This window comes from Ranitomeya imitator, chromosome 1 (assembly GCF_032444005.1).
Source record: "Ranitomeya imitator isolate aRanImi1 chromosome 1, aRanImi1.pri, whole genome shotgun sequence".
NCBI classification, from domain to species: Eukaryota; Metazoa; Chordata; class Amphibia; order Anura; family Dendrobatidae; genus Ranitomeya; species Ranitomeya imitator.
This window is the reverse complement of record NC_091282.1, coordinates 446054176-446198354: the sequence shown is the minus strand read 5'-3', so window position 1 is coordinate 446198354 and position 144179 is coordinate 446054176. Positions and strand designations below refer to the sequence as shown.

The 144179-nt window shown below is 43.2% G+C and overlaps 1 protein-coding gene across 1 annotated transcript; it reads right to left on the bottom strand.

The window, feature by feature from the left end:
* Positions 1-34388: 34388 nt before the first annotated feature.
* On the bottom strand, positions 34389-138976 carry SLC1A1 (solute carrier family 1 member 1). Its single transcript, XM_069764185.1, has 12 exons — positions 138596-138976; positions 83596-83736; positions 75747-75839; positions 74508-74622; positions 62728-62770; positions 60107-60211; positions 59058-59242; positions 56410-56517; positions 56040-56162; positions 54639-54833; positions 54130-54264; positions 34389-39898 (listed from the first exon to the last, which is right to left on the bottom strand). Exons 1-12 carry the CDS (start codon positions 138684-138686, stop codon positions 39649-39651), a joined length of 1584 nt encoding a protein of 527 aa, XP_069620286.1. The 5' UTR covers positions 138687-138976; the 3' UTR covers positions 34389-39648.
* Between the last annotated feature and the right edge of the window lie 5203 nt (positions 138977-144179).

Genomic DNA, 144179 nt, shown 5'->3' with positions numbered 1-144179 from the left:
ACAGTCTTTGCTGCAGTTGCGTTTCACTCTGGTGAACTCACCAACAGGAATGGCCTGAATGGTATGTTTCGGATGACCACTATTAGCATGCAACACAGTGTTGCCGCTGAGTGATTTATGGTGAGTTTTGGTCTCAATTAGTTGGTCAGCAATACCACTCAAATTCAAATCTAAAAAATTAATTTGGTTTTTATCATGTCTGCACGTAAACTGAATATTATATCCATTGGAATTCAAATACTCAACAAAGGATGGTATGGCAGACACATCAGCGGCCCAAATAATCAATAGGTCATCGATGTATCTACCATACCACCCGATGCAAGACAAAAAGGGATTGGTGACAGAAAAAACAAAATTATATTCCCAAAATGCCATGACCAGGTTTGCCAATGAAGGTGAAAATTTGGCACCCATGGCCACGCCAGATGTCTGTAAATAATAAAGGTGATTAAACATAAAAAAATTATGTGTCATGAGAAAAAAAGTGACCTGTAAAATATAATGCTTCAAATCAACAGAATAATCACTGAAAGTATCTAAATGAAATTGAAGAGCCTGCATCGCCACACTATGAGGTATACATGTGTATAACGAAACAACGTCACAGCAGAGCCAAGTATATTCGGCTGACCACTTTTTGGTTGAAAAAATTTCCAATACTTCCTTTGAATCCTTGATGTACCCCAGAATTCTACCCACTAGGGGTTGAAGCAGAGAGTCAATCCATTTGCACAAATGTTCATTCGCTGAGCCTATTCCAGAGACAATAGGTCTCATTGAAGGAATGGCTTCTTTTTTGTGCACTTTTGGTAGTCCATGTAAGATCGGACAAACAGGGTCCTGTACAGTCAAATACTCAGATTGTTTCTTAGTTAGGACTCCCAATTTGTAACCTTCTTCAATGATGGAATCAGATTTCTTCTTAAAGTCCCACATTGGATTCTTATGAAGTTCGATGTAAGTGAGTGGATCAGACAATAATTCCATGATTTTCATGTCATAATCCACAGCATTTAACACAACCACAATTCCACCCTTATCAGACATTTTAATTATAATATCATTCATGTTCTGAAGTTGCTGCAATGCTTTCCACTGTTTTTTCAAAAAATTGTTATTAAATCTAGCTTTATTGGACCCAACATCATTGTTTAAAATTTTCAACTCGCATTCTAAAACTTCTTGGAAACGGTCCATGCAGTCTGACCTCGTTTGAATAGGGTAAAAATAAGGATTTCTAGTTGTGAGTTTATGGGATTGATCAATACCAATACGATTGGACATATCTTCTTCACTCAAAGATTGCAAAGCAACTAGTGACACTTGTTCTGCAAAATCCATGCCTCGATATTCATTAATACGTCTGATATTAATATTATCCGACTCACAATTCTCATCCATTGCCTCATGTCTCAAAAAATGTTTTTTAATAGTGAGATTGCGGATAAATTTATTGATATCAAGCAAAGTGGTAAATAAATCAAATGATTGTTTTGGGACAAAATTCAGACCCAATGACAAAACCGAAAGTTGATCATCCGTCAAAGATCTTGAAGACAGATTTAAAACATTATCATTGTTGTTTACTTGAAAAGACGCTTCCTGTGGCGTGTGGTGATTCCTTGGAATTCTGCGGTGTTTCCTACCACCGCGCCTTTGGCGTTTTTTGAATGCCGAAAAAACTTTTTTCTTCCATTATTAGTCACATCATTCGAAGATATATCTGACATGCTGTGATTATTATCAGATGATTCAGGGTCAGAGGATGTAAAGTTCACATGCGATTTAACTGCTGCCTGTTTACGGTGAGACTGGCTGCGTTTTAAAATCGATTTAGGAGTCCTATTGGCATTTTCCCATTGCCCCCATTCAAATACCTTGTTGGTAGCGTAATCATTCAAGTCTCTAGCAAATTTTCTCTTTTTTCTTTCCATAATATCCTCCTCCAATTCAGAAATATTATCATGCATATTCTTAATAAGAGAGTCAAATTGTGCCAAAGTTTTGAATTGCATCAAGGAGTAGTTTACTTCATCCATTTCTTTTTGGATTTCACTGAGACGTATGTCTTCATATTTGACAATTAGCTTCATGTTTGTCCGATCTTACATGGACTACCAAAAGTGCACAAAAAAGAAGCCATTCCTTCAATGAGACCTATTGTCTCTGGAATAGGCTCAGCGAATGAACATTTGTGCAAATGGATTGACTCTCTGCTTCAACCCCTAGTGGGTAGAATTCTGGGGTACATCAAGGATTCAAAGGAAGTATTGGAAATTTTTTCAACCAAAAAGTGGTCAGCCGAATATACTTGGCTCTGCTGTGACGTTGTTTCGTTATACACATGTATACCTCATAGTGTGGCGATGCAGGCTCTTCAATTTCATTTAGATACTTTCAGTGATTATTCTGTTGATTTGAAGCATTATATTTTACAGGTCACTTTTTTTCTCATGACACATAATTTTTTTATGTTTAATCACCTTTATTATTTACAGACATCTGGCGTGGCCATGGGTGCCAAATTTTCACCTTCATTGGCAAACCTGGTCATGGCATTTTGGGAATATAATTTTGTTTTTTCTGTCACCAATCCCTTTTTGTCTTGCATCGGGTGGTATGGTAGATACATCGATGACCTATTGATTATTTGGGCCGCTGATGTGTCTGCCATACCATCCTTTGTTGAGTATTTGAATTCCAATGGATATAATATTCAGTTTACGTGCAGACATGATAAAAACCAAATTAATTTTTTAGATTTGAATTTGAGTGGTATTGCTGACCAACTAATTGAGACCAAAACTCACCATAAATCACTCAGCGGCAACACTGTGTTGCATGCTAATAGTGGTCATCCGAAACATACCATTCAGGCCATTCCTGTTGGTGAGTTCACCAGAGTGAAACGCAACTGCAGCAAAGACTGTGCTTTAAAAGACGAAATTGATATGGTATCAGCTAAATTAAAACGTAGGAATTATCCTCAGTGGACATTAAATAGAGCACGTAGGATTGTTGATCACAAGGAACGAGAAAATCTAATTACATCGGATTCAGTGTCACCACCTTTGGCGACATCGGTGGATGCTTATAAGAAACCTTTTTTATGCTTGCAATTCAGTCCACAATTCAATTCAATTAAGGGTATTGTGAATAAATTTTTGCCTATTCTATATGAAGATGACAGTTTAGCTGAGATTTTGAGAGCCGGCATTAATGTGATACCCAGGAGAGCCGTAACTATTGGCAATAGAATTTCGCCAAGTCTTTTTTGTACAGATAAAAATAGACATAAAACATGGCTTGATGTTACAGGCTTTTACAAATGTGGTAGCAATAGATGTAGTACTTGTGTTCATGCATATGTCACTAAAATCTTTAGCGATTCTGCAGATTGTAGAAGTTTTAATATCAAACAATATATTAATTGTAATACTACGTCTGTAGTTTATAAAATTGATTGCACTTCATGTCGACTATCTTACATTGGGTGCACTTCTCGCAAATTGAAGACAAGAATATATGAACATTTGCATGACATAAATTACACGGGAGTTTCAAACCGCACAATGTCTGCGGCTTCCAAACATTTTGCGACCCAGCATGCTGGTAGTACTACATGTTTCCGTGCCTATGGCATAGAACGAGTTAACAAATCTCCACGGGGCGGGAACATTAAGAGATCCCTTTTCAAGCGTGAAGCCTTCTGGATTTACCATTTGAATACGCAGTTTCCAGCCGGTTTAAACAGGCGTAATGAATTGATGTATCATTATTAATATCAGATTAATTTAGAGTTGTATTATTTATGTTTTATCTGTCTTTTTTTGATTTTAATTGCATATTCTGTGTATGTTTAATTGTTTGGTTTAGAGTTTTTTATTCATAGAATTTGCATATATCACATGATTTGATTGTGCCCGTTCATTGGTCGGTGGTGGCTATTTAATGTGATCTTACTCACGTACATGTAGCTCTGATAAAGATCTGTATAGATCGAAACGCGTTTCTCGTTTCTTGTTGTGCTCTGGAGAGCTCTACAGCCTGCGCTTTTTTATTTATGGAATAATAAAGTACCACTTTTATTCAAGCATCTCTGGAGCTGGAACCAATTTCTTTTTTTTCCTCTTACATACAGTAAACCATGTCATATCACCTTTTTTTTGCATATTCCACACTACTAATGTTAGTAGTGTGTATATGCAAAATTTGGCCTTTCTAGCTATTAAATTAAAGGGTTAAATGGCAGAAAAAATTGGCGTGGGCTCCCACGCAATTTTCTCTGCCAGAGTAGTAAAGCCAGTGACTGAGGGCAGATATTAATAGCCTGGAGAGGGTCCATGGTTATTGGCCCCCCCCTGGCTAAAAACATCTGCCCCCAGCCACCCCAGAAAAGGCACATCTGGAAGATGCGCCTATTCTGGCACTTGGCCACTCTCTTCCCATTCCCGTGTAGCGGTGGGATATGGGGTAATGAAGGGTTAATGTCACCTTGCTATTGTAAGGTGACATTAAGCCAAATTAATAATGGAGAGGCGTCAATTATGACACCTATCCATTATTAATCCAATACTAGTAAAGGGTTAAAAAAAAACACAAACACTTTATTAAAAATTATTTTAATGAAATAAAAACAAAGGTTGTTGTAATATTTTATTCTACGCTCAATCCACTCACTGAAGACCCTCGCTCTGTAATAAAAAAAAAATAATAAACCAACAATATCCATACCTTCCAAAGATATATATATATTTTTTTTATCAATTAGTGTTTATTGAAGATTTCCAAAACAACACAGTGCAGTCAAACAGTAATAACAGTAACAGAGGTCAACTAAAAATGACCAGAAATAAGTAAGGAGAAAAACCAAACCAATCAGAAAGGAAAAAGTAGGGGAGAGAGGCGGGGGGAGGGATAGGTACAGTAGGGGGAACAAGGGGGGGGGGAGGAAAGGAGTATAGGCATTCACAAGACATTATCTAGCAATTCAGTTATAGACAAGGGGTCCTGGCAAATTATGGCAGAATATGAATATTACAAACACAAAAACAGACATGTCAATTATGCTTACTTATTCCCACTCAAGTAAACGATCAAACAAGGTGGTGCGGGTCAATAGAGGAATAACCACTATGTAACCAAGGGTGCCAAATATTTTGTCTTTTGGTTTTGGCAGTCATGGAGTGAGCCAAAGCGAGTTCATATTGGCAGTGGACATTAAGTTTATTAATTAATTCACTAATATTGGGAGGATTAGTGTCTTTCCATCTTGAGGCGACTAATTACCTGGCAGCTATTAGAATATGTGATAGTGTACCTCGAAGTATGTGTGGAATGTCCTCCAGGCCGATGTGAAGAATGGCCTGCCTAGGTGACAGAGTCAGCTGGATCCCCAAGACCTGTGCAATTAAAAGGTCCATATCTCTCCACCAGGGCTGAAGAATTGGTCACGACCACCAGGTGTGTTCCAGAGTTCCCCTGTGACCGCACCCCCTCCAGCATTTGTCCGACCCGGCAGGGTCATAGTGAGCCACCTGAACCGGATATTGATACCATCTAAGGTGTACTTTTTTCAATTGTTCGAGATGATTGACGCAGGCAGATACCCGTAATACTTCACCCAGTCCCTCCTCCCAATCTATCGGGTCCGATAGGAAGTCCAGATCCTGTTCCCACTTGATCATATATGGCAGTTTAACATCTTCTGCTGGGTCGTTTAAGGCTTTATATAATATTGAAATTCCCTTCGGGCCAGAGACAGGCAACAAGAAATAACCATTAACCCTGTTATTTAAATGGGAGTTGAAGAAAGGCGAGTTTGGGGAATTATGAAGTAGATGACATATCTGCAAATATTGATAGAAATATCTCCGGACATTCGGGAAGCTGGAGGCCAAGCGGTCAAAGGGGACAAGGCCAGCGGCACCCAATATCTGCCGTAATGTTATGATTCCAGCATCAACCCAAGGCTGGAGATTAATAAATGGGATGTGTGTCTCAAGGGCTTTTAAGGATAGGGAGTCATGACATAATTTAATCAAGGAAGAGACCAGTGTCCTCCAATAGTGGAGCGCGATTTTCATGGTTGGTAAGGGAGGGGAATAATCAGTGATTGCAATAGATTCAGCCTCAAGAATTGTGCGGGTAGATCTAGTTTTGGCATAATAGTTTTCTATTTGGAGCCATCTATGGTCTTTGTCCGCCTGCCACCAGTCTCTAAGTCCAGTTAGTATGGCCGCTCTATGGTACAGCATGAGGTTCGGTATTCCCAGCCCTCCCCGTTTGTACGGATAGTACATCAAGGTCCTAGAGATTCTAGATTTTTTGTGTGACCAAATATAATCGTATGTCATAGTTTGTAATTTCAATATCAAACGTTTGGGGATTTTTAATGGGATACACCTAAGGAGATACAGTATTTTAGGCAGGATCATCATTTTGAAAACATTAATCCTGGCAATCCAGGATGTCATAACTTTGTGAAAATGGTCAAGTTGTGCCCTAACCTGTGTGATCAATTTAGAGAAATTCTTCTCGACAGTCTGTTCAGAGCCCGTCAATATAACTCCCAAGTACGGGATACCCTCTGTCATCCATTTAAATGGAAACTCAGCCTCCATTTTCGACTTGGCCGCGCACGGAACTGCCACCGGAAACAACAAGGACTTCGTGGGATTCAACCTGTAGTATGACACATTACTGAATTCCCTGAGTTCCAAGGTAATAGCTGTCAAGGATGTCTCCAAGTTGACACAGGATAGAATAACATCATCAGCATACAAGCCACTTCTGTGCTCTATCTGTCCAACCCTGATGCCGGTGATATTAATGGAGGTTCTTATGCATTCAGCGAGCGGCTCCATGCACAGTGTGAAAATAATAGGAGAGAGTGGGCAACCTTGACGAGTGCCATTCGTGATCTGAAACGGACCAGATAAAAAACCGGACGTCAAGACCCTGGCACAAGGAGTCGAGTACATAGCACAGATTGCTGAGAATATTGGGCCCGACAGTCAAAACCTTTCCAATACTGCCCGAAGATACCCCCAGTGCACCCTGTCAAAAGCCTTCTCAGCATCAAGCGATAGGAATGCACTGGGTAGGCCAGACAGCTCGGCTATTTTAATCAGATCCAGCATGCGCCGCACCCCATCTTTCGTCTCACGTCCGGCCACAAAACCCACTTGGTCCGGTGAAATTATAGTTGGGATAATAAGCTTTAGTTTGGATGCTATAATTTTAGTGAATATTTTGACATCCGAATTGAGCAGAGCAATGGGTCTAAAGTCACCAGGGTATTAGGGGTTTCCCAGGCTTGGGTATGGTAGATATGGTAGCTTCCAAACCAGGAGCCGTCACAGTACCCGAGTCTCTCCACATCGAGAATAATCTCTGCAAATATGGAGTCAGCAACAGATAAAAGGATTTATAATAGTCATTCGTCAACCCGTCTGGGCCTGGGGCCTTATGAGATTTAGTTTGATTAATTGTCGAGTTAATTTCTACATCTGTGAAGGGAGAATTAAGGTAGTTTAGCTGCTCAGATGTAATACGGGGTAATTTTATAGAGTCTAGATATTTATAAATATATTGGTGATCCGGCTGGGAGTAGAAGGGTCATCTTTTAAATTATACAAGCCGGTATAATATTCTGCAAAAGCTTGGACTATGTCCTGAGGGTTCCTGAGGACCTTCCCATTTTTATCTAAGATATGGTCCACTCTTGATTTAGCTTCCCTCTTACGTACTCTGTGCGCCAGGAGTGCACCTGCCCTATCACCTGCGGCATATAGATTAGTCTTGAATTTCTTCATGTTACGTGCATATATGGCCAAGAGATTTTCTCTCAATTTAAACCTAATCTGATAGATCTCCTCAGAGATAGAAGGCGTGGGAGCAGACTTGTTGATATTGTCTAAATATTGCAGGTGGGAAAGTAAAGCCTCTCTGCCACTCTCCCTCTTCCTTTTCAGGTAGGAAGCTTGTTGGAGAAGCACACCTCTAATCACTACTTTATGCGCCAACCATAAGGACTCATCAGAAACCTCTCCATTATCATTTATCTGAAAGTAGTGTTCCAACTCCGAACAGATTCTATCTACCACCTCCCCATTCAACAGCAATGCGTCGTTTAATCACCACCTAAAGGCTGGGTTAGCTTGGTGTGCTAAAGTAAGAGTTAGAGTGATGGGAGCGTGATCAGACCACGTTATTAAGCCTATAGTTGCGGATCTACATCTGGACAAGGTTGCACTATCTGTTAGAAAATAATCAATACGGGAGTATGTGGAATGCCTGGAAGAGTAAAAGGTATAATCCCTCTCAGATGCATGCGAATATCTCCAATAATCATGCAGGTGAAATTCGCCTGTGAGGAGAGTCAAGTCCCCTCTAGGTCATCTGCTACCAGAAGAGCAATCAAGGTCCACATGCATGGGGAGATTAAAGTCACCACATATTATATTGCTGCCCTTCACATGACCTCACAAAACCCATTCATACAAAGAAAACACAAACACTAAAGATTTTGGATAAAAATGGCCGTGTAGTTTATTCAGGGTTACATAAGTTAAATAAATAAATACCAATAAATAAATACTTCAATTAAAACTCAATTTCCATATTACTCCAATAAACCAATCCACCCATACATGGGTGATTTTCCCACCAGGCCAAGGCTCAGCGAGCCAAGGCCCCCCCAAAACCACACAGCCATTTTTCAATTATTGACTGTAAGTCAAGGTTAAAAATATCCAACCCAATATCCGATAAATGAACCAAATCAGACCTATAGAGGCCTGGTAAAAAACCTTCCAATTCCCTATGCCTAAAAGAGAAACCTGAAATTAAAGGAAAGAATTTCTCCATAGATTTGTTGACTCTTCTCCGAATTTTATCAAGAAAAGAAAGATGATTGTTATGCCATAATAATCTGGGATGATCTCGGAAAAAACAAAAGAACAAAGGGGCAAAATTTGCCTAATACTAATAAAATCCGATCTCATGGATGCTAACAAGTCAAGAGTCCTGATTTTACCGAGATCATTCCCAGACACATGAAAAATGATCAAATCAGGAGAAGGATACTTAATCAACCATTTTTTAACTTGCTCCACCACCGAAAACCATTTTAAACCTCGAACTCCAAACCACCAAACCTGAATATTGGAAGGATTAAAAGATAAGTTCTCTGTGTAAACTCGCTGACTAGCCCTCTTCTGGGCCCAGAAGACAAAAGAATGTCCCACTATCCAGATTACTAACGGACCTAAAAGAAAACCAAAATTAATAATCATAGAGATCATGTCTAATATACAGTTTGAACCTCTTGGAATTCCATCTACCCATCTCCTTTATTCCAGACTCAGAAATTCCGGCCCTAGCGGCCTCAGTGGCCGCTCCAATTCTAAAAGAATGGGAAGTAATTTTAAGATGCTTCAGATTCAAAAAATTCAGACATTTTTTTAAAACAGAATTAAATTGAAATACTGTGACCGGTGATAGATCCCTATGAATAAATAATGGGCCCTCAATTAAAGGTCTAGTTTTAATCCAATTAGACATCAAATTCACAGGGCAAATGGACGGATCAGAGGCAGAGTGAATTTTCAACCTAGCACCTCTACCTAACTGATCCGTCTTAGATTTTCTAATAAAAAGAGTTAAAAAGGCTTCGTGAATCTGAACATCTAATAAGATGAGCCCTGAGGGTTCAGTTTTTTTGGCAGAAACTACCTCGCCAACGCGAAGCGCACCAAAAAAGGACAGCGAAAAAATCGCACTGAATAAAAGGGACTCATTAGAATTTACACAAATGTAAGTGAGGCTAGAGCATAAATCCTTAAGTAGAGCTAAAGATATAGGCCTTCTAGCATCAGGTATAAAATTGGACTTTTTGAGGCCCTTCAAAAACTGTTTGACTGCAAAGAAACTTGTTAATGGAATGTTGCCAGAAAGTTTGAGGAAAAAAGAAACCCCAGCAAGGCATTTAGCTATAGCTGAATATGACAGACCCATTTGAGCCATGTCAGCAGCAAATTTCAATGCTGCTGTTGAGTTAGGAACCAATGGGTCATAACAATTCGAATCGCAAAAATTAATCCATTTACGCCATGTGGCTGAATAGTCAGCCCATGATCTCACAGATAACGAATTTTTAATAAAATGTGGTATTAAATTGTAATCACGTCCCATATTGCAGGGGATAAGAAGGTTGCTTCTGGGTCCGCCCTGGGAACCTGTAGAACAAAATGTGACCACTGACGATTAAGCAAAGAGTCCGTCAAGCCTAAAAATTTACTCTGACCTAGATTAGCCTTCAGCCATATATTACATTTTAGACATACGAACACCAATTGTCTCAAGATCTTAGCTACAACAGTATTTTTTGAAGACAACGTATTAATGGCAAAAACTACCACCTGGTTAGAGGAAAAAAATAAAATTCTGGAGTTCTGCATTAGCGACCCCCAAATGTAAATTCCAGCAAAAATAGAAAAAATCTCAAGGAGAGCTGAATTGCAAACCAAACGCTCAGATACCCAGCATGAAGGCCATTGGAAAGAGGTCCAATGAGAAATACAAAAAATGCTACCGCCGAGCCGCTTGTCAAAAGAAAAAACCAACGGAAAAGAATCAGCTGCTACAAAGGATGACTGCCACAAGGATCTGCCATTATATTCCGATAGAAAGGTGAGCCATAATCTAGCATCCTCTTTGAGATCAGAACGAATCCTGATATGACAATGAGGTGAAGATACGCCTTTGGTGGCATCATATAAACTTCTGCAAAAAACCCGACTAATGGGAATAACTCGAACTGCAAAATTCAATAATCCAAGCAATGACTGAAGCTCTTTAAGCGTCACCTTCTCTTTTGACAAAAATTTAGACAAAGCAACGCGAAGTTTCAAAACTTTTTCCATAGGAAGACGAGACTCCATTTTTTGGGAATCCAAAGTGATTCCCAAAAATTCAATTGTTCTGGAAGGACCTACTGTCTTTTCGTGAGCAATAGGAACCCCAAAAAAATCGCACATTTGAATAAATTTGTTAAGGGCATTCTCACATGCGGGGGAGCCGAAAGGACCAATAAACAAAAAATCGTCTAAATAATGGAGAATACACGCATCCTTGCAATTAATTTCTAGAACCCAATGAAGAAAAGAGGAAAAACTTTCAAAATAAAAACAAGACAAAGAAAAACCCATGGGTAGGCACTTATCGAAAAAGAAACAGTCATCAAAATAAAAACCTAAAGAGATAAAACCGGACGGGTGGACGGGGAGGAGTCTAAATGCAGACTTAATGTCCGATTTGGACATCAAAGCATTGCAGCCGAATTTTTTAAGGATCTCTAATGCAGAATCAAAAGAAGAGTAAGCTACTGAAACTAAGGACTTATCCACCTCATCATTCAAAGAGGAACCTGCTGGATGGGATAAGTGATGAATCAAACGAAAAGAGCCCCCATCTTTTTTAGGTACTAAGCCCAAAGGAGATATACAAAAATTAACAAAAGGAGGTGTTTCAAAAGGCCCAGAAACTCTGCCAAGTTGAATTTCACTGATAATTTTATCCCTAGCAACATCTTGATTGGCCTTTAAGGACGGTAAATTAGGAACGACTAAACAACCCTCCCCTTTAAATTGAGGTACGAAAAACCCTTCTAAAAAACCAGAAAACAACAATTCACTGATCACCCGATCTGGAAATTTGCTTAGCCATGGGGACATGTTTGCCAGGCTCACTGGAGTCTGCGCTTTTAGTAATGTGCTCTTTAACGGAGGACTGCTGAGCAGCTTGCTTCTTGAAGCATTTAACCATTGGGTGCGAGTTTCCACAGAAAGAGCATTCGTGACGGAATCTACAATTATTGTTCCATTTGCAAAAGGAATCATTATAAGCAAAACAAACGCCCCGCTTCAAAGTGCCAGCGGGGGTCTGTTTCACATTGCTATTTCTCTGTGGAAGCATAAGGTTAATCCACAAACCGATATCCTTCACTCCCCAATGTAGCTTGGGGTGAACCGACAATTTGTGCCTGAAAGCTTCATCATAGTTCAGCCAAGTGAACCCGCCGAAATTCCGATAAGCTTCCAGTATTATATCTAAGTGTTGGAATAATTTGCTACAGAGATGGGGAGATTTTTCACCCAACACTGCGGCAAAAATGGTAAAAGCCTGAACCCAATTGTTAAAAGATTTATAGCTAGTGCGTTTAAATTCATCAGAATCAGCTTTATCCTCCTTTTTATCAGGTTTAAAAGGCTGATCCTTCTTGGGTAATAAAGAAAAAATATCTACATATTGATTATTCCAAATAAGCTCTTTAACAGAAGAGCTCAAGTGGAATCCCAAAGGAGATAATTCACAGGTCAATGCTTCCTTAAAAGTATTAACAGGAATAATGTTGGCGGGCAACGTGTCAGAGACTGCAGCACTATATGTACCTGATGTGCGTGCAGTAGAAGGAATAACTTCCCTCAATGTATCCGCCAACACTTTCCTAATGATATTTGTGAGCTGTGAGTGAGGGACAGACATAGGCAAAATAACAGTCTCACCCCTCGATGAATGTTGTCCAGTCTTGGGATCTCTGCAGGAGCTGGAGCTCAAGCCCTCCATGTTGGGCGAGCCCATGCGATCAGCTGCTGCAGACGGCGACTCCTCTTCATCCTCCTCTGACTGCGATGCTGGAGCGTCCCGGATAGCGTCGCGGATCAACGACATAGATGCTGACGCTGCTGCGGGAGCCGCTGACACCGCAGCGCTTTTACGGCCGCGGTGAGGTGCAGGCCTCCCGTCTGGAACAGCTGATGAAGATGGGGCCCCGTTCCGGTGCTGGCTGCGGAGGTCTCGCGCAGGGCTGCGAGACTTCTGTGACAGGCGGCGTCGCGACTTCCCCCTCACTTCCTGTCTTGACCGGCCGGAAGCAGGAGGCGACGCCGACGTAGAATAGGGAATCCTCTGTCTTCTGAGGCGCACAGAAGCTGGAGATGCCGGCGGGGCTGGAGAGGCTTGACACGCCGGCTGGAAGGAAACTTCTGGAGGGGGAGGGAACGCCTCAGCTGCCGCGGAGGAAGGTTCTATAGCCAAGCAGCGCTGAAGCCATTCCACTCCACCCTCATTGCCGGCTCTGGTCAGGAGTTGCTGCAGGAGATTCTCCATCCTCAGGTGCCTCTTCTTCTTTTCATCTTCACCGGCAGAATGACTAAAATCCCCTGAAACCAGGGTTTATATACACAAATAATTGGGCGCCCAGCACTTCAATAACCAATCAAAACAGTTAAAATTGGGCGCCAGGCAGACCAGAAGAAACTGGATAAAACCAGTTTCACCTCACCTCATCTGACTGACCTGACCTCTAAATGACCCATAGAAAAATTGCCATATTAAAACCTATAGGGTCTATGAGGCCATGAGACCCCCGCTGTATTTCTTCTGGGTTCACGCGGGGGGGCTAACATTCTCAGAGACCTCATGAAAGGTTGTTCTCAGGAATTTATGTTGTCCCTCATTGGGAGCATAAAGATTTGTCAACGTGTATAACTCACCATTCAATAAGCACGTGATAGTTAAGCACCTACCCGTGGGGTTATTATTTTGCGCTATCAATTTAAAAGCGATTGTATTTTTCACCATGATGCACACACCAGCCTTTTTGGTTGGGCCATTAGCAAATAGAATGTGTGGGAAGAGGGGATGACGAAGCCTAAAATTATCCTCGACCAACAAATGGGTCTCCTGCAAGCAGATAATATCTGCCCTTGACCGCTTCACCTCCCTCCACATCATAGATCTCTTCTCAGGGGAGTTTAAACCCCTGACATTCAAAGAAAGAATTTGTAAAGTCTTGGTACCATTATACTAAAGTCTATACTGCTGGTATTACCCAGTGACCCTACTGGCGGTGTACCAAAGCTTATATACAAATAACTGCCAGTTCCATAATAACAATCAAAAATCAATATAGACAGAGATTGCCCGGGGATTTGGAGAGAAAACACCTGGAGGGAAGAAAGGGGAAGGGCAAGTATGTAGTAAAAAGAACCAGAAAATAAAAAGAAGTTAAAAAAAGGCAAAAAAACCCCAAACAAAACATAGGTCAATATACGAGGAATCCTCGTAGGAACGTCTGGAACAGTCCAGACAGTCTGCAGAACAGAATCTGCATGGAGGGGTGGAAGTGAGAGGTTCACAATCCAAAGGCCCACTGAGGGGTGCAGTAGGAGAGCTCAGCAATTCAGACACCGTCCGTGTGGCACTGTCAAACCGTAGACCAGTCTGAGGCTATTTTCTTTCCTGTATCCGCAGGTCTGGGAGCAAAGGGTATTTTCCAGGCCGTAAGCCTCTCCTCTGCCTGTTTAGGAGAGGGGCAGGCGACCGTGCGTCCTTCATAAGTGATAATCAAATGCACAGGATTAAACCCCCATCGGTAACGTATGTTGATGTCCCTCAATGCTTTACAGACATGGGTGTATTCTCTCCTTTTGGCCAGGGTAGCAGCTGACAAATCCGGGAAGACCTGGAGATCCCAGAATTCAGGGGGAAGGTCAGGGGGGCTCCTTATCTGCTGCAGGAATGTCTCTTTAGTAGTGTACAAATGAATCCGTGCAAGGATGTCTCTAGGAAGAGATGGGTCTAGATGCTTGGGCTTGGGTGTTCGATGTACCCTGTCCGCCAGTAGATCTCTCGAGGAAAGTGAGGGCAGGACAGCCTGCATAAAATTCTGGAGGAAAGCAGCTAAATCTTTGTCTGCAACATTCTCAGGGATTCCTCTCACACGAATATTGTTCCTCCTGGATCTGTCCTCTAAGTCAGAGGTCCCCAACCTTTTTTGCACCAGGGACCGGCTTTAAGCAAGACCAGTTTTCCATGGCTCGGTGGGGTGGGGGTGGGGCAGGGGTGGGGCTTTGGTCATATGGGGGTGGGGTTATGGAGGGGTGGAGCTTAGTGCATACTTATCATGTAATTATGACATTTATAATGAGAATGCGATTCACACATTCTCACACACACATTCACACACACACATTCTCACACACACATTCACACACACACATTCTCACACACACATTCACACACAAACATTCTCACACACACATTCTCACACACACATTCACACACACACACATTCACACACCCCTCTCACCTCTCCTCGCACTCTACCACAGCATCTCATTGCCTTCCTCTGACACAGCCGGCCGCTGAATGATGACGTCATCCAGCGGCGCGTCTGTGTGAGAGGAAGCAGGAAGACAGATCGCTGGGCAGCGGAGCTGCGGGGATTTCTCCCTGCCCGTCGCAGCCACCCTGCAGGGGCTCCCCTCCACCTCTGCACACGTTGGGAGCCGGCGCTCTGCAGCTTCTCTGTGCCGGCTGTCAGCTTGACAGTCGGCACAGAGAACAGCTGACTCCCTGACCGGGGGCGGCAGAATGCAGCCGCCGGGGGAGACACTGCGGACCGCCGAATGAGGCGGCCCGACTGCCCCCCCCCCTAGATACGCCACTGGGCGTGTCAGTGAGGAGAGCCTGCCGCCCCACCTCATCAGGAACACACCATGCTGCGCAGGAGGGCTGCGTCACTAAGACCCGCCTGACGCCCCGTCCTGCATAATGTTCTTCCGGGAGCTGCGAGCTGTCACAGAGCGTGCTCTGACCAGGCGCAGGGCCGCGAAGCTAGCTGTCAGCGGCGCCGCGGACCGGCTGAAAAACCTCAACGGCCCGGTCCTGGTCCGCGGACCGGCGGTTGGGGACCTCTGCTCTAAGTCGTGCAATTTATTAAATGCCCCTGCTAACTTGCCTTTTATAACTTGGTTTTCATCCACCAGAGCGTTAATTACAGAGACATATTCGGACATTTTGTTTTCCAAATGATCCGTGCGGGCCCCTAAGGAGTTAATGTCTCCTCTTATCTCCTTCAACATGTCCTGCATATCCTCTTTTAATGAGGCGCGCCCCCCTGGTCATAGGTTCAGAGCTGCTATATTGTGCTCCCGCTGAGGTCTCACCTATTTCTGAATCCTGGGAGCCACGGGAGGAGTGTGATGATCTGGAGGGAGAAGCCTGCGCCATTTTCCCTGCGGTATGTGCGGTTTGAGACCGCGGAAAGAAGTCTGGCAGGCGAGGAGGAGAGGCCTTCTTATTAGATCTGCCTCGGGTCATCATGTGCCCAGTCGTGCTGCGGTTCTAGCGGTAAGCGCCTCAGCGGTCAGGAGAGTCAGTGAAAGCCGGTATGAGCCGCGTTATGTCTGGTGATGCCAAAGCTCATCACCTCATTTTAGGTCCAGCATGACAAGGTTAGGTGTGGGACAAGCCCAGGACAGTGTACTTGAGGGTACAACTCAGTGATGATGTTGTAGAAGCAGAGAAAACACATACAGGAAGCACACTGTCTCTGATATATGTCAAATTTTTCTCCTGGGTGCTGCTGCAGGAAAAGGGATGGGATTCCAAAGAAATAGTTTATCTTCTCTTATGGAGGAGAGTGACAGTGGTAGACGATCAGCTTCTGTTGACTAGAAGGGATATTGTCAGCCTCCCTTATCTCTCACACTGGAGTCGTGTTTGCTCAGCAGAGGAGGATCTGTCCTGGCCCCCCCACTATGAGAACAGGGCTATTGCAAGCTTGTGCAGGCTGTAATCACCTCTCTGCTCAGGGGGAATCTCCTAATTGATCTGACTGTGGGCAGAGAAGGATTAAGGAAACCTCTGGAAGATGATAAAAGTGCTGGTGTTTCTGCTGTTAGATGTTTGGGAAGCAAGAGGTGCAGAGAGCAAATCACAGGCCCTCCCCCACAGGAGAAACACTGGCCTGTTACACTCACCAGGCCTCGAGGCTCAGGCTCCAGAGATCCCTTCACACTCTGCAAAAGCTATTTTCTTGTGGTCAACCAGATGCAGCACACTCTCATGGAGGCTTAGATGGTAAGACAAGATGATTTACAGCAGCAATGTGGCCGATGGATGTTGATTTCCAGGCTGAAGATCAGGAGCTCCTGGAAGAAGCTTCCTCTCTTGATGGTGCCTAAGCCACACCACACCTTCCGAAGATCTGTAACGTCCAACGATGTAAATCCATCTGAAGGGGTTAAAATATTTTGCTGCCACAAACTCTGCTAATGCAGCGTTGTTCCTGGCTGCAAAACCCCGGGGAATGAAGGTAAAGTACAGTAGGTCAATGACCTATATTTACCTTCATTTGCGGTGAGGCGCCCTCTGCTGGTTGTTCCTGGAGCGTGGGAACTTTCCTAGAAAGCTCCCAGGCTCGAGTTCATAAAAGGCGCCCTCTGCTGGTTGTCCTCATATGAACTCGAGCCTGGGAGCTTTCTAGGAAAGTTCCCACGATCTAGGAACAACCAGCAGAGAGCGCCTCACCGCAAATGAAGGTAAATATAGGTCATTGACCTACTTTACCTTCATTCCCTGGGGTTTTGCAGCCACGAACAACGTTGCATTAGCAGAGCTCGTGGCTGCAAAATATTTTAACCCCTTCAGATGGATTTACATCGTGGGACTTTACAGATCTTCGGAAGGTAAGGATATTGTTGGTTTATTTTTTTGTTTATTACAGATCGAGGGTCTTCAGTGAGTGGATTGAGCATAGAATAAAATATTACAACAACCTTTGTGATTTTTTCATTAAAATACTTTTTAATAATGTGTTTGTGTATTTTTTAACCCTTTACTACTATTGGATTAATAATGGATAGGTGTCATAATTGACGCCTCTCCATTATTAATTTGGCTTAATGTCACCTTACAATAGCAAGGTGGCATTAACCCTTCATTACCCCATATCCCACCGCTACACGGGAATGGGAAGAGAGTGGCCAAGTGCCAGAATAGGCGCATCTTCCAGATGTGCCTTTTCTGGGGTGGCTGGGGGCAGGTGTTTTTAGCCAGAGGGGGCCAATAACCATGGACCCTCTCCAGGCTATTAATATCTGCCCTCAGTCACTGGCTTTACTACTCTGGCGGAGAAAATTGCGCAGGAGCCCATGCTAATTTTTTCCGCCATTTAACCCTTTAATTTAGTAGATAGAACGGCCAAATTTTGCATATACACACTACTAACATTAGTAGTGTGGAATATGCAAAAAAAATGGGGATATGACATGGTTTACTGTATGTAAACCATGTCTCAAATCATGTCGGGTTTAGGAAGGAGATAGCAAAAGCCGGTAATTGAATTACCGGCTTTAAAGCTATCTAGCGCTGGAATAAATAAATATCAATATATATACATATATGTGTCTACTGACATATATATATATATGTATATAGACAGTATATATATATATATTTTTTTTGACACATGGATCCCTTGTATAGCCGTATGTTGGTTTTGCAAGCCTGCGAGAAAAACACGCAGTACGGATTACATACGGAGGATGCCATGCGCAAAAAACTCTGACACACCCTGCCTACGGAGGAGCTACGGACCACTTTTTTGGGGACTTTTCAGCGCATTACGGCCGTAATATACGGACCGTATTGTCTTACGCTGAGTGTGACTCCAGCCTATAGAAGGGGTCTTTGCACAGCACATCAAGCACTTTATATAAAAAGTGGCTATAGTTCATGAGTTGCACAGCACACCAAGCACTTTTTATTCAGGAGGGCGCTACATGGTACAATTTTTGCATATGCATAGATCTGCTGTGTCAGGCTAGATATTTTTTATTTATTTTTTTTGTACATTTATGACCCTCAGTAACTCCTGGAGAAATTCATTGTGTTTTTCACTCATTTGGAGCACTTTATTTGTACATACATGTATCTCTCTGCTTGCACCTTGCACTAGGCACTTTTTGTTAGCATTTGCTAGCTATTGCCATTTGTAGCATTTTTTTGCACAGAGGTTATATTATTATATCATTATCATCTGACATTAGTATTTATTCATGGATTTTTCTGTCTACATCTTGCACTAGGCATTTTTTGTTAGTAGTTTTTACTATTGTTATTTGTTATTTTTTGCATAGAGGTTATTTTTGTTATTATTATTATTATCAAATATTTATATATTTTTTGATGTGTTTCTATGGATTTTGGACAAAACTTTTAGTCATCATTGTGACATTTATATATGTTGGGCACTGTCCATAGGTTTCCTCTCAAGTGTGTCCTTCTTTTTGTGTGGCTCTAGTAGCTTGCTTTGGTATTTTATCATTCTTTTTTAATAACATATCTAATAAAATTCATTATATTTTTTTTTCGCTTTTTTTTTTCGTTTTTTCTACCCTCCATTGTAGTGGTAGTGTGTATTTCATCTTGTACTTTGACGATTTTGCCAGTTATTTTTCGAAGACTGTGTCTAATTATTTTATTATTTAATGTTTGTCAATTTTTTAAACATTTTTTATATTATATATACATATACAAAGAGTCCCTCCATGCATGTGTTGTGAGTGTCACACAGCCGCGACACATGCAGCTGCGGCGCCAAACAGCTGATTATCGGGAGCGCTCCAGGTATCCGGGTTCCCGATGCAGCTATTCGGTAAGTGCTATAACTATTCAGATAAGGAATTATCTGATGCCATTCGCTCATCCCTAGTGATCTCCTGTTGACATATTCCTTTTAACACATATTAAAACTCAATAGTGTGCACCATGTTTCGTCTTCAGGAATTAATCTGGTAGAAATCTAGTTACTTATAAATATTCTTGTTAAAGGAGACCACTTCATGGCCCAGTCATCACATTTATTTTCCTTAGGAAGAGTAAGAACTTTGGTAAAGGTGACAGGAGTTTCTGATTCATGACAGGGTGTTCTATACTGTTCTTGTTCGTTTTTTTTCAACCTCCAATTCTCTTGAGGCCGGTTTCACACATCAGTGGCTCCGGTACGTGAGGTGAAAGTTTCCTCATGTACCGGAGACACGGACACACGTAGACACATAAAAATCAATGCATCTGTTCAGATGTCATTGATTTTTTGCGGACCGTGTCTCCGTGTGCCAAACATGGAGACATGTCAGTGTTCGTGGGAGCGCACGTATTACACGGACCCATTAAAGTCAATGGCTCCGTGTAAAACACGTACCGCACACGGACGTTGTCCGTGTGCAGTCCGTGTGCCGTGCAGGAGACAGCACTACATTAAGCGCTGTTCCCCCCCCACTGGTGCTGAAGCCGCGATTCATATCTTCCCTGCAGCAGCGTTTGCTGTAGAGAAGATATGAATAAGTGTGTTTAAAACAAAGATCTATGTGCCCCCTGCCCTCCCACCCCCTGTGCGCCCCCCCACCCCCCGCTGTTCTGAAAATACTCACCCGGCTCACTCCCTCGCCTGGCCGCATCTTCTCCTGTATGCGGTCACGTGGGGCCGCCGATTACAGTCATGAATATGCAGCTCCACCTCCCAAAGGGGTGGAGCCGCATATTCATTACTGTAAATGAGCGGCCCCATGTGACCGATGCGGCCAGGACAGGGCGCTGCGAGGGATCCGGAAGCTAGGTGAGTATTTTAATCACAGCGGTGGGGGCGCACAGGGGGTGGGAGGGGGATTGGGGACCTGGATATTGTTTTTACACACTAATATTCATATCTTCTCTCCAGCAAATGCTGCTGCAGGGAAGATATGAATGGGGCTTCAGCACGATACCGGGGACAGCGCTAAACTTTAGCGCTGTCTCCGGCACGGTGCGTGTGGCACCCAGTGGGCACACGGGCGGCACACGTGTGCCACACTGATGTGCCACAGAAACGCACCGGCACACGGACACGGATAATTCCGGTACCGATTTTTCCGGTACCGGAAATATCTGGACGTGTGAGACTGCCCTGACATACAGTATGAAGATAACTGATGATTTTCAGGCAGTATCTCTCACTTGCCTTTCTCAACATGCAAACTCAATATATACTAAAGGTGCTTTTAGATTATGCAATCTGCGGCGTTACATGACCGCTAATGGGTACATATTTGCTGTTCTGTGGTAATTGAATAATCTGTTTAGACCAAATTTAATATTTGCACAGAATGATCTTAGAAATACAAGTCATGTTTATACAGTCATGTCTATAAGAGTTGGCTCTCTTGACACTGTTCCAGAAAATTAAGTATATCTCCCAGAAAATTGTGCATTAGAACACAAAAAAAGAAAAAAACTGAAAAAAAGGCAAATTGGACATAATTTCACACACAACGCCAAAAATGGGTGTAAGACTCATGTCGGTGTGGTAGTTGGGGGCAGGTATATCTCGCCCAGGTATTTGTCCTATGTGAATTAGGCCACTCAGTATCTTCAGGATGCTAATGGGTTAACAAGTGCAGGAATAAAGGATGACCAGCTGGGGGTTTCCAGCGTCAGCCTGGGGCACACAGATTGCCTGTCTGTGTGAGACAAACGTGAGTGAGAGCTGTGCTCAAGAATTGTGTGTTGTTAGCTGGGTGGGAGAAGCCCCCCCAGTTGTTGAGATAGCAACGTGTTGGTTTAGTTAGCGCCGGACAGGCTAGGATTTATTTTTATGTTTTGTTTTATCTATGTTGCTTTCACATTAATAAATCTGACCTGAGGTCAGCCTGCTCAGAAAACCTGCTGTACGCCTCAGATTCAATGCACAAACCACGTGACCTTTGACCCCAGCAAAGGCGATCCCGGAGTGTTGTGTCACATTGTGGTGGAGAATGCGGGCTGTTGTGAATTCTGTTTTCGGGCTCCCTCGTGTGGTCATGAATGGTACTTCGGCTGGTTCTGTCCATGGACTTTCTCTGATGCCTGTGGGTGTTTCTGAGTTTCCTTCCACAGGTGACGAGGCTAATTCGTTAGTGGGCTGCTCTATTTAACTCCACTTAGATCTTTGCCCCATGCCAGCTGTCAATGTTGTAGCATTGGTCTAGTTCGCTCCTGGATCTTCCTGGTTACCTGTTTCCTCCAGCAGAAGCTAAGTTTCGCTTTGCTTTTTTCTTGTTTGCTATTTTTTCTGTCCAGCATGCTTATGTGAATTTTGCCTTGCTTGCTGGAAGCTTTGGGACGCAGAGGGGCGCCTCCGCTCCGTTAGTCGGTGCGGAAGGTATTTTTCCCTGCACTCTCTGTGTGGCTTTTGTAGGGTTTTTTGCTGACTGCAAAATGACCTTTCCTATCTTCTGTCTGTTTAGTAAGTCGGGCCTCTCTTTGCTAAATCTATTTCATCTCTGTGTTTGTGATTTCATCTTACTCACAGTCAGTATATATGGGGGGCTGCCTTTTCCTTTGGGGAATTTTCTCTGAAGCAAGATAGGCTTATTTTTCCTATCTCTAGGGCTAGCTAGTTCTGAGGCTGTGACGAGGCGCCTAGGTCATGATAGGAGCGCTCCACGGCTATTTCTAGTGTGCGTGATAGGATTAGGGATTGCGGTCAGCAGAGGTTCCACTTCCCAGAGCTTGTCCTGTATTAATGTGCTATCAGGTCTTTTCTGGTGCTCTAACTACCAGTTCCACTATTTGTCCTAACCACCAGATCATAACAGCGGACATACCGTGGCACAGGCGACAGCATGGAAGACGTGGTGAAAGCCCTAGTACAGTCCACTGCCGTACAGCAGCAGGCCACTGCCGCACAGCACGAAGCTAATCGCTTGATGGCCGCACAGCTGAAGGAGTTAGTGGACATGACGGTTGCAGACCGCCAACTTCTCCAACAGGTGGCGCAGCGCCTGGTGAGCATGCCTGACGCTGACCCGGAAGCAGAGTCCAGAAGGATCCATGTGAGTCGATACTGGCAAAAGCTGACTGCAGAAGATGACGTCGAGGCATACCTGACAACGTTTGAGCGGACGGCATTGAGAGAAATGGCCAAAGGCACGATGGGCCGATTTGATTGCCCCGTTTCTCTCCGGCGAGGCCCAAAAAGCTTACCATGATTTGGACCCGGAGGTCGCCCAGGACTTTGAGAAGCTGAAAGCTGAGATCCTGGCCCGGCTGGGTGTGACGACGGCTGTCCGGGCACAGAGGGTACATCAGTGGACATACCAGCAAGATAAACCGGCGCGGTCTCAGATGTTCGACCTGATCTACTTGACAAAGAAATGGCTGCAACCCGAGGTACTGACAATACCCGAAATAATCCAGTGGGTTGTCCTGGACAAGTACCTTAGAGTACTACCACCAGCGCTGAAAAGGTGGGTAAGCCAAGGAAATCCCACGACAGCGGATCAACTTGTGGAGTTGGTCGAGCGTTATTCCGTGGCAGAAGGACTTCCCGACAACACCGCCAGCCCCCGGTCTGTGCCTCCTCCTCGTGGAACCGGTAAGACTATTCCAGGGACCACGGGTGAAGGAAAATCGCTTAACACTGTGGGGGAGGAACCCGGGACTGCTCGCACCCCGAGACCGAGAGTATTGGACGGTGGTCTCAGTAGGGGACCTGTTAGGTGTTTCCGCTGCCATGAGAAGGGCCATGTTTCTGCGAACTGTCCTGTTACCGCTGAACCCATGCAGTGCGACGTTATAGACTCTAAAAAACGCATGTCTTTAGTTACACGGCTAGTGAGTGTGAATGCGGGTCAAAATGATACAGCGAAACACCTGTGTGAATTATCTGTTGATGGGAAAAATGTTGTGGCATTACTAGACTCTGGAAGTGTGGTGACTCTGGTGAAAGCTAGTCTGGTGGCACTTCCATCTGGTCCGTCTGACAAGTTTTCTGTAACGTGTGTGCATGGTGACACTTGCTCGTACTTAACAGCGGTCATTTGAATTTCCACTCCCTATGGGTCAGTGCAGCACAAAGTGGGACTCGTTCCCGCATTGTTACAGGATGTAATCCTGGGCAGGGATTTTCCCTATTTCTGGCAGTTGTGGGAGAATCAGTTGCTCCTTCACGGTAGCTGTACCCGTGAATCTTCTCCCATGCCATCTGGAGGTCCCGAGTCCCTAGAGGAGACCCCACAGGAAGATGTTGCTGGGGAGGTTAGTGAATCTAACCTTCAGTACCCCTTCTCCGTCATGGCGGGGGAGACGGAGGAAACTGAGGAACCTCAGCGAGAGGCGGAGGCAGACAGCCATCCGGCACCCTGCCTGCCAGATTTGGGAGTCCAGTTGGATGACTTCCACAGCGAGCAAATGAAAGATCCTACCCTGACTCCAGCTAGGAAAAATGTAAAAATGATAGATGGGGTACCCGTAGAACCTGACACTAAGCTAGCGTACCCATATATGGTTCTTGAAAATGATTTGCTCTACCAGGTAGAAAAAAAAGGGGAAGACACAGTGCAACGGTTAGTGGTACCCAAACCTTATCGGCGGAAGGTACTGGACTTGGCCCACGGACATATAATGGGGGGACATCTGGGGGTACAGAAAACCACAGAAAGGATATCGCATTGTTTTGTGTGGCCTGGAATACATAATGATGTGCGTAACTATTGTGAGTCCTGTCCAGAGTGCCAAATCTCGGCACCAAAACCTCGGTTCCGTAGCCCTCTGGTACCCCTTCCTATCATTGGAGTCCCTTTTGAGAGAATTGGAATGGATTTGGTTGGGCCCCTTCCCCGATCCGCACGTGGGCACCAACATATCCTCGTCATCGTGGACTATGCCACTCGTTACCCGGAAGCCATCCCTTTGCGTAACACAGCTACCAAGACGATCGCCAAGGAATTGGTACAAGTGTTTATTCGGGTGGGAATTCCAAAACAGATACTCACCGACCAGGGGACTCCCTTTATGTCGAGGGTAATGAAGGAGCTCTGCAGACTCTTACAAATAGACCCGTTGCGTACGTCTGTCTATCACCCTCAAACAGATGGCCTGGTTGAGCGGTTCAACAAAACCTTAAAACAGATGCTCCGGAAGGCGATAGACAAAGATGGGAAGAACTGGGATTACTTGTTACCCTATTTGCTGTTTGCCATTAGGGAAATTCCCCAGTCTTCCACAGGGTTTTCGCCGCCTTTCGAACTGTTGTGCGCCCGTCGTCCCCGGGGACTGTTGGACGTAGCAAAAGAAACCTGGGAAGGTCAAGTCACTCCCTTTAAAATGGTAATCGACCATGTAACACAAATGCAGGACCGTATTGCCGCTGTCATGCCCATTGTTAGGGACCATATGTTACAGGCCCAGGGAGCCCAGAGGCAAAGTTATGATAGAGGCGCTAAGGTCCGTACATTTGCATCCGGGGATAGGGTGTTGGTCCTAATCCCTACGGTGGATAGTAAATTTCTGGCGAAATGGCAGGGCCCATTTGAGGTCCTGGAAAGAGTTGGTGAAGTGAACTATAAAGTATACCAGCCTGGTAAGAGAAAACCAGAACAGATTTATCATGTGAATCTGATAAAACCCTGGAAAGACCGCTCTGCCCTAACGGCGGATCTGCCCCGTCCGGTTTGTTCACCTACCGTACCGGAGGTGCAGGTTGCCGAGACTCTCTTGGAACAAAAATCTGAGGTTAAGCAGTTTTTGTTACAGAACCGACAGTTTTTCTCGGAAAAACCTGGCCGGACTAAGCTAGTGAAACATGAGATTGTCACAGAGCCTGGCGTCACAGTTCATGTGAAGCCCTACCAGATTCCGGAAGCACGCCGTCAAGCCGTCTCCCGGGAAGTGATGGCAATGTTGGACTTAGGAGTCATTGAGGAGTCGCACAGCGCCTGGTCCAGTCCAATCGTGTTGATACCTAACCCGGATGGCTCCATATGGTTTTGTAATGACTTTAGGAAACTGAATGCGGTTTCTAAATTTGATGCGTACTCTATGCCCCGGGTCGATGAGTTGATCGACCGGCTTGGTAAAGCCTGATACATTACGACCCTGGATTTAACAAAGGGGTACTGGCAGATCTCTCTGGCCGAGGCGGCCATAGAGAAGACGGCATTTGCTACACCGGAAGGTCTGTTCCAGTATGTCTACATGCCGTTTGGACTTCACGGAGCTCCCGCAACGTTCCAGAGATTGATGGATCGAGTCTTGAGGCCCCACAGACAGTACGCTTCTGTCTACCTGGATGACATCGTAATTTACAGCATGGACTGGGAAACTCACCTCCGGAAGGTACAAGCGGTGATTGGTGACCTGCGAGATGCAGGCTTAACGGCAAACCCCAAGAAATGTCACATTGGGCTTGAAGAAGCCCGATACTTGGGCTACGTGATTGGCAGAGGAGTGGTTAAACCCCAGATCGACAAAATACAGGCAATCCAGGGCTAGCCACAACCAGTGAACAAAAAACAAGTACAAGCTTTCCTGGGGATTGCCGGCTATTATCGCCGGTTCATACCCAATTTTGCAGCCATGGCTACCCCCTTGACGGATCTTACCAAAGGGAGGGATTCCGTCATGGTAAAATGGACCTCAGCTGCTGAAGAGGCCTTCCACAGCCTGAAACGGGCTTTGTGCTCTCAGCCCGTACTAGTGACTCCTGATTTCAGCAGCGAGTTTGTGGTACAAACTGATGCCTCTGATACTGGTGTCGGAGCTGTACTTTCCCAGGTGAGGGACGGAGTCGAACACCTGGTCCTCTACCTGAGCCGGAAACTGAATGTACATGAGCAGAGGTATGCAGTGGTTGAAAAAGAGTGCCTAGCCATTAAATGGGCTCTCGACTCCCTCAAGTATTACCTGGCCGGTAGGAAGTTTAGGCTGGTCACGGACCATGCCCCTCTCAAGTGGATGCACATCCACAAGGACCGTAATAGTCGGGTAACCCGGTGGTTCCTTGCCCTGCAGGCTTACTCTTTTACGGTGGAGCACCGACCTGGGGTGCAGATGGGGAATGCCGATGCCCTGTCCCGAGTGCACTGTTTCAAGAGTGTTCTTGCTCGACCGGAGTGGTCTGAGCAAGGGGGGGGGGATATGTAAGACTCATGTCGGTGTGGTAGTTGGGGGCAGGTATATCTCACCCAGGTATTTGTCCTATGTGAATTAGGCCACTCAGTATCTTCAGGATGCTAATGGGTTAACAAGTGCAGGAATAAAGGATGACCAGCCCCCAGCCCCCAGTTTCCAGCATCAGCCTGGGGCACACAGATTGCCTGTCTGTGTGAGACAAACGTGAGTGAGAGCTGTGCTCAAGAATTGTGTGTTGTTAGCTGGGTGGGAGAAGCCCCCCCAGTTGTTGAGATAGCAACGTGTTGGTTTAGTTAGCGCTGGACAGGCTAGGATTTATTTTTATGTTTTGTTTTATCTATGTTGCTTTCACGTTAATAAATCTGACCTGAGGTCAGCCTGCTCAGAAAACCTGCTGTACGCCTCAGATTCAATGCACAAACCACGTGACCCTTGACCCCAGCAAAGGTGATCCCGGAGTGTTGTGTCACATGGGACAAACAAAATTGTTCGCACCTTTCCAAAACTGTTAGTAAACAACTTTTCTTTTTTTCAAGCAAGTAATGCTTGTTCAAACTCTCCTGTTGCAATAAACAGGTAAGGGCAATATGAAAACCACACCTCAAACCAGATAAAAAGGGAAGAAGTTGACCCAATCTTTGATTGTGTGCCTGTGTGTGCCACACTAAGCATGGAAAACAGAAAGAGAAGAAAACTGTCTGACGACTTGAGAACCAAAATTGTTGAAAAATATCAACAATCTCAAGTTTACAAGTTCATCTCAGAGATCTTGATGTTCCTTTGTCCACGGTGTGCAACATAATCATGAAGTTTACCCTTGGCATTGTAGCTAATCTCCATGGATGTGGAATGCAGAGAAAAATTTATGAAAGGTTGTAGCGCAGGATAGTCCAGATGGTGGAATAGCAGCCCCAATCAAGTTCCAAAGAAATTCAAGCTGTCCTTTAGGCTCAGGGTGCATCAGTGTCAGAGCGAACTATACGTCGACCTTTCAATGACATGAAATGCTATGGCAGGAGACTCAGGAGGATCCCATTGCTAACACAGAAAAAAGCTAGACTGCAGTATGACAAAATGCATGTGAATAAGCCACAATCCTTCTACGAAAGCATCTTGTGGACAGATGAGACCAAGATAGAGCTTTTTGGTGAAGCACATCATTCTAATGTATACTGAACACAGAATGAGTCCTACAAAGAAAAGAACACAGTACCAACAGTTAAATATGGTGGAGGTTCAAAGATGTTTGGGGTTTGCTTTGCTGCCTCTAGCACTGGGTGCCTTGACAATGTGCAAGGCATCATAAAATTTGAAGATTAGCAAAGGATTTGGGGTCAAATTGTAGTGCTCAGTGTCAGAAAGCTGGGTTTGTGTCCTAGGTCATGGGTCTTCCAGTAGGACAATGACCCCAAATATACTTCAAGAAACCCCCAGAAATGGATGGAAACAAAGCACTGGAGAGTTCTGAAGTGGCCAGCAATGAGTCCAGATCTAAATCCCATTGAACACCTGTGGAGAGATCTTACAATTTCTGTTGGGAAAAGGCACCCTTCAAATAAGAGAGACTTGGATAAGTTTGAAAAAGAAGAGTCCTTTGGAAGTGCTTTGAGCTGTTGGTTGGGTTAGTGCTGAAGGGAAAAAAAAAGAGAAAAAAATCTCTTTAAATGTTCTTCCTTAGCGAGTGTGAATGAGCTGAGTGTGACCGTAGCGTATGTGCAAACGGAAGTAAGTGTGTGACTTGTGATTCGGTGACTTTGGATTCAGGGAGTTTACAAGGGATGAATTCCCGAATTGCTGTTTGCATTTTATTAATACTCTACATTTCTTTTTACTTAACTTTTCTTTCTGGTGCAATCCCCATTAGGAAATGAGATTCATAATTGACAAAGCCATCCAGTGTACATCTTGCCACATGCATGCAATCCTTGAGCAGCTGGTCGAGGGTGCATACTGCTGTGCGAGATGTGAGCACGTTGTGCATTTGGAGGCCCAGGTTCTGGATCTAAATGTGCAACTGGCAAAACTGAGATCAATAGCCAATATGGAAAGGAGTCTGCTGCTCACTGAGAAGACGCTCAATGGGATAGATGAGGGGGGGATGGTAGGATGGAGCTGCAGGAAAGTGAGGCAGCTAGCTGGGTGACAGTTAGAAGCCGGGATAGAGGGAAGAGTTCCTGGGAAACTTGTCCTGATCTGGCACATCCCAATAAGTTTGCTAAGTTGGCAGATGAGGGGGGTGTCAGTGCAGGGGTAGCACTGCTGCAGGAAGGCATGTCCTCTGAAAGCCGGAGTGTCTGCTCCAGTAAGGGGTAAATAGGCGAGCAGGGCAGGCTAGACAGGTGCTGGTAGTGGGAGATTCAATTATTAGGGGAACAGATATGGTAATCTGTCACAAAGACAGGGATCGTCGAACGGGGGGCTGCCTACCTGGCTCTCGAGTCCGACACATCGCTGATCAGGTTGACAGATTATTTTGAGAGGCTGGTGAGGATCCAGCTGTCATGGTGCACATTGACACAAATAACAAAGTTAGAGGTAGGTGGAAGGTCCTTAAAGGCAATTTCAGGGAATTAGGCTGCAAGCTTAAAGCAAGGACCTCCAAGGTGGTATTCTCTGTAATACTGCCTGTACTAAGTGCCAGAGAAGCAACGGAAGATTAAGGAGATAAATAAGTGGCTCAGAAATTGGTGTGGGAAAGAAGGGTTTGGGTTCCTGGAGAACTGGGCCGGCTTCTCAGTTGGCTACAGGTTCTACGCTAGGGACGGGCTGCACCTCAGTGGGGAGGGTTCAGCTGTGTTGGGGGAGAAAATGGCTAGAAGATTGGAGGAGTGTTTAAACTAGGGATTAGGGGAGGGTATTCATTTTATAGGAGGGGAAGATAGTGCAGATAGTGATCTCGGCACAAATATAGAAATTGGGTGGTGGCAAGAGGTAGTGATGAGGCATTAAATAAATACAGAAAATTAAATAAATTCTGTAAAAAGCAAATCAAGGCAACAAGAATTGAGGCAGAGAGACTCATTGCCAGAGAGAATAAAAATAATCCCAAAATATTCTTTAACTACATAAATAGTAAGAAGCTAAAAAATGATAGTGTTTGCCCCCTTAAAAATAGTCTGGGTGAAATGGTGGATGAGGAAAAAGCCAATATGCTAAATGACATTTTTTCAACAGTATTTACACAAGAAAATCCCATGACGGACAACATGATCAGTGATAACAAAAATTCCCCGTTAAATTTCAGGAAGTAGAAAATTAAAAATCACGAAAATTGACAAATCTCCGGGCCCAGATGTGATACACCCCCAAGTACTACAGGAATTAAGTACTGTCATAGCTAGACCATTATTTTTAATCTTTAAAGAGTCCATAATAACAGGGTCTGTACCACAGGACTGGCGTATAGCAAATGTGATGCCAATATTCAAACAGGGGGCAAAAACTGAACTCGGTAATTATAAGCCAGTAAGCTTAACCTCTACTGTGGGTAAAATCCTGGAGGGCATTCTAAGGGATGCTATACTGGAGTATCTGAAGAGGAATAACCTCATGACCTAGTATCAGCACGGGTTTACTAGGAACCGTTCATGTCAGACTAATCTGATCAATTTCTATGAAGAGGTGAGTTCCAGACTGGACCAAGGGAACCCAGTGGACGTAGTGTATATGGACTTTTCAAAAGCTTTTGATACGGTGCCACACAAAAGGTTGATACATAAAATGAGAATAATGGGGATAGGGGAAAATGTGTGTAAGTGGGTTAAGAACTGGCTCGGGGATAGCAAAATAAGGGTAGTTATTAGTAATGAGCGAGTGTACTCATTGCTCGGGTTTTCCCAAGCAAGCTCGGGTGGTCTCCGAGTATTTATTACTGCTCGGAGATTAAGTTTTCATCGCCTCAGCAGCATGATTTACAGCTATTAGCCAGCTTGATTACATGTGGGAATTCCCTAGCAACCAGGCAACCCCCACATGTACTCAGCCTGGCTACTAGCTGTAAATCATTCAGCTGCCGTGATGAAAACCTTAATCTCCGTACACTAACAAATACTCGGAAGTCACCCGAGCGTGCTCGAGGAAACCCGAGCAACAAGTACACTCGCTCATCACTAGTGGTTATTAATGTAGCACACTCGGACTGTGTCGCGGTTAGCAGTGGGGTACCACAGGGGTTGGTGTTTGGCCAGCTTCTTTTTAACATATTTATTAATGACCTTGTAGGGGGCATACAGAGCAGAATTTCAATATTTGCAGATGCTAAACTATGCAGGGTAATCAATACAGAGGAGGACAATTTTATATTATAGGATGATTTATGTAAACTAGAAGCTTGGGCTGATAAATGGCTTTAATGGGGATAAATGTAAGGTCATGCACTTGGGCAGAAAAATAAGATGTAGAATTATGTGCTTAATTGTAAAACACTGGAAAAAACTGTCACTGAAAAAGACCTGAGCGTATGGGTGGATGACAAACTCATATTTAGTGGTCAGTGTCAGGCAGCTGCTGCAAAGGCAAATAAAATAATGAGATGCATTAAAAGAGGCATAGATGCTCATGAAGAGAACATACCTCTATACAAGTATAAGTATGTATAAGAAAGACTAGAGCGGGTGTAGAGAAGAGCGACCAAGGTTATTAGAGGACTGGGGGGTCTGCAATACCAAGACAGATTATTACACTTGGGGTTATTTAATTTGGAAAAACAAAGGCTAAGGGGTAATCTTATTACAATGTACAAATATATGAGGGGATACTACAAGGACCTTTCTATTGATCTTTTTACTCATAGACCTGAGACGGGGACAAGGGGCATCCTCCACGTCTGGAAGAAAGGTTTAATTATAATAATAGATGCAGATTCTTTACTGTAAGAGCAGTGAGACTATGGAACTCACTGCCATATGATGTTGCAATGAGTAATTCATTACTAAAATTTAAGAAGGGACTGGATGCCTTTCTTGAAAGTGTAATGTAATGGGCCATATACACTAGATTCCTTGAGAGGGCATTGATCTAGGGAGCTAGTCTGATTGCCGTTTGTGGAGTCGGGAAGGAATTTTTTTTCCTCCAATTTGTGTGCCACGTTTTTTTTGCCTTCCTCTGAATCAACATGTTAGGGCATGTTAGGTTAGGCTATGGGTTGAACTAGATGACTTACAGTCTTCCTTGAAGCTTAAAAACTTTGTTACTATGTAAGAGTGGTCCTAAATTCCAGCTGAGAGTTATAAGAGGCTAGTTTATAGGAAGTGATTTATTCCAAAGGGTGTGCAACCAAATATTAAGTTTTGTCTGGCCCATTTGGGGGTTTTGTGTGAAATAATGTCAAGTTTGCCTTTTTTCCAGTTTTTGGGGTTGTTTCAATCAGTGGCGGATTATAGTGAGGTCAATTTGGGCGGTAGCCCAGGGCCCAGTGGTGTGGTGTGGGGGGGGCCTGGGCAACCGCTCAGATTGACCTCGGTCGCCATCAGGGAATTACTGCCCTGACTTGCGCATGGACCCGGTGGGCAGAGGGGGCCCACATCGGGCCCCATCTCATCTGCTCACTGGACCCCCCTACAGACGCTGCGGCAGTAAGGCTATTGACATGATGTGTGCCACAGAGCGCATGTCGCCGGCATCTGATGTCATTGTCAGCTGCCGGCGAGTGCACGCTTCACCTGAGTGGAGGGAGGAAGCTTCACCCGCCGGCCACCACAGGAGCACGGCTAGGTAAGTAAGAACTCGTGTTTTTTTTTTTTGAGAGCGGCGATCCCGGGGCAGAATGCTGGGGGCAGAAATGCTGGACAAGCTGGGGGCAATTTGCTGGAGACACTGGGGGCAATATGCTGGAGACTCTGGGGGCAATATGCTGGAGACACTGGGGGCAATTTGTTGGAGACACTGGGAGCAATATGCTGGAGCCACTGGGGGCAGGATGCTGGACACACTGGGGCAATATGCTGGAGACACTGGGGGCAATATGCTGGAGACACTGGGGGCAATATGCTGGAGACAATGGGGCAGAATGCTGGAGACACTGGGGCAATATGCTGGACACACTGGGGGCAATATGCTGGAGACACTGGGGGCAGGATGATGGACACACTGGGGGCAGGATGCTGGACACACTGGGGCAGATTGCTGGACACACTGGGAGCAATATGCTGGACACACTGGGGGCAGGATGCTGGACACACTGGGGCAGATTGCTGGACACACTTGGGGCAATATGCTGGACACCCTGGGGGCAATATGCTGGAGACACTAGGGCAGATTGCTGGACACACTGGGGGCAATATGCTGGAGACACTGGGGCAGATTGCTGGACACACTGGGGCAATATGCTGGACACACTGGGGGCAATATGCTGGACACACTGGGGGCAGGATGCTGGACACACTGGGGCAGAGATGCTGGACACTGGGGGCAGAGATGCTGGACACTGGGGGCAGAGATGCTGGACATTAGGGGCAGAGATGCTGGACACTGGGGTAGAGATGCTGGAGACATGGGCAGAATGTAGATATGGGGCATGATTGGAGGCACGGGGCAGAATGAAAGACATGGGGCAGGATTGGAGACAGATCGTACAGGATCATGAAGCAGGATGGATATGATGGAGACTGACGGGGCAGGATGGGGAGATCATATGGGGCAGGATGGATACTCATGAGGGCAGGATGGGAGAACATATGGCTGCAGCCAGGAATGAGATACACGGGACCAGGATGAGGGATATTATTATTACCATAGGGGCTAATTAAGGGATATTATTACTGCAGTGATGTATTTTTTTTTTTTTTTAGGACACTGTTTTAAATGGGGGGGGGGGGGTGGTCCTGTTACTGTGTAGAGTGACACTATGTTGCCTCTTTTTCTTCATGTGGTGTAATGTAGAAGTTGGGAAAAATTAAGTAATGTGTTCTGCAAGCGGAGCTCGAGATAACTGTGTTATTTTCTGCAGAGATGAGTCCTGACTGGATGAAGTGATGGCGGTCTGTGCTGGATGAAAGATGAAGGACTTCACCTAGAGACGTCACTGGTGAGTCAGTGTTACCTATACACTGTATACTATATACTGAACTGAAGGGTAAATTGACTAGAACAATGGATGTTTGACAGGTTATAGTTTCACACAGCAACTTTTTTCTGGAATAATCTGGTTCAGGTATATGATGACCCCATCACATGACCCCGTCACATGACCGGGGGGCCCAGTGTCTGAACAGCCCGGGGCCCTGGCTACCCTTAATCCACCCCTGGTTTCAATACATAGAAAAATGATATAAACATGTGTATAAAAAGATGTGTAATTGCAATAATTTTGTGGGAGAAATACTTCATTTTCTGGAACAATTTTAAGGGTTCCAACACTTTCGGCCATGACTGTACAGAATGATATGATGCTCAGAAAAAATGATCTTTTAAGTCAGTCAAAAGATTATTTCACCCAACAGATGAGCATTTAGCTCGTTCATAGGGTGATCGTCAACACTGCAAGATAATTAGAGAAAGAGAGTTCCTAAGAAAACTTGTACATGATAATCGTGTAGTGTAAATGCACCTCGACACACACTACCATCTTCATACCGCCAGAAACCAATCATAATATCAGGCAATAGTAAATTATTAAGTTATGCAACTGCACACATTTTATTATCTTCAGAATGATATATTGGTACTCAAAAGCTTGCAGATTTACAAAGCTTTTTATATTACACATATACAGTTCAAAGATCAGTTTGCCACATTTATTGAATGTATATTTCATATACTCAGATAAGTAAATTTACATATTTTTGGCACATGACTTAAAGGTTTGAGACCAAACTAAACTAACGTCTTCTATACTTCAGCTTCGAGTCATCCAGGTTGAGTGTAAAAGTTAATTTAGAATTTTGACATATTGAACTGCTTGCATATGTATATAGTAATAAGGAAATCTACTGTAACGTTCTAATAAAAGTTACTGAATAAAAGCACCTGAAAAAGGGACTATGGCTGAAGTATATAGGCACACTATTGTACTCTAGAATAAAATGATTCATCGTAATATAACAGTTATGATACAGATAATAGTGTTACCTCAGTTTGGTCATTGGTGAGTCACAACACTGAAAAGATTTAACATACAGGAGATTCATGTTCATTTATAATTTTTGTGGTGGCTGAAAATGTTTCTGGCCTTAAGATTCCACTAGGATTACATTTTATTGCATTAATTTAATACAATATGGTATTCTCTATTCTGTTTCTTAATAACATACACTTTTGAAGTAGAAGGCTGGATACATTCAAACCATGTCTATAAAGCTCTGTTCACACTAGAGTCATAGCTGTGGAAGTCATGGTGCTGTAATAGATCAATGATTCAACTATTTCAAATAGTCACCAAAGGACACCATTTACTTTTCTACTATTTTATTCTCCATTAGCTTTTTTACCTTCCCATCAATGGAGCTATTTGAGGACTTGTTTTTTTGCGTGATGTTTCTATTAATCTCATTTTGGGGTACATATTAGTTTTAATGGCTTTTTATGGCTTTTTTTTAGGGATGTGCAATGACTAAAAAACAGCAATTCTGGAATTTAGTTTTTTTCTTCTCCTTACAGTGTTTACCATATCGGTTAATTGGTTTTATATTTTGATAAATCGAACTTTTAAGGATGTAATACCAAATATTTAATTTTTCTTTCATCATTTCATTATTTTGAAACTAAGAAAATTGTTGAGACTCACACTTGTGCTTTTTTTATTCCTACTTTTAAGTCCCCTTGTGGGACTTGACCTTGCTTTAACGAGTGAATGATTGTCCTATATACTGCAGTATTGCAGAAATATTGTGAAAATTAAGTTATCCTGTGAAGCCCATGAAACCAACTTAGTAGCAAAACAGCAACAAACGGAGCTAGCTAAGGTTGCTGCTGTTGCAAGCAGGTTCTAGCTGCATAACAGGGGTGGAATCTGTCAGGTATGGAAGAAGCTCAGTTCTTCAGCTGACTCTATACACCTGAACCAGGCATAGGACATACTTTTATGCACTATGGGAAGGTGGCAAAAGCCACTTGAGAACCGCTAATACAATTTATACAAAATTTCATTCACTACATTAAAGCGAACATCCACCCTGGAACTAAAAAGTCATGTAAAGTCACCCTCCGTGGCCTCCATTTGACACCCGCTGCCTCCTCCGATGTCCCAGTACTCCTGCATCTAACATGGTCACTAAAGTGATAAGTCTAAACTATGCCTACACATTACAGTAAAGTCAATGGATCAGACGGCTGTGTGGGAGCAATGGTAAATCTGAAGGTTTGGAAGAGCAGTCTCAGCAAAGAGGCAGTAGAAGGTAAATAACTAAGAGGACTATATATTGCAAATGTATAATCACCTTTTTTGTGCCAGGGTGGAGGCTAAGCCTTCTTAAAGATGCCCCAATACTTAGCAATTTTTTATTAATTTATATGGCAGGAACATATTGCACAGTGCTGTACAGAGATTAACACTCACATCAGTCCCTGTTCCCAATAAGGCTCATAATCTAAGTTCAAATGAACTTAAAACATAAAAAACATCGTGTTGCTTTTGTCCATCACTCACATCAGCTCTCAGCTGTTCAGTGTTAATTCTAAGAGTAGTAGAATATACGGTCATGAAAAAGTCGTTCATCTTCACCCCAGGAATGTGATTCCGGGGCTCCCTACAGCTAATAGTAAGCAGCTCCCACTGCTAGCACAGACACAGCACTCAGCCACAGATCAAAGCCTGTACCAGAGAAAGGTGTATTAGGTGGCCTGTCTGTGTAACACTGATAGGCTTGATAATGTACAGTATTTGTTAGTCTGACAAGGAGGCTTGAACGTGCAATCCCTCGATCACATAGATAATAAATACACTGTACTACTTGTGTAGTGCAATGTATTATCTAAGTGATCGAGGGATTGCATGTTCAAGCCTCCTTGTCGGACTACTGTAAAAAAAAAATCTGCTTAAAGTGTTAAAAGTGTACCAAACAAACAAAAAATCCATATTTTTCAAAATAAAAACTAATTTAACCTAACGAAAACACCCCCTTCAAAAAAGTCTAATTTAGCTGTAGCCATATAATAGTACAATAAGTATCATTATTTATCCCACATAATAAACATCACAAAGAATATGTAAAACTACGACTAAAGTAAAATAATGATCATAAAACAATATTTTTAAAAAATCTACAACATATTCTTCAAAAACAGGTCCTTACATAGATCTTTAAAAAAAAATTAAAAAGTTAAAATATTCAATTTTTTAAAATGCGATTTTAAAAGTAGGAAAACATGAAAAGTTCTAAACTGGGTTTTCACTGCAATTACATTGATGAACATTGCAAGACTATATCATTATTTACCCTACATTCTGAGCGCAATACCGGATGAAAAAAAACAGGACACTAAGCCAGAATTGCTGTTTTTTGTTCAGCTAACAGAAAAAAATTTAACTTATTGCTCTCATCATATGGCAACAAAATAATGGCTTGTTTCAAACAATATTTTTTGTGAAAAGGAATAAAATATAGATAAAACTAAATCAATTATCCCCATAATCGTGCTGAACTGCAGAATTTTAAATGTCAAATAACACAATTGCTTTTTTTTTTCTATTTTTTCCCATGAAGTGCTAATAAAAGTTAGATATTACGGTAAGTACTCCAAAATGCTACCATTGACATCCGTCACTCATCCTGCAAAGAACAAGCTTTCATAAATCTACAGTGATGAAAAAATATTACAATTATGGCTGCGGGAACACAACAATGAGAAAACAAACAAGATGTGTAGACATAAGGCCAAACTAACCTTAACCGGATAAAGAAAAATAATGCACGGCAAAATGTTTTGATAATGAGAAAATTCCTACATTTTTGTAGGCACTATGAAAAAAGGCAATTTTTATGATACAGAGGAAAAGAAAATGGATTATGCTAAATTAAATAAAATAAATCTACTGATTTCCATCACGTCAGCTACGTTTAATTATAAATAGTTATCTTACAGAAAATATTAAAGCACATATTCTAATTTTAATTGATTCACACATTTTGCTGACTAACATGAGTAAAAGAATGAGCATTTGCCATCTCTGTTGTTACTTCGTCTTTTCAGTGTTGGACATTAAGTGCTAAGTTTTCTTTCCTGACACATTTATCTTCACAGTGATGAAACTCAACAAAACTGAGTCGTTATGAACACTTTTTAAAGGTGTAAAATCTTTTGTCACCAGTTAGAAACCTAAAGCATAATCTCAATCCTGTGACAACAAGAATGGAAATGAAGGAGGCTTCGAGAATCGTGTCCTACGGTTGTAGACATTGGTGGTCACATAAGATCAGCATAGAAAGAGCTCTTTTCATAGGTGCTTTATTATAAACGATTCAGGTTTATTTGGCAATAGTTTTCATTGGCATGTCTACCATGCTAAGGCAAAGTAGTATACGACCCACTAATACTGAATTATTCAAGCCCCTCTAAAAAACGGCCACAACTTCTCAGATCTGTCGTCAAAAAAAAAATTTCCTATTAAAAACTCAAAGAAAGAAGTATAGACCAGCTATGAAATTACAGTCATTTCAAATTATCTATAGAATTCATCATCATCATCATCCATACAAATCAATCCAAGACCAGAAGAACAATCCTAACTACATCTGGTCTTGATCATCTTAACTCTTAAAGTGCACACATACAGATTAATATGTTTCTCAATGGTTATATACTGTTTAAATAGCTCTTTTAATAGTTTTTACATGCGTGTTTTATTGTGTGTTTACTGGCTATAATCGGGAAACAGGAGATGGGTCATTTCTTCCACCCACCTCATGTCTTATCGACTTGTAGAATAGATATCAGGGCTGATGGCTTTCTGTGTAGACATTTATATGGCACATTTAACTATAATGAGCATCATTAACAGTATGAGTAGAGCACATCTCCAGTCCCCTTGGTTACTAATGTGGCACGCTGTACACTGGGTTACTTCAACACGCACATGCTTCCCAAAGACGTATGTATGATCATTTTCGTTGTATTGCATCCCTGCACCTAGACAAGCAAGCAAATATCCCTTCTTTCTCCATAAAAATCAGTTGGAAGACAGCATAAAAGTGAATCTTTCTTCTTTTTGGACCAAAAAATAAATTATGACCACAATATACAGTGTGTGACATTTTTTCAAGGCATTTTTGTTTAAAGGTCCACAAGGTACAAAAGATAAGACCTGGTATGGAAAGTTATAATGTAAACATCTGATAATCCCATGATGGTGTTTTTTTGACACTGGTCCTTTAAGAGCCAATATTCAAAAAGTGTCAAAAAGCTAAGAAAAATGTTAAAGATTAAGAACGTGGGGTAAATAATGCAAATAGGTAGCAATATGCTTAACGATTAACCATCATGAGAAACCACAGTTAGGTACAAACACACATTCTCATTCCTCAATGGCCTCTGGATCCTTTTCCACATGAAAGTTTACAGGATAGGTTATACCTAAGGCGTCTCCCATTTTACCTTGGTGACTAGTTATTCCAAATGTAGAGGACACGAGACATAAAAAGGACATGAGACTGTGCTTCAAAAGAGCTAATGCAAAAGATTCACATTACTGACCTAGATGCCATAATCCAGGTAAAGAACATGCTAACTTGTAATACATTCCAAAATATTGGGCACTTCATGTCCCCATGTAAAAGAAAAAGTTAAGTATTTTACAGCTCTCCTTTTCATTTCTCCTGCTGGCAAGAGGCAATCTAGTCCAAATATTGAAGATGAAAATCTCAATCAGTTTTCACTTTATTACACTTAATGTTCCATAAAGTCTACGTGCTCTCCGCTCCCTTCGCTCATTCAGAATTGTGATGTCTGAGTAAAAGAAATATTATCCGACTTGTCCACAGCAAATCCTCCATTCACATAAGACTTTTTCACCTCGCTGTCCTCCTCGTTTTTCAGTATACTTGGCTCAATGGCAAAGGGGTTGGCAATGTTAACTTCTGAGGTGATATCCATTTGCTCCAATTCTTTCTTGGAGAGCTTCTCTACTATCCCAGTTCCATATGCATCACCAAGAACATTTACCATGGTCCTAAATCGATCCCTACAAAAAAAAAATGTTTACTTACATTGTGTACTGATGATCAGCAGCCAGACAGAAAACTGCATGTCGTTAAGTTAGTGTTTAACTATTGGAATAATGTTTTAAAATAAATTAGTACAACAAAGATAAGCATTGTATAATATTTATTATAGGAAAATATGACTTTCTCCACACATCAGACTCCTCCTCTCCCCTGCCTCCTGGACTGACCACTTACTCTCAGGTCACAAGTTTTTTTGCAAAAAACGTATCAATCAAATACCCTGTTTTTTACATCTTTTTACTAGCACTTGCTGATTACTGTGATTTTTTCATAACGGAGTGTTTTTGGTTTTACTGTGCTCTTCTGTGTCTTCAGGTTTCTTGGTGGTGTGTGAACATGTTCCTACAGACTTGTTCACTGTGCAAATAGCCCATGTGTTTCGGTTTCCATAATTGTTCTCTTGTTTCTACAAGAATAGGGAGTTACCCACCACTCCTCTTGGGCTACCTGCACAAAAGCTGTTCCACTCAGTGTGTCCACATGGACATTTCCTCTCTGAACCCTGCTCACACAGGTAATATACAGATGATCAGGTTTTTAAATACATCAGATAGCGATTGCATACATCGGTTAGGACTGCGCTATATGGGTATACCTTGACGTTTGGTGGAGCAGCTTAGTATACATTTTTTGCAAAAAACGTTTCAACTAAATACCCTGTTTTTACATCTTTTTACTAGCACTTGCTGATTACTGTGATTTTTTTCGTAACGGAGTGTTTTTGGTTTTACTGTGCTGTTTTGTGTCTTCATGTCGTTAAGTTAGTGTTTAACTATTGGAATAACTTTTTTCAATAAATTAGTACAACAATTATAAGCATTGTATAATATTTATTATAGGAAAATATGACTTTCTCCACACATCAGACTCCTCCTCTCTCCTGCCTCCTGGACTGATCACTTACTCTCAAGTCACTGGTAAAAACCAGGTTAGCAGCTCATTGAGGGATCAGGTTAGTTGCTCTGCACAGACAACTATGAGGAGGAGAAGTAGAGAGGAGTTGCTGCAGGGAGTCAGTGGCAGCGACACACAGAGAATCTGTTGCTGCTAGTCCTAAGGTACTCCATGCTGCTACTGCTTAGATGGGTTTGCCATAGAGAGACAGGGGAGCAGGATTTCTTCCTCTCTGTGTGATGATGTAAATAGCTAGTCTGAACTCAATGCATACTAAGTCAGAGGAAAATCAGAGATGGAGCCTGATGTAATGTGAGAGGATCATGATGTAGGTGGAACAGGCCCTGATTCCAGTGATGTGTCACTTACTGGGCTGCATTTTCCTGTTTAAATACAATCAGTGTTTTTTTTCAGTAGGAGATTATCACTACAGGACAAGCTACCTCATGCTTCTTAGTCCACCTCTACCCAAACCACTGACTAATGGCTTTCTTTCAATATACAGTGAATAAAAAAGCTGCTAATCAGTGGTAGGGGTGGAGTTACACAGGTCTCAACATTCTGAGCTCCGTTAAGTCTTCAGCAGAGAAAACTGTTTGTCACAACCACAAGGGTTGGTAGAGAGGATGGCACAACAAACACCAACAATGGGATGGGAAACGGGGGAGGAAGGCCCTAATAGTAGGGAAAGAGGGATGGCCTATCCCAGCCTGTGCCTATCCCTAAGCTCCCCTAACACCCTATGTGAGTCCTTCCCCTTGCCGCCATAATGAACCTGGTCCCTAGCTGTCACCTCACTTAACCCTGGCTAGTGCACTGGCTGGCAAGGAGGCTAGCCTCACCACTGCAGATGATACAAGCACAGGGGATAGTGACAAACATGAGAGAGACAGAGAAAATACATAAGTAACTTAGCTCCAGGTGCCGCCGCCAAGCTCCACACTGCAGAGGACAAAGAAAACAGGACCCAGAAATCCACAGAAGTAGCTGACACCAGAGATCTGCACACTCCAGGGCTGGCCTACATACAGTTACATCCATATATATTTGGACAGAGACAACATTTTTCTAATTTTGGTTATAGACATTACCACAATGAATTTTAAACAAAACAATTCTGATTCAGTTGAAGTTCAGACTTTCAGCTTTCATTGAGGGTATCCACATTAAAATTGGATGAAGGGTTTAGGAGTTTCAGCTCCTTAACATGTGCCACCCTGTTTTTAAAGGGATCAAAAGTAATTGGACAATTGACCCCAAGGCTATTTCATGGAGAGGTGTGGACAATCCCATCGTTATTTCATTCTCAATTAAGCAGATAAAAGGCCTGGAGTTGATTTGAGGTGTGGTGGTTGCATTTAGAAGGTTTTGCTGTGAAATAAACATGTGGTCAAAGGAGCTCTCCATGCAGGTTAAACAAGCCATCCTTAAGCTGCAAAAACAGAATAAACCCATCCGAGAAATTGATACAATATTAGGAGTGGCAAAATCTACAGTTTGGTACATCCTGAGAAAGAAAGCACTGGTGAACTCATCAATGCAAAAAGACCTGGGCACCCACGGAAGACAACAGTGGTGGTTGATAGCAGAATAATCTCCATGGTGAAGAGAAACCCCTTCACAACAACCAACCAAGTGAACAACACTCTCCAGGAGGTTGGCATATCATATATCCAAATATATCATAAAAAGAAGACTGCATGAAAGTAAATACGGAGGGTTCACTGCACGGTGCAAGCCACTCTTAAGCATCAAGAGTAAAAAGGCTAGACTGGACTTTGCTAAAAATCATCTAAAAAAGCCAGTACAGTTCTGGAAGAACATTCTTTGGACAGATGAAACCAAGATCAACCTCTACCAGAATGATGGAAAGAGAAAAGTATGGCGAAGGCATGGTACAGCTCATGATCCAAAGCATACCACATCATCTGTAAAACACGGCAGAGGCAGTGTGATGGCTTGGGCATGCATGGCTGCCAGTTGCACTGGGTCACTAGTGTTTATTGATGTTGTGACACAGGACATAAGCAGCCGAATGAATTTTGAGGTATTCAGAGACATATTGTGTGCTCAGATCCAGCCAAATGCAGCCAAACTGATTGGTCGTCGTTTCATACTACAGATGGACAATGACCCAAAACATAAAGCTAAAGCAACCCAGGAGTTTATTAAAGCAAAGAAGTGGTATATTCTTGAATGGCCAAGCCAGTCACCTGATCTCAACCCAATTGAGCATGCATTTCACTTGTTAAAGACTAAACTTCAGACAGAAAGGCCCACAAACAAACAGCAACTGAAAACCACCGCAGTGAAGGCCTGGGAGAGCATCAAAAAGGATGAAACACAGCATCTGGTGATGTCCATAAGTTCAAGACTTCAGGCAGTCATTGCCAACAAAGGGTTTTCAACCAAGTACTAAAAATGAACATTTTATTAAAAATGATTTAATCTGTCCAATTACTTTTGGTCCCTTAAAAACAGGGTGGCACATGTTAAGGAGCTGAAACTCCTAAACCCTTCATCCAATTTTAATGTGGATACCCTCAAATGAAAGCTGAAAGTCTGAACTTCAACTGCATCTGAATTGTTTTGTTTAAAATTCATTGTGGTAATGTCTATAACCAAAATTAGAAAAATGTTGTCTCTGTCCAAATATATATGGACGTAGCTGTAGAATATCTCTATCACCAACAGTCAGCTGATGCATCATGTGACTATTTAAAGGATGGTGGGAGTGGTCACCACCCACATCAGCTGATCTAGCAACTCAGCAGCTTGCAGCAAGGGATACTGACATTAACCCATGTTGCATTAACCCATGCTGGCACGAAAGCAAAAAACAATGTTTAAATTAAAGCAGAGTCAGAGCTGTCACAAATCCAAAAATGGATCGTGACAGTACCCCCTGGACCCTTAACATCGGACCTCACCGGAAACAACATATGGTGAGGATGCCTAAACCCACTAACATTCACCTCTGCAGTCACCTGATTCTCAGGTTTACAGCAAAGCCAGCCCGATGGTGACAGAAATAATGTAGGCTCCCGAACAACGACCTGTGGAATACTTTCAGCATCTGCATTTCTGGGGGTAACTCTAGATGAGAGTGGCCGACACCCGATACAGCCCGATCACCCTAGAACTCCAGGTCTCAGATGTATACTTCCACTTGATGCTTTTAGTGGACACCCACACGTACTCATCACAGGTCTGGATCTGAACATTTATTTCCAGGCGTATGTTTGCCAACAGACAGTAATTTCCTTGAGAATGTCACCAAACTCATACCCTCACTATATTCAGGGGGAACCACCACTCTCCCCTGATCCCTCCTCTTGAGAGGACACCGAGACTCAGGGTTCACTTGTGGTGAGGATTGAATCCTGCCCCTATTCTCTGACAGCACCTTATCTGCCTCCACTGGAGAAGAAGGGGTAGGTTTGAGAAGGACGGCAGAGACAGTAGCTCCCAGGCAACAGTCCTTTCAAGACTGATCCCAACTCACCACTTCCCTAGGCGCTAATCTATGACCGGATTGTGTCTCTTCAGCCAGGGAAGGCCTAAGATGATGGGAGTTGGCTACCCTCCAAGATGTAGCATGACAGGGACTCTTCATGAAGAGTCCCTATACGCAGGTTAATATTGTCTACAACTTGGGTCAGACTCCTCTGGCTGAGAGGGACAGAGTCAATACCATGAATGGGTCTCGCCAGCGTCTTACTGATCAGACAGTAGGTTTGAACAAAGCGTGAATCCACTAGATTGACCTCAAGCTCCTGTATAGTATAGATTGTATAGCAAAAACCTTCTAACAGATTCCCTTTAATTTACATCTTTTTTTAATCTTTTCACCTCATTTTCCAGATACTCTAACAGTTCCTTATTTTGTGTCTTACATACTATTTGTTAGCCAAAAATGTAAATACTACTTATACAGTGCCTTGCGAAAATATTCGGCCCCCTGGAACTTTTCAACCTTTTTCCACATATCACGCTTCTAACATAAAGATACCAAATGTAAATTTTTGGTGAAGAAACAACAAGTGGAACACAATTGTGAAATTGAACAAAATGTATTGGTTATTTAAAATTTTTGTGGAAATTAAAAAACTGAAAAGTGGGGCGTGCAATATTATTCGGCCCCTTTAACGTAATACTTTGTTGCGCCACCTTTTGTTGCGATTACAGCTGCAAGTGGCTTGGGGTATGTCTCTATCAGTTTTGTACATTGAGAGACTGAAATTCTTGCCCATTCTTCCTTGGAAAAGAGCTCGAGCTCAGTGAGGTTTGATGGAGATCGTTTGTGAACATGAGTTTTCAGCTCTTTCCACAGATTCTCGATTGGATTGAGGTCTGGACTTTGACTTGGCCATTCTAACACCTGGATACGTTTATTTGTGAACCATTCCATTGTAGATTTTCCTTTATGTTTGGAATCATTGTCTTGTGTGAAGACAAATCTCCGTCCCAGTCTCAGGTCTTTTGCAGACTCCAACAGGGTTTTCTTCAAGAATGGTCCTGTATTTGGCTCCATCCATCTTCCCATCAATTTTAACCATCTTCCCTGTCCCTGCTGAAGAAAAGCAGGCCCAAACCATAATGCTGCCACCACCATGTTTGACAGTGGGGATGGTGTGTTCAAGGTGATGAGCTGTGTTGCCTTTACACCAAACATATAGTTTGGCATTGTTGCCAAAAAGTTTGATTTTGGTTTCATCTGACCAGAGCACCTTCTTCCACGTTTGGTGTGTCTCCCAGGTGGCTTGTTTCAAACTTTAAACAACACTTTTCATGGATATTTTTGAGAAATGGCTTTCTTCTTGCCACTCTTCCATAAAGGCCCGATTTGTGCAGTGTACGACTGATTGTTGTCCTATGGACAGACTGTCCCACCTCAGCTGTAGATCTCTGCAGTTCATCCAGAGTGATCATAGGCCTCTTGGATGCATCTCTGATCAGTCTTCTCCTTGATTGAGATGAAAATTTAGAGGGACAGCCGGGTCTTGGTAGATTTGCAGTGGTATGATACTCCTTCCATTTCAACATGCACAGTGCTCCTTGGGATGTTTATAGGTTTTTGAAATCATTTTGTATCCAAATCCGGCTTTAAACTTCTCCACAACAGTATCACGGACCTGCCTGTTGTGTTCCTTGGTCGCCATGATGCTTTGTTCTTCAAACAGAACCCTGAGACTATCACAGAGCACGTGTATTTATACAGAGACTTGATTACACACAGGTGGATTATATTTATTATCATTAGGCATTTAGAACAACATTGGATCATTCAGAGATCCACAATGAACTTCTGGAGTGAGTTTGCTGCACTGAAAGTAAAGGGACCAAATAATATTGCACGACCCACTTTTTAGTTTTTGAATTTCCACAAAAATTAAAAAAAAAAACAATAAATTTCGTTCAACTTCACAATTGTGTTCCACTTGTTGCTGATTCTTCACCAAAAATTTACATTTGGTATCTTTATGTTTGAAGCATGATATGTGGGAAAAGGTTGAAAAGTTCCAGGGGGCCAAATACTTTCGCAAGGCACTGTAGAAATAAGGTCTATGTAACATTACTTTAACCCCTTAATGACCAAGGAAATTTTTTGAAATCTGACCATTGTCACTTTCGTTGGTAATAACTCTGCAATGCTTCAACATACCCCATTAATTTGGATATTGTTTTTTCGTGACACATTATACTTTATGATAATGGTACACTTAGGTTGATATGTTTTTTGTTTTTTTTATAAAAATATGAGAAATTTGGCAAAAATTCAAAAAATAGCAATTTTCAAACTTTGAATGATTATCCATTTAATCCAGATAGTCAAACCACACAAAAACATAACATTTCCCTCATGTCTGCTTTACATCAGCACCATTTGTAAAATGCTGTTTTATTTTGTCAACATTTTAAATGGTTTAAAAATTTAGTGTTAATTTTTCATTTTTTTCAAGGAAATTTACAAAACTTATTTTTTTAGGGACCAACTCAGTTTTGAAATAACTTTGGGGGTCCTATATATTGGAATCCCCCAAAAGTGATGCCATTTTATAAACAGCGCCCCTCAACATATTCAAAATTGATTTCAGGTAGTTTATTAACCCTTTCAGGAATTAATGCAAAGTGATATGACAGGAATGAAAACATTTATTTTTACCACCAGCAAATTGTCTCTTCAGAGAGGAAGAGGACGAGAACTCTAGTGCCACCGACAGGAATTAGCAATCCTAAAAGTCAATGTCGACCCTTTGCAGACACTGGGTTTCGGGGTGCTGCACCTCGTCAGTGCAAAGTGTGAGAACCAAATCTCACACTTTAGACTAACGAGGGGCAGCACCCCAAAACACAGTGTCTGCAAATTGAGATTCTGGTTTGGCTTTTATCCTAAGTCATGTTATAAGGTTTGTTAAAGGGTCGACATTGACTTTTAGGATTGCTACTTCTTATAGGTGGCACTAGAATTCTAGTCCTATTCTTCTCCGAAGAGACAATTTGCATATTTCTTGCTTGATATGTCACTCTCCGCAAGGAGAAACGTTACCCTTGGATCACATTTTTACCACCTAAATGTTTCTAGTGTCTGAACAGGCTGCTAAAGCTGGAAGGCCTTCATTTGGCCATGAATTGCCATTGCAAACATCAGGACAACAAGATCAAGATCTCAGGGGTTAAAGAGGGAGCCCTCACACTCTGTTAACCAACTATATGTCACTAGTCACTATTTACATCAGTATTTAAGGGGTTAAATGGCCATGGATGGTGCCAACACTGATCATGGCTCAGCAAGTTGTCAGCTATAGTGCACAGCTAATAGCTGCTGGATTGTCACCCATTGAAGGATGCTATTCTCTTACATCGCTTGTCAGTTTTAAGTCGTTTTGGTGGTCATTAAGGGGTTAAATGAAAGAAAGTGCAAAAAATCATAAATTCAATGTCAGCTTTCCTGTGTGACGCTGAGTCGCTTCTCACAGACAAGCTGCGAGGTGGGGAAATCGAGGAGCCTGAGGTCAAATGCCAGGACAGTACGTCAAAGACAAAAAGGGATAATACAAATGAATAGTCAAAGTCCGAGTCAAATAACTAAGGTCAGAGTAAGTCAAAGGCTAAAGGGGTAATGCAACCAAGTAGTCAACTAGGCAAATCTGAGTTCTGGTAACAAAGATCAGAATATCAGAACACAAGAGCAAAAAACCATCGAGCAAAGGTATGACTGGTAATGGTCTGACTATTGCCAGCAAGCTAAATAGCAAGGTAATAACCCGGAATGGGTGACACCTGGATAAAACCTTGCCCTGCAAGCCCGGCTGATAGGACAGCTGAGCTGTCACTGAAAATACTGACAGCCCAGCACAACCCTGCCTCTGATTGGGCGGTTGGACTGTCACTCAAAATATGGACAGCCCCCTTACAACACCGTGAGTGGTGGAATCGTGACATCCTGCCTTTAATGGGGTTGTCTCAAGGTGCAACTTCCGGATCACACAGGTCCTAGAACCCAGCTGCTTGTTTTGCTGGGGACGTAGTGTGCTCCTGAAAGTTGATAGATCAGACCAGAAGCATTGTTGAGCTGCTGGACCGAACTGTGGCCTTCCCAAGGCTGCCTCTGAAGTATGGAAGAAGCATTGTGGGATTGAAGCTGGCTGAACCCAGCCAGTTTCAAAGCAAAGATTCTGCTTATGCCGTGCACTCCTTGCCTACGAAACAAGCCAGATTGAGACTGCAGGGTGGACAGTAACCCAGACATCAAGTTTTACACTATAAAACTACAAATCCCTCTGCTCTTGAGAACAGAGAGGATTTTTAATAAGTGGTGAATTGCAAAGTTGCTTGTTTGCATAAGTACTTTGCAATTTTACCCATTTGTGAACTTGAGACAACTCCTTTTATATGTTCCATGTATATCAGCATGTACAGTATGACTATGTGCAGACTACTGTATTCATATATCTAAGTTGCTATAAATAAAAACTTTACATCTTTTGACTTTTAACCCTTAAATATTAATGCTGCATCTGTTGTTCTCAGTCATAAATATATATCTTTTAAGCTGTGAAGAAATGGAATTAGAGGTCACGGGGTTATGTCTGTGACCTTTTTATCTTCAGTAATAGAATTGGGTGCAATCCCCAGTGACTGTAATACTGTAATAAGCAGGGCTATAAACAGTGATAATGCGCCATCTGCAAGCTACAGGTCAAGGATGGAACATTTAAAAATTAACTTAAGAAATACCTTTGTTACATGTCTCACCAGCTGCATTATGAAATCTTTTTCTTCCATGTTCTACAATAACATCTGACTAGTTGCCAGGGAACACAACTATTTTCCCTATCTTTTTAGAGAATCATTTTCAGCTTTAACCCCTTCCTGACATGTGAGTGAAATGTACATCACATGCAGGTCTATGAAGAGGCTCAGGAACTGAACTTCTCCCATATGGGGTGGGTGCTGGCTGTGTTACCTGCCACTAAGGGCGCAGTCAGACCGCCGTATAGATTAAAGCAAATTCAGAATACAATGCACGGACTGACTGGCGGCTCTCCCGACCCCAGAGCGACATCTGCATGGAAACACATGAAGTTGTCAAGCTCGGGTCAGGAGAGCCAACACTACACTACACTACAGTTCAATCCTGATCTCATTTATATGGCCGTATCAGAACAGACCAGAGCAAGCTCTGATTATTTCGGTGTAACCATTTCTACAAAACAACCAAAATTACACGTTTGGTAGCCCCATAATTGTTCAGATCTTAAGGATCTTGTTACTAGGTCATTTTACTGGACAATCAAATCTATGAAAACAAAATTTAAAAAAAACAACACCGGAAGTGTGTTATTTTTTCCCCCATTTTACCGCACATGTAATTTTTTTAGCCATTTTTTTGGACACTATCTGGTAAAATAAATTGTGTAATTCTAAACTACATCTCTGCCTGCAAAAGACGGCGGGAAAAAAAGTTAAGGTATGTGCCCACGGTCAGGAAATAGCAGTGATTTTGAAGCAGCGTATTTTCGAGTTATGCAGCGTCAAATAGAAGTACACTGTGCTTGTATCATAGAACGCAGTGTTTTGGACGCAGCGCAGGTGAGCTGCATCCAAAACGCTGCTATTCCTGTTCATGGGCAAGTACCCTTATAGCTTTGGGATGAAGGGGAGTAAAAAAAACAAAAGTGCATAGATTAGAAATGGCACAGGCAGGAAGAAAGGGCTAGGTATGCGATACTGCATGTAATTTCGTGCCTAGAAGAATGATCTCTGCCAGTGATATCGGAAGGTAACTTCGCCACTGAACCATGAATAACAACAATTCGTTGCTCAAGTGACGTTTTATTGATCTCCAACCAATACAAACAGACATGAACATCTGATGATTCGACCACTATGGTCTTTGTCAGGGATATCTGTGCAAAATAAGGTTTACATACATTGTGTGAGCTGTACATATAAATAGAGAATATATACAAATTTACAATATATGAACACATGATCATAATTATTCAAAGAATGGTTATAAAATATAATATCATATAATTCTAAGCAAGGTAAGTATTCATTATAGAAAAGCATACGTGTATCACATCCAGTCCGGAGAGCATTTCTAGGAGAGGAATTTCTCTTTGGGATCTATATTAGAACATAATGAAAGGAAAACAAGGTAGATGGAAAAGACATAGATCTCGTAGAGATAATCCTATCCTTCTTTACTTCAGACCCTCTCTGGTCTTTCCAAATATGATACACTGACCACTGACAGTGTATACTGTATAGCGGGTGAAATAAGTATTGAACACACCACCAATTTTCTAGTTAAAGATATTTCTAAAGGTGCTATTGACATGAAATTCTCATCAGATATCGGTAACAACCCATCCAATTCACAGGGGAAAAGAAATCAAACTGTAGGTGTCCATACATTATGTTATCTACTATATAATTGTCTAAGGGTCACTTCCGTCTGTCTGTCTGTCCCGATATTCATTGGTCGCGGCCTCTGTTTGTCATGGAATCCAAGTCGCTGAATGGTCTCGCCAGCTGCCTTTCATGGCTGCCGTGACCAATCAGCGACGGCCACCGTCCTATTAGTCCCTCCCTACTCCCCTGCAGTCAGTGCCTGCCGCCCGCATACTCCCCTCCGGTCATACACACACCCCCTGCAGTGTGCGCTGGGCCTAGCACTGCATGCCCTGTGCACCACGGTCTCCCCCCGTAGACCCCGGCAGTGCCAGTCTCCTGCCCGCACACAGCTCAGGTGGTGGGCTCCACATTCCCACCAGCCTGGCACACCGCCCTCATCCTCCCAGGCCTGTCCCCTGCTTACCATCACCCCGTACTTGAGAGTGATGCCCTGCAGGGTGTCCCCAGGGCAGACCGGGTGCTCTATGTACCTCTCGGTCCAGGGCACCGTCACGCTGGCTGTGCTCCCGTACGAGGGTGTTTTGGTCCGGGCCAGGCTCAGAGACATCTCCGCTTCAGATTCACACAAGTCAAACAGGCTTACCCATAAATCAGGATGACTCCCTCAGATTCCACAAGCGGCCCCCTGACGCACGTTTCGCGGTCTGCTTTTTCAAAAGGGGTGACACCCCTGATTTATGGGTAAGCCTGTTTCACTTGTGTCAGTGTCCATATTCACTAACATGGTGGCACTTTATAATTATAGCACTATGGACAGTTTTACTGAGGCTTTTAAGACTATGGAATGATTCCATGAGTCTGCAATGTGATGTGGTAACTTCTCTGGCTGTACCTTGGATCTAATGTGTTTTACTCCCTCCTATTCCCCAAGTATACCACAAGTTTCCTCTACACCCCATTTTTTGGCTATATGCCTGCTCCGTAATAATGTATTATGATATTACTTGTTAGTATTGGTTTAAATAAAATTTGTACAATTTTATGAACATGATTTGTGGGATTTTATTACTCCGTTCTCTTGTGCTGTGTGTGTTTTGGAGTTCCCTGAATTGTCCTGAAGATTTGGACCCTATCACTGGGGGAGGTATAATATTGTACTCCTGGCCACAAATATACTATAAGTTTTTTGAGTTTTGTGTCAAATCCCTGTGCGGCTGTAGCACCGGGCACAGTCCCGCCATCTTCTGCGGAGAAATACACTCTCCGGTAACGGTAAGAGCACTACATGTACTGAACTGGAGCCTCCACTGCCAGCAGCCGCCGGCAGGGGGCGCTCCTCTCATCCAGCACGGGGAAGCGCGACCGTGTTATCCCGGGACCCCCCGGTGTGGAGCACGTGTCCGTGAATGCTCCGCCCCTGGCGGCATCTCCAGGCTGCACGGTGTGCACGACGAGCATGCTGCAACCTCAAGACACAGTAGTGTTGTGAATTCTGTGGCTGAATTCACTCCTGTGGTCACAAGTGGTACTGCAGCTTCTGAGCTTCCTCCCTCAGGTGTTCTGGTGAGCTCGTTAACTGCTTCATTACTTAACTCCGCCTGATGCTGCTATCCTTGCTCCTTGTCAATGTTTCAGTGTTGGATCTGAGCTTCTCCTGATTGTTCCTGTGACCTGCTGCTCTGTATAGCTAAGTGCTTTTTGCTTTTTTTGTTGCTTTTTTTCTGTGCAGCTTGTCTTTTGTTTTGCTGGAAGCTCTGAGACGCAAAGGGTGTACCGCCGTGCCGTTAGTTCGGCACGGTGGGTTTTTTTTGCCCCCTTTGCGTGGTTTTGCTTTAGGGTTTTTTGTAGACTGCAAAGTTCGCTTTACTGTCCTCGCTCTGTCCTAGAATATCGGGCCCCACTTTGCTGAATCTATTTCATCCCTACGTTTTGTCTTTTCATCTTACTCACAGTCATTATATGTGGGGGGCTGCCTTTTCCTTTGGGGAATTTCTCTGGGGCAAGTCAGGCCTATTTTTCTATCTTCAGGCTAGCTAGTTTCTTAGGCTGTGCCGAGTTGCCTAGGTAGTTGTTAGGCGCAATCCACAGACGCTTTTAGTTGTGTTTAGGATAGGATCAGGTGTGCAGTCTACAGAGTTTCCACGTCTCAGAGCTCGTTCTTGTATTTTTGGGTATTTGTCAGATCACTGTGTGCGCTCTGATCGCTAAGCACACTGTGTTTCTGGATTGCCTTCATAACACCTGTCATTAGCAAACATAACACAGTAGCATTCATCTTATTTACTCTATCAGTGCTGTTAGTATTACTCTTATATTATGGGCAATATACTACGTGTCTGTGCTGTATACTACGTGTCTGTGCTGCATACTACGTGACTGGGCAATATACTACGTGACTGGGCAATATACTACGTGGCTGGGCAATATACTACGTGGCTGGGCAATATACTACGTGGTTGGCCAATATACTACCTGGCTGGGCAATATACTACGTGGCTGGGCAATATACTATGTGGACATGCATATTCTAGAATACCCGATGTGTTAGAATCGGGCCACCATCTAGTATGTAATAATGAGAAATGACAGGGAAAACGTATTGAATAAATACGTGCAAAAAGCCATAAAAATCATGACACCAGCTGAAATCTATTAGTAATTAGAAAGCAATCTTGCCACTTAGTACAAAATATCAGCTGGTTCTACTGATAGTCAACATTAAAGTTTGCTCAACAACATTTAGACAAGCCTGTGATATACTGGGAGAATATAGTCTGGTCAGATGAGACCAAAATTCAACTCTTTGGTTGCCATAATACACACCATGTTTGGAGGCGTCTTGAAGCTGTCATCACTAATAAAGGCTTTTGTACGAAGTATTAAATACATTTCAGTACGTGTGTGTCCAATACTTTTTCTCTGTCATTTCTCATTATTACACATATCTTAATTTATGGACATCTATAGTCCGATTTCCTTGCCTTTGTGGATTGGATGGGTTGCTACTGATATCTAGGGAGAATTTCATATCAATAGCACCTTTACAAAATTGGTGATGTGTTCAATACACATTTCATCCATTGTACCTTTTCTAAAATGAATACTTAGCTTGCTTAGAAATCTATTATATTTTGTGAAGATTCCATGATTAATTATGATCACGTGTTACAAAATTCTCCTATCATGTATGTACAGCTTACACAATGTATCTACTCCTTATTTTGCACAGGCACTCTTTACAAAGACTATAGTGGTCGAAACGTTGTTTGTTTATTTGATCGGAAGTTGAGCAACGAATTGTCCTCATTCATACTTCAGTGCCGAAGTTACCTTCAAATAACCGGCAGGAAGAAGTTATAGAATTTGTAGACCCAGACGTAGATTGTTAGCAGTACACAAAATCTATACTCATATACAATGCACTTACAGAAGCCAGTCAACAGCGATGATAAGAGTGACGTCCTCCGCGGGAAGCCCTACAGCACTTAGAACGATCACCATGGTAACCAAGCCGGCCTGAGGTACGCCGGCCGCTCCGACACTGGCTGCAGTTGCTGTCACACTGTAAAAACAACGTAAGTGTTAAGTCAAAAACACAAGTTTGATTTAAAGGGTGTGTGCCAAATTTGGTAACTATCTCCTATTCATAGGGAGGTTCGACACTCAGGGATCAGGAATTTATCCCCTATCCTAGGAATAGGGCGTAACTGTTAAACATGAAAAAAATCTTTTAATGATGGACATTCTGTACATAAGATAACACAAGAAATTGTAATAAAACAGATGCATAAAAAAAAGATAGAATTGGCAAGTTATACTTTAATTGGGGTCTATGCAGCGATAAAGACCGAACATCGCGTTTTAGCGCTAATGATGAAGAAATGCTAAAGGCTTTCCACGAACTAACACATAAGCGATTTGCCATGATTAACAGACCTAATTGTGACAATCTGACCAACATCCAGGTTCATGTCATTCAGCTGTGCTATGAACACTGCTGCCACCGCCTCATACAGAGCTGTGCCATCCATGTTGATCGTGGCTCCCACTGGTAGAACAAATCTTGTTATCCGTTTGTCCACCCGGTTCTTCTCCTCAGCACAGCGGAAAGTTACTGGTAAAGTTGCTGAGCTGAAAATCATTGACACACAATGTTAAAAGACACATGCCCGAGGTTGGCTGCACTACTAGAAGTCATAATATGGACATCGGGCTAGTTCTCACTACTTCTCACACAGTACAGACCGCTTCAGTCTTATCCATGTCGATATAGGACATACTGTATGTATTATTCCATATACATTAAGAGGAAAAATGAAGAAAAGGTACCAGTTCTATAGAACACTACTTTTCAGCATGATTTCCAGCATGGTGGGCTATAGACAACCTACAGTAAAGGTAGTGATGGGGCAACAAACCTGCTTCCCATTTAACATTTTGCACTTAAAATCTACATAGCTTTACTTGACATGTACTGATGTATCCATATTGCTTCCATTTTTTGCACATTTAGGACATCTAAAACTATCTTTCATTTGACTTGTGATGCTTTTTGTTTTAATGCAGAGATTGGGGCTTTACTGGTGAGGAAGCTTCCTAGTTGTAGGTGAGATTGAGAGGATGAGGCAGTTTGGTCATAATTTATCATACATTACACAGGCCTTTCTGTGGCTGCAGCAATTTTTAGTTTTGGTTTCTGTGATGTGTTACCTACTAGACTTTGTGCTGTACTTTCAATACTATCAGTGTTTTATCAGGAGGAGATTATGCCCCGTGCTTCCTGGTCCAACCCCATCCCCACAATGATTAGCAGATTAGTGTCAATTTACAATGAACATAATAAGCTGTGGCATGGGTGGGGTTAGCTTTCCGAATACAGCAGAGAAAACTCTGGTTATATCACAACTACTGCACCCAGTAAATTAAGTGATACATCGTTGGAATCAGGGTTGTTGTTCCTACATCAGGCTGCTCTCAGATAAGGTAGCAAAAACCTGCTGACAGATTACCATTAACAATTTGACACATCTTTGGTTGCTCTTGCATCGGAAATTAGAGATTAACCATCACATGCTGGTATAAATCTGTCAGTTACTGAAGCCCATGCCCCCTCCAGCTAAACTTTGCCCAACTTTCTTGACACTTTTGTGGTGAAATGATAAGAGATGTGAAAAGTCACAAATTGTAGTGCTTTATGTTGTAACTTTTCTTTGCCATATTAGTGTCATTTGATGAATTCCTCCTGCAGTCTTTTCTTTTTTTTGTATAATATTGAAAGCAAAAAATTATCGAGAACTAAGATTTCTAAAATGAACACGTAATAAAAGAATGACTTACCTTGATGATATCATAAGTGCTGTAAGAAGAGCTTGCGCCATACCCATTGCAAAACGGAAAGGATTCTTCCGCACTATTACTAAATAAATAAGTGGCAACACTATAATGGAATGAATGGCAAGTCTGTAAGAAAAGAAACGACATAAAGAAAGTGTTAACCTGCTTCTATAAAAGTCATTTTAACCATCACCAAGACTTGAAGCTCGCTATGTGTTCATAAAATAATATGTTTGGGCACAAGAATACATTTTACGGGTACTATTTGCTATTGCATTAGGTATACATGCTATTTTGATTTTTTTGTTTTAATTTTTACCATCAACAGAAAAGTTAAAATGTCAGTTTAATAAATATTACATAAGGAACATACCCGCTGAGCACTGTTGCCATATAAAGACCAAGCTTGCGGAAAATCTCCCAGTCATTAACTTCAATTATCTTCCCTGCTATCAAAAACAAGATACCAAGGGGCATGTACCTAAAATGTATCAAAGAAATAAATATAAAAAAAGTTATCCTTGTAGTATCAATGACAGTCTGATGTAAACTAGTGGGTATATATGTATATAACAGAAAAGTGAATATATTCGCAGGACCCTGTCCGCTGGATAAGAGTACCGTCTGAACCGCCTCCTACTTTCCGGCATCCCTAGCTCCTCTTTTGCTACCTATGGTTTTCCACAGGACTATAGCTAAACCATCATGCAGAGAAATAATCATTCAATGATTGTTGGCTGAGAGCAGTAATTCAGCCCCGGAGATATTAGAGGGAAGGGAACAAGAGATCCCACCTGACCTAATATAAACATTATGCAGTGAAGCGCTAACATCCGGTTGGTGGTTCTGGTGATGTATTCATGTATTGATGGTGTTTCTGATGTTTTTCTGTACTGTTGGTGGTTGTGATACAGTATTCTTGTACTCTTGGTGGTTCTGGCGCTGTATTTCTGTACTGCTGGTGCTTCAGGTGATGTATTTCTGTACAGTTAGAAGTTCTGTATTCATGTACTGTTATTGATTCTGATCCTGTAGATATGTAGAAATCCATAACTTGTCAGATAACATGACTGCTAATAAAGTATTGTGCCATCTGACAAGTTAAAGGTTACTACATCTGTATTTATATTAGGAGCATTCATTATAAAATGAAGCACTGTAGCATCCCAAACCCTAATGGCGTGTAATATACTTGTCAGAATTCGGATCTGCTTGCAGGTTCCAACGGTCGCCACAAATATATTTTTTTTAATTTTAACTGGCAGATAAATAAAAATGTTTGTTGTTGCACATAAATACAAAAAAGATGCTGGGACAAAATCACTACAACTATGACATACTAGCATAGTTGAAGAGGTGCGAAACCGGCTAAATAAGATTAAAATAGATAAATCTCCGGGTCCGGATGGCACACACCCACGAGTACTAAGAGAACTAAGTAATGTAATAGATAAACCATTATTTCTTATTTTTAGGGACTCTATAGCGACGGGGTCTGTTCCGCAGGACTGGCGCATAGCAAATGTGGTGCCAATATTCAAAAAGGGCTCTAAAAGTGAACCTGGAAATTATAGGCCAGTAAGTCTAACCTCTATTGTTGGTAAAATATTTGAAGGGTTTCTGAGGGATGTTATTCTGGATTATCTCAATGAGAATAACTGTTTAACTCCATATCAGCATGGGTTTATGAGAAATCGCTCCTGTCAAACCAATCTAATCAGTTTTTATGAAGAGGTAAGCTATAGGCTGGACCACGGTGAGTCATTAGACGTGGTATATCTCAATTTTTCCAAAGCGTTTGATACCGTGCCGCACAAGAGGTTGGTACACAAAATGAGAATGCTTGGTCTGGGGGAAAATGTGTGTAAATGGGTTAGTAACTGGCTTAGTGATAGAAAGCAAAGGGTGGTTATAAATGGTATAGTCTCTAACTGGGTTGCTGTGACCAGTGGGGTACCGCAGGGGTCAGTATTGGGACCTGTTCTCTTCAACATATTCATTAATGATCTGGTAGAAGGTTTACACAGTAAAATATCGATATTTGCAGATGATACAAAACTATGTAAAGCAGTTAATACAAGAGAAGATAGTATTCTGCTACAGATGGATCTGGATAAGTTGGAAACTTGGGCTGAAAGGTGGCAGATGAGGTTTAACAATGATAAATGTAAGGTTATACACATGGGAAGAAGGAATTAATATCACCATTACACACTGAATGGGAAACCACTGGGTAAATCTGACAGGGAGAAGGACTTGGGGATCCTAGTTAATGATAAACTTACCTGGAGCAGCCAGTGCCAGGCAGCAGCTGCCAAGGCAAACAGGATCATGGGGTGCATTAAAAGAGGTCTGGATACACATGATGAGAGCATTATACTGCCTCTGTACAAATCCCTAGTTAGACCGCACATGGAGTACTGTGTCCAGTTTTGGGCACCGGTGCTCAGGAAGGATATAATGGAACTAGAGAGAGTACAAAGTAGGGTAACAAAATTAATAAAGGGGATGGGAGAACTACAATACCCAGATAGATTAGCGAAATTAGGATTATTTAGTCTAGAAAAAAGACGACTGAGGGGCGATCTAATAACCATGTATAAGTATATAAGGGGACAATACAAATATCTCGCTGAGGATCTGTTTATACCAAGGAAGGTGACGGGCACAAGGGGGCATTCTTTGCGTCTGGAGGAGAGAAGGTTTTTCCACCAACATAGAAGAGGATTCTTTACTGTTAGGGCAGTGAGAATCTGGAATTGCTTGCCTGAGGAGGTGGTGATGGCGAACTCAGTCGAGGGGTTCAAGAGAGGCCTGGATGTCTTCCTGGAGCAGAACAATATTGTATCATACAATTATTAGGTTCTGTAGAAGGACGTAGATCTGGGGATTTATTATGATGGAATATAGGCTGAACTGGATGGACAAATGTCTTTTTTCGGCCTTACTAACTATGTTACTATGTTACTATGTTACATATGACTACTTATTTAAGGAAAAGGCATTTTGACCATCACGTACCACATGATGATCTGGACTATTTGCATCGTTGCATCATTTAGTGCATTGAAGAAATCCACCAAAACTTGTCCCTTTTCTCCCATCTTTCCAATGACAACTCCAAATACGATACAAAAAACGATGAGGCCCAAGACATTGACTCCATCAGTGTATAGACCAACAATTTTGTATTCCTTTGTCTTGTTCTGCAAAGGTAAAAATAATCCTGACTTTAAAAAGTATAAGACTGCCTGTTATAAGTCTCATCATATAAAGGCACGGATGATTGACCTCGTGGAGACCAAAACATCCAACACCGTGGAGACACCATCACGTGTTTCTCAACGCAGTGATCCAGAACACTGCCCCCAAATATGCAAATGCATGTAGAGGAGCTGCGGAGACACCATCACATGTTTCTCAACGCAGGCAGTGAATAGCCAGGCCTTTCCCCGGGAAGGAACAACCAAGTGAAGGGCAGCATCCAATAAAGGAAAACATCCAATAAAGGAAAACCACCTATGCCAAGCATGGTATCCATCCACAGACAGCCTGGCTATTCACTGCTTGCGTTGAGAAACACGTGATGGTGTCTCCGTGGCTCCTCTACATAAGTCTCATCATACACATGAATGTATGCTCCACCTCACCTATATATGCTGCTTTCTTCTACACACCTTGCTGCCTGTACTGCATTCTGTATGCTATAGAGACTACTCTTAATGTCAGGTCCAATCATCACATGACTTATCTATAAATCATACACTTTATAATGATATACATTGTACCCACACCCAAGAGCTACCAAGGAACATGCAGCACATTTGCCTTCTAGAGTTGCTTTATTCGCAGTGACAATGGAGTTGTGCCTTAAGCTGACTATTGCATAGTCCAGATGCCACTTCAGTTTTTCTACATTCTGCATTTTTGAAAAGATGTATTAAAATAATAATATACCATGTAAGCCCAAAAAATGGATACTTCATTAAGCTAGCTGGTTTAACATGAATTCATTCTGCTAGACATCCATTACATCAATATAATACATTTTAATAGAAACTGCATATTACCTTCGGTTCTTCTGTCGCAAACAGATTGAAAGTATCATTCTTCTCAATGGTGCTGTTTTTGTCAGGTTCTTTTGATGGTTTGATCTCTTCACGCTTGGTCTTGTACTGTAATAGAAAATGTTCTTTGTCTTTTGCTCTTCAAAAGTATATAAAAAAGACACATAAATGGTCGTGTTTGAGCAAGCTGACATAAAGGCTGATTCTGGGACATGAGAGAATTATCAATAGTAATCTTTTTAGACATGACATCAAGTAATGAATGAAAAGGCTACTTTTTTTAGTTTAGTTATTTGTTTAGATTTTATTTGTTACATCCCCGAATTGCTCAGTCGCCACACTTCTGCTTATAGAGAGCTTTTTGTCTAGATTTACATTCAACTACTAATTAGTTGGGACTACTTTGTGACCTGTAGGCATCATGTCATAGAGCAGGAGGATCAGGGAAGATCTATAACTAAAGGTACCTTCACACTGAGCAACTTTAGAACGATAACGAGAGCAATCCATGACGTTGCAGCGTCCTGGCTAGCGATATCGTTGTGTTTGACACGCAGCAGTGATCAGGATCCTGCTGTGACATCGCTGGTCGTAGCTAGAAGGCCAGAACTTTATTTCGTCGCTGGATCACCCGCTGACATCGCTGAATCGGCGTGTCTTCAGCGATGTCTTCACTGGTAACCAGGGTAAATATCGGGTTACTAAGCGCAGGGCCGTGCTTAGTAACCCGATATTTACCCTGGTTACCATTGTAAATGTAAAAAAAAAAAAAAACAGTACATACTTACATTCCGGTGTCTGTCACGTCCCCCGGCGTCAGCTTCCCTGCACTGTGTCAGCGCTGGCCGGCCGTAAAGCAGAGCACAGCGGTGCTTTACGGCCGGCGCTTACACAGTGCAGGGAAGCTGACGCTGGGGGACGCGACAGACACCGGAATGTAAGTATGTACTGTTTTTTTTTTTACATTTACAATGGTAACCAGGGTAAACATCAGGTTACTAAGCGCGGCCCTGCGCTTAGTAACCCGATGTTTACCCTGGTTACCCGGGGACTTCGGCATCGTTGGTCGCTGGAGAGCTGTCTGTGTGACAGCTCTCCAGCGACCACACAATGACCTAAACAGCGACGCTGCAGCGATCGGCATCGTTGTCTATATCGCTGCAGCGTCGCTTAATATGACGGTACCTTAATTGGTGTGAAAATATTCAGTATAACCTGTCACTTATTCATTGAAATCTCTGCTGACTGTGGGATTACGAGTCCCGTGGGCGGTCCTACTCAGTGTCAGCCTTCCTTGTATAAGACACGGTGTAGCACCACCCACTGGACTCCGAAGCCCAGAATGAGGAGGGATTTTAATAATTGGATTATAAGGTATGTTGAATCTTTCCCCACAAGCCTGTCAGACATCATCAATGTGAAAGGTCTTCTATAATATTATTTCAGGGCTGTTTCAGAAGGCAAACCTATCTCTAAAACATCCATCCTGTTAATCAGACATTTGTCTGAGGACCTCTGATGATAAGTGGTCACAGCAGAATACAGGTCATATGGACAACGGTTGTCTTGAGAAAATAATTTTATCAACCCCTTCCTAAATTATTTAAACCTCAAAGGTACATACAGTAGGTGCATTACAATACATCGTTCAGTCCTTTTGCAGATAGGTTTCTTGTAATGCTGATTTAGGAAGTTGTTAAGGACCATTTTCACCTAACAGTGAATTGCAGAGGGATCTTATGGATGATCGTTCTATCGATCATTTGTTTTCTCTATTGTCTGTGTCTCATCTCTGTGGACAGGGGGGGGAAAAGGACCTGCTAATAATCATTTTTAGGTCTGTAAACTGTGGAAATTGCTTACATTCAGATAAAAACAGCTTTACAAACTGAAAACATGACATAAAAACTCTTTAAGGCTACGTTCAGACTAGCGTTGTGCTAGTGTGCGTCGGGTTAGCGTCGGGCGACGCAGCGGCGACGCACGCGTCATGCGCCCCTATGTTTAACATGGGGGACGCATGCGTTTTTGTTTGTTGCGTTTTGCGACAAATGCGTCTTTTTTGCCGCAAGCGTCGGACCAAAAAAACGCAACAAGTTGCATTTTTCTTGCGTCCGATTTTTGGCAAAAAACGACGCACGCGTCGCAAAACGCAGCGTTTTTGCGTGCGTTTTGCCGCGTTTTTGCATGCGTTGTGCGTTGCGTCGCCGACGCAGCGGCGCACAACGCTAGTCTGAATGTAGCCTAACATCACTCAAGTTCATTGATATATACAGTATTTATATCTATATATCATAACCAGTGAGTACAATGTGATTTTTTTATATTTTAACCGTTTTACTAGATTCCTCCAGAAAATGTCAAATGTCCTGAAAATGTCAAATTTGCCAGAATATAAAATTTTTATATTTTTAATTTTTATTTACTAAGATATATTAACACATTATGCAACAGCTCAGCTTAACCCTCAAAGTTAAATTATCAAGTTCTTTCTCAAGACGTTATGTTTGCCAAGAACAAAGCATGGTATAAACAAAATCTTCTAAAATAGTAACATACCCCGTACAGCAAATAAGAAATGGCTATACAGCACTGATGGTAATAAATACAGGGCATTGTCTTACCTGTTGGAAGCATGCCTGGACAAGATTTTCTGGGAACATATTCCTAAGAGGTAAGTGTATGTTCAATAAAAAGCGATATAACAATAATAATGACTTGTTAATAGACAAACAACATGGATATGTCTACACTTGTTCTACTACTGTAACGTTGAAAAGCCTAGGGTAGAATATGCAGCAGCTACTGGTAAATGTCAAACATAAAAATAGATACCAATAAAAGTAAAATTAATTGAGACATCAATCCCATCTAAAAATGGTGCAATAAATCCAAATAATATATGTCGTAGTAACTCCCACAGCCAAAAACCCATCTCCAGTCTCCAACTGTTAATAATAATAATAATAATAATAATAATTTTCTAGCATTTAGTAATATTACATTGGAATACCATGTTTTTGGAAAAGAAAATTGTAACCAATTGTACATGTTTTGAAGTTATTTGCATTATCCTTCAATTCTGTGAATTGTGAAGGTGACAATAGTGGTACGGTCACATACAGTGGGGGAAATAAGTATTTCATCCCTTGCTAATTTTGAAAGTTTGCCCCCTGACAAAGACATGAACAGTCTATACCGTATATACTCAAGTATAAGCCGACCCGAGTATAAGCCGAGACCCCTAATTTTGCCACAAAAAAACTGGGAAAACTTAATGACTCGAGTATAAGCCTAGGGTAGGAAAATGCAGCAGCTACCGGTAAATTTCAAAAATAAAAATAGATACCAATAAAAGTAAAATTAATTAAGACATCAGTAGGTTAAGTGTTTTTGAATATCCATATTGAATCAGGAGCCCCATATAATGCTCCATACAGTTCATGATGGGCCCATAAGATGCTCCATACAAAATACGTCCCATACAATGCTGCACAAATGTTGATTATGGCCCCATAAGATGCTCCATACAGACATTTGCCCCATATAATGCTCCACAAATGCTGATTATGGCCCCATAAGATGCTTCATACAGATATTTGCCCCGTATAATGCTCCACAAATGCTGATTATGGCCCCATAAGATGCTCCATAGAGATATTTGCCCCATATAATGCTGCACATGGTCCCATAAGATGCTCCATAGAGATATTTGCCCCATATAATGCTGCACATGGCCCCATAAGATGCTCCATAGAGATATTTGCCCCATATAATTCTGTACATGGCCCTATACAGATATGTGCCCCATATAATGCTGCACATGGCCCCATACAGACATTTGCTCCATATGCTGTTGCTGCGATTAAAAAAAAAAAAAAAATGACATACTCACCTCTTAGGCCCCAACACTTGCTATATTCACCTGCTCCCCGTTCCACCAATGGGCGCCGCGTGTCTTCCCCGTCCTCTGCACTGACTGTTTAGGCAGAGGGCGGCGTGCACTAATCGCATCATCGCGCCCTCTGACCTGAGCGTCTCTGGAGAGGACACGGAAGACACAGCAGCGCCCATCGGTGGAATGAGGAGCAGGTGAATATCGTGCACTGCGTTATACTCACCTGCTCCTGGCGCGGTCCCTGCACGTCTGTTCCCCGGAGCCGGCAGCTTCTTCCTGTAGTGAGCGGTCACATGGTACCGCTCATTACAGTAATGAATATGCGGCTCCACCCCTATGGGAGTGGAGTTGGGTCCATATTCATTACTGTAATGAGCGGTACCATGTGACCGCTCACTACAGGAAGAAGCTGCCGGTGCCCAGGAACCAGGGACAGCTCCAGGAGCAGGTGAGTATTATTACACAGCCGCTGCTCCCCCTCCCCTGCCAACCCCTGGGAATTACTCGAGTATAAGCCGAGAGGGGCAATTTCAGCCTAAAAAAATGGGCTGAAATTCTCGGCTTATACTCGAGTATATAAAGTAATTTTAATAGTAGGTTAATTTTAAAATTGCGAGATAAAAAATCAAAACTAAAATCCAGAAAATCACATTGTATAAATTATATAAATTTACTTGCATTTTGCAGTGAGAAATAAGTATTTGATCCCTCTGGCAAACAAGACTTAATACTTTGTGGCAAAATCCTTGTTGGCAAGCACAGCAGTTAGACGTTTTTGTAGTTGATGATGAGGTTTGCGCACGTCAGGAGGAATTTTGGTCCACTCCTCATTGCAGATCATCTCTAAATCATTAAGATTTTGAGGCTCTCGCTTGGCAACTCAGAGCTTCAACTCCCTCCATAATAAAGCAATCAAATACTTAACTCTCACACTGTAACCATATAAAAGATTTTCATCCATCTGTATTGTCATAATTATGACAACCATTTTTATACTTCAGCAGTGAATACAATTAACAATGTTAATAATAGTAACATATCCATACAAATTGGATGCTATATGGATGATCCATACGGGATCAGTTTTTTTGCGCACTCACCAACTTGAATGAACAAGTCTCATTTGAAATAAGGAAGCGATAAGTCCATGCTGCAAATTTTTTCACATGGACAATTAGTCCATGGTATAGAAAAGTAATCTGAACCTCTGAAACTTAGTCCTAATGCTGTTTTCTCACTGAGTGAGGCCTTATTTGCAGAAAATAACACTAACTTACACAACACATAAGAATTCCTTAACAATAAAGATGTTTTTTTTTTCCTGGAGGGCAATAACAACAAGTGTTTCCTTTAGCACAAAGGTTTAATTCCTGGACATAGTGTATGTGTACAATAATTAGCCAAACTTATTTCTTTGGACCTCACGTGGCTGGAGTGTGTCAGCAGTTCCTGCAAGATGAAGGCATTGAAGCTATGGACTGGCCCACCCATTCCCCAGACCTGAATCCTTTCCTGGGTGGTCCTCATGTGAGCCAGTTTCTTTGTAGAGCTTGATGGTTTTTGCAACTGCACTTGGGAACACTTTCAAAGGTTTCCCAATTTTTCGGACTGACTGACCTTCAATTCTTAGTAATGATGGCCACTCATTTTTCTTTACTTCGCTGCTTTTTTCTTGCCATAATACAAATTCTAACAGTCTATTCAGTAGGACTATCAGCTGTGTATCCACCAGACTTCTGCACAACACATCTGATGGTCCCAACCCCATTTATAAGGCAAGAAATCCCACTTATTGATCCTGACAGGGCACACCTGTGAAGTGAAAACCATTTCCGGTGACTACCTCTTGAAGCTCATCAAGAGAATGCCAAGAGTGTGCAAGGCAGTCATCAAAGCAAAAGGTGGCTACTTTGAAGAGCCTAGAATATAAGACATAATTTCAGTTGTTTCACACTTTTTTGTTAAGTATATAATTCCACATGTGTTAATTCATAGTTTTGATGCCTTCAGTGCGAATTTACAATTTTCATAGTCATGAAAATACAGAAAAATCTTTAAATGAGAAGGTGTGTCCAAGCTTTTGCACAAAAAATAAAGGGAACACTAAAATCCCGCATCCTAGATATCACTGAATGAAATATTCCAGTTGTAAATCTTTATTCATTACATAGTGGAATGTGTTGAGAGCAATAAAACCTAAAAATGATCAACGTAAATCGCAACTAATATCCCAGGAGGTCTGGAGTTGAAATGATGCTCAAATTCAAAGTGGAAAATGAAGTTACAGGCTGATCCAACTTCAGTGGAAATGCCTCAAGACAAGGAAATGATGCTCAGTAGTGTGTGTGGCCTCCACGTTCCTGTATGATCTCCCTACAACTCCTGGGCATGCTACTGATGAGGCGGCGAATGGTCTCCTGTGGGATCTCCTCCCAGACCTGGAATAAACGTGACATTGGTGGATGGTGCGAGACGTGGTGTCCCAGGTGTGTTCAATCGGATTCAGGTCTGGGGAATGGGGGGGCCAGTCCATAGCTTCAATGCCTTCATCTTGCAGGAACTGCTGACACACGCCAGCCACATGAGGTCTGGCATTGTCCTGCATTAGGAGGAACCCAGGGCCAACAGCACCAGCATATGGTCTCACAAGGGGTCTGAGGATCTCATCTCAGTACTTAATGGCAGTCAGGCTACCTCTGGAGAGCACATGGAGGGCTAAGCGGCCCTCCAAAGAAATGCCACCCCACAGCTTTACTGACCCACTGCCAAACACGTCATTCTGAAGGATGCTGCAGGCAGCAGATCGCTCTCCACAGCATCTCCAGACTCTGTCACGTCTGTCACATGTGCTCAGTGTGAACCTGCTTTCATCTGTGAAGAGAACAGGGGGCCAGTGACGAATTTGCCAATCCTGGTGTTCTGTGGTAAATGCCAAGCGTCTTGCACTGTGTTGGGCTGTGAGCACAACCCTCATCTGTAGACGTCGGGCACTCAGACCATCCTCATGGAGTTGGTTTCTAACCATTTGTGAAGACACATGCACATTTGTGGCCTGCTGGAGGTCATTTTACAGGGCTCTGGCAGTGCTCCTCCTGTTGCTCCTTGCACAAAGGCTAAGGTAGCTTTCCTGCTGCTGGGTTGTTGCCCTCCTATGGCCCCCTCCACATCTCCTGGTGTACTGGCCTGTCTCCTGGCAGTGCCTCCAGCCTCTGGACACTACGCTGACAGACACAGCAAACCTTCTTGCCACAGCTCCCATTGATGTGCCATCCTGGATGAGCTGCACTACCTGAGCCACTTGTGTCGGTTGTAGAGTCTGTCTCATGCTACCACGAGTGTAAAAGCACAACCAACATTCAAAAGTGACCAAAATATCAGCCAGAAAGCATTGGTACTGAGATGTGGTCTGTGGTCCCCACTTGCAGAACCACTCCTTTATTGAGTGTGTCTTGATAATTGCCAATAATTTCCATCTGTTGTCTATTCCATTTGCACAACAGCATGTGAAATTGATTGTCAAACAGTGTTGTTTCCTAAGTGGACAGTTTGATTTCACAGAAGTTTGATTTACTTGGAGTTATATTCTGTTGTTTAAGTGTTCCCTTTATTTTTTTGAGCAGTGTATATATACTGTATATAAAGACTGTATATATCTTTTCACGAACATTTGAGGCCATGGATCCATATGTCCATTTTACAGGCTGGCGAGAAAATCTCACCATACGGATGCCATACAGATGTCACACGGATGCTTAGGCCTCTTTCACACTTCAGTTGTTTGGCGTCAGTCACTACCGACATAGTGACGGATTGACGGATCCATCACAATTGTTGAGAAAACGGTTCTAACGTTTTTTTGACGGATCCATTACTTGGGGGTTGTCTGGGAAAAGTATCTACTTTTTGGAGCATGCGCAATTGAAAAAACGGATTGGGGCGACGGATCCGCCGAAAAAACGGTTGTGGCGGATCCGTCGCCCATAGGCGGCCATTCTATGGAATGGCGGAAGCGACGGATCCGTCGCAATCCGCCATTTCGGCGTTGACAAAAAACGTTTCAATGTCCGTCTATTTTCAGAAAACGTCCGCCAAATCTCGACGGATCCGTCGCATGGCGGATGGAACGGACAACCATCCACCACAATCCGTCGCTAATGCAAGTCAATGGGAAAATAGCGGATCCGCCAAAAAAAAATGGCGGATCCGCTATTTGAGGAAAATGGAGGTTTTTGACTGACGCCAAAAGACTGAAGTGTGAAAGAGGCCTTAGATGCAGGAAAATCGCATTGTCGCTTTGCACACTGATGACATACGGATCACTGTTCAGGGAACAGTTTTGCGATTCTCGGCCGGGAAAAACGGACCGATTTTTCATACGTTATGTGTGACTCCAGCCTTACAGACAGCCTGGATTATTAGGATAGATAAAAAAATATATATAATTGATAAATTTGGATCCATCATTCTCAATAGGAGATGATCACAGCTTCCCTCCTCACAATGACTGTTCTCTTTCGGACTTTTTTGTGTCCAAGAAGTATCGTTTCTCCTTGCGGAAATTGATATGCTAAGCATGCCGAGATGAGGACACTTAAAGCCGCAATGCTCCTCTGGGAAATATGCTAATTATGCAAATTGTCTCTTCAGATAGAAAAAGAACTAGAGCTCTAGTGCCACCTATTGGAAAGTAGCAATCCTACAAGTCAATGTCGACCTTTTAACGAGCCTTGTCACATGACTTAGGATAATAGCCAAACCAGAATCTCAATTTGCAGACACTGTGTTTCGGGGTACTGCCCCTCATCAGAGCAAAGTGGAGATCTGGTTTGGCTGTGTGAGAGGCGTCCGACCGATATCCAAGAAGTATCGTTTCTCCTTGCTGAGATTGACATGCTAAGCATGCCGAGGTGAGGAGACTTAAAGCTCCAATGCTCCTCTGGGAAATATGCTAAGGAATTTTTTGTGGAAATGGATTACTCTATTTTTGGCTATGTACTTGTACATGTGACTGCTGAAAATTGCAGAACAGGCAGTATGAGTCTTGTATTAGGGTTAGTGAACAGTGAGTAAATTGGAGCATTTTTAATATACGTGGTAATATGGCAATTAAAAATTAACATTATCAAAATGTTTTTAAAAATACAGTTAACAGAAAAAAGTTTTTTGAACAATAGTTTACTTTGTTTGATGAAACATTTCCTATATTACTAATTAATTGGAGCTCGTTTTTGTGCAGTCACTGTTTAAGGGCAGTCTCACACGACCAGATAATTCCGGTACCGGAAAAATCGGTACCGGAATTATCCGTGTCCGTGTGCTGGTGCGTTTCTGTGGCACATCAGTGTGGCACACGTGGGTACCACACGCACCGTGCAGGAGACAGCGCTAAAGTTTAGCGCTGTCCCCTGCATCTGGTGCTGAAGCCGCGATTCATATCTTCCCTGCAGCAGCGTTTGCTGTAGAGAAGATATGAATAATCGTGTTTCAAATAAAGATCCATGATCCCACCCCCTGTGCGCCCCCTCGCTGTTATTAAAATACTCACCCGGCGCCCTCGCTGGCTGGCGCTGCTTTCTGTCCTGGCCGCACCTTTAACTGTATGAGCGGTCACGTGGGCACGCTCATTTACAGTAATGAATATGCGGCTCCACCCCTATGGGAGGTGGAGCCGCATATTCATGACTGTAATTGGCGGCCCCACGTGACCGCTCATACAGTAGAAGGTGCGGCCAGGACAGGAAGCAGCGCCAGCCAGCGAGGGAGCCGGGTGAGTATTTTAATAACAGTGAGGGGGCGCAGCACAGGGTGTGGGAGGGGAGTGGGCACATGGAACTTTATTTTAAACACGATTATTCATATCTTCTCTACAGCAAACGCTGCTGCAGGGAAGATATGAATCGCGGCTTCAGCACCAGTGGGGGGGACAGCGCTTACAATAGCGCTGTCTCCTGCACGGCACACGGACTCCGTGTGCGGTACGTGTTTTACACAGACCCATTGACTTTAATGGGTCCGTGTAATCCGTGCGCTCCCACGAACACTGACATGTCTCAGTGTTTGGCACACGGAGACATGGTCCGCAAAAAATCAATGACATCTGCACAGATGCATTGATTTAACTGTGTCTACGTGTGTCAGTGGCTCCGGTACGTGAGGAAACTGTCACCTCACGTACCGGAGCCACTGACGTGTGAAACCGGCCTAAGAGACGTTTAAACTGCATGATTATCACGAAAGCAATCTAAGGAAAGATAATTTCACGATAATCATGCAGTGTAAACAAGATGCACAACAGATCATCATTCTTGGCAGCACAACATTCTGTGTAAACAGGACCTGTGCTGCTGAGGAACTCTTACTGATCATTCTTCTGAAACGCGTTCCTCCTGTGTATAAAGACTATTAAATGACCGCTAACCGGCAAACAAGTAGCTGATTATTTAGTGGCGTCGGCCGGCTAATGTAAATTAACCTTTACTCACAACAGCTTTCTCGGCTTTTCATCACTTGTTATCTCTAAGATTACCTAGTCGTATCTCCTGATTGTAGAGATAGTAGAAACTGCCAAGCTATGCTAAAGAAGTACGCCGAATTTATGGCACAATGTACCCGCTTTCCTAGTAAAGGTAATTTAAGTTGGAAATTACCTATAATAACAAGAAAAAAGTATTGTCTTAATAAAATATTATACAGCTTTATTATTCATTGAAATTACTCTAGTATTCATATTCATACTTGGAAAAAGCTATTATAAAAATCTACAAATTGGTTATCATCTTGCTGTCTTTGTGTCTGCTGACTCTACAGTAACAGGAGCTAAGAACACACTAGCAATATAATAGTATGTTTACTAGATGAGTAATCATCAACTTCAGATATTTATGCTGTTTTCATGTTTTTCACGCATTTTTTTCTCCATGCTGGAGAAAGAACTCGTTGGATCAAGAGCAATCTTAGTGTATGTGGCACATGATTTTTGAGGAGCTTTTGTAGGGAAAGCTGAGCAGAAACTATCTCAATTCTCCTCAAAGACTTGGAGTTTCTGCTCCAAAAACTCAGCAAAAATACTCAGTGTACAAAAGCATATTTGAAGCAGTTTTTCATGTGGATTTTGTAGCAGATCTGCTGATTCTGCTCCGATATCCACATCAAAAACAGTTTAGAATACTCTCTGAATAAACTTTGATTTTAATGGGAAATGCTAAAAAAATTGTGGGGAAAGCACTATTTGTCCTTTTTAAGACCATTTCCCATTGAAATCAATAGAATGTGTATTCAGTGAGTATTTTATGTGTTTATACATGTGCTTTTATTAGCAGAATCTGCTCTAAAATCCATGTTAAAAATCCTAAGGGAATGCGCACATGACATATATTTTAGACGCAGGCATGCCTGGTGAGTTTTGCAAAAAAGAAGACGCATTAGGGAACATCAGTGTCTTGTGAATGAAATGTCTTTTTCGGTATCTTTTCAGTTGTTTTTTGTTGTGAACAATATAAAGAAAAAAGTGTAACACTCACCAGCATGAAGATAAATCCAAATGTCCTTTATTCACATAAGTGCCATGGACAAAGGTTAGACGTGCAGGACATGTGAGACTACGTTTTACCTGCGAATTACCCGCGGATTTACCGTGGATTTCCAGCGTTTTTTGTGCAGATTTCACCTGCGTTTTACCACCTGCGGACTCCTATACAGGAACAGGTGTAAAATGCTGCAGAATCCGCATAAAGAATTGACATGCTGCAGAAAATACAGCGCAATGTTTCCTCGCGGCATTTTCCGCAGCATGTACACTGCGGATTTTGTTTTCCATAGATTTACATGGTACTGTAAACCGGATAGAAAAGTGCTGCGAATCCGGAGGCAAATCTGCAATGTGTGCACAGACCCATAGTGTTCATTCGGAGTTGTCCTGAATTCGTGCAAGCACCATTACCAGCTGTTATTTTACTGCGGAGTTCAGATTGATGTGGATCCGTGTCTGAGAAGTGGTGATTTAGTACCCCAGTGCCATTCTTTTTTTATTTTTTGCTTTAGAATTAACCCTTGCTTGTTTTTTTGTTGTGCACTTTTGGTGTCACTGCTATTTTCTAGTACTTTTTTTATGTAATGCGAAAGCTGCTTATAGAATAATCAGGTCACTTCTTTTAACTGCTTCACGTCTTTGGAAACAATGAAGGAGTTAAAAAAGCTGAAAAGCAAGTCGTTTTTAAGCTGTAATGCGTATGTTCATTCTTTTTAGTTTATTAAGTGCTATTTCACTGGGGTTGTGAAGCGTACCCGCCTGAGAAAGACGTCATGTGCATACACCCTAAGAATATGTTCACCCAAAATCTTTTTACATGAAATGGAAGTGTTTCAAAATCCATCCACATCTAAATACCACTTCAAAAAGTGTCTTTGAATAATCTAAACTGGGAAAATGCTCGGATAAGACATATGCTCCTGTTCAGCCCAGAGTATGCACAGACGGTGGTCTTTTAGAAGCTGGAGTTACCACTTATTTTTTAATTTCCTGAAAAGTCCTTTCTGATGTCTTTTTGAAGTCTCTTGCGTGACTTTTTATTTTACACTAGATGGCAGCCCGATTCTAAAGAATCGGGAGTCTAGAATCCATATATACTTGATATTCGGCAGGAGCTTGAAGAGCAACGTCACTGGGCCCGCCTCCACGCAGTAGAAACTTGCTGTGAGGTAAAAATTCAAAAATCACACCAAAATGGCGGGCGGAGTGTGTCACAGTACGGCACGTTTCTGATTGGTCGCTCGCAGCAGGCGGCAACCAATCAGACACTGGACACTGTTGACGTCACTTATCTCCGGACATTAGCTCCGGACATTAGCTCCGGACAAAGCCACGGAAGTTGGCACAAATTGCAGGAAGTAGTATTCTAGGCAATTATATATTAGATTCTATTGTATAAAACACTGGTGGTTTCCAAGCCAAAGCTGCTACAAGAATGGACAGTTCACTTCTTCTAGCTGCTTCACGGCCTTTAAAGCCTGAAGTGACAAAAAGGAGGATATGCACAGCAAATTGTTTTGACATTTTCTGTGCATATGTTTATTTACTTTTTTTTTAGTCTTTTTTCAAGTGGGTTCCAGGCAGAATACGCCTAAAAAAGCCATTGTTTGCATATTCTCTTTAAAGGAACTCGTGCATTCCCCACGTTTTCAGGATCATTGGGAGTCCCAGAAGTCAGAACCACAATGACCAGAAAGTTATGATGGAGAGAGAAAAATCAGGTATTGTGAAATGAAAAGACTGGTGCTTTATTTTTTTTTTGATGATAAGTCACATCTGAGGTGTCCGACAGTGGCTTTCTCTCCTCTCATTGATAGCACATGACTGCTCGGGCAAGCATTCATGTGCATACAGCAGTTGGAGAGATAACTGCTGGCTGACCTACAGTTTGGCTGCTAGCTATCTAATGTTACATGGAGTTTTAATAAGCACATTAGTGGAGGTAGGTTTCGGAGCTAGGAACTTTGCCACTTATCTTCTGGTATAAAGGCCTAATAACTTAATAGCTAACAAGAACTACAAATATATACTATTCATTAATTTTTGGTTATGTTTTTTTCATATCACATTCCTTTTTAATAAACAAAATGAGTAACCTTGCATTTTTCACAATAGTCAATTGGGCTATTTTAGACTCATAATTTGTCCTTTCAAGAACAGTTTTTCAGCAAGGCTCCTTATAAGCAGTGGCAGGATAACAATGACTGATAACACCTCTATACACAGCGGATTACACAGAATTTACCATTCACAATAGTGATGCAGCTGACCCTACTTCTCCTCCATTCATAATGACCTTTTGCACATGCTCATTATATGCTTCAATAAAAAGATAGGGTCAGAGGTCTGTACATTGCTGCTAATGTAAATGTGTTATTTCCTGAAACAACAGGAAGTTAAAGTCTACAAAATCCCCAGTGGCCACTATGATAATTGCAAGATTTATCTTTTTTTTTAATAAAGATTATAATATTGAAGAAAAAAAAAACAGTTGCCAAAAATGTTTCCAAAATACATTTAACACAAAAGCCTGATTTAAACAATACAGTCATGGCCGAAAGTGTTGGTACCCTTGAAAATGAAGTATTTATCCCAGAAAATTAGTGCAATTACACGTTTTGTTACACAGATTTATTTCCTTTGTGTGTAGTAGAAGAGCACAAAAAATACAGAGAAAAAAAGGGCAAATTGGACAAAATTTCACACAAAATCCCCAAAATGAACTGTACAAAACTGTTAGCACCTTTTCAAAATTGTGGATAAAAAACTTTGTTTCAAGCATGTGATGCTTGTTCAAACTCACCTGTGGCAAGTAACAGGTGTGGGCAATATGAAAATCACACCTAAAACACTATTTTAACTTTTTGTATGTCAGATATCTAGTAGCTTAAATGCTATTGAAAAATAAATTGCATATTTTGGGACACAAGTAAAGAAAATAAATGCAACTTTTGTAACAATAAGTACTTTTCTCTTACCGTAGCAGGTCAAGCAGTGCATCAGCAGTGGTGACTTCTGGTGTACTCCCTGTCCTGTCAATATCATCTGCACTTTGAGACACTCCAGGTTTGATGCTCACAACCAGAACAATTCCTAGAGGGATAATACATGCAATTTTATCCGCAGATTGCACTTTTATCATTAAACTTAGACACTATACCTCTAACGTATAAGCTTATCAATATTCATATTTTGTGGTAGTCCAAAATCTAATAGCAGCAAGATCGAAATCTACTTAATACCTTCCATTTCAGAAGTTAGTGAAGGAATATAGTCACGCATTCTTTACGAATCTATACATGCCAAAATAACCCACTCAATTCCATTATATAGTAGAAGATGGCAACATTGGAATAACATATTTCTTCTTCAACCAAAATAATGGTAACCTACTAATTTTTGTGTTATTCTTATTAATATTGCATACCACTAGAAACAATATTGTATTTATGCTTATTATTGACTGTGTTTTTTTACACAGTTGGATCCTTCCTTTATAATATAGCACAAGTGATCCCCTTATTATTTTCTTTTTTGAGTTGATATCCACACATTTAATGGGCATGTGCTTCAGTGGGAAATTGCAGTTTCCACCAATATGATAGCTTACCTGGAATATCATGAAAGTCATAACCATCATCTGAATTTGGTGGATGGTCAAGAAGAGCATTAAAAATTAAGCTGTTATAGGGGTTTTCCAGGACAGTGCCAAAATTAGTGCTAGGCATGCCCTTTCCAAAGAAAGGAATTCCCCAAAATACTTACTGCAGTAACTGCAGTAGCGCTGTTTTTTGTGGATGTGAGAATGGGCCATATAATTGCCCGTCCGAATCTTCCCTGGCTCCTGTTATCCTGTACCCAGTGCTATGCCTTTACCTCCTGTTTTGGCTATTTGACGTGAAATACACAGAAAGCAGGATACACATGGAGACAATCAGTTCCCCTTTATGTTTGCATGCAGGCTCATTTCTCAGTCATAGGAGTAACAAGATGGAGTCTGTAGATGGAGGGGGTGAGATTATAGACAAAAGGGTAATAACCAGGTAGAGCGAGCACGAGCTGAGAAGCGTGCACTAGCTATGATGGCAAATGAAGGTCAAATTAGGTAACAGAAAACCCAATAATGTTATATAGGTGCTAATTAGAAGCTCTCTATATAGCTACAAGCGTAACTGTGAAAACTACAATATACAAGCCAATAAAATATACCATCTTACCCAGAATCACAGCTATGACGGTAGTGCAGAAATAATACACAATCGCACGCAGACCGATTTTGCCAGATACACTGGAATCCAGAGCAGCAACACCTGAGCAGAGTGAATAATAAAATACGGTTATTATGACAGCTCTGATCTGACAAATGGTCATGGAATACCGACTCAGTGTAATGCTGTTGGTCAACCCCGCTACCAATTTTTTAACTTTTTATGTACAAACTTAATAACCAAAGTAGTTTCAAATAATCTGCTGAAATCACAAGTAATGTAAGCAAACCTTTGAGCAAAACTTTAAGTTTTAACACATATTTAAAGGAGTTTTTCAGGATTTTTTCTATTTTTATCACTGGTTTGCCCACTATAAAATAATAGAATACACTTCACTCACTCACCGCAGGCCCTGCCTATCTGCTGCTGATCTCCACCTTTGTGGATAGGTTGCAGCGGTGACATTACAACAACAGCCAAATGACTGCAGCAGCCAATCACTGGGCTTAGTGGTAATACCAGTGTAGCTGGCAAGAGACTAGGAGCCTATTGACTGACTGTTCTCATGACACACCACTGCAGCTTAATCTGCTCATCTCTTTAGACTTAAGGTACCGTCACACTAAACGATATCGCTAGCGATCTGTGATGTTGCAGCGTCCTGGCTAGCGATATCGTTCAGGTTGACAGGCAGCAGCGATCAGGATCCTGCTGTGATGTCGTTGGTCGCTGCAGAAAGTCCCGCACTTTATTTCGTTGCTGGACCTCCTGCAGACATCGCTGAATCGGCGTGTGTGACGCCGATCCAGCGGATGTCTTCACTGGTAACCAGGGTAAACATCGGGTTACTAAGCGCAGGGCCGCGCTTAGTAACCCGATGTTTACCCTGGTTACCAGCGTAAAAGTAAAAAAAACAAACACTACATGCTTACCTTCGCTGTCTGTCCCCGGCGCTGTTCTTCTCTGCACTGTGAGCGCCGGCCAGCCGGAAAGCACAGCGGTGACGTCACCGCTCTGCTTTCCGGCCGCTGTGCTCACAGTCAGTGCAGGAAAGCAGAGCGCCGTGGACAGACAGCTGAAGGTAAGTATGTAGTGTTTGTTTTTTTTACTTTTACGATGGTAACCCGGGTAAATATCGGGTTACTAAGCGCGGCCCTGCGCTTAGTAACCCGATGTTTACCCTGGTTACCAGCATCGTTGGTCGCTGGAGAACTGTCTGTTTGACAGCTCTCCAGCGACCAAACAGCGACGCTGCAGCAATCGACATCGTTGTCGGTATCGCTGCAGCGTCGCTTAGTGTGAAGGTACCTTTAATTGTGTGTTCCTACTGCAAGAATTTAGCACAGTAAATTACAACTACTCAGAAATTAGCACTTGGACCACAGGGTCCTGGATTAAAACCTAACCTTGGCCATCCACATAGAGTACTGAAAGCAAATGTTAAAATCTAACATGCCTGGGCCTTTTGGCTCTAGAATGTGTCCAGCAGCAAAATATTCCTTTCTTCCGATTCAAATATACCGTTAGTTCCAGAAATACTTGGACAGTGACCGGATCTTCATGATTTCGTCTCTGTATGCCACTATTTTTTATTTAAAAAGAAACAACTGAGATGTAATTGAAGTGTAGACTTTGAGGTTTAATGAAAAAAGCTGAAAAAAAATATCCTGTGAAATGTTTAGGAATTGCAACCGTTTTTCTACAACGCCTCCTCATCTCAAGGGATCAAAAGTAATTCGACAAATTAACTTTACCATAAATAAAATGTTCTTTTTTATTTCTTTGTAGAGAATTTTTTGCAGTCAATGACTGCTTGAAGTCTGGCAGCCATGAACATGACCACACGTTGGGTTTCCTCCAATCTGATGCTTTGCCTTGAGGGTCTTTGTGCCTTAAGTTTTGTCTTAAGCATGTGAAATGCTGCTCAATGGGGTTGAGATCTGGTGATTGGCCATTGCAGAATATTATACTTCTTTTCCTTTAACACCTGGGTTGCTTTCGCAGTATTTTTTGGGTCATTGTCCAACTGTACTGTGAAGCACCGTCCAATCAACCTTGCTGCATTTGGTTGAATCTGAGTGGAAAGTATAACTCTGTACGATTCAGAATTAATCCGGACGCCTCTGTCTTCAGTCACGTCATCAATAATCACTAGTGACCCAGTGGCAATGGAAGCCATGATTGCCCATCATTAATTTTTGTGCCTGGGTATTTAATACCAACATTTCTTCGCACTGACCCGAAGAATAAAGCTGCCTTATTAATTTTACCACATGTGTAATGGCATAAAAAAGACAACAAAATTTTTTTCTGAATTGCTGTTTTTTGTTCATTCTGCCTCCCAAAAATTGGAATAGAAAGCGATAAAAAAAATTATGTGACCGAAATCAGTACCAATGTACCAATTAAAGCGTCAACTTGTCCCGCAAGAAAAAAAGCCCTTACATGACTCTGTCAGCAGAAATATGGAAAAATTATATTTCTCAAAATGTGGCGATGCAAAAACTAGAAGTGTGTGACAGCAGCCAAACATAAAAAACTATATAAATCTGGTATCGCTGTAATCGCACCGACCCAAAGAAAAAAAGTCGCCTAATCATTTATACTGCACGATGAACTGTGCAAAAAATAGATAAAATCAACTGTTCACCTGCTGTTGATTTTTTAATTCTGCCTCCCAAAGACTACATCAAGGCTCACAGTTATTCTGCGCTCTGCTCTTACAGCGGGCTTTCTCTGCAAATCTCTGAAACACATGATTCAGATGGAACCCCAGGTAGAAAATTTCCTATTATGAAGCAGATGGAGGCTGTGTGGATGTCGTCACTATACCTGTAGATAAATTACCAAAGGGGTATAATTTCAAAAATGGGGTCACTTGCGAGGGAATTCTGCTCTTATGACACTTAGGGGCTCTGTTTATGGTGTCCGCAAACTATTCTTTGAAAATCTGGGCTCCAGGAGGCAAATAGCGCTCTGTCCCTCCAGAGTCTCTGCGTATGGCTAAACAGTATTGTACAGCCACATATGTGGTATTTCTACATTCAACAGAAATTGTGGGACAAATTTTGGTGCCATTTTTACCCATTTCCCAGTGTGGAAATGTAAAATCTGGAGCAAAAAAAAATTATTTGCAGTAAAAATGTACCGTATATACTCGAGTATAAGCCGAGAATTTCAGCCCATTGTTTCAGGCTGAAATTGCCCCTCTTGGCTTATACTTGAGTCATTCCCAGGGGTCGGCAGGGAAGGGGGAGCGGCAGCTGTCTAATAATACTCACCTGCTCCTGGCGCGGTCCCTGCAGGTCCCTGGTTCTCCGGGCGCTGACAGCTTCTTCCTGTATTGAGCGGTTACATGGTACCGCTCATTACAGTAATGAATATGGACCCGACTCCACTCCCATAGGGGTGGAGCTGCATATTCATTACTGTAATGAGCGGTACCATGTGACCGCTCAACACAGGAAGAAGCTGTCAGTGCCCGGAGAACCAGGGACCTGCAGGAACCACGCCAGGAGCAGGTGAGTATAACGGAGGCATATTCACTTGTCCCACTGTCGGCGCCGCTCTGTCTTCCGCGTCCTCTGCAGTGACGCTCAGGTCAGAGGGCGCGATGACGCGATTAGTGTGCGCACCGCTATCTGCCTGAACAGTCAGTGCAGATGACGCAGAAGACACAGCGGCGCTCAGCGGTGGAACGGGGGACAGGTGAATATAGCAAGTGCCGGGGTTCTGAGCGACGAGAGATGAGTATGTGATTTTTTTTTTTTTTAAACGCAGCAACAGCATATGGGGCATAATAGTCTATGGAGCATCTTATGGGGCCATAATCAGGATTTGTGCAGCATTGTATGGGGCAAATATTTCTATGGAGCATCTTATGGGGACATGTGCAGCATTATATGGGGCAAATATCTCTATGGAGCATCTTATGGGGCCATGTGCAACGTTATATGGGGCAAATATTTCTATGCAGCATCTTATGGGGCCATGTGCAGCATTATATGGGGCAAATATCTCTATGGAGCATCTTATGGGCCATAATCAGCATTTGTGCAGCATTATACGGGGCAAATGTGTCTATGGAGCATCTTATGGGGCCATAATCAGTATTTGTGCAGCATTGTATGGGACACATGTCTCTATGAAGCATCTTATGGGGCCATAATCAGCATTTGTGCAGCATTATATGGGGCATATTTTAATATGGAGCATCTTATGGGGCACATCATAAACTGTATGGAACATTATATGGGGCATATTTTGTATGGAGCATTATATGGGGCCCATCATGAATGGTATGGATAATATATGGGGCTCCTGATTCAATATGGATATTAAAAAACACTTAACCTACTGATGTCTCAATTAATTTTACTTTTATTGGTACCTATTTTTATTTTTGACATTTACCGGTAGCTGCTGCATTTTCAAGCCTAGGCTTATACTCGAGTTTTCCCAGTTTTTTGTGGCAAAATTAGGGGACTTGGCTTATATTCGGGTTGGCTTATACTCGAGTATATACGGTAATTATTTTTTCTTAAATGCCCAATGGTATAAAATTTTGTGACACATCTGTTGTGTCAATACACACCTGTGGTGATCACTTCAACCCTAGATTAATTCATCAAAAGGTGTTGTTTGGGTCACTTATGAGGCGTTCTGCCATTCTGGCACCTCAATGGCTCTCCCAGTGGAACATGGCACCAGCAAATCATTACAGTAAAATCTGAGCTACAATATGGCGCTCCTGCCCTTCTGTGCCTGAAAAGTATTTCTTGTTTACATGTAGGGTATTGGCATACTCAGGAGAAATTTTTTACAACAAACAGGTTCATTTTTTTCCTATTAGCCCTTAGAAATATTAAAAACTTGGGGCAAAAAACATTTTAGTGGTAACATTGCAATTATACTTTCTTCACCACCCAATAGTATAACATTCTGTGAGGCACATGTGGTGATCACTGCACCACTAGATCAATTTATTGGGAAGTGTAGTTTGTAAAATGATGAGGGTGGGGTTCTGCTGTTCTGGAACTTCAGGGGCTCTGCCAATGTGTCATGGCACCCTCAAACCATTCCAGCAAAATCTGATCTCCAATATGCATTTCTTTCTTTCTGAGCTTTGCCTTCTGCCTCAAAAGCAGCTTTCAAACACATATAGGGCATCGGTGTACTCAGAAGAAATGGCACAACAAATTTTGGAGTCTATTTTCTCCTGCTATCAATGTGAAAATGAAGAAATTTGGGGCTAAAACAACAGTTTTGTAGAATTCTTTTTTTAATTTTCACAGATCAACGTTGTAAAATTATGTGAAGCACCTGGTGGTTCAAGGTGCTCTTCACACATCTAGAAAAACTCCTTGAAGAGTCTAGTTTCCACAATGGGGTCACTTGTGGGGGTTTTCCACTGTTTAGGCACGCCAGGGTCTCTTCAAATGCATGATACTCACACAATTCCATCAAAGTCTGCATTCTAAAACGTCACTCTTTTCTTTCTGAGCCTTGCAGTGCACACAAACACCAGTTTTCACCCACATATTGGTTATCGGCGTATTCAAGAGAAATTGCACAACAAATTGTATGGTGAAACTTCTCTTGTTACCCCTGTGAAAATAAAATTATTTTCACAGGTTGTTAACATTAGAAACTTCTGTGAAGCACCTGGAGGTTCAAAATACATTATTTGGGGGTTTTCAAAATGGCACCACTTGTGGGAGGTTTCCACTGTTTAGGCACATCAATTGCTTTTCAAGCGCGACATGGCGTCCGCTAATGATTCCAGCCAATTTTGCGTTCAAAAAGTCAAATGGCGCTCCTTCCTTTACGAGCCCTGCCATGCGCCCAAACAGTACTTTTCCATCACATATGGAGTATCAGCGTACTCAGAAATGGCACAACAATTTTTGGGGTCCATTGTCTCCTGTTACCCATTCAGGCTAAAAGAACATGTTTGTGGAAAAATTAGATTTTTTGTTTTCATGGCTCAAAGTTATAAATTTATGTGAAGCACCTGAGGGTTCAAGGTGCACCTTCCCTTCTGAGCCCTGCTGGGCGCCCGAACAGCACTTTTCTCCCACATATGGGGAATTGCAGTGCTCAGGAGAAATTGCACAACCAATTTTGGAGTCCATTTTCTCCTGTTGTCCCTGTGAAAATAAAGTAATTTGGGTCTAAAGTAACATTTTTGTGAAAAAAAGTTGTGTTCATATTTTCTTTCCACATTCCATTAATTTTTGTGAAGTACCTGAAGGTTTAATAAACTTCTTGAATAAGGTTTTGAGCACTTTGAGGGGTGCAGTTTTTAGAATGGTGTCACTTTTGGGTATTTTCTGTCATACAGACGTCTCAAGTCACTTCAAATGTGATGCGGTCCCTAAAAAAATGGTTTTGCAAATTTTGTTAGAAAAATGAGAAATCGATGGACAACTTTAAACACTTATAACTGCCTAACAAAAAAATGATGTTTAAAAAATTGTGCTGATGTAAGGCAGACATGTGGGAAATGTTGTTTATTAACTATTTTGGGTGATATAACTCTCTGATTTAAGGGCATGAAAATTAAAAGTTTGAAAATTGCAAAATTTTCTACATTTTCCACAAATTTCTTTTTTTTTTTTTTACAAATAAACGCCAAGTCATATCAAACAAATTTTACCACTATCATGAAGTATAATATGTTACGAAAGAAAATTATCAGAATCAGTGGGATCCGTTGAAGCGTTCTAGAGTTATGACCTCATAAAGTGACAGTGGTCAGAATTGTAAAATTTGGCCTGGTCATGAAGGTGAAAACAGGCTTGGATGGTAAAGGGTTCAAAGAGCTTTTGAGTTAATTGTTCAATTGCTTTTGGTCCCTTTAAAAAGAGACTGCTACTTATTGAAGAGGTGTAATTCCTAAACTGTTAAGGTACCGTCACATTTAGCGACGCTGCAGCGATCTAGACAACGATCCCGATCGCTGCAGCGTCGCTGTGTGGTCGCTGGCGAGCTGTCACATAGACAGCTCTCCAGCGACCAACGATGCGAAGTCCCCTGGTAACCAGGGTAAACATCGGGTTACTAAGCGCAGGGCCGCGCTTAGTAACCCGATGTTTACCCTGGTTACCAGCGTAAACGTAAAAAAAAAAAAACACTACATACTTACATTCCAGTGTCTGTCCCCCGGCGCTGTGCTTCTCTGCACTGACTGTGAGCGCCAGCCGGAAAGCACAGCGGTGACGTCACCGCTGTGCTCTGCTTTCCGGCCGGCGCTTACACAGTGCAGAGAAGCACAGCGCCGGGGGACAGACACCGAAATGTAAGTATGTAGTGTTTTTGTTTTTTTTTACGTTTACGCTGGTAACCAGGGTAAACATTGGGTTACCAAGCGCGGCCCTGCCCTTAGTAACCCGATGTTTACCCTGGTTACCAGTGAAGACATCGCTGAATCGGCGTCACACACGCCGATTCAGCGATGTCTGCGGGAGATCCAGCGACGAAATAAAGTTCTGGACTTTCTGCTCCGACCAACGATGGCACAGCAGGATCCTGATCGCTGCTGCCTGTCAAACTCAACGATATAGCTAGCCAGGACGCTGCAACGTCACGGATCGTTAGGGATATCGTTCAGTGTGAAGGTACCTTTTGTCCATTTAGGCTGTGAATATCCTCAAATTAAAGCTGAGAGACTGCACTTTAAGCCCATATTGATTATATAATTATATCTTGAATACATTTTGGTAAACAGTGAAAATGCTAAAACTTGTGTCACTGTCCGAATATTTCTGTACCTAATTGTATATGCACATTCAGCTAGTAAGACAGGAGAGAGAGGCTGACCGAATTATGTTAAACAAAAACATTATATACGACGTACCTGTGATCATGCTGGATACAATCAATGGCAAAATGATGAGCTTTAGCATTCGCATCAAGATCTCTCCAGGGAATGCAAAGTAGATCTTGTCCAAATTGGACAGTTTTCCATATTCACGAACCAATACCCCAAGTCCAATACCTTAAAAAGGAAAAAATTTAAGATCTTACTTAACATGTAAAAAATACTGAGCATAAATAATATATACTAAGAATAACTCACAATGCATTGAACAAGTTCAAGAAATGAATGCGTATTGTTCGGCTGACACCCACCTACTTGGCTGAGACCTCACAAATCCCTGTGTCCAATAAGCATCCTTATTCAGTACATGTAGACGCATGGACTGAATTAAGACGTTGGATCTTTAGTGGTGAGTGCCACCAATGACTTACCCAAGCCACCACTGTTGTGCGTGTGGTGTTGTGTCTGACTCTCTCTCTATATATAGCTATATACTGAATGGTGGTGGCCAGTGTATAAGAAGTGACAACTTAGTCTAAGTTCACATTTGCGTTGTGCGCCGCAGCGTCGTCGCCGCAACGCACAACGCAAACAAAAACGCAGCAAAACGCATGCACATGCGGCCCATGCGGCGCCAATGTTAAAAGATAGGGCCGCACGACGCATGCGTTTTTGAAAAGGTCGGCGCCGCCCGAAAAATGCAACATGTTGCGTTTGACGCGCCCAGGCAGGTGCGCCCTAACGCCGCATGCGGCGTAAAACGCAACAAAACGCAACACAACGCATGCACATGCGGCCCCAATGTTAAAGATAGGGCCGCACGACGCATGCGTTTTGTTGCGGCGGCGACGCTGCGGCGCAAACCGCAAATGTGAACGTACCCTTACTATTCTGTTGAGCTGAACTACTGAGTCCTATGATGACATGGAGGCATTAAATCCATTCATATATACCGTAAATCCATATAGATCCATCCCCCATTGCTGTCCACTGTGAATTGCATGTAAAGAGGCTGTGGAGTTTTTAAAAATTATGCCTAAATGTGCTTCAAGCTATATAACCCAATAATATGCTCTTATTACTACAGGTGCCCTCATCTTCAGGTATCGACCAGGTTCAGCAGCTCCACTCCACGTCATTAGTACAAAGGAGGCTAACTTAGAAAGTAAGCGGTCAGCCAAGGCCCCTCACACACTATTAATGACATCTAGGCATTGAGCTCACCCATGAGCTGTGCATAGGACCGGACGTGATGCTACTGAACCTGCGACTGGAAGAAACTTCCTGTAGTGTTAGAAGCGCATTAATAATTTGCATAATTTACTATTTTAACCTTATTAATTATATCAACCTGGACAACCACTTTAAGTAATTGGTCTATTGCACTGTCGTCATATAATCCTGCCTAGGCCTTATTCAGATATTTTATAATCTATGCTGCTATTCACATGTCCCTGTTTTTTCAGAGCCCGTGTGTTTCTTATCGGCAGCACAGATGAAAAATGCCAATACGAGTCTATGGATCTGTGTAAAACACATACAGCACAGCACACATCCGTGTCCCATCCGTATGTGGTCCGTGTTTAAAGTCTCATTCGGATGTTAGTATTTTTCAAGTACGCAAAACAATTAATCGGTGTCATCAGTGTTTTTCACTTGTGGATGAATACATAAATAACAAAGCTTCTCCTATCCTTTGCAATGTTAAATACGAACAGCACACGGATGGCACACTGACGTCATCCATGCACTGTACAGTGGGTACGGAAAGTCTTCAGACCCCTTTACATTTTTCACTCTTTGTTTCATTGCAGCCATTTGGTAAATTCAAAAAAGTTCATTTTTTTTCTCATTAATGTACACTCTGCACCCCATCTTGACTGAAAAAAAACAGTTAAAATAAAAATCTTAAGTTAAAACTTGTTAAAACAAAAACCTAAAATATCACATAGTCATAAGTATTCAGACCCGTTGCTCAGACACTCATATTTAAGTCACATGCTGTCCATTTCCTTGTGATCCTCCTTGAGATGATTCTACTCCTTCATTGGAGTCCAGCTGTGTTTAGTGTTTAATTAAACTGATAGGACTTGATTTGGAAAGGCACACACCTGTCTATATAAGGCTACTTTCACACTAGCTTCGTGTGATGGACGTCGCAATGCGCCGTTTTGGAGAAAAAACGCATCCTGCAAAGTTGCCCGCAGGATGCGTTTTTCCTCCATAGACTTGCATTAGCGACGCACAAAAAACGTTCCATGTAACTTTTTTTGTGCATCGGGTCCGCCATTTTCGACCGCACATGCGCGGCCGAAACTCTGCCCCCTCTTCCCCAGAACTCACAATGGGCAGCGGATGCTTGTAAAACTGCATTCGCTGCCCACGTTGTGCTAATCAATCACACTGTCCGTCGGTACGTTGGCCCGATGGTTTGCGACGGCCCGTACCGACAGACTAGTGTTAAAGTAGCCTAAGACCTCCCAGCTCACAGTGCATGTCAGACCAAATGAGAATCATGAGGTCAAAGGAACTGGCCAAGGAGCTCAGAGTCCGAAATGTGGAAGGCACAAATTTGGCCAGGGTTACAAAATAATTTTTGCAGCACTCAAGGTTCCTAAGAGCACTGTGGTCTTCCTAGACATGAAATGTAACAAACTTGGCACTTGGTACTTGAAAAGCAGAGGTTCCTTTTATTATGAATCCAAAAAAATGTTATGAACGTTTTCGGTTCGACATGGGACTTTCGTCAGATCAATTCTAAACATGAGCTGAACAGCTGCTTGGTACCGCGTGGCACATAAAGCACACAGGGTAGAGGCAACAAAGTTGCAATGGAAGAGCGCTGAGAACCGCGGTCCGTGGAGCAGCGATTGAGCAGAGCCGTGGGGGTTCCTAGACATGGCCATCCAGCCAAACTGAGCAATCATGAGTGAAGAGCCTTGGTGAGAGAGGTAAAGAAGAACCCCAAGATCACTGTGGCTGAGCTCCACAGATGCAGTAGGGAGATGGGAGAAAGTTCCACAAAGTCAACTATCACTGCAGTCCTCCAACAGTCAGGCCTTTATGGCAGAGTGGCCCAATGGAAGCCTTTCCTCAGTGCAAGACATATGAAAGCCAGCATTGAGTTTGCTAAAAAAAACACACGAAGGACTCCCAGACTATGAGATATAAGATTCTCTGGTCTGATAAGACAAATATAGACCTTTTTGGTGAAAATTCTAAGTGGTATGTGTGGAGAAAACCAGGCACTGCTCATCACCTGCCCAATACAATCCCAACAGTGAAACATGGTGGTGGCAGCATCATGCTATGGGGGTGTTTTTCAGCTGCAGAGACAGGATGACTGGTTGCCAATGAAGGAAACTTGAATGCGGCCAAGTACAGAGATATCCTGGATAAAAACCTCTTCCAGAGTGCTCTCGACCTCAGACTTGGCCGAAGGTTCACCTTCCAACAAGACAGTGACCCTAAGCACACAGCTAAAATAACAAAGGAGTGGCCCAGCCAGAGCCCTGCCCTGAACCCAATTGAGCATTTCTGGATAAACCTGAAAATGCCTGTCCACCAACATTCACCATCCAACTTGACGGAACTGGAGAGGATCTGCAGGGAAGAATGGCAGAGGATCCCCAAATCCAGGTGTGAAAAACTTGTTGCATCGTTCCCAAGAAGACTCATGGCTGTACTAACTCAAAAGGGTGCTTCTACTCAATACTGAGCAAAGGGTCTGAATACTTATGACCATGTGATATTTCAGTTTTTCTTGGCACCGTCCAGGCTGAAAACTATTTATCCCCCCCAGACATGAATTACAACAAGGGACAGAATGACGGACAGGTGAGGGATATTGTTGTTATTTTATTTTTGGTTTATTACAGGAGATAAGGGCTTTGGTGGAATTAGGCATAAGGTAAGTATAACTGTGTTTGCTATTTTTAAATAAAAATGGAAACGGTGTTTTGTTTTATTTCTAATAAAATACTATATTCTGGCTGTGTCTTTATTTACCAGGTAACTATAGGATTAGTAATGGATAGGTGTCTTATAGACGCCTCTCCATTAGTAACCTGTGGGCTTGATGTCACCTGACAAAACTTCACAAATAGTAACCCCTCTTGCCACCGCTACAGGGCAAGTGGGAAAAGCCGGGCAAAGCGCCAGAATTGCACCTTTTCTGGACAGCTACGGGCTGCTATTTTTAGGCTGGGGGGGCTATATCAATAGTCCCTTACCAGCCTGAGAACACCAGCCCACAGCTGTCAGCTATAGCAAGGCTGGTTGTCAAAAATGGGGGGACCCCAAGCCCTTTTTAAATTATTTATTTAAATAATTAAAAAATCAGCATGGAGATCCCTAAATTCTTGATAACCAGCCTTGCTGAAGCTGACAGCTGAGGGTTGCAGCCCCCAGATGTGAATTTTGCCTGGCTGGTTGTAGAAAATAAAGGGGAACCCACACTGTTTTTTTTTAATTATTTATTTACAGCGCACGAGCCGACTGATGAATGCTCTCATCAGCTGCTCCTGCTCTCACTGTTATTAGCGGCAGCAGGTGTAGGCTGATGGGAGTAATAGTCCCATCAGCACCGCCTGCTGTCATTGTTATTACTTGAATAGAACTCTAAGGCTATGTGCACACTTTGCAGATTCCACTGCGGATTTTTCCGCAGCGGAATTGCAAAATCCGCAGTGAAAACCCATCGCGGTTTTTACTGCGGATTTATCGCGGTTTTTACTGCGTTTTCTTCTGCGGATTTTCAACTGCAGTTTTCTATTGGAGCAGCTGAAAATCCGCAGAAAAGAAGTGACATGCTGCGGAATGTAATCCGCAGCGTTTCCGCGCGGATTTTTCTGCAGCATGTGCACAGCGTTTTTTGTTTCCCATAGGTTTACATTGAAATGTAAACTCATGGGAAACTGCTGCGGATCCGCAGCGGTCAAATCCGCTGCGGATCCGCAGCAAAATCCGCAAAGTGTGAATATAGCCTTATCATTCTCCCCTGCTTGTGCTGATCCCCAGCAAAGCAGAATGATGAGAGTCATCTACAACACCCAGCATCGGGAACAGCGCTTAATATAGTGTTTCTTCCCTGGCGCCCGCCTGTGTGTTACTGATGCGGCACACCGGAAATAACAGGACATGTGAAACTGGCCTTAAGGTAGCGTTACACTAAACGATTTACCAACGACCAGCGATACGACCTGGCCGTGACCGTTGGTAAGTCGTTGTGTGGTCGCTGGAGAGCTGTCACACAGACAGCTCTCCAGCGACCAACGATGCCGAAGTCCCCGGGTAACCAGGGTAAACATCGGGTTACTAAGCGCAGGGCTGCGCTTAGTAACCCGATGTTTACCCTGGTTACCATTGTAAATGTAAAAAAAAAAAAAACACTACATACTCACATTCCGGTGTCTGTCACGTCCCCCGCTATCACCTTCCCGCACTGACTGTCAGCGCCGGCCGGCCATAAAGCAGAGCACAGTGGTGACGTGCTGTGCTCTGCTTTATGGCCAGCCGGCGCTGACACAGTCAGTGCGGGAAGCTGACGGCGGGGGACGTGACAGACACCGGAATGTGAGTATGTTGTGTTTTTTTTTTTTTACATTTACAATGGTAACCAGGGTAAACATCGGGTTACTAAGCGCGGCCCTGCTGATCCAGTGACAAAATAAAGTTCTGGCCTTCTAGCACCGACCAGCGATGTCACAGCAGGATCCTGATCGCTGCTGCATGTCAAACACAACGAGATCGCTAGCCAGGACGCTGCAACGTCACGGATCGCTATCGTTATCGTTCAAAAGTTGCTCAGTGTGAAGGTACCTTTACACTGAGAGCTTGTGACCGTTATCTCTGACTTCTAGTCAGTCAGACATTGCAATCACAAGATGGCACAGCGAGATCAGAGAAGTGTAGCTAAAGGTACTTTCACACTAAACGACGCTGCAGCGATCCAGACAATGATCCGGATCGCTGCAGCGTCGCTGTTTGGTCGCTGGAGAGCTGTCACACAGACCGCTCTCCAGCGACCAACGATGCCGGTAACCAGGGTAAACATCGGGTTACTAAGCGCAGGGCCGCGCTTAGTAACCCGATGTTTACCCTGGTTACCATCCTAAAAGTAAAAAAAACAAACGCTTCATACTTACCTTCCGCTGTCTGTCCCCGGCGCTGTGCTTCTCTGTACTGGCTGTGAGCACAGCGGCCGGAAAGCAGAGCGGTGACGTCACCGCTCTGCTTTCCAGCCGCTGTGCTCACAGTGAGTGCAGGAAAGCACAACGCCGGAGGACAGACAGCGGAAGGTAAGTATGAAGTGTTTGTTTTTTTTACTTTTAGGATGGTAACCAGGGTAAACATCGGGTTACTAAGCGCGGCCCTGCGCTTAGTAACCCGATGTTTACCCTGGTTACCAGCGAAGACATTGCTGAATCGGCGCCACACACGCCGATTCAGCGATGTCAGCGGGAGAGCCAGCGACCAAATAAAGTTCTGGCCTTCTAGCCCCGACCAATGACATCACAGCAGGATTCTGATCGCTGCTGCGTGTCAAACTGAACGATATCGCTAGCCAGGACGCTGCAACGTCACGGATCGCTAGCGATATCGTTTAGTGTGAAGGTACCTTTAGAGATGAAGACAGCGACTGGTAAGTATAGGACTAGGATCAGAGAATTTACATTAGTAGCACCACTCCAGCTCTGCAATAAAAAAAACCCTGCAGGTGCTATAAATACAAGACCCGAAGTCAAGTGTAGCTGTACTGAGGATCATTAATTTTCATTCTTAACGCATGTTTCACAGTCACCCATAGACTTATATGGGTGCATGAGATCCGATTCACGGATGCAATCGTTTTCGCGTGCCAATTCGGCATGAGAAAATAATCGCAGACGTGAGCTGCCCCATAGGATAACATTTGGCTGACTATTTCGCAAGTGGGAGTGAGCCCTAAGAAAAAAAGAATAGCACACAAGATCTGTTTCATTAATAAGAATGTGCATATAACAATATAAGAAAAACAAGATAACCATACTTCTTTGTGACTGTAATGGGAGCTGTTCAGCAATAATGATAAACTGCTAAATTAAAATGAATTTATTTGACTTAGGCCAGAGTCACACTTGCGAGTTCAATGCGAGAAACTCACACGAGTCTCTTGCATCAATACCCGGCACTGCCGAAGGCACTCAGGACCGGAGAGTTCAGCTTCATGTATTTCTATGCAGCCGCATGCTCTGGTCCCACGTGTCGGCGCCAGTGCCGGGTATTGATGCGAGAGACTCGTGTGAGTTTCTTGCATTGCACTCGCAAGTGTTACCCCGGCCTTATACTGACATGTTTTGAGCCACATGACAAATCCACTATAATCAGTTATAAAAAATATCATAATAGTCCATTTTTATGCTCTGTAAAATGACATGCATCAATTTAATACTGAATTTATATTGTGTTTTCTCCCCTCACCATTCGCAAAGTCTGTAGCCAGTTTATTGTGCCATGTATCAGTGAGGTTCCACCTGAATGCTTTATTGCTCACTTAATAAGAACTGCAGGTGTAATCTCCACTCACAATGATTAACTGATCACAACAAATACACCGCAATCTCCATAGAAAAAGGAAGATAGACACCTTCAGATAAGAGTGATACATCTTATCACTGGAGACACAGACAGGCCAGCACAAGGTTTCTGTACTAACAAGGACATTCCACTAGATTAAACATATATACTAATTTGTCTGAGGCCTGTAAGGTAGCAGTGTCCAGACATCTTATAAATGGGCGTATGATTTTTAGTTTAAGGGCTTGTTTCCACTTGCGAGATACACGTCCGAGTCTCGCATGTGGAAACGAAGCTCTGGCGTCGGCACTCCGGAGCGGAGCGTGCGGCCGCATAGGAACACATGGAGCCGCACGCTCCGCTCCGGAGTGCCAGCACCAGAGCTTCGTTTCCACATGCGAGACGCGGACGTGTTTCTCACAAATGGAAACAAGCCCTAAACTCCAGGATTTAGGTAAAAAATGTTTTTTTAATATTGTTATAGCATCTAAATGGTTAAACTTGTTAACCCCTTCACCCGCAGCCAATTTCCATTTTTGCATTTCCTTTTTTTCCTCCCAAAGCCGTAATTTGTTTATTTTTCTGGCCATATGAGGGCTTGTTTTTTGCGGGACAAGTTGGACTTTTGAATGACATCATTCATATAACCACATAGTGAACTGGAATATGGGGAAAAAAATTCCAGTGCAGTGAAATTGCGAAAACCCCCAACAGTTCTGACATTGTTTTTGGGAACTGTTTTAAGGAGTACATTTTGAGGACAACCAGCAGAGGGCGCCCTCTTATGATCTCGAGCCAGGGAGCTTTCTAGGAAAGTTCCCACGATCTAGGAACAGCCAGCAGAGGGCGCCTCACCGCAAATGCAGGTAAATATAGGTCAATTACCTACTTTACCTTCATTCCCTGGGGTTTTGCAGCCACGAGCATCAATGCATTAGCACAGCTCGTGGCTGCAAAATATTTTAAACCCTTCAGATGGATTTACATTGTTGGACTTTACAGATCTGCGGAAGGTAAGGATATTGTTGTTTTTGGTTTTTTTTTGTTACAGAACGAGGGTCTTCAGTGATTGGAATGGGCGTTCAATAAAATATTACAACAACCTTTGTTTTTATTTCATTAAAATAATTTTTAATAATGTGTTTGTGTATTTTTTTAACCCTTTCCTAGTATTGGAATAATAATGGATAGGTGTTATAATTGACGCCTCTCCATTATTAATTTGGCTTAATGTCACCTTACAATAGCAAGGTGGCATTAACCCTTCATTACCCCATATCCCACCGCTACACGGGAATGGGAAGAGAGTGGCCAAGTGCCAGAATAAGCGCATCTTCCAGATGTGCCTTTTCTGGGGTGGCTGGGGGCAGATGTTTTTAGCCAGGGGGGGCCAATAACCGTGGACCCTCTCCAGGCTATTAATATCTGCCCTCAGTCACTGGCTTTACTACTCTGGCGGAGAAAATTGCACGGGCAAATAGCCAACAGCGTTTCATGGCAAATAGCCAACAGAGTCGCAAGAAGCGTGTTGGGCAAAAAAGGCGCAAAATAACTGCCCATGAATTGAGGAAAATCAAGCGTGAAGATGCCAAGATGCCATTTGACACCAGTTTTGCCATATTTCAGAGCTGCAATGTTACTGGAGTAACAAAAAGCACAAGGTGTGCGATACTCAGGGACATGGCAAAGGTAAGGAAGGCTGAAAAACGACCACCTTTGAACAAGAAACATAAGATAAAACATCAAGACTGGGCCAAGAAATATCTTAAGACTGACTTTTCAAAGGTTTTATGGACTGATGAAATGAGAGTGACTCTTGATGGGCCAGGTGGATGGGCCAGAGACTGGATCAGTAAAGGGCAGAGAGCTCCACTCCGACTCAGACGCCAGCAAGGTGGAGGTGGGGTACTGGTATGGGCTGGTATCATCAAAGATGAACTTGTGGGACCTTTTCGGGTTGAGGATGGAGTGAATCTCAACTCCCAGACCTACCGACAGTTTCGGGAAGACAACTTCTTCAAGCAGTGGTACAGGAAGTCGGTATCGTTAAAGAAAAACATGATTTTCATACAGGACAGTGCCCCATCACATGCCTCCAACTGTTATGATCAGGTGACCTTGGAGCAGCATGAAAACTTTCACTGGAGTAGGTGGTAACTATACTGACCGCAAATCCTGATCTTAACACCGCAACTAGAAGTAGCCGTGGGGTGTACCTAACAAATCCTAGACACCTAGACACAGCCGGAGGACTAAATACCCCTAGATGGAAATAGGAATTCTACCTTGCCTCAGAGCAGAACCCCAAAGGATAGGCAGCCCCCCCCACAAATATTGACTGTGAGAGGCCACTCTAGCTAAAATAGGAAAGGATAGGACAGGATACTAAGCGGTCAGTATTAAAATCCTTCCAAAAATATCCCAACAGAAAATACAAAAACTCCACCATCTGACTAAAGATGTGGAGCGTATATATGCAACTCCAAAGAATCCAGCAAGACTGAGAAAACACTGACACAGTCTAAGCTGGACAAGAGAAAACAAATGAATAGCACAGAATAAAAGCACACAGCTTGTGTGCCACAGAAAAAGAAACAGACACTTATCTTTGCTGAATTGGCAGCTAAGCAGGAGAAGCCAGACAAAGATCCAACACTTTCCAAGAAACATTGACAACTGGCAAGGACTAATGAGTCCTGCAAACCTAAATACCCCAGTCAGAATTGCAATCAGCAGATACACCTGTCCAAGACTGCAGCCCAGGGACAACTGCATTACCACCTACAACCACCGGAGGGAGCCCAAAAGCAGAATTCACAACATCCACAGCGTGGCTGGCCAGTAAATGTCTCAAAGAAGAAAAAATAATGACATGGCCCCCTTGTTCACCTGATCTGAACCCCATAGAGAACCTGTGGTCCCTCATAAAATGTGAGATCTACAGGGAGGGAAAACAGTACACCTCTCGGAACAGTGTCTGGGAGGCTGTGGTGGCTGCTGCACGCAATGTTGATCGTAAACAGATCAAGCAACTGACAGAATCTATGGTTGGAAGGCTGCTGAGTGTCATCATAAAGAAAGGTGGCTATATTGGTCACTAATTTTGGGGGTTTTGTTTTTGCATGTCAGAAATGTTTATTTCTAAACTTTGTGCAGTTATATTGGTTTACCTGGTGAAAATAAACAAGTAAGATGGGAATATATTTGGTTTTTATTAAATTGCCTACTAATTCTGCACAGTAATAGTTACCTGCACAAACAGATATCCTCCTAAGATAGCCAAATCTAAAAAAACCCACTCCAACTTCCAAAAATATTAAGCTTTGATATTTGAGTCTTTTTGGTTGATTGAGAACATAGTTGTTGATCAATAATAAAAAATAATCCACTGAAATACAACTTGCCTAATAATTCTGCACACAGTGTAGTTGCCTAATCAGATGGTAGACTATGCTTTATTAAAATGGATCTGCCCCCAGATTTCTCAAACTATATACAGTACATTATTAAATAGATCCATTAGACCTGATGGGTGTGGTGTACATACTCTGTTATTCCGTGTAAGGCTAGGTTCACACTTGCGTTGTGCAGTCCGTTCAACAAATCCGTTAAACGGACTGCACTAACGCAAGTGCCGACTTTGGCACTGCGCTAGCGCAGATGGAACATCTGCTAGCTCCATCTGCGCTAGCAGTGCGCTACTAGTGACGGACCCGGAAATGCTGCAACCCGCGTCTCGGGTCCATCACTCAATGACGGCACATCGCTAGCGCACGCCCATTGTGGGCGTGCGCTAGCAATGGGTTCGCCATTGCAAGTAATGGCAGCGTTAACGGACTACGTTACACCGCGTTAGTAAACGGGTTCACACAACGCAGTGTGGATATCCATATATCTATGGATAGATATATCTATGGATAGATGTAGATAGATATATGTATAGATAGATATTGGCCCCCCGGCTACAAATACCAGAACGCAGCCACCCCAGAAATGGCGCATCTCTAAGATGCACCAATTCTGGCACTTAGCCCCTCTCTTCCCACTCCCGTGTAGCGGTGGGATATGGGGTAATAAGGGGTTAATGTCACCTTGCTATTGTAAGGTGACATTAAGCCCGGTTAAGAATGGAGAGACGTCAATAAGACACATATCCATTACTAATCCTATAGTAGGAAAGAGTTAAAAAAAGACAGCCAGAAAAAAGTATTTGAATATTTTTACTTTCACCACACTTACCATACTTGATCGCTTGCAAAAAATTAAAAATAATAAACCAACCGTATACTCCCTGTCCAATGCAGTCCAATTAATAACGAGTGTCCCACGACGATCTCCCCTATAGAACAGTGACATCAGGTGATGTCACCGCTCTATATGGCCTCCCAGTGATGAACTGACAGGAGACAATGGCTCCTGCAGTGCTTCACTGTAGAGGTTACTGTAGTTCACTCTCTCGCTTTATGGCAATGCTGTGTGGGAATTTTCCTACGCAGCAGTGCCACAAGTGAGAATAGGAACTATTTCTCAAAGCGGCGGAGGGATACAGTGCTGAAGGATACATTCCGTCATTGTATCCCGGAGCCCCTGGAGAGCGGCCGCATCAGCTGATGTGGCTGCTCTCCACGGAGATCGTCGTGGGACACTCGTATTAATTGGATTTCTGCGGATCAGGGAGTATATTGTTTGTTTATTATTTTAATATTTATTACAGGTGATCAATGGCTTTGGGATCAAGGTGATTGGTGAGTATGTACTCTATGTTGTATGTACTGTATGTCTGTATGTGTGTTCTGTATGTGCTGTATGTTGTATGTTCTCTATGTACTGTATGCTGTATGTAATGTATGTTGTATGTTCTCTATGTACTGTATGTTGTATGTACTGTATGTTGTATGTACTGTATATTGTGTTATCTATGTATTGTATGTTGTATGTACTGTATGTTGTATGTTCTTTACGTACTGTATGTTGTATGTTCTGCATGTTATATGCTGTATGTTCTGTATGTTGTATGTACTGTATATTGTATGTTCTGTATGTTGTATGTACTGTGTGTACTATATGTTGTACGTACTATATGTTATATGTAGTATGTACTGCATGTTGTATGTTGTATGCATTGTATGTTGTATGTAGTGTCTGTACTGTATATGTGTGTATGTGGTTTTTTTTTCCATTCAACACATTAGCCGGATGATGGGACTAATACTGTCCCATCATTGGCTAATGTGTCAATCACTGTCACTGTAGCAGGCATAGCCGGATGGGACTTGTAGTTCCATCGGACGATGCCTGCACAAACACACACACACAAAGCCCCCCTGCACAGCCCCGGACAGCGCCACACAGACCCCGACAGGCCGGACAGCGCCACACAGACCCCCAGAAAGCACCGCCCAGACCCCCGGACAGCCCTCAGACCCCCATACATCCCTGCTGACCCCACACAGCCCTGCCGACCCCGAACACAGCCCCTGCATAACCCACACACAGACACGCAGACTCCGCCCCCACACACATACACAGTCACCACCCACACACTTCCCTCCTCCTGGGCCGTAGCGTTTCACGCACCCACATCTCCAGCAAAACCGCTGATCTTTTTTACATCTGCGGTTTGGCTGCGGATGTGCCTGACTAAATGCAAGTCAATGGGTGCAGAAACGCTGCAGATCCGCACAAAGAATTGACATGCTGCAGAAAAAACACTGCAACATTTTTGCGCGTTTTTTTCCGCAGCATGTGCACAGCGGATTTGGTTTTACATAGGTTTACATGGTACTGTACACCGCATGGAAAACTGCTGCGGATCCGCAGAGTCAAAAAATGCTGTGGATCCGTGGGTAAATCCGCAACGTGTGCACACAGCCTTATATTCCTTTATTATTATCCTGCCCTCTAGTGGGATAGAAAGAATTACATCCTATTGGTGATTTAAACCATATATCCTGCTGTAATCATTTCTATAGTCCTTTTTGCAGAGAGTGCCAAGCACCATCCAATACCCAATACCCATATAAATCTATGTTATAATCACTGCAAAAGTGCATAAACAGAGAAAAAAGCCTTTCTTTAAAGTGCAAAGTGCAATATAGTGGTGTTACATTGGTGCAAGGCAAAACCCATAGCAAAAAATGTATATAACCCTTAGGGTAACATACCACTAAACTGAAGGACCACGTGTGGGAACCCCCTAACACACGTTTTGTGTTCTTGCTTCTTCTGTATGGGGTGTCAGCGGTAAGCAATGAAGGGGTTTGTGGTTTTCCGTCTCATACATCGCTTTTATCTGTCTGCTGCTGGAACAGAATTCAGCTTGTTGTTGGGGGTGCCGGACCACCTCTGATCTCATATTGATGGTGGCATTAATTGCTACATTTCAGACAATCCCTCTAATATGGAAATAAGTAGCACATGTCCTCATTTTAAAAATACTCCATGCAAGTGGAAGTAAATGCAGGTCCTTGTACTATGACACTAGGACTTCCGAGGAGGTAAAAGTGAAGTCTGAACACATAGTCATCCTCTGGCCTGTTAATTCTTCATTGGCCCTTCATGTTCAATAACATAGCGACATTTCTGAGGTTCCCTGTACTGTGATTTTATGGCTCAATAGCTGACAGGATTAGAAGGTTCTATATTCAGAGTTTAGTTTCGGGAGTCACCAACTATTCAACCAGGAAATGTCAATGGTGGTTGCTACAGCAGTATTTACGCTGGGGATTTACTGCTGGAAATTTTACCACAGCTCACATCAGCCTTAATAATTAATCTGTCACCTCATCAACAGAGACCGAGATTAGGCAATATGTTTATTTCGTGTGCAGGATTATAATTCCTGAATTGACTTCGCTTCGGGCTGACAGACAATTCAGTTAAAATTTACCTCAGTAGGTGCTAGAAGGTGATGTGTTCTTGTTAATGTTTGGCAATCAAGCGCTAAACTACACTCGACAGGACATATATATTGATCTGCATGTATCAACCTTTGGACATGAAATTCCTCTCTGGAAACGCCATCTTATTTACATGCTTTCTACACGGGAGGTTTTTCACCACAACACTACCAATGTGAGAGTAATCACCTCAGGACATAATGAGGAAAATCATGTGTGGACACTTCTAGGGGGGTTATCCACCACTACGCAAACTCTTATTAATGACTCCAGGCGCTGGATGAAATAAAAAATAATCTAGAGCCACTCTGAGCCCTGTGTCCCCTGCCAATGCCAGAATACCGCTGCAGCCAATCAGCGCCCACTGATACGCTTCAGCGTTCACTTTTTTGATCCTACTGGAAGAAACACTGTTCTTGTGAGGGGGTTTCCATACAGTGTTGTCTAATAGTGAACACCACCTTTTAGAATACACAGCCCAAACCTGCAGATACATACAAGGATGGAAGCAAAGGTCACGACTTTAGACCAGCCTATCGGCTACTAATTTTCATTGTGAGAGAAAATTCTTAAAAGAAATTGCGCTCTGCTATATTTGTACACGGCCTGCCTAAAACGTTTAATTGATAGATGACAAAAAGAGAGTCAATGATATTTAAATTAATGTCCCTGTTTTTAAAAAGGCAGCCAAATTCAGTTTGCCCCAAATCACGCAATTCTCACACGGGGTGCCATAGCAGTCCCAGATAATCAAATATATTGCATTACATGAGATTCTCAGTTTTACTATTTTTTCCCAACCAATCTAATTATAGCAGGGAAATGTCAGTGGATATAAAAAAAGATTGGTTATGTGATGATGAGTTTACTAATATAAGTCGTGAGCTCAAATAAGAAAGAAAAGGTGTAGATAACTGTGTATAGTAAAGTAAAAGCAACTTGTATTAATATATGATAAACATACAATTAGCTAATATGGTGGCCCACAATCAGTAAATCAGTCTTAAATTATTTATTCATTTTCATAGATCTTTTATTTATTATTACTTTTATCAGATTCAAGTTATTTCTGTGACCATTGTGGGTTTTCTGTCATTAAACGAGGGGTACCAACAATTTTGACCACGTGTGTAACATAATAGTCTATAATAATATATGGCTCCTGTAGGAACTTTCATAAATCAATAGTATAAACAGACCAAATTATCTATCAGGTAGACATAAATGCAATAGATTTACCTATAGGATATTGTGGAGCCAGGTACCCACATAAACTTCTCAATGATTTAATCGTGCTTCAAGACTGATTTTTTTATCATGTTACAATGGGCCACCATATTGGCTAGTTGTATGTCTATGTAATTTTAGCATGTATTAATAAAAGTTGCTTTTATTTTACTATATACGGTAATCTACACCTTTTCTTTCTTATTTAAGCTTTGGTAAATAGGTGTTAACCAACTATTGGTTCCTATATATTTAGCATCATACTATATTACTTGCTATACTCACAGATGTATTATCTACGACTACGTATGGATACTCATATTGTGCTGCCAATCCCTAAGGTGTTTAATGCAAGTCGTGTTGTAGCTAGACGTTTGAGAAATGATTTGTGGTAATTTTAAGTGATAATTCTCTAGACCAGCAAAGGAACAAGGCAATAAGTTCACTGAAACATAGCAACACAATAACGTCAGAAATAATGCAGGGACCACATCACATTTGGCCTTACAATTAGTGGCTCCTTCTGTGCTTATGTCTAAACCCCACAAAATGGGATTCAGGCGTATGTGCTGACAGCACCTTATACTATAATTTTGCAGATGGAGTCATAGTGCGCTCTTTCGTAAATCATTTTTGACTATAAATGCCTAGTTGAAGCTGACAGCAAAACGTAGTCTACTACATCTTGCTGCCTGCCTCCAACAGGCATATACAGTCAAAAACGATGTACGACAGAGCACACTGTGACTGTGAATCTGCATGTTTATAGTCAACTAGATGGTGGCCCGATTCTAACGCATCGGGTATTCTAGAATATGTATGTATATAGCAGCCACATAGTATATAGCACAGGCCACGACATATTCTTGAATACCCGATGCGTTAATACAGGCCACGCAGTATATAACAGTGGCCACGCAGTATATACTGTAACACAGCCCAAACAGTATATAACACAGCCCACGCAGTATATAACATTGCCCACATAGTATATAACACTGGCCATGTAGTATATAGCAGCCATGCAGTATATAACGCAGCCCACACAGTATATAACACTGCCCACATAGTATATAACACTGCCCACATAGTATATAATAACAAAAACCCAAAATGGAAAATATACATCTACATTTCTCAAACATGCTCACACCCTAGTGGGAGAGCCACATGACGAGAAATTCTCAAAGGAGTATTGAGAGGACACTCCCACAACCTAAATTCATATCACAAAAAAGACACTGGAGTATATGTCCATATTAATTTAAAACGTTATAAATTTTATTATATCACGGTTCACAAAACATTAATATGTACAAATTGAAATCAAACAGCAAAAAAGTAACGACCTAATTCAGCAAGGGAAACTGAGGCAGCACAGACCAAAACGGTGTGAGCCCCCTGACGAAGCCGACGGGGTGGATCCTCTCTGATGCCATTTAATGGGTAAGAACTCGGGGTGGGAATTATTGGTACAACTCCAGATTGTTTGAGCCTTTGTTTAGGGCCAAGTGACTTTTCATATGGACTACTCTATCCCTTGTTTCTTTCTGCCCTAATATGCACTATGCACTTTATTGTTATCTGGTTATGGCATCATGAGTGGCTCACACCATTTTGGTCTGTGCTACCTCAGTTTCCCTTGCTAAATTAGGTCGTTACTTTTTGGCTGTTTGATTTCAATTTGTACATATTAATGTTTTGTGAACCGTGATATAATAAAATTTATAACGTTTTAAATTAATATGGACATATACTCTACGTAGTATATAGCAGCCATGTAGTATATAACGCAGCCCACACAGTATATAACACTGCCCACATAGTATATAGCAGCCATGTAGTATATAACGCAGCCTACGCAGTATATAACATTGCCCACATATTATATAACACTGCCCACATAGTATATAGCAGCCATGCAGTATATAACGCAGCCCACACAGTATATAACATTGCCCACATATTATATAACACTGCCCACATAGTATATAGCAGCCATGTAGTATATAACGCAGCACACGCAATATATAACATTGCCCACATAGTATATAACACTGCCTACGTAGTACATAGCAGCCATGTAGTATATAGCGCAGCCCACGCAGTATATAACACAGCCCACGTAGTATATAGGAATGTGGGCACTATATGCGTGGTTAAAAAAGACTTAAAATAAAAAATAAACATATGCTCACCCTCCGAAGGCCCCTTGAAGTCCTGGCGCCTGTGTGCGGTGCACGCGGCAGCTTCCAGTCCCAGGGTTGGTATGAGCGCAAGACCTGTGATGACGTCGCAGTCACATGACCGTGACGTCATGGCAGGTCCTTCTCGCATAGCATCCTTGGCACCGGAACCTGCCGCTTGCACTGCCGAGGATAGCGCGACGTCGGAGGGTGAGAATAACCTTTTTTTTTATTATTATTATTTGTAACATTAGATCTTTTTACTATTGATGCTGCATACGCAGCATCAATAGTAAAAAAGTTGGTCACACAGGGTTAATAGCTGCGTTAATGGAGTGCGTTACACCGCGGTCCATTAACGCTGCCATTAACCCTGTGTGAGGGCTGACTGGAGGGGAGTATGGAGCGGGCACTGACTGCGGGGAGGAAGGAGTGGCCATTTTGCCGCCAGACTGTGCCCGTCGCTGATTGGTCGTGGCAATGGTCGTGGGCGTTTTGCCACGACCAATCAGCGACTTGGATTTCCATGACAGACAGAGGCCGCGACCAATGAATATCCGTGACAGACAGACAGAAAGACAGACAGATGGAAGTGACCCTTAGACAATTATATAGTAGATGGCCCCATCAGCACATCGCCGAAATCCTATTTTGGGGGCTTTCGGATGTAAACCCTGGCAGAGTCACTGATTGTAACATGTGATGTGAATATAGACCAATTCTTAAAAACAGCATGGCATCAACCGAGATGGCATCAACCGAGATAGCCTAATAGTACGCCCATGTCGGAATCTCTCCCTTTGATGTGGGCTCCGATGCTGAGCTCATATCGTTTCTGGCACATGTCAGCTGTTTTGAACATCTAACATGTGCCTCTAACAGTCAAGGGTATAATCACGATCCACCCATGGCTGATAACCCGTTAACTCACACTTTCCGGAAGCGAGCCAGAAATCCCGCCCATCAGTGACCCCGTCACATGATCGCAGGTTACAAGTGAGTTGGCATGACAACCAGAGGTCTCCAGCAGACCTCTTAGCTGTCATAGATGGATTGCTATGATCAGTGCCCGGTGGTCAGCGCTCATAGCAAGTGAAATTTCTGCTACATACAGGTGATTTGATCATCGCCGGCATGTAGCAGAGCTGAACAAAGTACTGCAGCTGCTAGTCTCCCATGGAGACTATTGAAGCCTGCAAAAAGTAAAAAAAAGTTTTTAAAAATGTAAAATATATAGTACATATATATATATATATATATATATATATATATATATATAGTACTAGATGGTGTCACGCCCGCACATACTTACCCGGCTTCTCCCATCCCTCGGCGCGCTCACGATCCTGTCCCGCGCCGCTCTGCCTCCTCCTTCGCCGGCTCTCGGCGTCTGGTCTCTTCGCGCATGCGCGGTCGCGTCTCCCCCGTCGCTGAGCCTTCTGGGAGGTCGCGACCCGGTGGCTCCGCCCCAACATGGCGGCGCCCATCGGGTATTTCTTCCCGGCGTCTTCCTAGGTAAGACGCCTTTGCTTTGTAGGTGCACTGTCTGCCGTCAGTGTCCCTATGCCCTAGGCTCCCCTGTACCAGTGTCTTTTCTCAGCCCAGTCCTTGCTTTGTCTCTGTGTCCTGCCAGCCCGTGTTCCTGCTGTATCCTGCCTGTCCGTGTTCCTGCTGTATCCCGCCAGTCCGTGTTCCTGCTGTATCCTGCCGGTCCGTGTTCCTGCTGAGTCCTGCCGTTCCGTGTTCCAGACATTCTTTCAGTTAAGTCTTGTTTTCCTATTATTCCCTGCCATCCTTATAGCCTGTGGTTTCCTTCTTTATTTTGGGTCGTTCCTTTGGCTCTAGCTGTTGTGTCTCCATTCCCCCGAGGTCCTGCTCCTAACACTCCCTGTATAGGGGTGATTCCATCTGGTCCGCTCGACCCCGGGGGCTCTAGAGTCACGACCCAGAGGGTCCACTCTCGGATTTCTGTCCGAATACTTACTGGAAGCAAAGGCCATGGACCCCGCTGGGGCCTCTGCTATGCAAAAAGAGCTACTCTTTTTGCGGGAGAATCAGTCCCGTATGATGTCCTTTATGAAGGCTATGGATTCTCGTTTGTCCACGCTCCAGTCCTCCGATCCTGGCAACGCCGCTCTACTCATTGGCTTACAGCAAGAGTTAGCTCAGCAGCGTGACACCCAGGCCCATATACTTAGTTATATGTCTTCTATTGACGATCGGCTGCTTTCCATCCAGACAGCCGCTTCTACGTCTGCTCCTGCTTCCCACCCTCCACCCCGCTTGGCTAAACCGCCTCGGTACAATGGGGATCCTAAGTCCTGCCGAGGATTTCTAAACCAATGCCGTCTTCACTTTGAGCTTCTGCCCCAGCATTACCCGACGGATCGGTCCAAAGTTGCGTTTTTGATTTCCCATCTAGAGGGTGACGCCTTGGCATGGGTTAATCCACTCTGGGAGCGAGACGATCCCCTAGTCTCCCGATTGTCTGAATTTTTGGAGACTTTCCGTCTTGTCTTTGACGAACCTGGACGACTGGCCTCTACAACTGAAGCCCTATTCTCTCTCCATCAGGGATCGTTATCCGTAGGCCAGTACGCTATTCAGTTCCGCACCCTCTCCTCTTGGGCTGGAACAATGAGGCGTTGGCGTTGGTGGGTGCTTTCTGGCGGGGTCTCTCTGGGCGCATAAAGGATGAGTTAGCTGGTCGGGACACCCCTACGGTTTTGGAGGAATTAATTTCCTTAGCGACCCGTATTGACCTTCGGTTCCAAGAACGCGCTCGCGAGCGGAGGTCTCTTCGTCCTTCTTCTGCCACCCGTAAGCCACTCAGTCCACAGCCTAGAACCTCCTCTCAGGCGTCCGCACCGGAACCTATGCAAGTGGACCGTCTTAAAATGTCCGAACAACGTCGTAAAGAGAGGCGCACTCAGGGGTTATGTTTTTACTGCGGAAGTGCTGCTCATTTATTGTGCTCTTGCCCTGAACGTCCGGAAAACTCCTCCGCCTAGGTCAGGTAAGAGAGGCCTCCCTAGGTGTGTGTGATTCCTCTCAACCCCTTACCTTGTCCGTTCTTTTGCATATTGCGGGCAAGGGCGTTTCTCTGGATGCGTATGTGGATTCGGGCGCTGCAGGGAATTTTATTAGGTTGGAAGAGGTTTTGAAATTCTCCGTTCCAGTCAGAACCTTAGAGGCTCCTGTGATTCTAGCATCTGTGGATGGTAAACCTTTACAGGAGACCATTACTCAAGTGACACTTGAGGTGGAACTTCAGGTTGGGGCTCTGCACAAGGAGAGAATTGCATTTTATGTTTTAGCGGGTCTGTCTCATCCTATGCTCTTAGGTCTTCCTTGGTTACGGAGCCACGAGCCCATTTTAGATTGGCGCAATGGTAATATCTTGCGCTGGGATGAGCTTTGTCGGGAACGTTGTCTGCTGCCGGTGCGTCCTGTGGGATATTCCTCTAATTCTTCTCCTTCTTCTTCCTTTCCCGCCTTACCCTCTGTCTACAGCGCTTTTTCTGATGTCTTCAACAAGAAGGAGGCTGAGGAGCTTCCGCCTCACCGTCTCTATGATTGTCCCATAGATCTCGTGCCTGGAACTAACCCGCCCAGGGGCAGAATCTATCCTCTCTCTCCTGCTGAGACTCAAGCTATGTCTGAGTACATTCAAGAAAATCTTGCTAAAGGTTTCATCCGCAAGTCTTCTTCTCCGGCCGGAGCAGGGTTTTTTTTCGTGAAGAAGAAAGACGGTTCCCTCCGTCCCTGTATTGATTATCGAGGCCTAAACAACATCACGGTGAAGAACAAATATCCTCTGCCACTCATTCCTGAACTCTTCGACCGTCTTCGGGGTGCGCAAATCTTTACCAAATTAGATCTACATGGCGCATACAATCTGGTTCGTATTCGTGCAGGCGATGAGTGGAAGACCGCCTTCAATACTCGTGACGGTCACTACGAATACTTGGTTATGCCGTTTGGTCTCTGCAACGCCCCCGCGGTTTTCCAGGAATTTGTGAACGATGTATTTCGGGATCTTCTCTACTCCTCAGTCGTGGTTTATCTTGACGACATCCTCATCTTCTCTCCGGATCTCTCCACTCACAGGCGAGATGTCCGCCGAGTCCTGCAAAGGCTAAGAGAGAATCATCTGTTCGCTAAGATTGAAAAGTGCGTCTTTGAACAGTCCTCTCTTCCCTTCCTTGGGTATATTGTCTCAAGATCTGGCTTAGAGATGGATCCAGAGAAGGTTTCTGCTGTCCTGAATTGGCCTCGTCCTCTTGGAACAAAAGCAATCCAACGTTTTCTTGGCTTTGCCAACTACTATAGACAATTTATTCCTCATTTTTCTTCCATGACCAAGCCTATCTCTGCCCTAGTTCGCAAGGGAGTCAATTCCAGCCTTTGGACCCCTGAGGCTGAAGAGTCTTTTTTGTCCCTTAAACAAAGTTTCGCTACGGCCCCTGTGCTTCATCGTCCTGATGCTAATAGACCGTTTGTCCTTGAGGTCGACGCATCTTCTATTGGAGCTGGAGCAGTACTTTTGCAAAGATCTTCGTCCGGACGTTTGGTGACCTGTGGTTTCTTTTCTAAAACTTTTTCCGCTCCTGATAGTAACTACTCTATAGGGGATAAGGAGCTATTGGCTATCAAGCTAGCCTTGGAAGAATGGCGTTATCTTCTTGAAGGGTCTCTTCATCCATTCATCATTTACACTGACCACAAGAATCTGGCCTATATTCAGTCTGCCCAAAGACTAAATCCACGACAAGCCAGATGGTCTTTATTCTTCGGACGATTTGAGTTTGAACTTCATTTCCGACCTGGAAATAAGAATGTCAAAGCAGATGCTCTTTCGAGATCCTTTCAACCTCAGGACATGGAGGATTCTCCGGCTCACATCATTGATCCTGCGAGGATCGTCACTCTTGCTCCTCTAAGAGTGATTCCTACTCCTCCTGGCAAGACTCTTGTGGCTAATCAAGACAAGGAGAGAGTTTTACGTTGGGGTCACTCCTCCAAAATTGCAGGACATGTAGGAGTCAAGAAGACACTGTCTCTTATCTCTCGGCACTACTGGTGGCCATCTCTCCGTCAAGACGTCACCAAATTCATCGCTTCTTGTCCTTCTTGTGCTAAAAATAAAGTCCCTAGGCAGCTTCCCTCCGGTCTCCTGCATCCTCTGCCTGTGCCTTCCGTTCCATGGAGTCATATCGCTATGGACTTCATCACTGATCTACCTTCTTCCTTGAATTGCTCTGTCATCTTGGTTGTTGTAGATCGGTTCTCTAAAATGGCTCACTTCATCGCTTTGCCTGGTCTGCCTTCCGCTCCTGAGTTGGCAAAGATCTTTTTACACCAAGTCTTCCGTCTTCATGGTTTTCCACATCATATTGTCTCAGACCGTGGAGTACAATTTACCTCACGTTTTTGGAGAGCTCTCTGCAGTCTATTAAAGGTTAACTTGGACTTCTCTTCCGCCTATCACCCTCAGTCCAACGGACAAGTGGAGCGAGTTAATCAAGTTCTGACTACATATCTGCGACACTTCACCAATGCACACCAAGATGACTGGGTCTCTCTTCTCCCTTGGGCTGAATTTTCTTACAACAATCTTCCCAGCGAGTCTTCCTTCAAATCTCCCTTTTTCGTAGTCTATGGTCAACATCCGAACATTCCTCTTCCTGTTTCTCTTTCCTCGGGGGTACCGGCAGCGGATTTCTTGTCCCGGGAATTCTCTACGATTTGGAATGAGACCAAAGTGGCTCTTGAGAAAGCTAGCCTTAATATGAAAAGGTTTGCTGACAAGAAGCGTTTGGATGCTCCGCCATATTCTCCGGGTGATAAAGTTTGGCTCTCCTCTCGCTATATCAAGCTTAAAATTCCCTCTTACAAACTAGGTCCTCGCTACATTGGTCCTTTTCCTATCTTGAGTCGCATTAATGATGTCTCTTATAAGTTGAAGCTACCTGCCTCTTTGCGCATCCCCAATGCCTTCCATGTGTCTCTTCTTAAACCCGCAGTCTTTAATTGTTTTCACTCCGCTACCTCTTCCTCTCCTCAGCTCTGTACTTCTGATGGAATCTTTAATGTTAAAGATATTCTTGCCAAAAAAGTAGTTAGGGGTAAAACTTATTTTTTGATTGATTGGGAGGGATTTGGCCCTGAGGAGAGGTCCTGGGAGCCCCGAGAGAACATCAACGCTCCCCTTATCATGAAAAGATTCCTTTCTAGCCTTAAAAGGAGGGGGACTAAGGAGGGGGGTACTGTCACGCCCGCACATACTTACCCGGCTTCTCCCATCCCTCGGCGCGCTCACGATCCTGTCCCGCGCCGCTCTGCCTCCTCCTTCGCCGGCTCTCGGCGTCTGGTCTCTTCGCGCATGCGCGGTCGCGTCTCCCCCGTCGCTGAGCCTTCTGGGAGGTCGCGACCCGGTGGCTCCGCCCCAACATGGCGGCGCCCATCGGGTATTTCTTCCCGGCGTCTTCCTAGGTAAGACGCCTTTGCTTTGTAGGTGCACTGTCTGCCGTCAGTGTCCCTATGCCCTAGGCTCCCCTGTACCAGTGTCTTTTCTCAGCCCAGTCCTTGCTTTGTCTCTGTGTCCTGCCAGCCCGTGTTCCTGCTGTATCCTGCCTGTCCGTGTTCCTGCTGTATCCCGCCAGTCCGTGTTCCTGTTGTATCCTGCCGGTCCGTGTTCCTGCTGAGTCCTGCCGTTCCGTGTTCCAGACATTCTTTCAGTTAAGTCTTGTTTTCCTATTATTCCCTGCCATCCTTATAGCCTGTGGTTTCCTTCTTTATTTTGGGTCGTCCCTTTGGCTCTTCGCTTTTGTGTCTCCATTCCCCCGAGGTCCTGCTCCTAACACTCCCTGTATAGGGGGTGATTCCATCTGGTCCGCTCGACCCCGGGGGCTCTAGAGTCACGACCCAGAGGGTCCACTCTCGGATTTCTGTCCGAATACTTACAGATGGTGGCCGATTCTAACGCATCGGGTATTCTAGAATATGCATGTCCACGTAGTATATTGCACAGCCCACGTAGTATATTGCCGAGCCACGTAGTATATTGCCCAGCCACGTAGTATATTGCCCAGTCACGTAGTATATTGCCCAGCCACGTAGTATATTGCCCAGCGACGTAGTATATTGCCCAGCGACATCGTATATTGCCCAGCGACATCGTATATTGCCCAGCGACGTAGTATATTGCCCAGCCACGTAGTATATTGCCCAGCCACGTAGTATATTGCCCAGCCACGTAGTATATTGCCCAGTCACGTAGTATATTGCCCAGCGACGTAGTATATTGCCCAGAGACGTAGTATATTGCCCAGCGACGTAGTATATTGCCCAGCGACGTAGTATATTGCCCAGCGACGTAGTATATTGCCCAGCCACGTAGTATATTGCCCAGCGACGTAGTATATTGCCCAGCCACGTAGTATATTGCCCAGCGACGTAGTATATTGCCCAGCGACGTAGTATATTGCCCAGCGACGTAGTATATTGCCCAGCAACGTAGTATATTGCCCAGCGACGTAGTATATTGCCCAGCGACGTAGTATATTGCACAGCCCACGTAGTATATTGCCCAGTCACGTAGTATATTGCCCAGCCACGTAGAACATTGCCCAGTCACGTAGTATACTGCCCAGTCACGTAGTATATTGTCCAGCCACGTAGTATATTGCCCAGTCACGTAGTATATTGTCCAGTCACGTAATATATTGCCCAGTCACATAGTATATTGCCCAGCCACGTAGTATATTGCCCAGCCACGTAGTATATTGCCCAGCCACGTAGTATATTGCCCAGTGACGTAGTATATTGGCCAGTCACGTAGTATATTGCCCAGCCACGTATGTAACAGGTTAAAAAAGACCTAAAATAAAAAATAAACATATACTCACCCTCCGAAGGCCCCTTGTAGTCCTGACGCCTGTGTGCGGTGCACGCGGTAGCTTCCGGTCCTCGATGTCGCGGTCACATGACCTAGACGTCATGGAAGGTCCTTCTCGCATAGCATCTTTGGCACCGGAACCTGCCGCTTGCATTGCCGAGGACAGTGCTATGTCAGAGGGTGAGAATAACCTTTTTTTTTATTATTATTATTTGTAACATTAGATTTTTTTACTATTGATGCTGCATACGCAGCATCAATAGTAAAAAGTTGGTCACACAGGGTTAATAGCTGCGTCCATTATGCGGTCCATTAACGCTGCCATTAACCCTGTGTGAGGGCTGACTGGAGGGGAGTATGGAGCGGGCACTGGGAGGAAGGAGCAGCCATATTGCCGCCTGACTGTGCCCGTCGCTGATTGGTTGTGGGCGTATTGCTACGACCAATCAGCGACTTGGATTTCCATGACAGACAGAGGCCGCAACCAATGAATATCCGTGACAGACGGAAAGACAGAAGGACAGATGGAAGTGACCCCTAGACAATTATATAGTAGATATATATATATATATATATATATATATATATATATATATACACACACACACTGTATATACAGTGGGGCAAAAAAGTATTTAGTCAGTCAGCAATAGTGCAAGTTCCACCACTTAAAAAGATGAGAGGCGTCTGTAATTTACATCATTGGTAGACCTCAACTATGGGAGACAAACTGAGAAAAAAAAATCCAGAAAATCACATTGTCTGTTTTTTTATCATTTTATTTGCATATTATGGTGGAAAATAAGTATTTGGTCAGAATCAAACAATCAAGATTTCTGGCTCTCAGAGACCTGTAACTTCTTCTTTAAGAGTCTCCTCTTTCCTCCACTCATTACCTGTAGGAATGGCACTTGTTTAAACTTGTTATCAGTATAAAAAGACACCTGTGCACACCCTCAAACAGTCTGACTCCAAACTCCACTATGGTGAAGACCAAAGAGCTGTCAAAGGACACCAGAAACAAAATTGTAGCCCTGCACCAGGCTGGGAAGACTGAATCTGCAATAGCCAACCAGCTTGGAGTGAAGAAATCAACAGTGGGAGCAATAATTAGAAAATGGAAGACATACAAGACCACTGATAATCTCCCTCGATCTGGGGCTCCACGCAAAATCCCACCCCGTGGGGTCAGAATGATCACAAGAACGGTGAGCAAAAATCCCAGAACCACGCGGGGGGACCTAGTGAATGAACTGCAGAGAGCTGGGACCAATGTAACAAGGCCTACCGTAAGTAACACACTACGCCACCATGGACTCAGATCCTGCAGTGCTAGACGTGTCCCACTGCTTAAGCCAGTACATGTCCGGGCCCGTCTGAAGTTTGCTAGAGAGCATTTGGATGATCCAGAGGAGTTTTGGGAGAATGTCCTATGGTCTGATGAAACCAAACTGGAACTGTTTGGTAGAAACACAACTTGTCGTGTTTGGAGGAAAAAGAATACTGAGTTGCATCCATCAAACACCATACCTACTGTAAAGCATGGTGGTGGAAACATCATGCTTTGAGGCTGTTTCTCTGCAAAGGGGCCAGGACGACTGATCCGGGTACATGAAAGAATGAATGGGGCCATGTATCGTGAGATTTTGAGTGCAAACCTCCTTCCATCAGCAAGGGCATTGAAGATGAAACGTGGCTGGGTCTTTCAACATGACAATGATCCAAAGCACACCGCCAGGGTAACGAAGGAGTGGCTTCGTAAGAAGCATTTCAAGGTCCTGGAGTGGCCTAGCCAGTCTCCAGATCTCAACCCTATAGAAAACCTTTGGAGGGAGTTGAAAGTCCGTGTTGCCAAGCGTAAAGCCAAAAACATCACTGCTCTAGAGGAGATCTGCATGGAGGAATGGGCCAACATACCAACAACAGTGTGTGGCAACCTTGTGAAGACTTACAGAAAACGTTTGACCTCTGTCATTGCCAACAAAGGATATATTACAAAGTATTGAGATGAAATTTTGTTTCTGACCAAATACTTATTTTCCACCATAATATGCAAATAAAATGATAAAAAAACAGACAATGTGATTTTCTGGATTTTTTTTCTCAGTTTGTCTCCCATAGTTGAGGTCTACCTATGATGTAAATTACAGACGCCTCTCATCTTTTTAAGTGGTGGAACTTGCACTATTGCTGACTGACTAAATACTTTTTTGCCCCACTGTATATATATATATATATATATATATATTGTATATGTATCAAATGTACACATATTTGGTAACACCCGATCTATCAATATATAAAAATAATTAACCTGATCGCTAAACGGCGTAATGAGAAAAAAATTCAAAACATCAGAATTACTTTTTCTTGGTCGTCGCTACATTGCAATAAACTGCAATAATGGACGATCAAAAGATCGTATCTACACAAAAATGGTATCAATAAAAACTTCAGCTGGGCACACAAAAAATAAGCCCCAACCCAGCCCAAGATAATGAAAAATGGAGACGCTACGCTAGGGGTCTCAGAAAATGGCGACTTTTCTTATTTTTTTACCAAAGGTTTTTTTTCTTCACCACTTAAGTAAAAAAGATCCTAGACATGTTTGATGATAATGGCAGGTCATTTTTAGCATTTAGTGAACATGGTAATAGAAAAACCCAAATAACAATTATGGAATTGCAGTTTTTTTTGCAAATTCATTGCACTTGAAATTTTTTTCCCGTTTTCCAGTACACGATATATTAAAAAGCACAACTTGACTTGCAAAAACAAAAACAAGCCCTCACATGGCTATTGTGACCGAAAAATAAAGTTATGGCTCTGGGAAGAAGGTCATGAAGGGGTTAATCTAAGAGTAGCATAATATAGAGCAAGAGAGTCTTATACCAAGTATGTATCACTCATTAAGATGCATTTTGTACTTACAGGACAATGAGCGTTTTATCAACAGGAGGTTATCACTGCCAGACCAGGTCTCACATGAGCAGCAGTCAGGCTAATGTGTGTAACCCCGCCCACTGAATAGCAGATTGCTGACAATACACAGTACACACAGGAAGATGCCGCTCAGGGCTTTGGGGTTATCCACAGCTCAGTATTCTGACCACTGCTACATCTACAGCAAACAGGGATTCTATCAAAACTGCACCAAGCAGCCCAGTAAGTGACACATCCCTAATATCAGACTCTCTGCCCCTGCATTATGCTGCTCTCTGATTAAATAGCAAAAACCTGCTGACAGATTCCCTTAAAAAGGAACTTGTCATTTGATTAATGCTGCCCAAATCCTAGGAACAATGAATCAGTTACCAGGTACATTTTAGTACATCTGAATACTTTTTTATTTTTAATCAACACCTCGTAGAGATACACTTTTTAAAAAGCATTTCTACACCTCTACTATTTATTTCAGTTCCAAAGATGCCTTTCCAACAAAATATAATTAAGGGAGGGATCAAGAAATCTCATCATAAAATATTTAATTGCTGTTTGTATTTATTAATTAGGCATTATGTATTTAAACTGATGAATGTGAGAACATTTTCGTTCTGGCAGAGTGCCCAGTTAATGCAGGAAATCAATCTGAAGGGCTGAAGTTAAAACTACAATTGAGCAACCTACTTCATATAAGAAACGCGCAGGTGAACGGCACGACTGGGTGTAAAAGTGCATGCAGCACACACCTACTATGTGTTATTTAGCAGGGTAAATTAGGGTATGTGTCCACGTTCAGTATTGCATCCGGATTAGCTGCGGATTGGATGCTGGGTACAGTCGCAGCGTTCAACCCGCAGTGTCCAGATGTTACCGCATAGTGGAGGGGATTTTATGAAATCCCGTCTCCACTATGTGTGCGAACACGCACCCGGCAGCCCTGCGTTTCCGGACATGCGGCGCGTCTTTTTAGACCGCAGCATGTCTGTTTACCTTGTGGAGACGCTAAATCACAGGACCCTATGTATGGGGTGCGGAGATTCCGGATGTGTGCAATGAACACATCCGGAATCACTGCGCATCCAGAAGGGGGCAGCGCTTTGGGCGGAGCGGGTTTTCGGCTCCGTCCAAAGCGCCGTGATTACGGACCGTGAACACATACCCTAAGGCTGGGTTCACACGTTCAGGAATTCATGCAGAAAATTTCTGTGAAAATCCGGACATTTCTGGCAGATTTCCGCATGAAATCCGCATGCGTTTTTTTGCGCGCTTTTTGCGCGGTTTTGACGCGTTTTTAACGCGTTTTTTGCGCGGTTTTTTTCGGACATTTCCCAATGCATTAGACAGTGGGAAAACTGCGAAAAAAACGCAAAATTAATGAGCAGGTTCATTATTTTTCCGCAATGCGTTTTTCATGCGGAAAAAAGCACATCATGTGCACAGAAATTGCGGATTTCATTAAAAATGATAGGATGCTTAATGTATGCAGATTATTTGCGGTTTTATAGCATTTTTATAGCACAAAAACGCTAGAAAACCGCAAATAATCTGCAACGTGTGCACATACCCTTACACTTCTTAATTTGACAGGAGTAAGCTAGATGAAAACATACAGTTGTAGTTACCCAGGTTAGTCGAGTAATAGAGTGCCCATTTATTCATCTATCTTGCTACTTAATTCCGATAAATAAACCTACGCTATATGATGTTTAACCTTTTTCTTATACCTCATCATAAAGTGTGAAATTTACAAATTATAGTATGAATATTGAAACTGATACCTTTGGAGGAGCGAGTGATGGCAGTCATCTTCTCTGTCTTTTTCAATCAATGCTGACTCTATTGAAAGCTTATTTTAGCTGCACTGACGCTGCAATCTCTGCTACCATCATATCACAGCCCGCTATTCCAACAGCCAATGTGGTAACATTAGGAAGGTGATAATCACAAATTGGACTCATTGCCATAGCCATTATCCCTATGATTCCTGTATAGTGAGCACTGCAGAGACTGTAACTGCTCCCTGCACTGCCCTGATGACTAAAAGCAAGTGGCTACAGAGAGAATAAAATGTAAATTTTCTCTCTGCAGCTGCTCTTACAGTTAGCCAAATACACATGGTTTCAATGCTATCTGCCTGTAAATTACCTCTATATCAGCTGCGGCGATGAAAACTAAATCTCCGAGCACTAAAAAATACTCGGAGGTCACCCGAGCATGCTCGAGAAATCTCGAGTAATGAGTATACTCGCTCATCACTAGTTATAATACAATGGTCTTTCCTAGCACCAGGCTTTACATTAGATTCCAGTTTATAATGACTAATATATGGGTGTGTAGTAAAATAAACGTGACACACATACAGTATTGTTTTACTTGAAAAAACAATGTCAATATGTTGTACACTTTTCCTGTTAACGATGGGGACAAGTGTTTTTTTTTTTTTTAATTTGCAAAACATGGGCTTTTACAAAGGGTATGTATATAAACAGGGATGAGTGAACCCGTGGAAGTTTGGGTTCTGGTACCCAACCCAATCTTTAGTTCATAGTTAGTACCCGACCCACATGTGCCTCACAGGACGTTATCAAATAATAAAGCTGGAGAGATAGAAAGCGCAAATAGCGTCTGATCTGATAATGAAATAAAATATTGTAGGTACGCTCACCTGAAAGGGTTATGATGACAGTCACAACTCTTAGTAAAGCATGTAAAGGCTGCTGCCGGACCAACAATAAAATGCCGTGAAGAAAATGAAAAATACAGTTGTTTAGAGTCCACACTGCCCGAGGTTCAACGGTCCAGTCACACACAAGGATGAAACATGAATGCGAGTTATTGTGTCAACGCGTTTCTCAAACCTCTTCATCATGACTAAACCACAATGGTCATATGAGAAACTTGCAATGGTGATTGTGGTTTGGTCCTGATGAAGAGGTTTGAGAACCTTACTGATTTCATCAGTATATGCGACTGTATATTACTGTTTGAGCACTTGGCAGGGCTCAAAAAGGACAGAGCATAATTTGGCTTTTAGAACACAGATTTTCTTTGAATAGAATGTGGACACTATTTGCAGAGTCCCTGAGGTACCAGAACAGGAAACCCCCAGCAAAAGTAATTCCATTTTGGAAACTATACTGTTTAAGCAATTCAGCCTTTGGTGTAGAGAGTATCTTGAACCCACAAAATCTTAATACATTGGGATGTGGAAATTAAAAATACAATTTTTACCACAAAATTGTTATATTTGCTGCAAACTTTTCATTTTCACAAACGATAATTGATGAAAATGGACCTCACAATGTATTACGCAATTTCTCCCTAATGTGGTGGCAAATTATCAGAAACTACTGTTTGGCCACAAGGCAGGGCTTAGAAGGAAGGAATGCTGCTTAACTTTTCGAGTGCAGATTTTTTGGATATACAGTTGAGCTCAGCAGGTATGGCAGCATTTGGATTTGGATGCTCAGATTTCACTGCATTATTTTTTGGATGAGTAGGGGGCCATGTTGCTTCTCCAGGGCTTTTGAGCTACCTGTGATATGGAAACCCCCTATTTTTCCATTGCCAGATGACAGACTTAATTGGGGACTTGTTCTTTGTAGGATGAGTTGAATTTTTTACTGGCAGCATTTTGAGGTACATAATTTTTTTTTAATTAATTTAATGCTAAAATTTACATTTATCCTGTGCCCCAGGATGAGCACTTACATCACGGATTCTGTATAAATCCCTAAAGGATAAGATGCAGATGAAAAGACCAACTATAATGAGGCAGATGGAGTCACTTTGGACTCCGTTTCGCCACTGTTCCAGCAGTGTCGTGTTCAGCCATGCAACAACTACATGGCGTGCATCACAGATCGACACCATCGGATCAGAGGCTAGACAGAGCCCAAAGTGACTCCATTGGCCTCATTATAGTGAATGGTTCTGTTGCGTATTTTGTCTGCATTGTGTTTTATGGGGTAACCCCAACAGGAGTGCTCAGCACAGAGGATACATGTGAACCAAGCCATATACTGATTTTTGGGAAGCAGAATGAAAATAAATGGCAGTTTAACCCCTTCGCGACATGCGCCACACTAGTACTGCGCTGCCGGCACTGTATTAGTGCCAGCAGCAGTACTAGTACGGCGCACCGATCACCGCGGTCTCGCGCTGAGCGCCGCGGTGATCGGGTGCGGGTGTCAGCTGTGCTATGCACAGTGTCAGATCAACGATCTGATCTAATACAGAGATGTCCCACCCTGGGACAATGTTAGAAAGTAAAAAAAAAAAAAATAGAATGTGTAAAAAAAAAAAAAAAAAAATCCCCAAATAAAAAAAAAAAAAACATTTCCCAATAAATCCATTTATTTATGTAAAAAAAAAAAAAAACAATAAATGTACACATATTTGGTATCGCCGCGTCCGTAACGACCCGCTCTATAAAACTATCCCACTAGTTAACCCCTTCAGTGAACACCGCAAAAAAAAAAAACAAGGCAAAAAACAACGCTTTATTATCATACAGGCAAACAAAAAGTGGAATAACACGCGATCAAAACGACGGATATAAATAACCATGGTACCGCTGAAAACGTCATCTTGTCCCGCAAAAAAAAAGCCGCCATACAGCATCATCAGCAGAAAAATAAAAAAGTTATAGCTCTCAGAATAATGCGATGCAAAAACAATTATTTTTTTATATAAAATAGTTTTTATTGTGTAAAAGCGCCAAAACATAAAAAAAATTACATAAATGAGGTATCGCTGTAATCGTACTGACCCGAAGAATAAAACTGCTTTATCCATTTTACCACACGTGGAACGGTATAAACGCCCCCCCTAAAAGAAATTCAGGAATTGCTGGTTTTTGTTCATTCCGCCTCCCAAAAATCGGAATAAAAAGCGATCAAAAAATGTCATCTGCCCGAAAATGTTACCAATAAAAACGTCAACTCGTCCCGCAAAAAACAAGACCTCATATGACTCTGTGGGCCAAAATATGGAAAAATTATAGCTCTCAAAATGTAGTGATGCAAAAACTATTTTTTGCAATAAAAAGCGTCTTTTAGTGTGTGACAGCTGCCAATCATAAAAATCCGCCAAAAAAAGCTATAAAAGTAAATCAAACCCCCCTTCATCACCCCCTTAGTTAGGGAAAAATAATAAAATGTAAAAAAATGTATTTATTTCCATTTTCCCATTAGTGCTAGGGTTAGGGCTAGGGTTAGGGCTAGGGCTAGGGTTAGGGCTAGGGTTAGGGTTAGGGTTTCAGTTATAATTGGGGGTTTCCACTGTTTAGGCACATCAGGGGGCGTCCGATCTCAATTCCAGCCAATTCTGCTTTGAAAAAGTAAAACAGTGCTCCTTCCCTTCCGAGTTCTCCTGTGTGCCCAAACAGTGGTTCCCCCCCAACATATGGGCACATTTGCAGGATCCGTTTCTTGTCCAAAACGACGGATTGCGACGGAATGCCAAACGACGCAAGTGTGAAAGTAGCCTTAGGGCTAGGGTTAGGGTTGGGGCTAAAGTTAGGGCTAGGGTTGGGGCTAAAGTTAGGGTTAGAGCTGGGATTAGGGTTAGGGTTGGCATTAGGGTTACGCTTGCGATTAGGGTTAGGTTTGGGATTAGGGTTAAGGTTAGGGTTGTGATTAGGGGTGTATTGGGATTAGGGTTAGGTTTGAGGTTAGGGTTGAGATTAGGATTAGGGGTGTGTTGGATTTAGGGTTTTGATTAGGGTTATGGTTAGGGTTGACATTAGGGTTGTTTTGGGGTAAGGGTTGTGATTAAGGTTAGGGTTAGTGATTAGGATTATGGATCTGGTTGGGATTAGGGTTAGGGGTGTGTTGGGGTTAGGGTTGGAGCTAGAATTGGGGGGTTTCCACTGTTTAGGTACATCAGGGGGTCTCCAAACACGACAGCCAATTTTGCGCTCAAAAAGTCAAATGGTGCTCCCTCCCTTCTGAGCTCTGCCGTGCGCCCAAACAGTGGGTTACCCCCACATATGGGGCATCAGCGTACTCGGGATAAATTGGACAACAACTTCTGGGGTCCAATTTGTCCTGTTACCCTTGGGAAAATAAAAACATAGGGGATAAAATATCATTTTCGTGGAAAAAAAAATATTTTTTATTTTCACGGCTCTGCGTTATAAACTGTAGTGAAACACTTGTTGGTTCAAAGCTCTCACAACACATCTAGATAAGTTCCTTGGGAGGTCTAGTTTCCAATATGGGGTCACTTGTGGTGGGTTTCTACTGTTTAGGTACATCAGGGGCTCTGCAAATGCAACATGACACCTGCAGTCCATTCCATCTAAGTCTGCATTTCAAACGGTGCTCCTTCCCTTCCGAGCTCTGCCATGCACCCAAACGGTGGTTCCCCACCACATGTGGGGTATCAGCGTACTCAGGACAAATTGGACAATAACATTTGTGGTCCAATTTCTCCTGTTACCCTTGGGAAAAAAAAATTGCGGGCTAAAACATCATTTTGTGGAAAGAAAAAATGATTTTTTAATTTTCACAATGCTACATTCTAAACTTTAGTGAAACAATTGGGGGTTAAAAGTGCTCACCACACATCTAGATAAGTTCCTTAGGGGGTCTTCTTTCCAAAATGGGGTCACTTGTGGGGGGTTTCCACTGTTAAGGCACGTCAGGGGCTCTCCAAATGCGACATGGCGTCCGATCTCAATTCCAGCCAATTTTGCATTGAAAAGTCAAATGGCACTCCTTCCCTTCCGAGCTCTGCCATGCGCTCAAACAGTGGTTTATCCCAATATATGAAGTATCGACGTACTCAGGACAAATTGCACAACAACTTTTGGGGTCCAATTTATCCTTTCACCCTTGGGAAAATAAAAAATTTGGGGCAAAAAGAAAATTTTTTGTGAAAATTAATAAAAAAATTTTTTTTACGGCTCTACATTATAAACTTCTGTGAAGCACTTGGAGGTTCAAAGTGCTCACCACACATCTAGATTAGTTCCTTAGGGGGTCTACTTTCCAAAATGGTGTCACTTGTGGGGGTTTCCACTGTTTAGGCACATCAGGGGCTCTCCAATCGTGACATGGGCTCCGATCTCAATTCCAGCAAATCTTGCATTGAAAAGTCAAATGGCGCTCCTTCCCTTCCGAGCTCTGCCATGTGCCCAAACAGTGGTTTACCCCCACATATGGGGTATCGGTGTACTCAGGACAAATTGTACAACGACTTTTGTGGTCCAATTTCTCCTGTTACCCTTGGTAAAATGAAACAAATTGGACCTGAAGTAAAAATTTTGTGAAAAAAAAGTTAAATGTTCAATTTTTTTAAACATTCAAAAAATTCCTGTGAAGCACCTGAAGGGTTAATAAACTTTTTGAATGTGGTTTTGAGTACCTTGAGGGGTGCAGTTTTTAGAATGGTGTCACTTTTGGGCATTTTCTGTCATATAGTCCCCTCAAAGTCACTTCAAGTGTGAGGTGGTCCGTAAAAAAATGGTTTTGCAAATTTTGTTGCAAAAATGAGAAATCGCTGGTCAACTTTTAACCCTTATAACGTCCTAACAAAAAAAAATTATGTTTCCAAAATTGTGCTGATGTAAAGCAGACATGTGGGAAATGTTGTTTATTAACTATATTATGTGATATAACTCTCTAATTTAAGGGCATAAAAACTAAGAGTTTGAAAATTGCTAAATTTTCATAATTTCCGACAAATTTTTGTTTTTTTCACAAATAAATGCAAGTCATATCGAAGAAGTTTTACCACTATCATGAAGTACAATATGTCACGAGAAAACAGTGTCAGAATCACCAGGATCCGTTGAAGCGTTTCAAAGTTATGACCTCATAAAGTGACAGTGGTCAGAATTGTAAAAATTGGCCCTGTCACTTAGGTGAAAACAGGCTTTGGGGTGAAGGGGTTAAGAATTGTTTTTTGTTTTGTTTTTTTCATATTTGTTTTTTTTTCACACCATTCACTATGTGAAGTAAGGGATGAGACAGGCCACCATATTCAAAGGCCATTACCTGGCATATCTTGTCATGGCAACTATCGGGAAATTCAACTGCAAAGTGCCAATAGCATTAAAGAGGGAGTCCTCTCCATCTGTTAACTATCTAGCTGCCGCTGTCACAATTGACCATGGCATCTAGGGGATTCAACAGCCACGACTGCTGCTAAAACTGATTGGGGCAGATTCAGCAGCAGTCAACTATAATATACAGTTGCCACTTGCTGTGTTTTTGTCCATTGGGAGGTGCTATTTCCTAGGTCCCTTTAATGAGTGCCATTAAAGGGCATATTGTTGGTCAATATGTAATTAATAAAGTAATGTTAATATACCTAGGAACACTTTCTGTGGAAATGACCTAGGAGTCTGGTGACAATTTGGGGGGCTTTAAAGAACAGTTTATTGCTTGTGTATGATAAACTGTATTCTCTTTTGAGGTCTGCTTTGGATGTGTCAGCAAATTCAGCTTTTAGCATAGATGGTGGGAAGAAAAAAGATATACTGACACTTTTAACGAGCACCAAAAACTTATATCACTCTCTCTTTTACTAAACTAAATTGTTCACCTCAATAAGAAGATTAATGCCTATTTTTACAGTTTGCTCTTCTATTCCCTGTCCCTGAAGATACTGTCCATCATGTAGAGTGCATGTGTTTATGTGCAAGAAGGATTTGCTATCTGAGCAAACTGCCTTTTCCCTACAAGAGAAAGTTACGGTGTACTCAGATATAGCAGTTAAGATGCATAAAAAAACAAACCAAGCAAAACCACATTGGAAAAAAAGTATTACCATTTTTTGTCTTTTTTGTTGTGGTAACTGGTAGTGCAGTTTTACAGGTCAAACACATTTATTTGACATATCTCACTGATAAAGACTTTGAAGCCAATATCAAAACTTCCCAAAACTGCAGTAATGGCTTTTTTGATGTGGCTTTTTTAACCTCAACTCAACTGCAACATTCTGAACACACCCTTAGAAAGTAAGCAAGCATAAGGTAATGTAGTGCCTTGAACAGACGTGATCGTGAGGTGCCTATAGTTTTACTAGATGGTGGCCCGATTCTAACGCATCGGGTATTCTAGAATATGCATGTCCACGTAGTATATTGCCCAGCCATGTAGTATATTGCCCAGCCACGTAGTATATTGCCCAGCCACGTAGTATATTGCCCAGTCATGTAGTATATTGCCCAGCCACGTAGTATATTGCCCAGCCACGTAGTATATTGCCCAGTCATGTAGTATATTGCCCAGCCACGTAGTATATTGCCCAGCCATGTAGTATATTGCCCAGCCACGTAGTATATTGCCCAGTCATGTAGTATATTGCCCAGCCACGTAGTATATTGCCCAGTCACGTAGTATATTGCCCAGCCACGTAGTATATTACACAGCGACGGAGTATATACAGCAATAATGCAGAATTGATGCATACAGTACAAAATGGCAGTCTTCTTTAACGCCCGGCCACAGGCTGGACATCACAGCAGAGATCACAAGACCGACACAGGGTCCTTCAGCTGGCCCCCAGTTTTCATAGCAACCCATAGCACCCCGCGATTCTGTCGTTGGGGGAGGAGGGGCGATGGTTGACCCGGATAGCGGTACTTAAGAGGTTAACAGCAGCTGATCATTGATATTAGAAGCAGATGCCGGCTATATAATATAGTCAGTAACTTCCCTCTGTATAGCTTCTGAGCCCGTTCCAAAGTCCCTAACGTGCTCAACGACATATATACCCATAATGAAGAGTGAAAGGGTTAACCTTCATTCTGTTCCCATCAGTTTTCGTTGGCTCATGTAAACAGACCAGTAATACAGGGTCGATCGACTTGCATATAATTGATCAGTGCTAGTTAATGGTGCAAGATTTGTCCATCTAAATGCATCATTACCTTGGCTCTGATAACACAGAACAGGGAAATTATGGAACAAAAAAAGTGTAATTCAACACCTAACTTGACATTAGTTAATGGCTTGTACAATGTTAACTTATCTTCATCCTCGAGGGCTAACCTTCTGCAACAAGTAACCAAGATGGTGCGCTTTGAGTCGTGATAACCATTGTTACATCTGTATGTGCCACAAAATCTTCAGGTGCATGTGCCAAACTAAGGTCCCCCAGTATAACCTTTTTAGATAAAAATGCAAAAGCGCAATAGGGTCTTATTCAAGTAGTAAAGATGGATCAATACATGATTATGTTCACCTTATTGGGTTGTATAAGACACAACCACTAAAAATGCATAGATTCCAGCTGCTTCAGCTTTCAGAGAATTGGAAGTATCGTGCTCTGCTGGAGAAATGACTAGCCAAGATGGAATATGGAATGTTGGTTTATTGTCAACGCGTTTCAGAGTCACTCCAACTCCTTCTTCAGGACACCCACAAATGGTAACATCAGAATCATTTCAGAATAACCTTTTGGTACATGCTGGCCAGTGTATGTATTAATATACAGTATGTCCAGGCTCAGACTGGCCCATAGGGTAACAGGGGAATCTCCCGGTGGGCCCCTGTGCAGATCTGGGCCCCCAACCCCACTATATGGGCATTATTTGGCATAATTCAATTGATTCACTCTATACATAAAAAAGCAGCATCTCATCATTCATTAACCACGCTAACCAGTTTATTATTAAATAGAGATATAGGTAAATTTGTGAACAAGGGTATAGTCCGGTTCACTATGTATTGATTTAGGCCTTCGCCGGATTTTTTTGGAGAGTCTGAAAACTATACATTTTTGGAAAGGTTATAGTATAAGCAATACGAAAAACAATGTTTCCATTTGCCCCGAGTCCCACGTGACCGCCATATTGGATTTTACAAAATGGCTGACGTAAAACCAATTTTCGTTAATATCTCAGCTTATAAATAACATAAAAATAAAATTTGACAGCTAAACATACATTTTAGGGCTAAGAAATGCAATATTACTAGTTGCAGATGTGTTTTAGATATTTACTACAGCAGTTTTTTATAATTAATTAGTATTGACATAATAATACATAATGACAGGAATCACATGTTTTTTTTTCCTTTTATTACAGGAGTTGAACATGACAGACAAACCACAAGCTACTGAAGTCACTTGTGAAGGTGAGGCACCTATCAACTGGAAGCTATGTATGCTCTGTCAGTCTTCCAATGGCAATGAGAAGTTGGTGCAAAATCCTCGGATACAGTCTTACCAGCGCGTTTTGGACATAGTAGCAGAGAGGGCAAGTTTACAAGATGGCAACTATGTTGATATCCATCGACGGATTAGCAACAGGAAAGACACAATCGCTACACATCAGGCAGTCTACCATCGAAGTTGTTACACAAATGCAATTAACAACGACCAAATACAACGAGCCCGGGACCGTTATGCACATGCATTAGCTACTGGTAGCCACATTACCAAGAAACGAGGATTAAAAAGAGGACGTGCTGAAATGGACGAATCAGGTTCATTAACATCTGACTCTTCATCACCATTCACGAGGTCACATACATGGCCACTGGATAAGGAAAAATGTTTCTTTTGTCAGAACGATGAGAATGAGAAGCTTTATAATGTGAGGACAGTCAACGCAGGGAAATCGTTGAAACAAGCTATTGAAACATCAGATAATTTAACACTGAAAACAAGACTGAACACATGCATTGCACCAGGGGATGCACATTCTATTGACGTCCGGTACCACAAAAGCTGTTGGACAAAGCATGTTTTTCATGGACAACGAGAACGTAGTACCAACAGAACAGACCACAAAGAACCCTTATTACAACGTGCAAGTCTGCTAGAGTTGATAAACCTAGTGGATATTCAAACACAGAACCAATCATATCTATCTATACAAGATATCGAAACCACTTATTTGAATATGCTTGGTATAGAAGGCGTAGAAAATCACAAACCTACATTCACTAGAAAGTGGCTCAAAGAAATTATAATGAATGCCTTGCCACATCTGAAATCCTGTCTTTCAAAAAACAGAAGGGAATCAGCAGTTCTTTATTCACCAGAAGCCTGTGAGGAAATCATGGTTAATTCTGCAATGGAATGTCGTAGTGATGATGCAGACAACATGCAGACAATCTACAAAGCAGCACAGTTAATTAGGAAAAGCATTGCTAATTTTACAACGGAAGTCAATGATAAAAACACCATAACGGTCACTAGTGACATAAACGACGTTCCAGCAGAATTATATTCCGCTATCCGTTGGATCATAACAGGGCCGATTGACAGCCTTGAAACTCAAAGAAGGACCAAAATTGTTGACCGAGCAGCACTCACTATGAGTCAGAACATCATGTATGAATTCAAATCAAAAGCTTTCGACTGAAAAAGAAGTGAGCAAAACTATGTTGTCAACGCTTGCTACCTTCGTATGTTTTGCTTACTCTCCAAAAGGCATTTTTATTAAGAATATTCCCGAACTGCGATGGCATCTATTTTGCAAGCATATGGCAGAAAGTGACAGGTTACCTCCTACACTCGGAGCTCTAAAACAACATGTCCTCAGAGTCCATATCCAAGCCAGAGTGTGGGGACAAGCTAACATTGCTTTGCAGGATTCTCAGCTGGATCCCGAGAAGAATGGCTATCACAAAGGGTTGGATGGACAGTTGAAACCAACCATGACAGATGTTCTTCCAGCTCCAAAAGCAATAATCGAGATGATTAGTTGTCAATGCAAACATGACTGTTCTTCTTCAAGGTGTTCGCGCCGAAAAAATAACTTATCCTGTACCGATCTTTGTCAGTGTGACAGCGAGTGTGTGAATGACGAGGACACTCAGACCAAATATGAAACTGATGATGACAGTGATGGTGGCGATATGTAAAGACACTCTGGTTGTTCAAAAGTTAAAAACATTAACTCTCTGCTTTTCGAGTTCGAAAATTTGTTCAAATATAAACCGATACAATTTGTAGTCGTATATAGAGTATTTATTTGGATACCACTGCATTTCTTAGTACTCAAAATGTATGTTTAGCTGTCAAAATTTAAGTTTTACGTTACTTACAAGCTGAGATATTAACAAAAATCGATGTAAATCAGCCATTTTGTAAAATCCAAGATGGCGGCCACTTAGGACTCGGGGCAAATGGAAACATTGTTTTTCTTATTGCTTATACCATAGCCTTTCCAAAAATGTACATATTTGAAACTCTCCAGAAAATTCCGGCGAAATTACATAGTGAACCGGGCTAGTAGTGTAATATTTGTATGCAGGTGAAAAGTGGTCCCCCACAGTCAATGTAACTGGTGGGCCCTTAGCACCCCAGTCCGACACTGAGTATGTTGGTATATTTTATGCATACCATTTGATTGTACTTTAAGAGGTTGTCTGAAAAAAGAATTAGCTAAAGAGCATGAAATTTACTAAAATAAAAAATAGCAATTTCTTACCACTGCCAATGCTCTGGTGGTCCCTGCCAGCCTTTATTTACTTTTCTGCAGTGGTGACCTACCCTACACATCTATGTGACTGCTGCAGCCAATCACTGTTCTCAGTGACTCATGCAATAAGTACTGAACTCACCGCTGAGAGTACTCAAAGTACACATGGGACTGATGGGGACCACTGGAGCCGCAACGCTGGAGCTGGGAGATTTAACTCGTCAATTACAGCTACTTTTCCCTGCTTGTAAACTCTTTTTGTAAATCCTAGAATGATCCATTTTTCAGTGCATATCTTTTCTACCTACAAATAATGAGGACCCTCGAATGTCTGGGGCTGGCAGAGGCGCAAATTGGAATAAAATCATATTGGAAGGTCTCGGGCCATGTTCACATGGTAGTTTGATACGCGGCTTTAATGGATTCAGTAGAAAAAAAAAGCAATGTAAAAAAACACTAACTAAAGTTTCTGTTGTTAGTCGGGTCAGTTTAAAAGAGCACCTTTGGTTTCCATTTTGCATGCCTTGGCATCCATATTTGCTCTGTTGTTCTGCGTGTCTTGGAACACCTGAGCAGGCGCAGCAGAGTGCGAAAACACAAATCACTTGTATGGATGATGTAACAGATGACCAGCCTTCAGGATCTGATTTCCATAGACTGTTATGAGGAAATAAATGGAAGTGTCGGTTTTATGTGTTGTTTTTTTCTTTCATGAAAAAAGTTATACAGACTCCCAAAAAATGGATACCACATAGAACGGATGCAAATAAATGACATTTTAAGAAACATAAAACCGATGCAAATGAATGGTTGCTGTAACTAAATGTTCTATTTCCCTTTTTATGCTCCTCAAATGGATCATAAAAACAGGAAGAAATGGACTAAACAAGGCTATCTGTATATTACATTATCTATCTATCATCTATCTATCCCATATCTATTATCTATCTATCTAATATCTATCTATCTAGTTAATAGTCTATCCCATATCTATTTATCTATCTATCTAATATCTATCATCAATCTATCTATCTATTATCTATATTTGTGTCTAATCAGCTCTATATATTTCTAATATTGCAAACATAGAGCTCCAATACAATAAGAGCAGTCTAACTCCTATATGCGCAGGTGACATTTGTACTGGTTACACTGCTATTTGTACTCATGACCGCTATCTGCACTGATGATACTTGCAATCTGCACTGATGACACTGCTATTTGTACTGGTGACACTCCAATCTGTACTGATTACACTCCTATCTGCACTGATGACACTGCTATCTCTACTGGTTACATTGCTATCTGTAGTGGTCATGGTCACATGTCTATCTACTGTGTACACAGGTGACATTGCCGTCTGCACAGGTGACAATCTTGACACTGCTATGTGTACTGATACTATATGCACTGACCAATGACACTGCCATCTCTACTAGTGCCACTGCTATTTGTACTGGTGATGGTAACACTTCTTATTTGTACTGGTGACATGGCTATCTGTACTGGTGACACTGATATCTGTACTGGTGACATTGCTATGTGCACTGGTAACACTGCTGTTTGCACAGGTGACACTGCTATCTGTACTGGAGACACTGCTATGTGCACTGGTAACACTGCTGTTTGCACAGGTGACACTGCTATCTGTACTGATGACACTGCTATCTGTACTGGTGACACTGCTATCTGTACTGGTGACACTGCTATCTGTACTGGATATACTGTTATTTGCACTGGTAATACTGGTGACACTGCTATCTGTACTGGTGACACTGCTATCTGTACTGGATATACTGTTATTTGCACTGGTAATACTGGTGACACTGCTATCTGTACTGGTGACACTGCCATCTGTACTGGTGACACTGCTATCTGTACTGGATATACTGTTATTTGCACTGGTAATACTGGTGACACTGCTATCTGTACTGGTGACACTGCTATCTGTACTGGTGACACTGCTATGTGCACTGGTAACACTGCTGTTTGCACAGGCGACACTGCTATCTGTACTGGTGACACTGCTATCTGTACTGGTAAACTGCTGTTTGCACAGGTAACACTGCTATCTGTCCTGGTAACACTGCTATCTGTACTGGTGACACCGCTATCTGTACTGGTGACACTGCTACCTGTACTGATAACACTGCAGTTTACACAGGTGACATTGCTATCTGTACTAGAGACACTGCTTTGTGCACTGGTAATACTGCTGTTTGCACAGGTGACACTGCTATCTGTACTGGTGACACTGCTATGTGCACTGGTAACACTGCTATCTGTACTGGTGACACTGCTATGTGCACTGGTGACACTGCTGTTTGCACAGGTGACACTGCTATCTGTACTGGTGACACTGCTATGTGCACTGGTAACACTGCTGTTTGCACTGGTAACACTGCTATCTGTACTGGCAACACTGCTATCTGTACTGGTGACACTGCTATGTGCACTGGTAATACTGCTGATTGCACTGGTAACACTGCTATCTGTACTGGCAACACTGCTATCTGTACTGGTGACACTGTTATGTGCACTGGTAATACTGCTGTTTGCACAGGTGACACTGCTATCTGTATTGGTGACACTGCTATCTGTATTGGTGACACTGCTATCTGTACTGGTAACACTGCTATGTGCACTGGTAACACTGCTGTTTGCACAGGTGACACTGCTATCTGTACTGGTGACACTGCTATGTGCACTGGTAACACTGCTGTTTGCACTGGTAACACTGCTATCTGTACTGGCAACACTGCTATCTGTACTGGTGACACTGCTATGTGCACTGGTAATACTGCTGATTGCACTGGTGACACTGCTATCTGTACTGTTGACACTGCTATGTGCACTGGTAATACTGCGGTTTGCACTGGTAACACTGCTATCTGTACTGGCAACACTGCTATCTGTACTGGTGACACTGCTATGTGCACTGGTAATACTGCTGATTGCACTGGTGACACTGCTATCTGTACTGGTAACACTGCTATCTGTACTGGTGACACTGCTATGTGCACTGGTAACACTGCTGTTTGCACTGGTAACACTGCTATCTGTACTGGTAACACTGCTATCTGTACTAGTGACACTGCTATCTGTACTGGCAACACTGCTATCTGTACTGGTGACACTGCTATGTGCACTGGTAATACTGCTGATTGCACTGGTGACACTGCTATCTGTACTGGAGACACTGCTATGTGCACTGGTAACACTGCTGTTTGCACAGGTAACACTGCTATCTGTACTGGTAACACTGCTATCTGTACTGGTGACACTGTTATGTGCACTGGTAATACTGCTGTTTGCACAGGTGACACTGCTATATCTGTATTGGTAACACTGCTATCTGTACTGGTGACACTGCTATCTGTACTGGATATACTGTTATTTGCACTGGTAATACTGGTGACACTGCTATCTGTACTGGTGACACTGCTATCTGTACTGGATATACTGTTATTTGCACTGGTAATACTGGTGACACTGCTATCTGTACTGGTGACACTGCCATCTGTACTGGTGACACTGCTATCTGTACTGGATATACTGTTATTTGCACTGGTAATACTGGTGACACTGCTATCTGTACTGGTGACACTGCTATCTGTACTGGTGACACTGCTATGTGCACTGGTAACACTGCTGTTTGCACAGGCGACACTGCTATCTGTACTGGTGACACTGCTATCTGTACTGGTAAACTGCTGTTTGCACAGGTAACACTGCTATCTGTCCTGGTAACACTGCTATCTGTACTGGTGACACCGCTATCTGTACTGGTGACACTGCTACCTGTACTGATAACACTGCAGTTTACACAGGTGACATTGCTATCTGTACTAGAGACACTGCTTTGTGCACTGGTAATACTGCTGTTTGCACAGGTGACACTGCTATCTGTACTGGTGACACTGCTATGTGCACTGGTAACACTGCTATCTGTACTGGTGACACTGCTATGTGCACTGGTGACACTGCTGTTTGCACAGGTGACACTGCTATCTGTACTGGTGACACTGCTATGTGCACTGGTAACACTGCTGTTTGCACTGGTAACACTGCTATCTGTACTGGCAACACTGCTATCTGTACTGGTGACACTGCTATGTGCACTGGTAATACTGCTGTTTGCACTGGTAACACTGCTATCTGTACTGGCAACACTGCTATCTGTACTGGTGACACTGTTATGTGCACTGGTAATACTGCTGTTTGCACAGGTGACACTGCTATCTGTATTGGTGACACTGCTATCTGTATTGGTGACACTGCTATCTGTACTGGTAACACTGCTATGTGCACTGGTAACACTGCTGTTTGCACAGGTGACACTGCTATCTGTACTGGTGACACTGCTATGTGCACTGGTAACACTGCTGTTTGCACTGGTAACACTGCTATCTGTACTGGCAACACTGCTATCTGTACTGGTGACACTGCTATGTGCACTGGTAATACTGCTGATTGCACTGGTGACACTGCTATCTGTACTGTTGACACTGCTATGTGCACTGGTAATACTGCGGTTTGCACTGGTAACACTGCTATCTGTACTGGCAACACTGCTATCTGTACTGGTGACACTGCTATGTGCACTGGTAATACTGCTGATTGCACTGGTGACACTGCTATCTGTACTGGTAACACTGCTATCTGTACTGGTGACACTGCTATGTGCACTGGTAACACTGCTGTTTGCACTGGTAACACTGCTATCTGTACTGGTAACACTGCTATCTGTACTAGTGACACTGCTATCTGTACTGGCAACACTGCTATCTGTACTGGTGACACTGCTATGTGCACTGGTAATACTGCTGATTGCACTGGTGACACTGCTATCTGTACTGGAGACACTGCTATGTGCACTGGTAACACTGCTGTTTGCACAGGTGACACTGCTATCTGTACTGATGACACTGCTATCTGTACTGGTGACACTGCTATCTGTACTGGTGACACTGTTATGTGCACTGGTAAACTGCTGTTTGCACAGGTAACATTGCTATCTGTACTGGTAACACTGCTATCTGTACTGGTGACACTGCTATCTGTACTGGTGACACTGTTATGTGCACTGGTAATACTGCTGTTTGCACAGGTGACACTGCTATATCTGTATTGGTGACACTGCTATCTGTACTGGTGACACTGCTATGTGCACTGGTAATACTGCTGTTTGCACAGGTGACACTGCTATCTGTACTGGTAACACTGCTATCTGTACTGGTGACACTGCTATCTGTACTGGATATACTGTTATTTGCACTGGTAATACTGGTGACACTGCTATCTGTACTGGTGACACTGCCATCTGTACTGGTGACACTGCCATCTGTACTGGATATACTGTTATTTGCACTGGTAATACTGGTGACACTGCCATCTGTACTGGTAACACTGCCATCTGTACTGGTGACACTGCTATCTGTACTGGATATACTGTTATTTGCACTGGTAATACTGGTGACACTGCTATCTGTACTGGTGACACTGCTATCTGTACTGGTGACACTGCTATGTGCACTGGTAACACTGCTATGTGCACTGGTAACACTGCTGTTTGCACAGGCGACACTGCTATCTGTACTGGTGACACTGCTATCTGTACTGGTAAACTGCTGTTTGCACAGGTAACACTGCTATCTGTCCTGGTAACACTGCTATCTGTACTGGTGACACCGCTATCTGTACTGGTGACACTGCTACCTGTACTGATAACACTGCAGTTTACACAGGTGACATTGCTATCTGTACTAGAGACACTGCTTTGTGCACTGGTAATACTGCTGTTTGCACAGGTGACACTGCTATCTGTACTGGTGACACTGCTATGTGCACTGGTGACACTGCTGTTTGCACAGGTGACACTGCTATCTGTACTGGTGACACTGTTATGTGCACTGGTAATACTGCTGTTTGCACAGGTGACACTGCTATATCTGTATTGGTAACACTGCTATCTGTACTGGTGACACTGCTATCTGTACTGGATATACTGTTATTTGCACTGGTAATACTGGTGACACTGCTATCTGTACTGGTGACACTGCTATCTGTACTGGATATACTGTTATTTGCACTGGTAATACTGGTGACACTGCTATCTGTACTGGTGACACTGCCATCTGTACTGGTGACACTGCTATCTGTACTGGATATACTGTTATTTGCACTGGTAATACTGGTGACACTGCTATCTGTACTGGTGACACTGCTATCTGTACTGGTGACACTGCTATGTGCACTGGTAACACTGCTGTTTGCACAGGCGACACTGCTATCTGTACTGGTGACACTGCTATCTGTACTGGTAAACTGCTGTTTGCACAGGTAACACTGCTATCTGTCCTGGTAACACTGCTATCTGTACTGGTGACACCGCTATCTGTACTGGTGACACTGCTACCTGTACTGATAACACTGCAGTTTACACAGGTGACATTGCTATCTGTACTAGAGACACTGCTTTGTGCACTGGTAATACTGCTGTTTGCACAGGTGACACTGCTATCTGTACTGGTGACACTGCTATGTGCACTGGTAACACTGCTATCTGTACTGGTGACACTGCTATGTGCACTGGTGACACTGCTGTTTGCACAGGTGACACTGCTATCTGTACTGGTGACACTGCTATGTGCACTGGTAACACTGCTGTTTGCACTGGTAACACTGCTATCTGTACTGGCAACACTGCTATCTGTACTGGTGACACTGCTATGTGCACTGGTAATACTGCTGTTTGCACTGGTAACACTGCTATCTGTACTGGCAACACTGCTATCTGTACTGGTGACACTGTTATGTGCACTGGTAATACTGCTGTTTGCACAGGTGACACTGCTATCTGTATTGGTGACACTGCTATCTGTATTGGTGACACTGCTATCTGTACTGGTAACACTGCTATGTGCACTGGTAACACTGCTGTTTGCACAGGTGACACTGCTATCTGTACTGGTGACACTGCTATGTGCACTGGTAACACTGCTGTTTGCACTGGTAACACTGCTATCTGTACTGGCAACACTGCTATCTGTACTGGTGACACTGCTATGTGCACTGGTAATACTGCTGATTGCACTGGTGACACTGCTATCTGTACTGTTGACACTGCTATGTGCACTGGTAATACTGCGGTTTGCACTGGTAACACTGCTATCTGTACTGGCAACACTGCTATCTGTACTGGTGACACTGCTATGTGCACTGGTAATACTGCTGATTGCACTGGTGACACTGCTATCTGTACTGGTAACACTGCTATCTGTACTGGTGACACTGCTATGTGCACTGGTAACACTGCTGTTTGCACTGGTAACACTGCTATCTGTACTGGTAACACTGCTATCTGTACTAGTGACACTGCTATCTGTACTGGCAACACTGCTATCTGTACTGGTGACACTGCTATGTGCACTGGTAATACTGCTGATTGCACTGGTGACACTGCTATCTGTACTGGAGACACTGCTATGTGCACTGGTAACACTGCTGTTTGCACAGGTGACACTGCTATCTGTACTGATGACACTGCTATCTGTACTGGTGACACTGCTATCTGTACTGGTGACACTGCTATGTGCACTGGTAAACTGCTGTTTGCACAGGTAACATTGCTATCTGTACTGGTAACACTGCTATCTGTACTGGTGACACTGTTATGTGCACTGGTAATACTGCTGTTTGCACAGGTGACACTGCTATATCTGTATTGGTGACACTGCTATCTGTACTGGTGACACTGCTATGTGCACTGGTAATACTGCTGTTTGCACAGGTGACACTGCTATCTGTACTGGTAACACTGCTATCTGTACTGGTGACACTGCTATCTGTACTGGATATACTGTTATTTGCACTGGTAATACTGGTGACACTGCTATCTGTACTGGTGACACTGCCATCTGTACTGGTGACACTGCCATCTGTACTGGATATACTGTTATTTGCACTGGTAATACTGGTGACACTGCCATCTGTACTGGTAACACTGCCATCTGTACTGGTGACACTGCTATCTGTACTGGATATACTGTTATTTGCACTGGTAATACTGGTGACACTGCTATCTGTACTGGTGACACTGCTATCTGTACTGGTGACACTGCTATGTGCACTGGTAACACTGCTATGTGCACTGGTAACACTGCTGTTTGCACAGGCGACACTGCTATCTGTACTGGTGACACTGCTATCTGTACTGGTAAACTGCTGTTTGCACAGGTAACACTGCTATCTGTCCTGGTAACACTGCTATCTGTACTGGTGACACCGCTATCTGTACTGGTGACACTGCTACCTGTACTGATAACACTGCAGTTTACACAGGTGACATTGCTATCTGTACTAGAGACACTGCTTTGTGCACTGGTAATACTGCTGTTTGCACAGGTGACACTGCTATCTGTACTGGTGACACTGCTATGTGCACTGGTGACACTGCTGTTTGCACAGGTGACACTGCTATCTGTACTGGTGACACTGTTATGTGCACTGGTAATACTGCTGTTTGCACAGGTGACACTGCTATCTGTATTGGTGACACTGCTATCTGTATTGGTGACACTGCTATCTGTACTGGTAACACTGCTATGTGCACTGGTAACACTGCTGTTTGCACAGGTGACACTGCTATCTGTACTGGTGACACTGCTATGTGCACTGGTAACACTGCTGTTTGCACTGGTAACACTGCTATCTGTACTGGCAACACTGCTATCTGTACTGGTGACACTGCTATGTGCACTGGTGACACTGCTATGTGCACAGGTGACACTGCTATCTGTACTGGTGACACTGTTATGTGCACTGGTAATACTGCTGTTTGCACAGGTGACACTGCTATCTGTACTGGTGACACTGCTATCTGTACTGGTGACACTGCTATGTGCACTGGTAACACTGCTGTTTGCACAGGCGACACTGCTATCTGTACTGGTGACACTGCTATCTGTACTGGTAAACTGCTGTTTGCACAGGTAACACTGCTATCTGTCCTAGTAACACTGCTATCTGTACTGGTGACACCACTATCTGTACTGGTGACACTGCTACCTGTACTGATAACACTGCAGTTTACACAGGTGACATTGCTATCTGTACTAGAGACACTGCTTTGTGCACTGGTAATACTGCTGTTTGCACAGGTGACACTGCTATCTGTACTGGTGACACTGCTATGTGCACTGGTAACACTGCTATCTGTACTGGTGACACTGCTATGTGCACTGGTGACACTGCTGTTTGCACAGGTGACACTGCTATCTGTATTGGTGACACTGCTATCTGTACTGGTAACACTGCTATGTGCACTGGTAACACTGCTGTTTGCACAGGTGACACTGCTATCTGTACTGGTGACACTGCTATTTGCACTGGTAACACTGCTATCTGTACTGGCAACACTGCTATCTGTACTGGTGACACTGCTATGTGCACTGGTAATACTGCTGTTTGCACTGGTAACACTGCTATCTGTACTGGCAACACTGCTATCTGTACTGGTGACACTGCTATGTGCACTGGTAATACTGCTGATTGCACTGGTGACACTGCTATCTGTACTGGTAACACTGCTGTCTGTACTGGTGACACTGCTATGTGCACTGGTAACACTGCTGTTTGCACTGGTAACACTGCTATCTGTACTGGTAACACTGCTATCTGTACTAGTGACACTGCTATCTGTACTGGTAACACTGCTATCTGTACTGGTGACACTGCTATGTGCACTGGTAATACTGCTGATTGCACTGGTGACACTGCTATCTGTACTGGTGACACTGCTATCTGTACTGGTGACACTGCCATGTGCACTGGTAACACTGCTGTTTGCACAGGTGACACTGCTATCTGTACTGGTGACACTGCTATCTGTACTGGTGACACTGCCATGTGCACTGGTAACACTGCTGTTTGCACAGGTGACACTGCTATCTGTACTGGTAACACTGCTATCTGTACTGGTGACACTGCTATGTGCACTGGTAACACTGCTGTTTGCACTGGTAACACTGCTATCTGTACTGGTAACACTGCTATCTGTACTAGTGACACTGCTATCTGTACTGGTAACACTGCTATCTGTACTGGTGACACTGCTATGTGCACTGGTATTACTGCTGATTGCACTGGTGACACTGCTATCTGTACTGGTGACACTGCTATGTGCACTGGTAACACTGCTGTTTGCACAGGTGACACTGCTATCTGTACTGGTGACACTGCTGTTTGCACTGGTAACACTGCTATCTGTACTAGTGACACTGCTATCTGTACTGGTAACACTGCTATCTGTACTGGTGACACTGCTATGTGCACTGGTAATACTGCTGATTGCACTGGTGACACTGCTATCTGTACTGGTGACACTGCTATCTGTACTGGTGACACTGCTATGTGCACTGGTAACACTGCTGTTTGCACAGGTGACACTGCCATATGTACTGGTGACACTGCTATCTGTACTAGTGACACTGCTATGTGCACTGGTAACACTGCTGTTTGCACAGGTGACACTGCTATGTGCACTGGTAACACTGCTATCTGTACTGTGACACTGCTATGTGCACTGGTAACACTGCTGTTTGCACAGGTGACACTGCTATGAGCACTGGTAACACTGCTATCTGTACTGGTGACACTGCTATGTGCACTGGTAACACTGCTATCTGTACTGGTGACACTGCTATGTGCACTGGTAACACTGCTGTTTGCACAGGTGACACTGCTATGAGCACTGGTAACACTGCTATCTGTACTGGTGACACTGCTATGTGCACTGGTAACACTGCTATCTGTACTGGTGACACTGCTATGTGCACTGGTAACACTGCTATCTGTACTGGTGACACTGCTATGTGCACTGGTAACACTGCTGTTTGCACTGGTAACACTGCTATCTGTACTGGTAACACTGCTATCTGTACTAGTGACACTGCTATCTGTACTGGTAACACTGCTATCTGTACTGGTGACACGGCTATGTGCACTGGTAACACTGCTGTTTGCACAGGTGACACTGCTATGAGCACTGGTAACACTGCTATGTGCACTGGTAACACTGCTATCTGTACTGGTGACACTGCTATGTGCACTGGTAACACTGCTGTTTGCACAGGTGACACTGCTATGAGCACTGGTAACACTGCTATCTGTACTGGTGACACTGCTATGTGCACTGGTAACACTGCTATCTGTACTGGTGACACTGCTATGTGCACTGGTAACACTGCTGTTTGCACAGGTGACACTGCTATGTGCACTGGTAACACTGCTATCTGTACTGGTGACACTGCTATGTGCACTGGTAACACTGCTATCTGTACTGGTGACACTGCTATGTGCACTGGTAACACTGCTATCTGTACTGGTGACACTGCTATGTGCACTGGTAACACTGCTGTTTGCACTGGTAACACTGCTATGTGCACTGGTAACACTGCTATCTGTACTGGTGACACTGCTATGTGCACTGGTAACACTGCTGTTTGCACTGGTAACACTGCTATGTGCACTGGTAACACTGCTATCTGTACTGGTGACACTGCTATGTGCACTGGTAACACTGCTATCTGTACTGGTGACACTGCTATGTGCACTGGTAACACTGCTGTTTGCACAGGTGACACTGCTATGAGCACTGGTAACACTGCTATCTGTACTGGTGACACTGCTATGTGCACTGGTAACACTGCTATCTGTACTGGTGACACTGCTATGTGCACTGGTAACACTGCTGTTTGCACAGGTGACACTGCTATGTGCACTGGTAACACTGCTATCTGTACTGGTGACACTGCTATGTGCACTGGTAACACTGCTGTTTGCACAGGTGACACTGCTATGAGCACTGGTAACACTGCTATCTGTACTGGTGACACTGCTATGTGCACTGGTAACACTGCTATCTGTACTGGTGACACTGCTATGTGCACTGGTAACACTGCTGTTTGCACAGGTGACACTGCTATGTGCACTGGTAACACTGCTATCTGTACTGGTGACACTGCTATGTGCACTGGTAACACTGCTATCTGTACTGGTGACACTGCTATGTGCACTGGTAACACTGCTATCTGTACTGGTGACACTGCTATGTGCACTGGTAACACTGCTGTTTGCACTGGTAACACTGCTATGTGCACTGGTAACACTGCTATCTGTACTGGTGACACTGCTATGTGCACTGGTAACACTGCTGTTTGCACTGGTAACACTGCTATGTGCACTGGTAACACTGCTATCTGTACTGGTGACACTGCTATGTGCACTGGTAACACTGCTATCTGTACTGGTGACACTGCTATGTGCACTGGTAACACTGCTGTTTGCACAGGTGACACTGCTATGAGCACTGGTAACACTGCTATCTGTACTGGTGACACTGCTATGTGCACTGGTAACACTGCTATCTGTACTGGTGACACTGCTATGTGCACTGGTAACACTGCTGTTTGCACAGGTGACACTGCTATGAGCACTGGTAACACTGCTATCTGTACTGGTGACACTGCTATGAGCACTGGTAACACTGCTATCTGTACTGGTGACACTGCTATGTGCACTGGTAACACTGCTATCTGTACTGGTGACACTGCTATGTGCACTGGTAACACTGCTGTTTGCACAGGTGACACTGCCATCTGTGTGATTCCCAGATGAAGCCCCTTCCTCTGCCCACAGGCCCTCCACAGTGCAGTATGTGGCGGCTAGAGCCGGGGGTCTGCCGTACCCGTAGACTTCTCCTCTGCAGCGCTATTAACATTCCCCTGCACGTTCAGCCAATGCAGTATGGTTATAAGGAGCGACCACCATCCAATATCTGCCAGTGATAAGCCCCCTCCCCGCCAAAGATGGAGATCCAGCGTCTCCCTCACATCACCGTGGTACGGCAGCAGACAGTATGGAGACACACACTGACCTAGGACCACGGCCACCACGGTGGTGATGAGCAGCCAGTTGTTCCTCAGGATCCTTTTGCAGTCGCAGCCTTTCCTCATCTTCTTGCCCATGGCGGCGGAGGGATGATGGAGTCTCGCTGCGAAGCTGAGTGCGGTCCCTGGGTGACTGCGGCTGGCAGGAAGGGCCGTGTGTGAGCGCTGCAGTCCGTGCTGGTAATGACGAGCACCTGTGCCCGCGGTGCCTCCCTCCTGCCAGCCCTACCTCCCAGCCTGGTCCACCTCCCTCTCCTCCAGATGAATGGCCATTGTTCGCTGTCCCGCCTCACTGTCTGCTGTGGTGAATCACTGTCATTGCCTCCTCATTCCACTGTCACTTTCCTCACTGGACTCTTCTCATAGATGAAAGTGCCATAATAGGTGGGGGTCACACAATGGTGGGCGAGTGTCACACAAGAGATGGATTCCTTGTGGTCAGGTGCTGGGAGTGGTCTTTGGCCAGTTATACCTTTCTGATCTGTGGGGGTCCGAGTCCGACCATTGGGATCAGATGCCCAACAGCGGCCTCATTTATTCTCCTTGTGGCTACTGGAACAAAATAGCGTAGCGCTAACTAGCCCTGTGAAGACTTGGGGTGGTGGTGGGGTCAGCGGGTGCTCTAGTTCTGTAGCCGAAACTACATGGTCCAGGGCTCAGCCTACCGAACGCCCGCTCTCATTTTACTCAGACAAGGTAAGGGTAAAGGGTCAAACAGCGTGCCAATACTTTATTGAACCACAAAACAGGCAAATATCACAGAACAGTCCCAGCACAATATCCAAGATGGTGCAAAATTAGTGTCACCCTTCCGCTCACTCACTGGGATAAAAGCAGTGGCAATTCCGGGACTTCCAGGGCCGACTACCTCCACTAGCGGCCCCCTGCTTTTGGCAGGCACCCACATAGAAGAGGTATCGACAAGCTTAGCAAGATGACCGAGAGCAGTAAGGTATGTGGCCAGGTGACCTGATTGCCCAAACCTGGATTCTTCAAGACATCTCTGAGGGTTCAGCGATGGTCAATAGAGCAGATCTGTGTTCTTCCAGCTGGGGCCGTAGTCCCCTTAGGCTACTTTCACACTAGTGTCGGATTCAGCCCGTCGCAATGTGTCGGGCCGAGATTCCGACGCTAGCGTTTGATGCGCTGCACAACGGAGGCAGCGGATGCATTTCTCCGGCGCATCCGCTGCCCCATTGTGAGGTGCGGGGAGGTGGGGGCGGAGTTCCGGCCGCGCATGCGCGGTCGGAAAAAGCGGTCCGTCGGCAGCAAAAAATGTTACATTTAGGCCATGTTCACACCATCCTTTTTTTAATGCGGAATCGCCGCGATTTTCCCGCTGCAGGTCCGCAGCTGTTTTCCATGCAGGGTACATTACAATGTACCCTATGGAAAACAGGAACTGCTGTGCCCACATTGCGGAAAATCGCGAAAAAAGCCGCGCTGAATAGCCGCAGTAAAAAAGAAGTACCATGTCACTTCTTTTTGCGGAACTGCAGCGGTTCTGCACCCATAGACCTCCATTGTGAGGTCAAACCCGCAGTAAAACCCGCAGATGAAAAAAATATCTGCGGGTTTTCTGCGGTTTGTGGTGCAGAACCGCTGCAGTGTGGCTGCCTCCCCGTGCCCCAATCCCACCCCCCCATGCTCCGATGCCACCCCCCCCCCCCGTGCTCCGACGCCCCCCCCCCCCCGTGCCCTCATCTACCCCCCTTATACTTACCCGGCTTGCCGGTGTTCGTCCGGCCGTCTTCTCCCTGGGCGCCGCCATCTTGCAAAATGGCGGGCGCATACGCAGTGCGCCCGCCGAATCTGCCGGCCGGCAGATTCGTTCCAAAGTGCATTTTGATCACTGAGATATAACCTACCTCAGTGATCAAAATAAAAAAAATAGTAAATGACCCCCCCCCCCTTTGTCACCCCCATAGGTAGGGACAATAAAAAAATTAAGAATTATTTTTTTTTTCCCACTAAGGTTAGAATAGGGGTAGGGTTAGGGGTAGGGTATTTTCAGCCATTTTAACCCTAAAAAACTTCCTAGAAAACACACAGACTCTGCATAGAAAACTGCATAAAAAAACGCATCAAAAAATGCACCAAAAAAAGGACCTGCGTTTTCTGCCAAGAGCTGCGGTTTTTAGTCCTGAAAAAAAAGAGGGAAATCAGGAACGTGTGAACATAGCCTTAACGTTTTTTGCTCCTGGCGGACCCGTCGCACGACGGTTTGCGACGTGTGTCAATACATCGCAATGCGTCGGTAATTTTACTCTATGGGGCAAAAACGCATCCTGCAAACAACTTTGCAGGATGCGTTTTTTCCCCTAAACGACGCATTGCGACGTATTGAAAACAACGCTAGTGTGAAAGTAGCCTAAGCTGACCTCCTGTAAAATGTTCCTGGCTGTGGTATTGTAAAGTCTCTGTTGTTACAGATGCATAGCCCTCTTATATAGTTCACAACTGTTGTCCTTCATGCAGGGGCAGACACTGACAGCTTGAGGCCCCTGTGCAAGAAATGTGTTTGGACCTCCCTCCTTTTATGGCGACAAAGCTACATTATCTACTATATAATTGTCTAAGGGTCACTTCCGTCTGTCTGTCACGGATATTCATTGGTCGCGGCCTCTGTCTGTCATGGAAATCCAAGTCGCTGATTGGTCGTGGCAAAACGCCCATGACCATTGCCATGAAAAATCAGTGACGGCCATAGTCTGGCAGCGAAATGGCCGCTGCTTTACTGCCCTGCAGTCAGCGCTGAGCGCTCACACAGGGTTAATGCCAGTGTTAACGGACTGTGGTGTAACGCACTCCGTTAACACAGCTATTAACCCTGCGTGACCAACTTTTTACTATTGATGCTGCATATGCAGCATCAATAGTAAAAAGATCTAATGTTACAAATAATAATAATTAAAAAAAAGGTTATTCTCACCCTCCGACATCGCGCGCTGTCCTCGGCAGTGCACGCGGCAGGTTCTGGTGCCAAGGATGCTATGTGAGAAGGACCTGCCATGACGTCACGGTCATGTGACCACGACGTCATCACAGGTCCTGCGCTCATACCAACCCTGGGACCGAAAGCTGCCGCGTGCACCGCACACAGGCGTCAGGACTTCAAGGGGCCTTCGGAAGGTGAGTATATGTTTATTTTTTATTTTAAGTCTTTTTTAACCATGCATATAGTGCCCACATTTCTATATACTACGTGGGCTGTGTTACATACTGCATGGGCTCTCTTATATACTACATCTCTGCTATATACTATGTAGCTGGGCAATATACAACGTGACTGTGCAATATACAACGTGGCTGTGCAATATATTACGTGCTCTGTGTTATATACTACGTAGCTGTGCAATATACTATGTGGCTGTGTCGGTTCTGTTATATACTACGTCGACTGTGCAATATACTACGTGGCTCTGTTATATACTACGTGGCTGTGCAATATACTAAGTAATTATGCCATATACTACGTGCCTCTACAATATACTACGTGGCTATGTTATATACTACGTGGCTCTGCTATATACTACATCGCTGACGAATATACTACATAGCTGTGCAATACACTACGTAGCTGTGCAATACACTACGTGACTGTGTTATATACTACGTGGCTGTGCAATATACTACGTGCCTGTGCAATATACTACATGGCTCTACAATATACTATGTGGCTATGTTATATACTACGTGGCTCTGCTATATACTATGTGGCTGACCAATATACTACATACCTGTGCAATACACTACGTGGCTATGTTATATACTACGTGGCTGTGTTATATACTACGTAGCTCTGCTATATACAACGTACGCTGTGTTACATACTACGTAGCTCTGTTACATACGTAGCTATGTTAGATACTACGTCGGTTGTGTTATATACTACGTCACTGTGCAATACAGCACGTAGCCTGTGCTGTATACTACCTACATATTCTAGAATACCCGATACGTTAGGATCGGGCCACCATCTAGTATAAATATATATATATATATATATATATATATATATATATATATATATATACACAGCTCTGAAAGGAGGGAGGCCCAGACACATTTCTTGTACAGGGGCCTCAAGCTGTCAGTGTCTGCCTTTGCTTGAAGGACAACAGTTGTGATTGGCCTGTCCACCACATCAAAACCCTGTCATGGCCAGCCCAATCCAGACCTGAACCCCATTGAAAACCTCTGGAATGTAATCAACAGGATGATAGATAGTCACAAGCCATCAAACAAAGAAGAACTGCTTAAATATTTGCGCCAGAGGCAGTGTGAAAGAATGATGGAAAGCATGCCAAGACGCATGAAGGCTGTGATTAAAAATCATGGTTATTCCACAAAATATTGATTTCTGAACTCTTCCTGAGATAAAACATTAGTATTGTTGTTTCTAAATGATTCTGAACTTGTTTTCTTTGCATTATTTGAGGTCTGAAAGCAGAGCCGGCTCCAGGTTTTTGAGGGCCCCGGGCGAAAGAGTCTCAGTGGGCCCCCCCTTTAACACATACCCCGATTCATGATCGCATATAAACACAGCCATGTAGTATATAACACTGCCCACGTAGCATATAGCAGCCCACGTAGTATATAGCACAGCCCACATAGTATATAGCAGCGCAGCCCACGTAGTATATAGCAGCGCAGCCCACGTAGTATATAGCAGCGCAGCCCACGTAGTATATAGCAGCGCAGCCCACGTAGTATATAGCAGCGCAGTCCACGTAGTATATAGCAGCGCTGCCCACGTAGTATATAGCAGCGCTGCCCACGTAGTATATAGCAGTGCCACTCACTCAGGCACTGGAAGGACTAGGAGCTCCTCCTGAATCTGCCTCATAACTTCAGCAGCATGGCAGCCAGCCAGGGGCGGAGATCAGAGCAGAGAAGGTGCTCTCTCCGCCCACAAACAATGTCACACTGGCTGCCTTCTCTTAACCCCTATGTGTGCCTGCCTGGCTGCACTGACTGAGTGAGAAGATGCTTGTGTCAGAGCTGGCACATAGGGGTTAAGAGAACGCAGCCAACAGTGACTTTGTGGGCGGAGAGAGCACGTTATCTCCTGCTCTGCTCTCCCAGCTGTATCTGACAGCTAAGTGGGCCCCCCTCTCTCCCCAGGGCCCCGGCATTTGCCCGCTGTGCCGGGTGCTGACGCCGGCCCTGTCTGAAAGCATGTTTTTTTTAATTTTGACAATTTTTTTTTCAGAAAAAAATACACAATTTATTGCTTGGAAATTCGGAGACATGTTGTCAGAAGTTTATAGACTAAAAGAGCAATTTACATTTTACTCAAAAATATACCTATAAAGATAAAAATCAGACAAACTGAACATTTTGCAGTGGTCTCTTAATTTTTTGCCAAAGTTGTATATGTATCTTATATATATATAAATAAATATATATATATATATATACACACATGGCCATAAGCACACATACTGTACATGTATATATTACATAGTCTCCTTTACCATATATATTGCTGTCCCTTTTTACACAGTGCCCTCTCTTGTTATGTACAGCACTGTCCCTTACATATCGGATTATATTATATTTTATTAC

Bases quoted from the DNA above. Each gene is read 5' to 3' on its own strand.
- SLC1A1 (XM_069764185.1), bottom strand. From the start codon at position 138,686: ATGGGCAAGAAGATGAGGAAAGGCTGCGACTGCAAAAGGATCCTGAGG. The intron at 60,212-62,727 runs GTAAGACAATGC...TTTCTATTACAG, and splicing joins TCCAGGCATGCTTCCAACAG to TACAAGACCAAGCGTGAAGA. The intron at 54,265-54,638 runs GTCTGTTAATCA...TTGTTTTTACAG, and splicing joins GGTCAGATTGTCACAATTAG to TGTGACAGCAACTGCAGCCA.